This window comes from Cupressus sempervirens, chromosome 4 (genome assembly GCF_028749045.1).
Source record: "Cupressus sempervirens isolate cs-2001-9-10 chromosome 4, ASM2874904v1, whole genome shotgun sequence".
In the NCBI taxonomy this organism is placed as follows: Eukaryota; Viridiplantae; Streptophyta; class Pinopsida; order Cupressales; family Cupressaceae; genus Cupressus; species Cupressus sempervirens.
In genome coordinates this window covers 555,875,819-556,019,997 of record NC_143121.1, presented here as the reverse complement: position 1 = coordinate 556,019,997, position 144,179 = coordinate 555,875,819, and the positions used below count along the sequence as shown (strand labels likewise).

Genomic DNA, 144,179 nt, shown 5'->3' with positions numbered 1-144,179 from the left:
CAACCAAGAAGGTAAGCTCATTGCCTTTTTTAGTGAAAAATTGAATGATGTGCAAAAGAAATATTCTACATATGATATAGAATTCTATGCAATTGTGCAAGCTTTGAGGCACTGGAATCATTATCTAGTAGCCAAAGAATTTGTGTTTTTTACAGACCATATTACTCTAAAATTCTTGAACACACAAAAGAAATTGAACACTAGACATGAAAAATGGGTCTCTTTCCTATAGGGTTTTACCTTTGTTCTAAAGCATAAATCAAGGGAATATAATCAAGTTGCAGATGGCTTGAGTAGGCGAGTTGTTCTTCTGACCATCATGGAAATAGAGGTGGTTGGCTTCAATGCAATCAAAGGCTTGTACGAATTTGATAGTGACTTTTGGGAAGTTGTTGATAAGTTGAAGAATCCAGTACTTGGTCACACAAACACTATTCAAGGTGAGTATCTAGTGCAAGATGGTTACTTATTCAAGGGGAAGCAACTGTGTGTTCCTATAGGCTCAATGTAGGAAAATATTATTCGAGAATTTCATAGCAGTGGTATGGCTAGGCATTTTGGGAGTGATAAAATAATAGCTTTGGTAACATATAAGTACTATTGGCCAAATATGAAGCGAGATATCACCAAGTTTGTGGAGAGGTGTCAAATTTGTCAAGTAGCCAAAGGGAACTCCCAAAACACTGGATTGTACATGCCATTACCAGTACCAATTGGACCATGGACAGACTTGAGTATGGATTTTGTATTGCGATTGCCACATACACATCAAGGTAATGACTTTATCTTTGTAGTTGTGGATAGATTCTGAAAAATGGTTCATTTTATTGTTTGTAAGAAAACTAGTGATGCTACTAGGGTGGTCAAGTTATTCTTTTCTAAAATAGTTAGATTGCATGGGGTTCCAAAAACGATCACCTCTGATTGAGATACTAAGTTCTTGTGTCATTTTTGGAAGACCTTATGGAAGAAAATGGGAACAAAATTTTAGTTTAGTATTGCTTACCATCCACAAATTGATGGACAAATAGAAGTTGTCAATCATAGTTTGGGTAATCTAATGCAATGTATTGTTGGAGAGAAGCCCAAACAATGGGATTTGGCATTACCTCAGGTAGAATTTTCTTATAACAGCTTAGTGAACAGGTCAACTAGTAAGTCACCATTTCAAGTTGTTTATGGACATAACCCTTAGGGTGTTCTCAATTTGATGCAACTTTCCTTGGATGACAGAGTTAGTGATGATGAAGAAGCTTTTGCAAAGCAGCTCTACCAGTTGCAGGAATATGTAAGACAAAAGTTGTAGGACAAAAATGAGTGGTACAAATCTTCTACATATGCTACTCGAAGGTATCACTTTTTTAGTGCAGGGGATCTAGTAATGGTTTAACTCAAAAAGGAGAGGTTTCCTATTGGGACTTATCATAAATTGAAATATAAGAAAATTGGTCCCTGCAAGATTTTGAAGAAGATTAATGATAATTCTTATGAGGTAGAGCTCCCTCGTGGTCTTGATATATCTCTTGTGTTTAATATTTTTGATTTGTATACTTCTCATGGTGATGATACCTCTGTTGAAATGGAGGATGTAGTAGATTGGACACACACCATACCCATTAAAAAAAGAGAAAAGGTTGCATAGATTCTTGACAAGAAGATTGTTCAGACTTGCCAAGGTGACTACAATAGATATCTCGTGCAATGGGAAGGTTTGGCACTAACAAATAGCACCTGGATTACGAAATGAGATTTGCAGAAGCTAGATGAGCCTAAATGGGAGCATTTTGAGGACCGAAACTCGTAAGAGCTGCGTTCTTTTCAAGCAGGGGAGAATGATGCATGGGCATGTGAGGGTCAAGGTTGTTGACTTAGATGTGGGTTTTGGTCGAGATTTACTTCCGAGGGTCATAACTTTTGACTTAGATGTGGGTTTTGGCTGAAATTTTATAGGTAGTTGCATTAGAAGGAGTTATTTGGATTTTCGATGAGCTCGGCTTGATAGGTGGCCATTTTGACATTTTTCTGGGAGCTTGAAATCTCGTCTTGAACTCCAAATTTGGCTTTTTGTGTTTTTTCTAGTTTTTTTAGAAAGTTGTTTTTGTAATAAATCTGAAATCGTATATTTGATTTCATTGATTAGTTGGCAATTCATCTTGGCTTAGTTGGGGGCTTTTCTTGGGAAAAATTGAGATTTGTAGGATGACTTTTTAAAATTACCAAAAATGGAAAAATCTATTTTTCCCAAAAATTTGCCAAATATGGTAATTTTTTGAATTGTAATAAGTAGGTGTTTGTTTTCATTGTAGAGGTAGAGTAGAGTTGTGTAAGTTTTAATGAAGAGCTATGGTATTCTGAAACATTTGTCTTGTGTCAATTTCTGAATTATTCTTTAACAAGATTGGGTTACATCATATTGATTGTCCTTACAAAATTATTGCCAATTTATGATGAAAAGAAAGGGCATTACATCAAAATTTCTATAGATGGTAACTATATCATCACTATGTCAAATGCAATCAAGTGCTTTATGATTGAATTGCCACGAACCATGTCCACAAAATAGAGTTCCCTATACCCCAAAAAAATGTTGATAAAAGAAATCTCATATTGTTAGAGTTGATGGTTCATTCACCAACTTTTCCCAAAGTTTATTGGTGATGGTCTCTCCTAAATATTCACAAATACTAATTCTTTAAGGCAAAGTCGAATGAGGCTCCTTGCATTCATATATTAATAACTTGATAATCCTCGTATTTAATGCTAGACGGCTTTTCATTTCAAACTCCAACCTATTGATCTCTATCCACAATTGAATCCCCTATCTCAAGCTTCTAAATCTCAAAGTTGACACAATTATACCTCTCCATTTCTATTACAAAAGTGCATGATATCTACGTCTCTCTTGAAAATAAAATAAATACATTGAAACTTTCACTGAGCAAATATTATTACACCATTATCTTGTAATCATATATCTAACAAGTTAGTGAAGATTTGATAGCAAATGAAAAGGAACATGTAAATTTTAGTTTACTTAATCTTAGAAAGAGGTCATAATTTCTCATCATGATGACTGGTCAAAAGAAACTTTGGAAAATCTTAATAATAATAAATCTTACATTGAAATTTTGAGAGAACATATATTATTACACCATAACCTTATAATCATATATCTAACAAGCTAGTAAAGATTATATGTCAAATAAAAAGGAAATTCATTTTGTTGTTTACTTAATCTTTAAAAGAGGTTACAATTTTTCATCGTGATGACTGATCATATATAAACCTTGAAAAATCTTGATAATAAAAGATCTTACATTAAAAAAATTCACTCAACAAATATTAGTACACCACAACCTTTTTTATTTATTGAATAAAGCCAAAAGAATAATATGCATAAATATCAATCACTTGCTCCAACCACAACCTTATAATCATGTATCTAACAAGTTAGTGAAAGAACAAACATTATGATTTACTGAACATTTAAAAAAAGTTACAATTTCTCATTACAATCCTACTTTAAAAAATCTTAATAATAATTCTTTTTACAATTTTACAAAAATTAAAACAAAATTGAATAAATTTAACACTATTACATAGCTTATAACGCTGCTAGTTGGACTGCTGACATTATTACATAGCTTATGACCCTGCTGTTACAATTAATTTATCAGCTGGTTAAAGAACAGGGCCCATATTAGAATCTTCAGGATTAAGAAGCCTTTCGTAAGTCCCATCTCTACATTCTTCATGGTACGAACTCCCAAGTAAGCACATTAGATAGAGACGCTGTTAGGAATTCCCTTCCCTGTTAGTCCTCCTTTGCCGCTCTCATCAGAAGTGTTTGGATAAAGCAGAGTATACGGAACCTCTACTGGCCCTGATCTGTTCTTCAATATTGGCTCACTATTTCTTCTCGTAATGTTCTCCTCGATCTGTTTCAAGTGGGATCCGAAACGCTCAAAGGCCTCCAAAACACTTTCATCATCAGTCCAATTAGAAGATGCACGCTGCCCCAAATACACTTCATCGGTTGAATGCCTGGAAAGGATCTCAATCAGGGCTATTCCCAGCGTCGTCTGAAATTGATTCGAAATGGTTTTCAGCAAGAACAAATCGGGATTCTCCTTCAGCTCCGTGAATTCTTCGGTGCCCTCTTCAGGAATCAGCCTTCTAGTCACCGTGGGCCGATTGGGCATGTACCCTGCATATGGATACTGCCCAAAATTAACGGCAGCGTGTAGAGCTGAGGCAACCCATATAATGGTAGTCAGTGCCTTTCCAAGATCTTGAATGCTTTGCATTTCGTACCACCATGGCTCATCTTTCTTGTCTCCGTGCCCTACATTTCTGATTTCATACCACCATTGTTGAAGCTCTGTATCAGATCCTACAGCCTCATCGTTCTTGTAGTAGAAGGATATGTAGTCATTAACCCATGATTCAATGGCGAACCAGATCTCTAGCCCGTCCACTGCAAATGGGTAGTCTTCAATGGTGAGCCTCAGCCCATGTTTTGCTTCTTTATCTTCCACTGCCATGCCTCTGCATTTTTCATACATTCTGTCAATAAATTTGAAGAGCCAATAATGCAATGCACCATGATGAACAAATGAGCATCGATGTCTACCTTTTGAGGAGATCGGCAGGTAATCCTTCTTCGTCAAATCTCCAGTCCTTGTAGACAACAGCAGACATTTCCATTGCGTATTTTCCAGGAAACACTGTTCTCTCAAGAATCCCCCCCGCACTTATGAGAATTTGGCGGGCGAAGGCATTGATGTTCATTGTGTCTCGGAAATGGGGGCTCAGTAGCTTGTGAATCGGATGCATGGAACTCAGCTGTCTGTTTGTTGCGATTATAAAGGGTTCTGTTGCTGCGTGAGTTCTCAGCCTGAAAAACAAAACCCCCAAATTGTCATAATCTGAAAAAAAATGTATCATTCAATTGGAAAAATGTTTCTGTGATTCGTTAGATGTTCACCAGTGGCTGATTAGCTGATGGTATCCTGAATCATTCATCGCGACGTATGATTTTGCGAGCTGCCAGAGCGCTCCTTCAACGCCTTCCTCTGCAGGGGTCAGTACTTTTCTGGAGTATGGCCGATCATCTGAAGCTGGAAGACTGAGTTCTATAGCAACAGGTTTTAATGTGCCGTCCTTTTTGAGGAACAGAATGGTGCGAGTAGCATATATCTTGGTAGAACCCACATCATTTATGCGATTCACATAAGGGATGATTGCGTCGTGATGGTTCAGAATGAACAATTTGCATTTCGCAAGAGCCTGCACACATTATTACATCAATGCCTGTTCGGTAAACTCCTCAATCAATAATGTTGCAATTAAATGTATTAGGGTTATAAATTGACTTCACCTGCTTCACTGTGAGACCATCGAGGCTCTGTTCTATATCTGAAACTTTAATGGAGCTCTCCTTGGGCCCATATATCTCCGGATCTAGTTCACTTTTGGGGGGAAATCTCTGAATTTCAATCATTTACAATGGTATTTAGAGTTTGTAGCAATATAAAATGAGGGGAACAATAAACAGGGGTTTCTGTAAAAGGCAGTCTTACCTGAAGTAGCTGTATGATAACGGGATTCACACCAGAGAGCATCTCGCGTGCAAACTCCTCGTCTTTCCTCCATGCCAATTTGTCCCCTGCAACCATTTAATTTCAGCACTAACTAAACATATCCCCTGCAACCATTTAATTTCAGCACTAACTAAACATATATGATGCATTATGCCAATTTGGCCCCTGTAACAATCCAAAATTAATTTTGATCTCTGTGCAAGATGTGATGTAATATCAGAAAGATCGAATTTCCACAATTTATTACAATTATAGTCATTAACCTTTTGATTAGTTGTGTTTATAGTTTTACTATCGACGAATCACTTTCTTTTGCATCTCTTGTTCTCTTTTTTTTAATCTCTTATTCTCTTTCATCTATGATATGGTGTGATTAAATCTTCACACAATCTAATCTAAAAACCAATGTAATCTAAAATCTAATCTAAAAACCAATGTAATGATGTAATATGTCAATTTTGTCCAATTAATTACATCTACGTACAAAGAAGATCATGATGTTTATGTATGGAGGAGAGGGATGAAGAAAACATACTGGCGATGACTTGAGGAGTGGGATACGCGAGCAGCTTTTGGCCTTGGTTATCAGTCCTAACCAGCTCTTTTATGAGCTCCAGAGGAATTCGATTCTTCGCGTCATCAAGAGCTGGGTTGTCAAGCAGCTTTATCCCATCCGAGTAGAGTTTCATAACGTCTTCAAAGGAATCGAACTCGTTGGGGGTGGAATCGAAAATTGCTTTGAGTTCAGGCTGTAGAAACTGTCCCAAGGATTTAATGGCGTAGGCTAGAAAATCAGACAATTTCAAATGCCCAAATCGTTCATCTCGCGGCACAAAGATGTCTAGGCTAGACAGTATTGACAATCTACTTTCAGAGGCTGGATCTGTCATAACACCCACAAAATTGAATGTTATTTATTGATCAGATAACAATTTGGCAGGGGAATAAAGTTGCTTTGTATTGAAATTTGAAACCACTATTGAATTTACTATTAACCAACCTGTTTCTGTAAGGGGGCGGCCTGTTCTGCCCCTTCTAGGGTACGGAAAATCTTTAGATCCTCCCAAAATTTGGCGTTTATAATTCTCGCCTTTGTCTGGTTTTCCAAGATCATTATAAACATCATAATCATAAACTCTATCCCACTCTTCTCTCTTCCCTGTTCCATCGCCTCTGAGGCTTATAAGCTCCTCATTCCTCAGTTTTAACAGAGCCGGAGGAGTCTCGGAAGGGAGATAACTCTGCAAATCGAAGCATACTTCTTATGAATCATGCAATTTACCAAATACTAAGCTTTAATCTTCTCCACCACTGCTAAAACAAAATGGCCACAAAATCTATGCAAATGATTTATGTACTTACCGTGTTGGAAAAAAAGATCCGGTCCTTTTCATAGCGAGATGCAGGATAAACCCAAGAATTACAAACAAAATGAACATTTCCCTGACCGGGAATTTCAAGAGTGAGAGAATTTAAGAAAAATTCATATCTATGAGTATTTTTTATAAAGAAAGCAGCAGGGGTTCCCATGTCGGAGTGCCATTTGAACTCCACTGGATATGTGGTTTTCCCAGTGACGATCCCAACATGAGTTCTTCTCCAGTTCTGCAAGTAAGCAGGTTCGCTCAACTTTGCACTGGCATTAACAGTTGCTGTTCCATCACAAAAACATATATCAGTCATGGGTTTTCCATTTAATCAAATGCATAAAAATGGAGGGAAAAAGATGAAAAAACACTAACCAGAATTGCCATGAGGGGTACCCACAAGCCTTAAAGAGACCACTCTTCCGAACAGCTCACCGAGATCGTCTATGATTCCGGCATGGAAATCGTTCAAATCCAACACATTTTTCTTCTGGACTACAACAAAACCTCTTACAAACTCCTTTCCCTCCATATTTTCAGAGGAATTTTGATTTGGCGAAGCAGACGCCCAAACAATATTGTGCTTCTTCAGCAATTGCTTGAATTTTTTTCCAAAATCTTGATGTTGAGAAGCAGATGCCCAAACAACACCGTGATCTTCAACAATTGCCTGAAATCTTTTGGAAGAATTTTGATGTGGGAAAGCAAATGCCCCAAAAATATTGTATTGTCTGGAAATTGCCTGAAATCTGAAAGTATTTGAGGATTTTTGATACGGTAAAGAGGATGCCAGAAGAAGCATTTTATAGACTGTGTTCATTCAACTCGAGGATAAGTCTTCTGAAAATGAGACGCCTTTTTTGATTGAAGCGTTACCAGGAACGAGTCTCGTGCTCATCTTTCATTCTAAACGAAAATGAAAAAAAAAAATCTTACCAAATTTCAGCAGTAGTTCGGCTGCTGCAAGTTGAGGGATGCTTCCTGCGATGGAGACGCCGACGGTGGGCTTATGTCTCGGCTGACTTTTCATCGTTACACATGTTTATCCATGCTTGCATCATGAATATTATATCTATGTATTTAATTATAATTATATAACTTAGATATGGTTACACAAAATCAGTTTTCAAACAAATATTTACAATTTTTTAAAGTACAATACTAATATTTCAAAAAAATTAACAGAATTCAATAGTCGTCAACGTTAGGTTGTATTTTAAGTGTAGAATATATGTATAGTTCATTAGTTAAAAGAAACAACCAATACTTTGTGTAGTATGGAGTCTTGGTGGTTGTAATTGTAAAGTTAGCATATTCTTATATATGTTATTATAAATAGTGTACTTTTGAGTAAAGGTGAATTATAATATATAGTTTTATATATGTCTTATAGTAGTCTTTATAGTTATGGTCGTCATGGTCCATTCTTTCTAATTTATTTTGGCTATCACAATTAATCTAATCTAAAGTTATTTGAGTATATGCTTAAACAAATTGATGTCATCCACTAATAGTTCAAGACATTTATTACAAAAGGATAATCATTTGGTTTTGATGTACTTGATGGAGTAAAGGATTCACATTCTAGGTCTATCTTTCTATTCTTTCTTTTTAATGTTGATCAAGTCAATGAATCAACATCTTTACATGGTTCCACATAAGGAGTATCCTTGTCACATACAAATCAAAATGCAGAACTATTTGTGAGAGCATATAATAGTCTAATCATGATAACATAGGGTGACAATCCAATACCTATTTAGATCAAGTCCAAGACCCACAAAAATTGAATTCATAATCCACCTATTATAGTATCCTTAGTATCCTTTGATTGAACAAAAATTAGACAAAATGAGGAATCGATATCAAGAAAAGAGGTGGGATTTTTCACCTTCATTCTTTGATCCTAGACCCATTTTCTTGTCTCCTTCATTTCTTATCACGACTATAAATATATATTAATGTGATATGATATAATTACAACTAGTATTATTAATTTAAATGGATTATTTTCATATGTGCATACATTCTCTTAAATGGACTTGAACTAGCACTAGGAAAAGTTTATCTTCCTTTACATTTTTTGAACGTGGCCAATCTTAAAATTCAAACAAATCTCTTATATACTTGATGATTTACCTGTTTAATGTAAAATTATTCTAACTTTTCATATGTTTTAAAGTTTACAAGGGTATGATCTTCATTTGCATATATTATGTATTAGAGTTTTGGCATACACATTGATTTATCTTATACATCACACTCTTGCCCAAGACTTTCCTATTATTATGATATTTTTTTGTGGCTTATTGTATGAATATTAGACATGAACACATTTTAGGGATTTCTAGGTCCCTATCTTTTTTTTTTGTAAATCATAGTTGTATCCTTGGTATTCTTATAAATAATTAAATAAGGATGTTGTGTGTAAAACTTTTTTATATCATGTCTCAAATTTCTTTTCTTCGTATCTAGTTGAATTGAATATTCATCTATCCTTATTGGATGCACAAAGGTTAGTTTTCTATAAGCCTCATGATGATCATCTAGGCATTCACATCAATGAGAAAATACCTAGTGAGAATATACACCTTTCAATATGCATGTAGATGACAAAAAATTAGCTCATTCACCTTCTCATAATTTTTTTACACTCTTAGTGATCTATTCTTCATGTATGAAATTGTTTCTTACATCTATAGTGATGCAATGCAAGGCCAAGTGTACCCCCCCTTGGAGGTGACCTAGCCCCCCAAAAATAACCACACATCGGAAATATAACAATAACATAGATATTCAAATCCAAAATAATACTTATCCTCATAATAGAATCATAATATTTGCATCCAACATGTTGATTTGTAAGATCTTCTAGATTACAACCAATATAAAGAAGAAGCACAACTCAATCCTCATATGCGAAGATCCACCTCCTAGCTATCATCTCTCAAGATGCTCATAGCTACTCCATGCTAATTTGTGGTGGGTCTAGACATCTCAAGACTCTATACTTATACCTAGCAAGGCACAAGTTGCCTTGGCATATTAAATTACACTTAAGACATGCCCTGAGTTTATAAACATAATTAACTCATAAGATAAAATAACATTGTGCGACCTTAGACATAGGCCCATAGGTCATTCGACGATCCAAATCTAAGATCGCACAAGCTAACTCCCATGGATTGAAGCTTGCAGAAATAATCTCCAACGCATGCCCAAGAAATGAAGAACACATTACCAGCAACCACCAAAAGAGCTCTGACTCCAATATAATCAATCCAAACATTATGCGAACATAGGACAAGGTCCACACATATGCCTCAAACATAACTCTAAGCTCGCAAAACATAGGGTCCACAAAATCCAAGCTTGATGCTCCTGCATTAGGCTCCCGAGGTAAATAGAAAAGTGTGTCCCCCACTTTGATGCCAAAAGGAATATCTGCATCCAACTTCATCTTCACCAAAAGTTTCCAATCCATCAAGGATAAGAGAAACATTTTTCAAATCCAACATCTCTGCTTTTGATGTTCAAATATCAAAACCATATGAATCTCATCAATCCAATCAACATGCTCGATCATAGGAACAAATTGAACAACACGAGGCTCCATAAAAAATCATTGCCACTGATCACGAACAAAAAAGATAACATCCTCAAATTAAAACCATGTCAGCATCATCATGCAACTCTAAAACTAAATCATTAACAAGTAAGCCCAAATTCACAAAAGTAGCAACATGTAAATCCACAAACATGTTAGCCACAATTAAATCCACATTAGCAATATGTAAATCCAACTCCACAATAATAGAAACATCCATATCATCAACATATAGATCCATGTCCATATCAACAACGATAGGGTCCCTAATCATATAAGCAACATGTTAATACAAAACTATATTCACATTAGCAACAATATGTAATTCCTCATCAACACAAGTGAAACTATCATCATCAGTGATCTGATTGCTCACAATCAAATCCTCTGCAATTTCCATGTTAGATCCATCCATCTACTCATTAAACCAAAAGATACCTCATTATCTTCAATGAAGTCAACCTTTACATCTTCCTCATTAGAAAAGTGTCTTATTCTCTGAAAAATCTTTCTAACTGGCTAGATAACTCTCTTTCTGATCAATAGATGCCAACTCAAACAAGATTGCCTCATCTCTTCAATGCTCTGAATGAATTTTGCCAAAAACTTATCCAACTTAGACATAAAGTTCCTCTCAAAGTGCAATTGTCTCATGTCGACAATTTGATTGCAAGACTCTAACATCACACTTGATGATATGCTTTTCATCTTTGCAACCTTCCATAGTTCAACGATCAATTCACTTGAGGAAAACTCAATCTTCTCACATCAAGGTTTCATAACCAAAATGATCCATCTATGAGTCCTCTATAATTGTGAGTTAGGAATAAGATCTGCCACCATACAAAAAAGTGATCTAGGGCTTCACAGATAATCAATCCACCATACAACTAGCACAAGATCTAATTCTTCTTTAATACCATCTAATGTTGTGCAAGGCCAAGTTTATTTTTCTTGGAGGTGACCTAGCCCCCAACAAATAATGACATAGTGGAAATATAACAATAATACAAATATTCATATCCAAAACACTTATTCTCATAATAAAATCCATAAGATTTACATCCAACATGTCAGGTTGTAAGGACTTCTTGGTTATGACCAATATAAAGAAGTATACAACTCAATCCTCAAATGCAAAGATCCACCTCCTATCCATCATCCCTCAAGATGCTCCTAGCTACTCCACGTTAATAATCGATGACTCTAGACATATCAAGACTATACTTATACCTATCAAGCCACAAGTCAACCTGGCAGATTAAATAACACTTAGGACATGCCCCAAGTTTACAAATGTAACTAACTCATAAGATAAAATAACATTATGTGGCCTTAGACATAGGCCCACACACCATCTGATGATCCACATCTAAGATCACAAAAGATAACTCTCATAGGACAAAGCTTGTAGAAAAAATCTCCAACGTATACCTAGGAAATGAAGAACATGTTACTAGAAGCCACCAAAAGAGCTCTAACTCTAATATAATCAATACAAACATTATTCAAATATAGGAAAAGGCCACATATATGCCTTGAATATAACCCTAAGCTCATAGAACATAGAAGATCTTAATGATTTATACATTTTAAATTTTTTGTATAACTAACGTAGAGTGATTCACACATAACACGTGAAGAATATATAACCAAGCCTCTTTAAGGAGTAAACTCTAACAATCTTAAATAAAAATATAATTCAAAATATGATATATTTTAATCATTGTAAATGATGATAAATATTATAGTCTTTTACAAGTTGGTCCTTTCCACATATCTTTACTTTCACACTATTTTAATTGCATGGTTTTAACCAACCATCAATATTTAGACACATCTCTAGATGTATGGATTGTCTATCTAAATTTCATGACTATCCATGCACTAATCCACAAGTAGCCGTTTTCTCAATTTAGGATGCCATATTTTCAAGTGCTCTTCTCTCTTAATTTTTAGTAGTAATTTTTTAAAAATTTGAGGGCTAATAAGGACATGTTGAAACAATTAAAGTGTATATTTGTGGTTGTTTGAAGGAGTTAATGTAAAATTAGATTTTTCACCAAACTCGCCCTTTTATCTAAAAATAATGTTTGTTAAGAGATTATTTGACCAAAGCGAAATTAAAACTTTGGGTAATTACACCAAGATGAAGGACCAAAAAGGGTCTTAAGATGCCTACATTTTTTATATATTAGAAAATGCTAAAATTTTACAACAAAATGGGTATGTGCAAGATCGCGGTATACCAAACTAGGGCCTCAAGTGGCAATAAAAAATCAACAAATAAGAGTTACTCAAGTTGATGTGAAATTTTGAAGTAGTTATGAACCTTATATCAAAAAGATGTAAGGATACAATATGTAGGAAATTGAATTTAGGTTCTAAACTACTAGCCCTTTTCTGATTTTCTTTTAGCTTAATTAGAATTCTCTTTGGATTTTAATGCAATAGTATGAACATTTCAGAAGAAAAATAAGAACTGTATGTTTCGCCACCTTAATCACAATCAAATAATAATTTTTTAAAATAATATTCTAGATATAACATATAGACTCATACCCAGATGCAACACATATTTTTGAGTAATTTTATTTTAAATAAATAATTAATAATAAATTTACTGCTACAACATTTTTAGAATAAAACACTCTTGTGTCTGACTGCCTTAACTCATTCAAAACTTAACAAAAGAACAATTTTATAGTAGAGGAAGCATATAATGCAACACATCTTTCAAAATTTAAAAAGGTTGTACCATTTGAAAGTTTATGATGTTTTTCAATCACCATGTCATTTAGCACTTTATATGTAACTCAACTAGAAAATAATTAATAATTACTTGATGAACTCATATTTTGATAACAATTATATCGATGGAAAACTAACAATGCCTTAAGAAAACCTTTTCATTTCATCAAGAATTAGGTTTAAAAAAGTTGTCAGGGACACCCTCAAAGTATGAAATTCACAACAAGAGGGAAAATGCACATTTTTTAGCAGCTTTTAGGTGTTGACCATGTATGCTAGGTAAATACAAAGCCTAATTGAGTACTTGGTATTTTGGGTACCCGATATGTATTAGATACCCAAAATATCAGGTACCCAAAAATGTCCACTAGTACACCCAAAACTTGAAATTTGAAATGTATTTCATTTTTTAATAAATGACTTTTATGTCATTTCAAATCAAATGCATTATAACATCATGCTATATGTTATATTATAATATAATATATTATAAAATATTATATATAATATAACATATATGATGATAATATAATATATTATCAATATATTATATATTATAATTTAATATATTATATCATATATATATATATATATATATATTTTAGTATAATATAATCTATTGTATATATTATATATTTTAGTGTAATATGCGCCTAATTGGTCAAAGGCGGCCATAATATGCGTCTACATGATCCTCTTTGACCCATTTGATCTGATAATATGTGACTTAAGACCCATTTGATAGGATTATAAGTGTCTTAATAAGCCCTAGGAAGTGTTAAGACACATAATACTATTTAAATGGGTCAAAGAATACATATAGCATGATGGTATAATACATTTGATTTGAAATGACATAAAATTCATTTATTAAAAAATGAAATACATTTCAAATTTCAAGTTTTGGGTGTATTGGTGGGCATTTTTGGGTACTTTTATATTTTGGGTATTTGATACATATCGGGTACCCAAAATATCAAGTACTCAATTAGGCTTTGTATTACCTAGCATAAATGGTCAACACCTAAAAGCTACCAAAAAATGTGCATTTTCCCTCTTGTTGTGAGTTTCATACTTTGAGGGTGTACTTGATGACTTTTTTAAACCTATTTTTTGATGAAATGAAAAGGGTTTCTTAAGGCATTGTTAATTTTCCATCAATATAATTGTTGACAAAATATGAGTTCATTAAGTAATTATTAATTATTTTCTAATCGAGTTACATATAAAGTGCTAAATGACATGGTGATTGAAAAACATCATAAACTTTCAAATGGTACAACCTTTTTTAAAATTTGAAAGATGTGTTGCATTATATGCTTCTTCTACTATAAAATTGTTATTTTGTTAAGTTTTGAATGAGTTAAGGCAGTCAGACATGTAAGTGTTTTATTCTAAAAATGTTATAGCAACAAATTTATTATTAATTATTTATTTGAAATAAAATTACTCAAAAATATGTGTTGCATCTGGGCTAGGAAATGTTAAGACACATAATACTATTTAAATGGGTCAAAGGAGATCGTGGGGTACCCTATGACCCCCTTTGACCCATTCGATCAGATCATATGTGCCTCAAGGGGTCCTAGGACACCTTCAGACACATCTTATTGTTCAAATGTGTCAAAGGGGGTCATGGGGCCCCCTATGACCCCATTTGACCCATTCAAATGTTGTGATGTGTCTTAAGGGGTCCTAGGACCCCTAAGGACATATCTCATTTGTTTGAATAGGTTGAAAGGAGTCATAGAATACCCCGTGACCCTTTTCAAACCATTCAAACAAATGTATGTTGTCATTGAATGGTTTAAAAGGGATCATAGGATACCCTATGACCCCTTTCAACCTATTTAAACAAACGAGATATGTTCTTAGGGGTCCTAGGACCTGTAAGAACATATAATGTCATGGAATGAGTTGAAAGGGGTCATAGGATATCCTATGACCCTTTTTCGCCAATTCAAAAAAGTATAATATATCCCTAGGGGTCCTAGCACCCCTAGATACTTATGTTGCCGAAGAAGGGGTCAAAAGGGTTCATAGGATACCCTATGACCCCTTTTAACCCATTAAAAAAAAGAAGTGATATGTCCCTAGGGGTCCTATGATTCCTAGGGATGTATGTTGTCATGAACCAATCATGCACGTCTAATCATGAACTAGAAACATATATATTTAGATTACATGTCTAATCATAAACTTGGAAGATATATATTAGATAAATTTTAACCATTAGCATTCAACAAAAAAATAAACATTACACCAAATTACACACACACACACACACACAATAAATATGCATACATTTATCAACTATAGAAGACCAATCCCCAAAATATATCTAATTATATGGACCTAGAAGTATTATGCTAAATGTATCAACAACTAAATGTAGATCAGAAAATATCATCAACATGAATAAGCAATGTATCAACAAGTATCACCAATGTGAAAAATCTAAATACATAAATCTAAAGCTATCTCTAGATGTACAGACTGAATCATGTGGCCCTAGAGCCACCTACTTTTTCACTTGATGGTGCACATGCTACGTGGGTCTACGTAAATCATATATTCCAATACATTAGATATGTATATTATAGAATAAACTTTAAAGAAGAGAACAATCTAAATACTTTCTTTCAAAATAAATACTCCATAAAATTAAATTCAAATTAACTTACTTGTTTATACTGATCAATAAGATCAATATGTCTCATGTCTTCCTCACCTAATAGTCTACTTGCTTAGGGATTTGTAAATTTTATTAATAAATGAATACATATACATTAGAATTTAAATACATTTTGATTCAAAATATTATAAATTTATAAATTAAATGAATTATCTTACCTGTGTTTCTTGATCAATAGGATCATTGGATGCTTATTAATCTCCATATGCAAATGAAGTCATCATACCATGACCCTCTACACACACACACACACACACAAATATATATCAAATTAGTTATTTATAATATATAAAAAAATAAATATAAAGTATTTATCATGATTTAAATTTTAATCCAAATTACTAGTTTCATACCTGGAATGAATGTCCAATCTTAGATAACTCAGAAGAGTGTATGGAGATTGCATCAAGGTCAATGAAATCACCCATAAGAAGAGATGAGAATCCAGTCATGAATTGGGAGGTGGTAGGTGTCTATTGGAGATAAGGAGGTATAGACTATATTGGAGGTAGTGTGGATTGTGTTGGAGGTGGTGTGGACTGTACTTTAGGAATTTTCTACTCTAGATGAGGTCTTGAAGTTGTAGGACATATCAAAATGCCCTCCTATATGGATCCACTAACCCTTACATCTCCATGTGCCTCATTGTTTCCATTGGAGGATCTCCTAACTACTCCTCTAATAAAGTTAGGAAAATTATATAGAGTGATCCCATGGAACATATTGATAATTTGATGTGTCTCAAGAAAATCTCTAACTAGAATACTACTCATCGTGCATAGACAACCCTCAAATAGTTGTGTTATGTCATCTGATGTAGGAATATAATAACGAATGTATGGATCATAATGTGTATGTGATGCATCAACAACTTGAATAGTTCAACATCATGGTATATACCTACCAACAAGATCAAATTACAACTCATCAACCTTAGTAGCAACAGCTACAATGCTAGAGTACAGGTCAACATGAGCATCCTCAGCTACATAATATCTAGATTCTGTATATGCCTCCAAACCTTTAAAAAGAATCAAAAGGTTTTGAACCACTAAAGCCCTCTTATTAGTGGTTTGTAGTAGGACAAGTGGTCTAAACTCATCTCCAATCTGACCCTTCCCCTGGCCTACATAACTTAGATAGTCTGTATAGTCCACATCATAACCCAAATAATTTTTTGCATACAACTGTTTGTAGAAATAAAGTGGCACCTCATCCTTTTGCGGCCACATATGATGTGCCCCAAACCATCTGGGATATATGAATGGGGAAACACGGGGATAATGACACTTTGTCACTCTATAGGTTCTTACTACATCCATAGGCAAGTAATAAGGGAATAGAGTGCTCTTAACCATTTGTGTCAAAACCTTTGCATCTATAGTGCGATATCTACTAGATCTTGAAATTGTGTAAGATAACATGTGGTGATATGTCTCAATGGATGGATCATCATGTAGTGCCTGCCCCTAGTTTACATTTTTTCTATTATTGTTGAACTCTTTTGGGCCAGTTTTATGCTTGATTATTAGTAGCATTGTTTAGAGATTATCATATATTGTTTCAGATTCAATTGATATATGATGAGATTACTTGGTACTCTATACTTCATGTATGCATGATGATTATTCAATGATTTCAATTAGTAATGATGATTAGTTAGATGAATTATCATGTGTTTTCTTATGGATACTTACCCCATACTGCATGTGTATGGTGTGTGTGTATGTTTTCTTTATGTATGGCATTTCTGATGTGGTTAAGGAAGGGAGTCGTAGTCACCTGCTAGTCAAGATCTATACAATGCACCACTTCTTGCTATTATCTATTTAGTTTAGAATATTGTGTTTTTACATGCATGGATTTTGTGCAGATTGTAGGTACTAGGTATCGACTTCCCTAAATTGCCAGGATGAGCGTACCCTATCACATTATCTCAATGGTCAGAGAGGGGAGATAAATTCTTAAGTCCAAATCCTAAACCTTTAAGCCATTTGTCCTAGAAAATTAGGACAAGTATCTGAGATGTTTACCTTCCCAATGCATCGGATGACGTTAATTCATGATTATAACCCTTCAATTTGATCTTGTATGTGTTTTTCTATTATGGGTTTTCGTATTTTATTTTATAGGTCTTTGGTGATTTTTCTATTAATTAAGTCTAATTAAAAGATTAAATTAATGATTTAATTTGACGGAAATTTATTATAGTATTTTTAATATTTAATTATATTTAATTAATTTGGAGAATTAATTAAATAAAAAGAATTAAATATAAAGATAAAAGTTATAAATTTAAATTTTAGAACATGATAATATTTATTTAATTTAATAATAATATATTTAAAGTTCATTTTAAAATAAATGCTAAATATTATTATTATTTAAGTTAGTAAATATTTTATCAATTAACGTTTCAAAAATTAATTAAAGCATCAAAAGATACTAATTTATTAAAAGTTTTAAAATTGCATAAAGTATGCATGAGATTAAAATATAACAAATTAATTAAAAAGTGAAAAGATATTAATTTATTAAAAGTTTTAATATTGCATAATGCGTGCATGAGATTAAAATTTAATAAATTAAAAAGAGAAGTCAAGTAAAAATTAAATAAATAAATTTTATATTTAATAAACATGCATGGAAAAGATAAATAAAGAGTTAATTTCTAGTGAGCAAGGAGTCCTCTTGGGTGATCGCACAATTAGTGCCCCAATTTTAGGAGAGAACTCCTTATCACCAATTGAGGGTTCATTTTGAGGGACCACAAATTTTGGAGGAGCAAAAGGATTTCAGAAGTGAGAAGGTTTGGAGAGGAGAAATTTCTCTAACAATCGTCTTGGGCATAACAATTAGCATCAGAGTCTAGGTAGATGCTTGTGATTATTCACTCAATTTATTACGCTTTATTTTTCCTGTCTTTACCTTGTCTGTTAAATGGTTATCTGAAGAATTCTTGTGACGAATGTTTCAATATTGTGTATTTCTATTATGCATGTCAAATCTTTTGTTTACAAAAAAATCAAAAGATTAATATTATCCTTCATCGATAGATTTTAAAAAAAATGGAAGTTAAATGGGGAAAGGTTTTATATTAACTTCAAAAATTCTCATTGAGAACTTGACCAGTTGGTCATATTTCCTCTATCAGATTTATGCTATAACTATTGTAAAAAATATATATATTCATATAATTAAAAAGAAAATTGTTGTTTAAATTTTTTATAAAGAATTTTATAAGATAAAATTCATCATTTAAAAAAAAAAAATTTAAAAAATTATATATAAAAAATGAGGTGGGCGGGGCCACCAACCCTCCATCCGCTCTTGACTTATCACCTCACCGCTTTAAAACTAGGGGTACCCTGTTGATCGTAGGGTACTGCGACAGTAGTGGTACGAACCACTGCGATTGTAGGCACCCTACGACAGTAGGGTGGCCATCCTTTCTAAAAGGGTTGGTGGCCTTATTAAAAATGTAGGTTATGTTTAGTTTTTTTAATATAAATTTTAAATATTATGAATAATTTTTATTAAATTTTAAATCTAAATTTTAATTATTATTTTAATTAATAATATTTATTAATAATTTTTAAAATAATATTATTATTTAATGATATTTAATAATAAGTTTTTTATAACATTAATTTAATTATTATTTAATAATATAATTTAATCATTAAATGAATTTATTAATAGTGTTGTAGTGGAGTCTTAGGTTTATTTTAAATTATTATTAATAAATCTGATTTTAATAAAATTGTAAAGTATTTTATTTAAAATTAATAACTTATTATTTTATTAATTTAAATAAATAATTACCCTAAATTATTTTTGAATAATTGGCTTAAAATTGAATAACAGTAATTGTGCATTTTATTTGAATATAAGAACGGGTTGATTGTGAATTTTATCTACTCAAAAACTTATACTAAAATGAAAATTGAAACCTTTTTGTTAACTCAATCACGTGCTTTAAAATCAAACCAAATCTTTGATATCTACACTCTATTTTCTGTGTGTTGTCTATGTTTTGGGTTTGGGTTGACTAGAGTGTTGATCAGTCTTAGGATGTTACCAAAGGCTTGGGAGTTCTACGTTTTTGATGTTATGATGAATTGATCTCGATCTTTTAAACTCAACCATGGTAATATGTTGGTATGCTCTATGATCAGTTGTATTTGAATTGCTTTCTAGTCACTTTTATAGGATTGAGGTGTTTGTATAATTTATTTTGGTGATGTTGTGCTATGATATATTTGACTTAACCATTTTGAGTCTTCTATCAATATTTTTGGGGATGCTTTCCAATTGCTCATAGATAACTAATGTGTTTTTATGAATTATCTTTTGATGTTTTCCAGTCACTTGTATAGGACTAAGGTGATTTTATATGATTCTTTGATTTATACTTTTATGAGCCTAGAGTAGGTTATCTATATGTAATGTTGGGAAGTGGCTTGTAATAGAGGTCGGGCCCTAACTGGTTGCCAGGGTAACCCATTGTAAGTTGTTTAATAAGTGAAAACACTACACTAAATGGGAATAAGATGAACCTAATAAGAGTCTTTGTATATTCTTGCCCATGCCTTGAGTGCTAGTATAGACTAGGATGGGAGTAGAGAGAATGCTTGGTTGCAACCTTGCATTGTGAGTATGCCTTGCCAGTAGGGGAGGATACTAGTACCGCATAGGGATTACTAGGGGCCTAGGGTCTTGAGAGACTGCCAGGGTAACTCTAGCATTATTCATGCAATGAAACTTTCCATCTTACATAGTAGATTCCCTACGTGTCTATGTATGCCTCTGGGTATAGGTGTCGATTTATCTTAGAACCCTTGAGTTAGATTACTTTTAGGATTTCTTGGACTTAGAGAGTAATTTTGATATTTGGATTGTTATCTTGTTTGGGACTTGAGACTATCTCCTCAATGTGGTGGGAATGGGCCATTTAGGTTCCATGCAGTTAGGTGGTAGTGCTTTTTTTACTCTTACCATTGAGATCCATTCGTAGTCACCGTAGCTGGAGCTTCCTTGTTTATATTTCCTTTCATTCTATCTTTGTATCATTATGATGGATGGTTGTATCTTATGATGGATGTTTATATCTTTATGATGGATGGTTTGATTTCTTGTATTGCACTTTGTATCATGGGTCTGAGGAGGATGATGTAATTCAATTTTTACAAATGTGTATTTTTTTTGCCTTTCATACCCTGTGACATGTACAATGGATGATTGAGCATTCCGAATTTGATTGCCAAGTGGAATTTGGAACAAATGTATATTATTTAAATGGACTTTGGACTTTGTATTATTCTTTCATGTGGATGTGGTATTTATTAGACTAGTATTAATTATATTTAAATGTGACTCAAAATCTTGGGATCCTTAAGGGATGTAATATGTTATGTTTTCTTATGAAAGATTGTATGTTATTGCTCCTACTACTTTATGTTTGACATGTATGTTATTCTTTCTTTATATAAAAAATGTTTGGCAAACTTAGTGAAACTTTAGGTTAATTCTTTTGGATCCCTTGGTGGGGTGTTACATATGGTATCAGAACTCGAGTTTCTACATTGAGAGCTCTAGGTATATTGGAACACCACTAGTTGTTAACTAGTTGAACAAAAATGAAACTTAAACTATTATGTATACCTATTTTAAACTGAAACTTGAACTAGTTGAATTGAAATAGAACTTAAAATTTTAGTTGTGTACTTTCAAAACTTGAGCACTTAGGCTTCAAAACTGAAATTATATGTAAACCTAAAATAGGCAAAACTGAAAATTGAACTTAAACTATTTTCAAAACATGTGTCTTTTATATATGATTTATAGTGGTATGTTTTATGGTTATTATAGCATCTTGTATCTTGTTGTAGGATGGTATCTGGGATGAGATCTTTAGTTAGAGGTCATAGCCTAGGCCATGGTAGAGGCCATGGATGAGGTAGAAACATCAGTGTACACGAGTCTATCCATGAAGGCCTTAATCAAGAAGAGGGTAGAGATAAACATATTAGTGAGCATCAAGAAGAGAACCATAGAGAGCAGTAGGCCAACTTAGAGGAAGTTAACTTGAGACAAATGATGAAGACCATCATTGATCACCTACCTCCTCTTCAAGGTGTTGGTTAGGATGGGGCTCATCGGGTAGGACATGAGCATAGACCTATGTCTAGGAGCCCTCAGAGGGATCAAAATAGATCAATTGTATCTACTTAGATGAAGGTCCTTCAGAGGTCCAAGGTCAAACCCTTTAATGGGTTGGGTTCAGGTTATGTAGCCAAGCAGTGGTTTATTGCTCTTGACAAAGTATTTGCTATTCAAGACTTTGACAATAATGTCAAAGCAAGGTTTTCTATTACCAACCTAGAAAAATTTGGAGCCACTTGGTGGACTATCAAAAATTAGAAGCTGGGAATAGACATGAATAGTATCACATGGGAGTTATTCTTGGAAAACTTTCGTAAGCGATTCCTACCAGAGGAATGGAAGCAACATAGAGTAGATGAGTTCCACAACTTGAGATAGTTCACTATGACTGTAGTAGAGTATGAGTGCAAGTTCTATGAGCTCATGCCCTTTTTGAGAATTAGTGACAACCCAACACAGTTGGCACAACATTTCATCAGAGGTTTGAACAATCATCTAGTTGGGGGTGTTAAGGTGTTTGAACCTAAAATCCTCAAAGATGTGGTACATCAAGCCGTTCTTATAGAGCATAGTGTTAACCTATGTCATGGGGGTTTTGTGGGAGCACCTTTAGCATCAGGACCTAAGGGTAACCACAACTTCAGTGGTAATAGGAAACCTCCTTTTGGTGATAGAACTAGTAGCAGGGAGGATCTTATCCTCCAACTTAGGGTGATGATGGTGGTTCTATCTCTAAGAACTACCACAATGCACAGTGTAATAAGTGCAACCAGTATAATCAATCATCTTAGAGTGTTCAGTCTTATCCTAGTGGGGGTAGTGTTTAGTAGTCTAATAGACCTAGGGTGCAAAAAAGTTTCGACCAAGAGTGTTTCTCATGTGGACAACATGGACACAAGTCATCCCATTGCCCTCAAGGGAAATCACAATTCTCAAGCCAGAGACCTGCAGCTTCAGAACCTACAGTTGGAGACATGGGTAGGTCCAAGAGAGTGTTCTTAGTGGAGTCATATCCTCCTACAGGGGGAAGGGATCCAACGAGACCCACATAGTGAGTTCTTTAGTATTATCATTCTTGTAGGCTTCTAGGAGTAAGCCTAAGTCTAGGGGGGGTGGATGTAGTGCTTGCCCCTAGTTTACATTTTTGCTATTATTGCCAAACTCTTTTAGCCTAGTTTTATGCTTGATTATTAGTAGCATTGTTTAGAGATTATCAAATATTGTTTTAGATTCAATTGATATATGATGAGATTACTTGTTACTCTATACTTCGTGTATGCATAGTGATTATTCAATGATTTCAATTATTAATGATGATTAGTTAGATAGATTATTATGTCTTTTCTTATGGATACTTACCCCATACTGCATGTGTATGGTGTGTGTGTATGTTTTCTTTATGTATGGCATTTTTGATGTGGTTAAGGAAGGGAGTCGTAGTCACTTGCTAGTCGAGATCTACATGATGCACCACTTCTTGCCATTCTCTGTTTAATTTAGAATATTGTGTTTGTACATGCATGGATTTTATGTAGATTGTAGGTACCATGTATCGACTTCCCTGAATTGCCAGGATGAGCATACCCTATCACATTATCTCAATGGAAAGAGAGGGGAGATAAATTCTTAAGTCCAAATCCTGAACCTTTAAACCATTTGTCCTAGAAAATTAGGACAAGTATCTAAGTTGTTTACCTTCTGAATGCATTGGATGATGTTAATTCGTGATTAAAACCCTTTAGTTTGATCTTGTATGTGTTTTTCTATGATGGGTTTTCATATTTTATTTTATAAGTCTTTGGTGATTTTTCTATTAATTAAGTCTAATTAAAAGATTAAATTTGATGAAAATTTATTATAGTATTGTAATATTTAATTATATTTAATTAATTTGGAGAATGAATTAATTAAAAAAATTAAATATAAAGATAAGAGTTATAAGTTTAAATTTTAGAACGTGATAATATTAATTTAATTTAATAATAATATATTTAGAGTTCATTTTTAAATAAATGCTAAATATTATTATTTTAGTAAATATTTTATCAATAATCATTTCAAAAATTAATTAAAGCATGAAAAGATATTAGTTTATTAAGAGTTTTAAAATTGCATAAAGTATGCACGAGATTAAAATATAACAAATTAATTAAAAAGTGAAAAGATATTAATTTATTAAAAGTTTTAAGATTGCATAATGCGTGCATGAGATTAAAATTTAATAAATTAAAAAGAGAAGTCAAGTAAAAATTAAATAAAGTTATTTTATAATTTAATAAACGCGCATGGAAAAGATAAATAAAAGTTAATAAAGAGTTAATTTTAGGAGAGAACTCCTTATCATCAAGTAAGGGTTCATTTTCGAGGGACCACGAATATTGGAGGAGCAAAAAGATTTCAAAAGTAAGAAGATTTGGAGAGGAGAAATTTTTCTCACAATCGTCTTGGGCATAGTGATTAGCATTAGAGTCCAGGGAGATGCTTGTGATTATTCGCTCAATTTATTACGCTCTTTCTTTCTTGTCTTTACTGTGTCTATTGAATGGTTATCTGAAGAATTCTTATGACAAATGTTTCAGTATTCTGTATTTCTAGTATGCATGTCAAATCTTCTATTTACAAGAAAATCAAAAGATTAATATTATCCTTCATCAGTAGATTTTTATAAAATGGAAATTAAATGGGGAAAGGTTTTGTATTAAATTCAAAAATTCTCATTGAGAACTCGACTGGTTGGTCGTATTTCCTCTATCAAATTTATGCTAGAACTATTATAAAAAATAAAAATATATTCATATAATTAAAAAGGAAATTATTGTTTAAAAATTTTATACAAATTTTTATAAGATAAAATTCATTATTTAAAAAATGAAATTAAAAAAAAATTATATATAAAAAATGAGGTGGGCAGGGCCACCAACCCCCACCCCCTCCTTCTTACCTATCCCCTCACTACTTTAAAAGTGGGGGTACCCTATTGATCATAGGGTACTGCGACAACAGTGGAATGAAGCACTGTGGTCATAGGCACCTTGCAATAACAGGATGGCTAGCCTTTTTTAAAGGGTCAGCAGCCTTATTAAAAACATAGGTTATGTTTAGTTTTTTTTAATATAAATGTCAATTATGATTAAATTTACTTTAATTAATAATATTTATTAATAAGTTTTTAATCTTAATTTAATTATTATTTAATAATATTTATTAATGTAATTTAATTATTAAATGAATTTATTAATAGTGTTGTACATTATTAATATTTAATAATTAATAAGGTTTTCAATGGAGTCTTAGGTTTATTTTAAATTATTATTAATAAATTTGATTTTAATAAAATTGTAAAGTATTTTATTTAAAATCAATAATTTATTATTTTAATAATTTAAATAAATAATTACCCTAAATTATTTTTGAATAATTGACTTAAAATCAAATAGGGGTAATTGTGCATTTTATTTGAATATAAGAACGGGTCAATTGTGAATTTTATCTACTCGAAAACTTATACTATAATAAAAATTGAAACCTTTATGTCAACTCAACCATGTGCTTTAAAATCAAACCAAAACTTTGATACCTACACTCTGTTTTCTATGTGTTGTGTATGTTTTGGGTTTGGGTTGAGTAGAGTGTTGACTAGTCTTAGGATGTTACTGGAGGCTTGGGAGTTCTGCATTTGTGATGTTATGATGAATTGATCTTGATCTTTTAAACTCAACCATGGTAATGTGTTGGTATGCTCTATGATTAGTTGTATTTGGATTGCTTTCCAGTCGCTTTTATAGGATTGAGGTCTTTGTATGATTTGTTTTGGTGATGTCATGCTATGATATATTTGACTTAACCATTTTGAGTCTTCGACCAATATTTTTGGGGATGCTTTCCAGTTGCTCATAGAGTACTGATGTGTTTTTATGAATTATCTTTTGATGTTTTCCAATCACTTGTATAGGACTAAGGTGATTTTATATGATTCTTTGATTTATACTTTTATGAGCCTAGGGTAAGTTATCTATATGTAATGTTGGGAAGTGACTTGCAATGGAGGCTAGGGCCCTAAGTGGCTGCTAGGGTAACCCATTGTAATTGTTTAATAAGTGAAAACACTACACTAAATGGGAATAAAATGAACCTAATAAGAGTCTTTGTATGTTCTCGCCCATGCCTCAAGTGCTAGTATAGACTAGGATTGAAGTAGAGAGAACGCTTGGTTGTGATCTTGCATCATTAGTATGCCTTGTCAGTACGAAAGGATGCTAGTGCCACATAGGGATCACTAGGGAACCGGGGTCCTAAGAGACTGCCAGGGTAACTCTAGCATGATTTGTGCGATGAAAATTGCGCACTTACATAGTAGGTTCCCTATGTGTCTGTGTATGCCTTTGGGTATAAATGTCGATTTATCTTAGAACCCTTGAGTTAGATCACTTTTAGGATTTCCTGGACTTAGAGAGTACTTTTGATATTTTGATTGTTATCCTATTTGGGACTTGAGACTATCTTAGTGTGGTGGGAGTGGCCCATTTAGGTTCCACATGGTCGGGTGGTAGTGTTTAATTTACTCTTATCATTGAGATCCATCTGCAATCACTGTCATTGGAGCTTCCTTGTCTACATTTCCTTTCATTCTATCTTTGTATCATTATGATGGATGGCTATATCTTGTGATGGATGTTTGTATCTTATGATGGATGCTTATATCTTTATGATGGATGGTTTGATTTCTTATATTGCACTTTGTATCATGGGTCTGAGGAGGATGGTGTAATTCTATTTTTACAAATTTATATTCTTTTAGCCTTTCATACCCTATGACATGTACAGTGGATGATTGAGCATTCCGAATTTTATTGCCAAGTGGCATTTGGAACAATGTATATTATTTAAATGGACTTTGGACTTTGTATTATTCTTTCATGTGGATGTGGTATTTATTAGACTAGTATTAATTATATTTAAATGTGATTCAACATCTTGGGATCCTTAAGGAATGTAATCTATTACATTTTCTTATGAATGATTGTATGTTATTGCTTTCGCTACTTTATGTTTGACATGTATGTTATTCTTTCTTAAAAAAAAAATGTTTGGTAAACTTAGTGAAACCTTAGGTTAATTCTTTTGGATTTCTTGGTGGGGCATTACACATCATAAGGTTTGTATGATTCAATCTTCTAAATCATTCTCAAAAGCTCAGCCTTGATAGGCTATAGTCTGGCACTTGATATTTTTGCAACATATGCTCTATCTTATCTAGAGTGTCACACAATGTTGTCATAACACCTTGTCTACAAGTTGTCATACTCAAGGGAATACAATTTTGAGATGAAGTCTTTGATGATCTACCAACATGTGATGATTAATGACTACGAGCCCCTACATTGGGCTCTGAACCACTAGCTTCCATAATATGTAGGTATATGATGACATGCAAATGACAATGGAATATATAAAAATTGCAAGTGCGCATATGTGAATAGATATAAAATTAGCATAAATAATAAAATTAAACAAGCTCTTGATCTAATACATGCATGTGTGTGATTATGTGCACATGTAAAAAAATTGTAATATCTCCTTAAAACACACGAACATTTAAAATGATAAAATTTTGTACATAAAGTTAAAAGTTATAATTAAGAAGTGGGTAAGACTTAAGATTATTATTATAATTATAGCTAAAATAGAACAAGAATTTGAAATTATAATTAGGGTTTAAATTTAACATTTTAGGATCAAAATTGACATTATAGGATAGTGTTTGAGTAATTCATAGTTATTTTAACTATTACACTCTACTAGTGAACCCAAAAGAAATTAACCTAAAGGTTCACTCTTCGTACCCTATGACTTGTACAGTAGATGATTAAGCATTATGATTATGCCAAGTGGCATCCTATGTAATTGAATATTATTTAATTGGATTTGTACTTGTGATTATTCAATGATGTGGTTATTTGTTATATACTGGATTTAGTATTAATGAAATTTAAATGTGACTCAATGTCATGGAATCCTTAGGAGATGTATTATGTTTTATGATGGTTGTTATGTATGTGAATTAATGCTTCCGTTACTTTTTTTTCTCTTGTTGTTATTATCTTTCAAAAAAAAAGTTTGGCAAATTTAGTGAAACTTTAGGTTAATTTATTTTGGGTTTCTTGGCGGGGCATTACATATGGCATGAAAGCCCAAGTTTCTACATTGGGAGCTCTGGGTATACTGGAACACCACTAGTTGTCAACTAGTTAACTGAAAAAAAAAACTTAAACTGTTATATGTATCTATTAAAAACTTGAACATTTTGAACTTCAGACTTGATTTCTTGAACATAGAAAAAGGCAAAACTTGAATTACTCTTGAGTTAGATTTTAGACATATTTTCTAATGTTTGTGCTTTAAGGTGATATGCCTTTGTTGACTTTGTGAGCATTAGGTTATTCTTGTTCAAGTGTTTGTAGTGGAGTCTCATCCTCCTACAGGAGAAAATTGTTCAATGGGACCCACATAGTACGTGCTAGAGTTTTTATCTTTCTTGTAGGCTTCCAGGAGTAAACCTAAGTCTAGGAGGTGGATGTAATGCCTACCCCTAGTTGACTTTTCTTGTTATATTAGTCAGATTCTTTTAGGCTAGTTTTATGATTCCATTTTATGATTATCGGTACTTGGTTACTGGATTTGATTTAGATGTATTTCATATTAAGCTAAATTATATGTTGAGTTACTCAGTTATTTCATGTGTTCATGATTATTTTGATGATGATACATGTATGTACATATAGTGATTTTAGTTATCCCATGATGATTAGTAGATGTATTATTTATATATAGTTCTTTGGTTACTTACCCCATACTTGCATGTGTATGGTGTACTTGTCTATTTTATTTTATGTTTGATGATTCTAATGTGGTTGAGGGAGGGTGTCAGGGTGAGTGTACCCTATCACAGTATCTTAATGGTATAAGTGGGGAGATAATTATTGAGTCCAAATCCTAACCTAAGAAAATCGTCCTAGAAAGTAGGACAAGTATCTAAGTTGTTTACCCATCTAAATTCATCAAGTGATGTGAAATTGTGATTTTGACCCTAGAGTTTGACTTTGTGATTTGTCTTTCAGTTGGGTTTCATATTTAGTCTTATGAATCTGTGATAATTTTCAGTTATAAATAAATCAAATTCAAAGATAATATAATGATAATTTTATAAACAAAATTCAAAATTTAATTATATTTAATTAATTGAGAAATTAAATAAATAAAAGAATTAAATGTAAAATAATTTGTTCAAGTTCTAATCTTGGCATATTTATATTTATTTAATTTAATAATAATTGGTTTAGGAGTTTCATTTTTATAATAAACTCTAAATATTATTAGTAGCTAAATTAATAAATATTTTATTAAAATATCTTTTGGTTTAATAAAAAAGAAAAAGGAATTGATTTAATAAAGTTAATTTAGTTAAATTGCATAAAGTTTGTGCATGAAAATTAAAATAATAAAAATAATAAAGGAAAAAAGGTTTCACATGATTGCACAATTGAAGCCCTAATTTGGGGAAAACTCATTATTAGGAAATCATAGCTCATTTCTCCACATCAAGGTTTAGAGGAGCCAATCTCCAAGAAGAGGGTTTTTGAAAGAAAAGGAAAACTCCTACGTGTTTTGTGTGTTCATTGTTTAACATCAGATCTAGGTAGGATCTCGTGCATTCTATGTAATAGTTCTTGTATTGAAAATATATGTCTTCTCCGTGTTTATGGATTTGTATTCAGAATTTAAGATAATTTGAAACCCTTGTATATGAATTTGGTTCTTCTTCATTTTCAGAAACCTTTGTAATCAATTTGGTGATTTGAAACCCTTGTGTATGAATTTGGTTGTTCTTCATTTTTAGAAACCTCTATAAGCAATTTGATGATTAGAAACCTTTTTTGTGTAGATTTTATATATTGGTATTTTGTTTCAGGTAGGGTTTGGAAAGAAATCAACAAATTGGAGAAATGAAATTCAATTAGATATTCTCATTATTCCTATCAATTACTGTGAAATTTGATTTAAAAAAATACATATATTATATCACAGTAAGCTTAGTAAATTACACACACACACACACACACACTTATACTCAATTTTGTACTAGTGTATTTAATGCTACAATTTTTGACTGTGTGTATTTGTTAAGGAAGAGGGACATTCATTTCAATGTTTTATTAAACACACACACACACACACACACACACATTGGAGAGGGGCAATGACCTCCCTCCCAGGTTGTTGTAGCAACAACTGCAGTAGTGGTACACACTACCAACATAGCGGATGCTACCAAGGCAGTGGATGTTGCTAAGGCAATGCCTGCCTTAGATAGCCAAGCCGCTTAGCAACTTTCCCATATATGGTATTTGCGATGAAAATTTGCATTTGGCATTTTGCGGTTTAGCTTTTTTTAATTGTTATTTTTATTAAATAAAATTTATAATTATTATTTTTAATATATTTTATAATAATAATTATTAATAATATTAATAATTTAATTATTATATTATTTAATTTATTATTTATTATTAATAATAATTTAATATATTAAAATATTATTTTATTAATAAGTTTATAATTAATATAATTAATAATTAATAATAATGATTATATTTGGATAATAATATTTAGTTAAATAAATTTGTTTAATAAAATATTTTATTTATGTATTTATTTTATATAAATAATTATATGTTAAAATAAATGGATAGATGTTTTCTTTGGTAATTAAGTATACTTTTATGACAAACATTATTCTAGAAGGGATTTAGTTGTTATGAATATTTGAATCCAATATAAATCTTATTTTATTGTGAACTCGGGAAAAATTGAGTTTGATTTGATGATTTAATTTACAATATGAAAATGATTTCTATTATTAAGGGAAATATATTATATCTTTTGATAATTCAAAAGTCGTAGTAGTTATCATACTTTGAAAAGACGAAAATTGAAACCTTGGTTGTTATCAAATCTTTGTGTTTTGAAAATGAAAGTGAAAACTTGAAAACCAATAAGTGAAAATTGAACTTTTCTTTTTTCCAAAACATAATGAGTTATGCAAGTAACATTGTTTGGCACTCAGGGGGATGTGGAAGGAAAAGGCAAGGGTAAAGCCAGATCCGATGAAGATAATACCACTAGTATAACCTTTTCTACTCTAGACTAGGAAGATCTAAGAGGTTGAGGAGAACAAGATGGCACAGGAGGCTGCACAGGTCATGCAGGAGCTGGAAAGAAAGATTGAGGAGTAGTTCCTTTTTTTTTCCTTTTTGGTTGGCTTTTCATTCTAGATTTTGACTATTTCATTTTGTCTTTTTGGTTTGGCCTTTTCTTTGGCCTTTGTTTATTTGGCTAGGCCTTGTGCTATTTCAGCCTTTAGACTTGTTTCTTTTGTGGCTAGGCTTCTAATGCTTATTTTTAGCCTGATTTGTATTAACTCTTAGGTTTCAGGATCCCTATAAAACTTGTTTACCTAATCAAAAACATTGTTTGGCACTCTACGATGTGTGGTTTACTATTGTGGATTTTAGGTTTGACTTAGTTCTTTGACTAGTCAGGGTGTTTACTATAAGCTTGGGGGTTTTTTCTCTTTGAGGATGTTTTGTAAATGATCTTTTTATACTTGGCCATTGTGATGTAGTCACATGTCTTCTATGATATGTCCAGTATGTAGGTTGTAATTGCTTTCTAGTTTTCTTGCGTAGAACTAAGGTGAATGGTGTGACTTTTTTGGTGTAACCTTTGAGTCTTTGATCAGTTATCTTTGGATTCTTTCTAGTTGCTTGTATATGACTGAGGTGCTTTTCCAATTGCTTGTAAAGGGTTGAGGTGAAAACTATGATTTTATGATTTGTACTTTTATGAGCCTAGGGTAGGTAATCTATGTTTACGTTGGGAAGTGGCTTGTAATGGAGGTCAAAGCCCTAAGTGGCTGCATGGGTAACCCATTGTATGTTGTTTTAATAAGTGATAACATTTCATTAAATGGGTTTATAATGAATTAACAAGAGTCATATTTTTTCCTTGCCCATGCCTCAAGTGCTAGTACAAGCTAGGATGAGAGTAGAGAGGATACTTGGTTGTGACCTTGCTTTGTTAGTATGCATTGTTGGTATGAAAGGATAGTGGTGCCGCATAGTTACACTAGGGGGTCAGAGTCCAGAGATGCTGCCATGGTAACCTTAGAGTTGGCTCATGCGATGAAACTTGCCCACTTACATAGTAGATTTCCTACATGTATTTGTTGCCTCTAGGATAGATGATACTTTTGTCTTTGTACCCTTTGAGATAATTTTCTTTCAGGTGTTTCCTTGACCTAGATTTTGGTTATGACTTGTGGTTTGATATTCATATGGGACTTGATTTTATCTCCTCAACATGGTGGGAGTAAGCTACTTAGGTTCCATGAGGTTGGGTGGTAGTGCTTTTTAATTTTACAATTAAGATCTGACAGTTCAATGTTGTTGTTGGAGTCCCTTGTTCTGTATTATCTTTCATTTTGTTCTTGTGTACTAAGATGGATGGTTATACTCTACTGCATTGTACTTTATTATTAGAGATCTTATGAGATGTTGTATATTATTGATGATGCATATTCTTTGAGCTCTTCATACCCCATGACTTGTATAGTAGATGATTAAGCATTCTGATTATGCCAAGTGACATCCTATGTAATTGTATATTATTTAATTGGATTTGTATTTGTGATTATTCCATGATATGGTTATTTTATATATATTGGATTTAGTATTAATTAAAATTAAATGTGACTCAATGTCATGGAACCCTTAGGAGATGTAATATGTTTTATGATCCTTGTTCAATATGTGAGTTAAGGCTTCCACTATTTTTTTAATCTCTTGCTGTTATTATCTTTCAATTTTTTTCTTTGGAAAACTTAGTGAATCTTTAGGTTAATTTCTTTTGGGTTCCCTAGTGGGGCATGTTAGAATTCTTTAGAATAACTAAGCAGGGAGGGAGGGGGGGGGGTGAATCAATTATCCAAGTTCCAGATGTACAAATAAAACTTTTCATAACTTAGTGAAACCATATCCATAAAAATATTCATCATGCATGTATCCATTAGATCATACAATCACTTAAACTTGTAGGTTACTATCAAATCAACTTTGCAGAAATGTAAGCATGAAACATAAGAGATTCAATAACACATTTGACACAATGATTTACGTGGAAACCCAATTTGGGAAAAACCACCAGTAACATGCTACTAATTCTCACTCTTTTGAAGTGATGCCCTGTGAAAGGCCAACCCTCTTAAAGGTTATAATGCACACAATTTTTGATTAAGGAAAACTGATTTTAGTGGGCCCCTGAAACCTTTACATAACACAGAACTGTAAAAAAGGAATACTTAAAGTAACAGAAGAAACTAAAAGCAACCAACTAAAAGAACCCCCTACAAAAAGGAGAAAACTAGTAAAAATCTAGAGGGCAGGACAAAAAAACCAGGGCTGGCCAAAAAAGCATGGATGCTTAGAAGATTTCTCTTAGAATTTTTGCTACATTGATTTCCAACTCTAACAATCTACCAATCACCTTCTTCATGTCTGAGAGTTCCTAGTCAGGTTCCAAGATGTCCTTCTTCTACATGTTGGATCTAGTACACTTCCTTGAGCTATCATCAGGTGTCCTGTCCTTTGTACTATGGGGACAAGTGTCCTCCTCCTTATTGGTTCAATGCTCCTCCACTTTTTTAATGTGCAACTTAATATTCTCATTAGCTTCTTTAAGAATATCATAGCTTTGTTCCACTATAATATACATTGAGCTCTCCATCGTTTGGACCCTGTTCTTGACATCCTCCACTTTGTTGTCCACGCTCTTTTCTTCCTTTGTTCTCCTATTCTTCAAGCTATAGTTCTCCCTTTGCAAGCTACTCACCTTGTATTTGAGCTCTTGGATTTCATGAAAAATCCACTTAGTGATGCGGAAGCTGTCCAGTGCACTATTTTTGGCATTGTTGAGGACATCCATTTGAGGATTTTTCTTAGTGGTGTCGCTAAAAATCACAAGGGTCAGATCGATCAGCTCTTCCATTTGGATTTTTCCCTCTTCATTCTCTTTGACCAAAGTTTTGATCAACTCTCTATTGATCCCTATTTTAGCAGAAGTAGTGTCAAAATTCCTCCATACTACATTCCTATCTTTGCCTGTGATTAAGCATCTATATTTGCTAGTTTTGAAATCCTCATAGCCTTTCTCCTACTCCTCCCTTTCACTTTGATTAATGTCCCCTTCCACCCCCTCCTTCTCCATCCCATATTTTTCCTCCTTGGACACAGAGACTTTCCCTCTTTTTTAGCCCTAGGATGTTGTGGCTTTGTCCTCTTTGCTTGTTGGCATTTTGATGGTAATGTTTCTCTTGCCCCTCTTCCTCTCTCCGCCCTCCCCTTCTCTAAGATCCTCCTCACCTTCAACACTTTCTTCCCCTGTATCCATGCCTTTAACCCTTTCATTATAGTCCCTGTCCAAGGAGGTGTCAAGGCCCTGTTTAGGTTCAGGAAAGGCTTTTTTCTCCTTCCTTTCCATTTTGATGATTTTTTTCCCAAAGCTTCCCTATTGAGAATCCTCCTCCTCCAAGTCCATATGCATCTCAAGGTTTTCCTTAGTATTAGAAGGCATATAGTCCTCTCCCAACTCTTTCGAGTCCCCTCTACCCTTCTTTCCCTCCTTCCTATTCTTAATTTGTTTCCCCATAGACCTAGACTTAAAAAAATCATATATTAATAACAAAAGCCTCTCATGGAGCACCAAATTGCTAGTATGCTTCTCTTTATAATCATTAATGTTCTCATTCATCAAAGAGTATAGTGGCTTAATGGAGCTTGGAAAATAGTAAGTTCCTTTCTTCACCAACGCCTTTTTCCCCTCTAGATCCTTGGTGAGTTCCACCACTGATTGCCCCAAAATGTTTCTATCCATGCAGAATTTCTTCCCCATTATGGGAATGCTGGTCATAATAGAGATGACATCCTCCATCACCATGAAATCCACCACATTGATTTTAACAATTCCCTCATTCCAGTTCTTTACCATTCTCCTAGTAATGGAGGGTTTCCAACCATGGAGCTATTCTATGAAATTTGTGATTTCCCCTTTTTCTAGAATGCTTCACACCTTAGAGTGTGTTGGCCTAGTTTTTCACCACACTTGTTTTGTTGTATTCAGCAATGAAAAACCCTAAAAGTGCACTCCAGGTAATTTGAAATTTGGTTAAAAATACCCTAGGCAAAAATTCACCAAATAACCTTGTGCCTTGCCTTGTTTGGCCCTAGCCTTTGAGAACTTTAGAAAGTATTGTTTCAAATAAATTTTGGTGGGATATTTTTATCCTAAAGATTTATCCACACAAAGATGCCTTTATTAATCTTTTGATAAACTTTATAAAGTTTTCCTAATTTGCATTATTTTATTTGAAAAAAGGTCCAAGTTACGATATCTTTCAAGTATCGTAGATCCTTTTAAGATCGAGGGTTGAGGCTTCCCCGCAATATGGAGTTGCGAAGTCTTTAAATATTGTGGGCAAGTGCCTTTTTGACACATAGCCCCTGCTAACATTTCAACCTCAATGTGCCAAAAAAGGTTTGTGGTTGTTAGAGCTAGTAAGAACTTTTGCAGGTTCGTCAGTACTTTTCGTGCAGGTTCTAGATTTCCTGTGATATCATTGGTTGAGTTACTAACAGAGATATTCCTTTATCACCAAGAAGCATCAACCATTGATTTCATTTGAATCAAGGGAAAGTGCTTTCCTTCAAGAAGGAGATGCTTGTGAATTAAATAATGCAGGGAAGCAAAAATGGGACAAGTGGCACAATCTGACAAGACGAGGCCACCGTTCTCAAAGATGATGATGAGATGTCTTCCGTGGAAAATGTCAGATGAGTTAGAATGGATGGAGATATTTTATTCATCACTGATGTTAATGTGGTATTTAAAACACCTGATTCTATAACTGTTGATGAGTTAAAGATCAAAGGCCAGTGCATGCCGACATTTTGAAGTTGCAAGAAAGATAAATAATGCGGGCAAGTGGTTCTTGGACATGTGGCAAGGTGGGGTCAATAAATTTTAACTATATGCTATGGTGTGACACACTATAAAGTGATCGGTGACATGTACTGCTAGATGTGCCACTAAAGAAGTTTGTCTGATAGATGGAAGTGAAGCCTCATCTATAGTAGATCTTTCAAAGATCGAGGGTTAGTGCAATCCTGCATTATGAAGCTGGTAGTCAAATAAGGAATGTGGGTATGTGCCTTTGTGATGCGTGTCATAGTGGGGCCAAATAATGAAAGAACACTGAGTTATGCCATGTGGTCTACAAGTTGTTCTTAGTTGGAAGTACTTATGCTATGAGCATAAAAACCTTAGAAATTAATGCAGTAGTTAGGTGGGTCAGAGCATGGGGGTTGAGCAGGGTCATTTCATTGGTCCAAGTGGATGATTGACCATAAAGTGTAGAAATTTTTCACACCGTTGATCCTGTCTTGATAAACAAAGGATGCTTTCCCACATAAAGAACTTGAGGGATGTTTAAAACAAAGTGGGAATGTTCCATACAGACACGTGTCCATGGTAACGTCACTTTTCTCATCTTGTAAGGTTTATAGATTTCTAGCATTACCATCGTTGATCTTTCAAAGATCGATGATTGGCACAAGCCTGCAATTTGAAGATGCTCATCAAATAAGAAAAGCCAGAATGGGCCAGCTTGACACATGGAAAGAGTGACGTCAAGCACCTACTCACTCAGAAGAAGATATAGGACCCACTAGCGTGGAAGTTGTTAGAAGGCACTAACTCATATAAAGGTTTCCTATTGGTCAGAATAGCAGACTAGATTTTGTTCAAAAGTGAATTGATCTGACTGCTGATCTTGTCTTGATCAATGAGTGGTGCTTCCCTGTAATTCTGAGGTGCAAAAAATTTGAGAAATGCAGGCAAGTGGTATTGCGACACATAGCCTTGTTTTTAAAGCCATGAAGCTTGTTGCCTTTTAAATCAAATCCATCCGATCTGGTGAAAACCTACGAATAGGATTCAAATTTGGTTGCAATTTGGAGGTAACGGTTACTGAGAGTAAATATAATTCAGATTTCATTCATGCAATTTCAATATATGAAAAGAACTCATGATCTCACCATTAATGAATCACCAAAGCGTAGAAAGAACATTAGGGCATACAAAATTCTCAGAGCCACAACACGAATTTTTTTGGCTAGAAATCCAATAAAATTGTAGAAGAAATCACAAAGTGTAGAAGTGAAAATTCTTGCTGGTAAGTACTCTATGACTATTTAAGAAATTCAAGTATCTGTTGTTATAAAATTTCTAGGGTTTTATTCAAAATGCCTCCCTAAAAAGAATTCGTCGAGCAAATGGATTATTTGAAACATTCTATGCACGATGATTTTCTTGAACAATTCTCCTTATCGGTACATGAAATAACTAAGGGGAGGGAACTCATTCCAAAACACTTGAGAGTAGCCATAGCATAAGGTTTTTATGATAGAGAAAATTGGGTAAGAGATGCCCAGGTTTCCATGGGGGGTTTGGAGTTGTTTAAGAAATGGTTTTCAGAGTGAAAATTGGACACTCCTATGAGCAATGTATGGGAGTTTGACATTGGTAAATTAATAGTCCTCATAGTTTTCTTTGATAGTGATTTATTGATGGATTTGACAAAGAAATATGATCTGATTATAGGGTAGGTAAAGAACCATGCTGGAGTGAATCTCTTTAGGGTTTTCCTTGAATTAATTAGTGAGGTTTTCAACCTCAATCCTAACCACTCTGTGCATGAAACTATTGATATGGATGACCTTCAAGAAAGGTATGTATTGAAAATGATTGAAAAGATCATGAGGGAGATTCTTGGAAATGATTGAAGAGATCATACATAAAAAGTAATGGAAATGGTAAAGAATGTTCTCAACTATTGTTTTGTCATTGATGTCAAACTTGCTACTTGCAGGAATGACAATTGCTTTAGTGATCCAAATACTATCAATTGGTTGATTGAGAAGAAGGAGGCAATCAATAAGATGTAACTAGAACACCTAGAGAAAGGTTGAAGTTATGATGTTGCAATGAAGTACAAAGATTAGCTAAGCCATTGATGAAATAGTGTATTGATGACATACTCTAAGACACAGAGAATGGGCACACTAAAACACATCAAAGATGTAAGGTTTTAGCTAAGTCATTTGTAAAGCCTAACTAAGTTTATTAGAGAGAGAGTAGAGCAAGTTAGTTAGTGACGAACATATTCCTAGTTGAAGTCGAGCAAGTTCAACTTTAGTATGTGTCGAGTAAAGAAACAAATGTCAAGTTAAGAAAGTGCCGAGTGAAGATCACATGCCAAACAGGATTCAAGTGCTGAGTAACACAAAAAGTGCTGAGTGAAGATCAGATGTCGAGCAGGATTCAAGTGTCGAGTAACACAGAAGGTGCCGAGCATCAGTAAACCAATAATGTTGAGTTGCTGCATTATTTCAAAGATCAAAGATTCGCCAGATCTGAGCTGATAAGGTTGTTATCTAGAATTCTATGAATCAAATAGAAGATAAGAGTAATGAGCTGGTGGCATAGAACACCATGTAAAATGTTTTTGGAGAATACAACTGGACTTTAGATGAAGTCTCTAGATAAGAGCAAGATATGGGGTGGATACATTGTATCCTGCCTAATCTATTTGAAACCCTAAATTTGGAGAGGGAGAATCGAGCGGGTAAGACAATCCAGATTTTTATTTAAGGAGTCATAAGGCTAAAAAGAAAAAAGAGGAGGAGGTCAAGCATGAAAGCATAAAGTGCTGAAAGAGGTGCTAAGGAGTAAGAGAGCACAGTTACTCTACTTCAATAGATGACCAAATGTAATGCCCCGCCAAGGGATCCAAAGAATTTTACTAAGTTTTCCAAACAATTTTTTTTTTTTTTAACATGAAAGATGAAACCATTCATAACATTTGCAAAAGCAATAGCAACAATTCAAATGATATTAAACATAACATATATACATAACAGACTACATTCTTTAAAGATCCCTTAACATTGTATCACATCTAAATTAACTATTCATCTAACATCCCATTCTTATGAAATAACAATGATACATCCAATGTACTTAAACAATATACAAGTGTCCTTTTGTAATTATGTTTTAGCTTAGCTCAATCATCCACTGTACATATCACGGGGTATGAAAAGCTTAAAAGAATAAACATCCAAGTAAATAAAGTACATCATCATCATCTAATATTAATCCATGATGCAACAACATAAATGAAACCACATATTATACATGATACATCATCATAGAAGACATATACATCCATCATAAAAATCAAACAAAATAAACTAAGTGCACAGTTCCTTTCAACCGTAAATAGCATCATTAGACCATCATGGATCCTAGCCATCCCTCCATGTGTAACATTCCAAAGCACCGAAGAGATCATCGGTATTAACATAGTAGGAATGTCACTCCTAAAACATCCTACTAACATGCAAAGTAAAGCATAATAAATCATCAACTAACATATGCAAAGTAAAGAAAATCATCAATATAAGAAACATACCAGTAAATACATCCATCATAAGGTATATTATCTATCATAATGCTCCAAGAACATATTAAAAAATAAATACCAACCAAGGATACTCCAGCCACGGTGTCTTGGACGGATCTCAAATGATAAGAGTGAAAATACACTACCACCCGACCGCGTGGAACCTAAGTGGTCCACTCCCACCGTGCTGAGGAGATAATCTCAAGTCTCAAACAGGATATCAATTCACAAAGCACAAAAAGTTCAAGAATCCTAAAAGTATACTAACTCAAAGGTTCCAACACACACAAAATCGATATCTAATTCTCAGAGGCACACAAAGACATGTAAGAAACCTACTCTGCAAGCGAGAAAGTGTCATCGCAATTATCACGTACAAGTTACCCTGGCAGTTAGCTAAACTTCACGGATCCATACTGATCTCATGCGGCCACTAGTATCCTCTCATACTGACAAGGCATACTACGAAATGCAAGGTCGCAACCATGCGTTCTCACTACTCCCATCCTAGCCTGTACAAGCACTCAAGGCATAGGCGAGAACCAAAACAATTATCTTTTTAGGTTCATTTTCTCCCCATTTAGTGTGTAAATATTATCACTTATTAACCAAACTTATAATGAGTTACCCTAGCAGCCACTTAGGGCCCTGGCCCCCATTGCAAGCCACTTCTCGACACTACAAGTAGATTACCTACCCTAAGCTCATGGAATCATAAATCTCAAAATCATAAAAGATAATCCATAATAAAATCATCAAATATGCATAAAAGCATCAAATATCCATAATAAGAATCATCAAATTTCTAAGATAAGAATCATCAAATCTCCATGAGCATCTGAAAAAGCATCCATAGAAAATCATGACCACAACAGTTCTCTATTGGCAACTGAAGGCATCACTAATAATCATAAGTATCTATTGGTTCTCAACGAGCAACCAAGAATATCTCAAAATTATACTGATCGAAGACTCCAAAACGGTTGAGTCAAACATGTCACAACATGACATCATCAAGAAATAAATTCACATTTCAGTCCCATCATGGCGACTAGAAAGTAATCCAAGGATAACTGATTGATGACTCAAAAATGATTAGCTCAAGCATCTCAGATATATATACATCTCAGCTTCACACATGAAGGCTGAAGAACAAATACAAACATTTCATAGAGCATACGATCACACAACCATGGTTGGACTTATAAAGATCAAGACCAAATAAGATCAACATGCCATCACATCTCATAACCCCCGAGCCTCTGGTAACAACCTAGGACTGGTCAACACTAGTCAACCCAAAACCCAAAACAAGAAGCACATAGAATACACGATGTAGACACATGTTTTGATTTTGCTATCTTACATAGTTGAATCAAGTGTAGAGGTTTCCAGTTTTCTGTTTGCAAGTATATTTTCAAGTGTATAGGATTCATCATTTGACCTACACGTCAACCCAATTGTTTTCCGATAGCATTATCCTTCCATTATTAAGAATTACATTCTAAGAATAACTTAAGGATAAATATTCACTAAATTGATCATCATTGACCTTTAATTAAATCGTCCTCTATATTTAACCATGATCCATATACTAATTGATTAACCTTTCAACTTTTCTAAGATCATTATTCGTTATATTATAAGAGGACCAATTATCATTCTTCGAATAAGAGATTATAACTTTATTAAAATGATCAATTAATATCGGTTCACAATCCTTGACCTTTTATCGTTCTAATAATTCTCTATTATATATTACTAAGTCTTCACCATTAAAATATCTAAAGTCGTTATTCAAGTCATCGGAATAAGACCTATCAACTTGATATCAATATTTCTACAATCTTATTAAAAAAATTATATCAAATAAATCTCTATTACATAACTTAATTATTAATTAAATCTAATTAACTCTCATTAATTGATTTAATTAATAATTGTATAACCATAGCAACGTTCTAATTAACATTAGTTGACTAATAACTAACTAGAATTTTGTAAGTTAAAAGTCAACTATAATTCAATACTCAAATGATCATATTAATAATTCAATAATAATAACTTGTTAATATTTAACGATATGCTATATTGGGAATCTTATTTTTAAATCTTTAATGATCACATACATCACTCTGCAACAATGTTCTCATTTATATTTTAATAATAACAAGTTATAATAAATCTTCAATACCAAGTATTATTATCTCAAATAAGTTTTTCCTATATACATTGATTCAATTAACTGATATTCCTCCAAATTATTAACCAATTCAATTTGATTAATATTTTTTACAGTACTTCAATCGTTAACTAATCTCCTTTAGAGTAACTCTGTTCGTATTAGTTGATAACTATTTAAACTATTTATACTATTATTTATTAATAGTTTGTTAGACCCAACAAACATTAATAAATAATAAACTTATCACAACTATAAATAGTCAATCTAGAAAACTTTTACATAGAACTTCATTAGCTAACTCTTAATACCATTAAGGTATTCAAACGTATTAACCAATAATATAATAATTCAATCTTAATCTAATATCATTTAGAGTTTTTAAATTTAAATCAACATAATATAAATTATCATCTTACAATTATTTAATCAATATTAAAATCAACCATTAGACTCCATTTTCTAATTGTTCTAATAATATTTTGTCTATATAAAAGTTGTTTGAAAAAGATCTCTATCACAAACCAATAAGACTCATTGTAGATTTTAACATGAATAATCTCCAAATTCTTAACATTATCATCTTCATTAAACAACTCTAAAATTGTTTAATATATATTAAATAGTATTTAATATATATTATAAAAAGTTCACTATATAAACTATATTAAAATCTCTTTTTTTTTAAATTTTCTCTCATCCATTTACTTAGATTAACTAATAATTAATTACACTTTTTCTACTATTAATTAATTTTAATTAAATTTGATTTAATTAGATTAGATAATAAACCATATAAAACTAATGCATATTAATAAGACTCTAATAAGGAAAGATTTCAATAATATCTTTAATTCATTCCATGCTTTGATATATTATTTTTGTGAAGTTTAAGCATAAAGAACTCTTGGTTATGGAAAATGGAGAAATATCTGTCTTTGAATAAAATAGTTCCAATACGACGGCCATATCTTCCTAATGAACCGTTGGATCGGGCTGAAATTTAAATATGTTGGAGAGGGCCAAATTGCACCAATTCTGACCAGAGCGATCGAATAAATTCGATCTCGATAAAAAGTTATAAATAATTGAGTTCAGGTCTATCCAAGGGGCAGCGACAAGACAAATTGTGATGAATTAAGAATTTCCTGTTAAAATAATTGTTCTCTAAGTTTAACCGTAAAAGGGTTTGTTCATATGCATCTAAAAATATAATTGATAGAAAGCTTACATCTAATCATTCGAATTTTCAACTTAGAATTTCTATTTTAATTTCAAATCTTGTCTATCTAATTTCACAATATAAATTCGAACCCAAACCCGATTAAGATCTAATTATTTCTCCTTAATTGAATCTAGGATTTTTCTATTGTTTTCTTCTCATCCAAATAAAATATCTAGATTTCAATTTCAAATACAGAGAGTATTTAGACACATAAAACAGATATTACGAAGACAAGAAGAGAAAGAGTGCAAAGGGAATATGAGAATATCACGAGTGCACCTGGACACTGATGCTAATTTGCCATGCCTCAGAAGTCCATAAAAAATTTCTTCCTCCTCCATCATTCGCAATTCTTCCAAGAATCTAAGCCGATCGAATCCTCCAAGTGATTAGAAGTGCTAGAAGGAGCATAGAAGCAAGTAAAAAATATATGAGCATATGAATCTTCTCCCATGCATATAAGCTTTGAAGCTTCTATTTTAGCTTGTACCTCGTGGCTTACATTAAGCTTGTAGCTTCCATTAAGCTTTTTATTTAAGCTTCTATGAATACCTGAATATCAAGAGCTCTCAAGAAACTTTTGGAATGCTTTTTGAAACCGCTGAAAGGTGTCACCAACTAAGCATGGGTCTTTTCCAATTCTTTTTGATGAGTCATAGAGTTGTAGACACCTTGTGCTTAATTGATGCACTAACCAGCGTGTTGTTGACACATGTTAATTCCCATGCAAGCTTATAACTCCAATTTACTTTTTAAATAATCTCTATTTAAATTTTATAACTTTTATTTTAATTTTTATAACTTTTATTATTATTATTTTATTTATTACTTTATTATTATTTTATAATTATTATTAATTTTAATTTTCAGTTTTCTTTTATTTAATTCTTTTTCCCCAATAATTCACATTTAATTAATTATAATCAAAATATCAAAGATCATGATATTTTATTAATTTTCTCAAATAAATAATTTATTAATTAAATCTATTTATTAAGACTTAATTAATAGAAAATTCACTATAGACCTCTAAGATAAAATATGAAAACTCATCATAGAACAAATTATACAAAATAAATCTAAAGGGTTAAAAATCACGAAATATGTCGTCCGACACATTCGATGGGTATTCAACTCAGATACTTGTTCTAATTTTCTAATTAGGACAAATGGCTCAAAGGGTTGGAATTTGGACTTGATAATTTATCTCCCCTCTCTTATCATTGAGATAATGTGATAGGGTACACTCATCTTGGCAATTCAAGAAAGTCGATACCCGATACCTGCAACTTGCATAAAAATTATGCATATACAAACACAATATATACTAAATTAAATAGACAATGGTAAGAAGTGGTGCATCGTGTAGATCCTGACTAGCAAGTGACTATGACTCCCTTCCTTAACCACATCAGATACGCCATACAAAATCAAACACGCAAGGCAAACACACACACCATACACATGCAAGTATGGGGTAAGTATCCATAAGAAAGCACATATGATAATAAATCATCTTACTAATCATCATTAATAATTGAAAGCAATGTAATAATCATCATCAATAATTGCAAACACTAAAAATAATCATCATACATACATGAAATGTAGAGTCTAAGTAATCTCATCACATAATAAACTGAATCCATAGCACAATATCTGATAATCTCAAAAGAATGCTGCTAACCAACAACATAAAACTAGTTCTAAAAGAGTTCAGCAACGATAACAAAATGTGAACCAGGGGAAAGCACTACACCAAAGATATGGTTGCATTGGTATGATGAGTAAGAAGACTCAAGGAGACGAAGCTTGAGATGACAAGCTGACAGAGCTGAAGTGATTAAAAGCCAAGCAAAGGATTGAACTGAAGTGTGATCTGAAATTTGCAAGATATTTTGTAAGTTGTATCAGATCAAAAGGATATTATTGTTACTCTCTAGCAATTGTAATAGTTAGGTTAAATTCTATAGACTTAGGTTGGTTTAATAGTCATGTTGTAAATTCTTTAACAAGGTGACATTCCAAGAGAATGTTCTAAAGTCTTTTGACCAGGCCCATTCCTAACAGTATGGTGAAATCCTCTAACAAGGTCACATTTAATAGTGTGTTTTAAGCCTTTAACAGGGCATTACTTTAGAAGAGTGAGAATTAAGTAGCATGTTACTGGTGGTTTTTCCCAAATTGAATTTTCACATAAATCATTGTGTCATGTGTTGATCTTGCATGTTTTATCCCTGCATGTTGATTTGTTGTAACTTGCTAAGATGATTGATTTAAGCTTGGATGGATGAAAAGTTTATGTGCTCACTATAATTTGAGAAAAAGTATTATTAAGGCATTTAGACTTTGGATAACTGATTCACCCCCCCTCTTTGTTATTCTAAAAAATTCTAACAATTGGTATCAGAGCTTTGCTGCTAACTTAGTTTAAAAGGGCTAGAAGCAGAAAAAGATCAAATTGCCTAAGAGAGAAGTTTCCAAGCTCAATAAAAATAACTTTGTTGCATGGAAAAGTTTGATGAAGTTACATCTTGGATCCATAGGAGATTATGCCTAAAATTCAATTGTTACTGAACATGTTGATCCAACTAGTACTCTTACTGCAGAAGATTTGAAAAACAAACAGGAACACAATCAGACAATGCTGGAGATTGCTTCAGCACTCAACTATGTTGAATTCGATGATATCAAAGGATGTGACACTGCATTCAAAATGTGGAAAGCCCTATCAGACATCTACGGAGGAGATCAGAATGTCCAAACAACAAAAAGAGAAAGCCTCAGAGGAAAGTTTGATGATATGAAAATGGAGGAAAGTGAGAATGCTGCTAAGTATGGCGCTAGAATAAAGGAACTGGTAAGTGCAATAAGATGTTTGAGTGGTCAATTGGATGAAGATATTGTTAATAGTAAGTTCTTAAGAACCTTGCTCCCTATCTATGCTATTAGAGCATTAGCAATACAAGAACTAAGATGTGTACCAGGAAACAATCTAAGTTTTGAAGGTATAGTGGGTAGACTCACTGCATTTGAGTTATCTAACTTTGACAACTATAGACCTGAGAATGTTGAATATGCTTTCAAGGCCAAACTATTACTAAAAGATGTTGAACAGGTGAAATCAAAGAAAGGAAAAAAAATGAAATATGTATCCAGTGATAGTAGCACTGATGAGGAAGATGTGGAACAATTGGAAGCATTGCTAGTTAGAAGATTTCACAGAGGCAAAAGGAAATTCAAAGGTAAGATGCCTATCATTTGTTTCAATTAAGGACATATTGCTGCTAGATGTACACAGAAAAAGGATTACAAGGAAAGCAACAAGTACAAATATAGAAGAGAAGATGATAAGAGAGATTACAAAGACAAAGGCAAGAAGTGTTATATTGTTGAAGAGAACTCTGATGATAATGATGATGAAGTTGTTTATGTAGCCATGAAGGACCAATCTGATGAAGAAGAACCTACAACACTGGTAACATGTATGAACAAGAATGATAGATGGATCATAGACAATGGATGCCCACATCACATGACAGGAGACAAAATTAAGTTTGTTAACTTTACACAGTATGATGGAAATAGTGTTAGATTTGGTAATGATGCTCCATGTCAAATAAAAGGAAAAGGCTCCATTAAGCTTACAGAGAAAATTTCATGTGATAATGCATACTATGTTGAAGGATTAAACTACAATTTGCTGAGTGTCTCACAGTTAGGCAATGTAGGATGCAAAGTAGAATTTGGAAACAAAACTGCAAAAATCTATGATACTGATAGTAAACTGATAGGAAAAGGAGATCAAACAAGAAGCAATCTATTTTATCTTGATATGGATGATGTTTCTTGTTTTGTTGCAAAACTTGATGATGAATGGTTATGGCATAGAAGACTATGTCCTGTCAACTTTGACAATCTGGTCAATATCAGTAAAATGAAGAAAGTCAGAGGTTTACCTAAATTGAAGAAGCCTGACAATATTATGTGCAAACAATGTCAGCTAGGAAAGATGACAAAGTCAAGTTTCAAAAGTAAAAACTATACATCTAAAGAAGTACTTGAGTTAGTCCATACTGACTTATGCGGTCCAATGGAAGTACAAAGCTACAAAGAAGATAAATATATAATGTTGTTTGTTGATGACTACTCCAAGATGATGACTGTTATGTTCTTAAAGAAAAAATCTGATGCTTTTCAAATGTTTAAGTGGTATGTGGCTAGAGTTGAAAATGAAATAGGAAAGAGTTTGAAATGTCTGAGATCAGACAGAGGTGGTGAATTCACATTAAATAAATTTGAGATATTTTGTAATGACAAAGGAATCAAGAGACAAATGTCAGCTCCTAGAACTCCCCCACAAAATGGAATTGCTGAAAGAAGAAATAGATCTGTGATTGACTGTGCCAGAACATTAATGATGGAAAAGACTGTCACTTTAAAATACTAGAGAGAAGCTGTAAGTGTAGTTGTTCATACACTAAACCGAGTACAAGTTAAAAAAGGTACAAATACAACACATTTTGAATTATGGTATGGTCACTGACCCAATGTAAAACATTTCAAAGTGTTTGGTTGCAAATGCTTTATCCTTAAAGATACTAGAAATGAAAAATTTGATGCAAAAAGTGATGAAGGCATATTTCTTGGTTACTCCACTAGAAGTAAAGCATATAAGTGTTTGAATACTAATACTAACAAAATTGTGGAAAGTGCAAATGTAAACTTTGATGAGCATATAGAAGTCCAAGTTGAAGAACCAAAGAGAATGAATGAATACATAACCTTTGTGTATTCTTATGAAGAAATGTCTGTTGACGAGGATGCTGTCAATCAAATTGGGATTCAACAACAAATTTCAGTTTCAGGCGAATCACAACAAGTGAATGTCGAGTTACATTCATAAGCCGAGTTGCAGAATGAAGAAAATGCACAATCTGATCTTGAAGTTAGTACACATGAAAGAGATGAAGAACAACTTGACAACTCAGTGCATAGTGACCCTGAATCTGAAAGATCAAACATCGAAACAAGGACAGAACCAAGATTGTCCAAATATGTGAAAAGACATCACCCTGCTGAATAGATAATTGGTGACAAAGATGCAAGACCAATGACAAGGAATATACTAAGACATGAATCATGTCTGATCAGAAAATTTGAACCTAAGACAGTATATGGTGCGTTACACAATGATGACTAGTATAAAGCTATGGAAGAAGAGATTGATCAAATAAAGAAGAACAAAACTTGGAGTTTGGTTCCCAGACCAGTTGACAAGAATGTGATTGGAACCAAGTGGATATTCAGAAACAAGCTAGATGAGAATGGCAAGATTACTAGAAACAAAGCTAGACTAGTATGCAAGGGTTATGCTCAAGAAGAAGGATTAGACTATGGGGAAACATTCACTCCTATTGCTAGAATAGAAGTAGTAAGAACTTTCCTTTCATATGTTGCATATAAAAGTTTTAAAGTCTATCAAATGGATGTAAAGTCTGCTTTTTTAAATGGTATATTAGAAGAGGAAGTCTATATTGAACAACTAGAGGGATTTGTTGATGAGAACAATAGGGATATGGTTTGTAAATTACATAAAGCACTCTATGGTCTGAAACAAGCACCTAGAGCATGGTATGAGAGACTTCACAAATATCTAGTGCAAATAAGATTTGAAAGAACTGATGATAACAACAACATATACATCAAATCAGAAGAAAATAAGGATATTATTGTATCTAAAATCTTTGTGGATGACATAGTTTTTGGAGGAAAGGAAGTGCTTTGCAAAGGCTTTGCTGACAAAATGAAAATGAGTTTGAGATGTCTATGTTTGGAGAGATCAAATTTTTTGTTGGATTGCAAGTACATCAAATAAAGCATGATATATTTGTGACACAATAAAAGTACATCAAAGAGATACTTAAAATATTTGGATTGGAGGAATCCAAACCAGTCAGCACACCAATGGCAACAGGAAATAAGCTATCTAAGAATGATGTATCAGCTGAAGTCAATCAAACAATGTACAGATCCATGATTGGAAAACTACAATATGTTGTACATAGCAGACCAAACATAGCATCAGTAGTTGGAATAGTGGCTAGATTCTCTGCTAATCCCAAATAAAATCATCTCATAGCAGTAAAAAGAATAATGAGGTATCTTAAAGGAACTAATAACTTTGGTTTATATTACAAAAAGAATGAGAAGTTTGAGCTCAATGCATATACAGATGCAGATTGGGGAGGCAACATTGACGACAGAAAAAGCACAAGTGGAGGTGCATTATTTTTAGGTAAAAGGCTAGTTCCTTGGACTAGCAAAAAACAAACATGCACATCCTAATCCACTACAGAATCAGAATATGTGGCAACAGAAGTCAATTGCACAAACATTGTGTGGCTCACACATCTATTGAAAGGAATGAAAGAAGAGGTAACCAAACCTGTGATATTGTATTGTGATAATACAAGTGCTATAAACATATCCAAGAATCCAGTAATGCATGAAAAAATCAAGCATATTGCAATCAAGTATCACTATGTTAGAAAATTGGTAAAAGAAAAACAAGTGAAATTGGAGTACATTCATACAAAGGAACAAACTGCAGATATCTTCACCAAACCATTGCCCAAGGATGCTTATGAATATCTTAGAGGCAAGTTGGGGGTAATGCCCCTAACTCAAGTAGTGTAAAGCAACAAGGAAGCTGCCCTGCATCAACAGGAACAAATCATTGAAATATCAGAAGAATTATGCAGAGGATGACAGCAAGAGTAGAAACTCCAAATTAGTCAAAAGCATGGTGACAGAGGGAGAAGACATCAGAGCCAACGCTTATATTTTGCATGATAAAGATGCTACATCTTTGGCATTTATGTTAAAGAGGGAGATATATGAGATCAGTAGCAAGAAAAACATATATAATTTTGGTGGTAACTAAGTTGATGAATTGATCAGTTTGGTTTGCCATCAATGCCAAAGAGGGAGATTGTTGGAAATGATTGAAAAGATCATGAGGGAGATTGTTGGAAATGATTGAAGAGATCATAAATAAAAAGTAATGGAACTAGTAAAGAATGTTCTCAATCATTGTTTTGTCATTGATGTCAAACTTGCTACTTGTAAGAATGACAATTGCTTTAGTGATCCAAATACTATCAATTGGTTGATTGACAAGAAGGAGGCAATCAATAAGATGTAACTAGAACACCTAGAGAAAAGTTGAAGTTATGATGTTGCAATGAAGTACAAAGATCAGCTAAGCCATTGATGAAATAGTGTATTGATGACATACTCTAAGACACAGAGAATGGGCACACTAAAACACATCAAAGATGTAAGGTTTTAGCTAAGTCATTTGTAAAGCCTAACTAAGTTTATTAGAGAGAGAGCAGAGCAAGTTAGTTAGTGACAAACATATTCCTAGTATGTGCCAAGTAAAGAAACAAATGTCGAGTTAAGAAAGTGCCGAGTGAAGATCACATGCCAAACAGGATTCAAGTGCTGAGTAACTTAGAAAGTGTTGAGTGAAGATCAGATGCCGAGAAGAATTCAAGTGTCGAGTAACACAGAAGGTGCTGAGCATCAGTAAACCAATAATATCGAGTTGCTGCATTATTTCAAAGATCAAAGATTTTCCAGATCTGAGCTGATAAGGTTGTTATCTAGAATTCTATGAATCAAATAGAAGATAAGAGTAATGAGCTGGTGGCATAAAACACCATGTAAAATGTTTTTTGAGAATACAACTGGACTTTAGATGAAGTCTCTAGATAAGAGCAAGATATGGGGTGGATACATTGTATCCTACCTAATCTATTTGAAACCCTAAATTTGGAGAGGGAGAATCGAGCGAGTAAGACAATCCAAATTTCTATTTAAGGAGTCATAAGGCTACAAAGCAAAAAGAGGAGGAGGTCAAGCATGAAAGCATAAAGTGCTGAAAGAGGTGCTAAGGAGTAAGAGAGCACAATTACTCTACTTCAATAGATGACCAAAGATATGGTTGCATTGGTATGATGAGTAAGAAGACTCAAGGAGACGAAGCTTGAGATGACAAGCTGGCAGAGCTGAACTGATTAAAAGCCAAGAAAAAGATTGAACTGAAGTGTGATATGAAATCTGCAAGATATGTTGTAAGTTGTATTAGATCAAAAAGATATTATTGTTACTCTCTAGAAATTGTAACAGTTAGGTTAAATCCTATGGACTTAGGTTGGTTTAGTAGCCATGTTGTAAATCCTTTAACAAGGTGACATTCCAAGAGAATGTTCTAAAGTCCTTTGACCAGGCCCATTCCTAATAGTATGGTGAAATCTTCTAACAAGGTCACATTTAACAGTGTGTTGTAAGCCTTTAATAGGGCAACCTTTTAATAGGGCATCACTTTAGAAGAGTGAGAATTAAGTAGCATGTTACTGTGGTTTTTCCCAAATTGGGTTTTCACGTAAATCACTGTGTCATGTGTTGAACTTGCATGTTTTATCCTTGCATGTTGATTTGTTGTAACTTGCTAAGATGATTGATCTAAGCTTGGATGGATGAAAAGTTTATGTGCTCACTATAATTTGAGAAAAAGTATTATTAGGGCATTTAGACCTTGGATAACTGATTCACCCCCACTCTTAGTTATTCTAAAGAATTATAATAGTATGATGCACAAAGGATTTACCTAAGAACAGGGCTGTTGCAGGAGCATGCTATTAAAATTGGCACCTTGCGTGTGATTACAGCTGGTACCCCAGAGCCATTGTTGAGAAGGCATTTAAAACTTAGAGCTCAAGCATTATATTTTTCTCTTTGCCAGATTTTTGGGATGGATGAAGTTGATCAAATCCCAAGCTCTATTGTCCTTATCATGGCTCAAACTCTTCAATTTGGGATGAGCACTATCTTGGATTTTGCTACTTTCCTTGTGAATGAAATTCACAACGGCTTGGTGGGGATAGCACGGGGAAAAGTGGACAAACCATTCTGTTGGTATTCATTGCTCATGCATGTATGCTTGTACAAGGATTGACCTTTTTCTCCAAGGGTATGGAGCTGGAAACGACCAGGGATGGAGAGAGGAATCCACTGCAGCTATGGATTGTAGATATGACTGCAGAAGCTACATATGCTAGTTATGTGAGATTTGATAGACACTTTGCATCGAAGCTTAGGGTGCTTTTGAAAGGGGATAGCCCCAAAATTCCACAAGCATTGTTAGAATTGGTTAGACCCAAGGACCATGCACAAGGACTATTGGTTAGTCATAACTGGGGGGATATAATCCCTTAGAATGTCTGAATAGTAATAAGAGTATACGGATTTATGGGAAAGCCTCATGTTCTACCTTTCCATGTGCTCTTGAAGGTAGGGATAACTGAGCTCCTATGGTAGATAGGCACTATAGATGAGAAGGAATTGTCTAAGAAGGGTGCCTTATTTCCAATCTTACTGTAGTGGATGATTTTGTTTTTGTTAGGAAAGGGTGGAAGCAACTTAATTTGTTTTTAGATACATATAATATGGCAGAATTTCATGCCAAATTTACTGATCCCAAAGGATTCTATGACCTCTTAAGAGAGAGGGTGAAAGCTTCTTGCATGGTACAACAAGTTTATTATCTAGAGGAAAGGAAAATTGAGAGTATTCAGTAAGACTTTAGAATTTATTAATGCTTTTGACCCCCAGTATGACCCATTGAAAGATAAGAAATACTAGGGAGCTAAAATGCAAGCATTAATGAATAATTTTTCTATAATAATCCAAACCATGAATGAGAAGAAAGCCATATATGTTGAGACATATCCAAAAAAGGCTTTAGAGGTATGAAGAAGGATAAGCGGTAGAAATGTGGTAGCTCCTAGCAAGTATACTTTTCAGAGAAGGGCAGGTTATGTAATGGTTCAAAGTGTGCAACAGGCACCCCTTCATTAGAGGCCAAGACTAGGAAGCCTATTTGTAGCTAGCTCTCTAAAAAGGTAGAAATTAGAGTAGGGATCTTCTTCTTCTTAGGTAGAACAATACTCCCCAAGCTAGTCCCCAAAGTGGATCGATGATAAAGCATCTTTAAGGGAACAACTTAGACAAATGGGTGGAGAAGGGGATGTAATTGTTACTTCTATAGATGTGGATATTAGGGAGCCACAAGAACCTCCTACACCTTCCTTGGACTTAACCATTGCTGATTACCAAGGTAAGGAAATTGATCCGATATTTGCCCAAGCTTTTGAAAGGTTTATTAATGATGAGATTTACAAAGTCTAGGGATCAATTTTTGTGGAGATTAAACATGGGAAATTTTGAGAAAACCCATGAGAGGATAAAAGTAGAACAACCAGACAAACCTGATTTAGATATTAAGGAAGAGGTGAAATCTAAACTTTTGAATGATTTTGCTCAATTTACTCCTGAATCTGGGAGGTAAATAGTTAGATAGTCAGGAGTCCTCCTTCTGCCAAAGTGGGATATAGAAAATGCCATTGTTTTTTATTAAGGAAACAAAGGGATGTTAAACTAGAGACTGCTGAAGAAATACTACAGGATCATAGAGGAGTCAAATTTAGTGATGACCACCAGGCCCTTGTTATATGGTCTATGGAAAAAAGGGACAATACCAGAATGCATGAGATTCCCACTATAGAGCATAATGGTGCATTGACAGTGTTTAGGGCTGGTGAGATAGGTAGTAAACAAATAATTGGGATGGCATCAAAGATGCTAAAATTTGGTAGCATGGTGTCTAGCCAAGAGGAAGATAAATTTTCCCAACTCAATGCTAGGTTTGAAGAAGTTTTGAAAGCATATGAGGAGAGGTGTATGCAAATACAATCATTAGAAAATAAAGTAACTCAAATGGAGAAGATTCTTGGGAAAAGAAAAATAGGAGAGACTAGTAAACCTAGGATTACATACCCCCCACATCCACCTATTGAGCCTTTTAAATAAACACCAATTATTGAGATACCTGATGCTCCAGAAAGGCCTCAATTCTATACTGTAGAGGATTTTGAAGAGGAGAAAAATAAGTTATGTGCAATGCATGTAGAATTTAATAATCAATATGAAGAAAAATTGAGGCAAGGTATCATGAATTTAATAAATAGGATAGAATGGCCTACATTTTTTGATCAATTAGCAAAGATTTCAGCTATCAGGGATGAATTGAAGCAAAATGAAGCTATATTTAGACCCATTGTACAGAAGTGGATAGAGAGAAATTTAGATAATCACTGCTATGTGTATATCTGTTATTCAGCTAATATATCATCAGATAGAAGGAATTTTTGATTTACTAAATAAGTTGCAAGGTTTTGATGATAAGCAAGATTCTTTCTACAGAAGATTAACTATTTGTTTTTCCAAGTATTTTGGAGAAAAAATTGATTTATTCCCTTGTGCTCTAAAAACAATTGATAAAATAAAGGAAAAGGAAGAATGGAAGAGGGAGCTAGGTGAAGTCTTCTGTGAAAGAATGAATAAGGTTATAAATGAAACAAGCCATTTGTTAAGGGCAATGAAAAATGATGAGTTGGTAAAAGTAAAAATATTCTATAACTCCATCCGAAAAGATTTTGTTGATATAGAGACAAATGCAAATTCTTTAGTAACTGTACAAAGAGAAGTTCTAAATTTTGACTGGCTAGAGGACACTACCTATAATAAGTGGAAGGAATAGTTTATGTCTATAGAATGGACATAAGGAGATGATGAGGTGGAGAATGATAATGAAGAAGAGGGCACAAAAGTAGAAGCCACCTCTGCCATTGATGATAAAGACAAAGAGGATCCTCAGGTGGTAGGAGGCAACTCATCACTGTCACATTTGATGGCCACCTATCTCAAGGAACTAGAGCACTAAAGGAATCTGATCATAGTGTTTTTGTCTTCCCAAAGGGAATAATAGAAATGGACCCACAAAAGGATTTTTAGTCTACCAATCTTTTTGTTATTCACATTTTGTCATTTTGTGATAGGTGTATGTAAATATTTCTTGTAAAGGACACATGTCAATTTCTCTTAGCCTGAAGCTTGTTGCATCTCACACTATATAAGTGAGATTCCAAGGCTAGAGAAGGGTCTAATTTCTATTATTTCTAGGTGATGTACTTAGTCTATTTTTTGGTCCAATGTTTGGAGCAAGTTTATGATGTATTTTTTTTGTTAATTCCTAAGAATACATGAATATAGAATGATCTTTGTGTTTCTTCCTTAGGTCATTTTGAGCTTATTGTAAATGTATACAATTTTCAAAGAAAATGAATACAAATTATGAGCTATCCCCATATCAGTTGTTTCTGAATTTTGTCTCCTTTTGATTACTTGGTTATCTTGATGTTGTATGAGTAAACGCTTGTGCAATTGAATGCAATCCAGTTAGGTTGTATATCTATTCATCAGTGCTATTAGTTCAATGGATTAAGTAAAAGCTTTGATGAATTTGATAAGGTTGCTTCAGTATTAAGAAGGATTTTTGAATGATGAATTTAGATAAGAATTGCTGATAATATTTGTTGTAAGGCAAAAAATTAGATCTAAGGATTTGTAGTAGACTCTGAGCCCTAATGGATTAGGCACTGGTCAAATTGATTTAGCTGGAAGAGAAATATGTCCTAAATGGTTTTCAAATGTAGAATTATAATAAATTTAACTTTTATTTCTTGTAGATCTTCAAAGTTGGCTAGTACTTGTTTGCATGGAATGTTTTAGCTTTAGTTAGCCACTATTGCTAAGAACACATGTAGATCTATAGAATAATTTTGGTCAGATCTATTATATGGGATGTGTTTATCAAATTTTCAAGAATTATGCATGTATTTGAGGATTTGAGATGAGAATCAGAATGAAACTAAACTAATTCTCATACAGTGTTTCCCAGTCTTGAATCATCCTTGGGTATAGCCACCCTAGTTTTGCAGAGCCTAAAGAGTAGAAAACCACCTTTGGTTTTGTTGAAGTTGGGTCCAAATGGTTTGCACACATAATTGTTAATAGGAATTGGCTAATCCTTAAATTGTGTGAGTGATATCATTTTGGTATTGAGAATTTTGTTGCTTAGTATTTTTTCAAACCACCAACAAAATGGCGACTCTGTTGGGGAGTTGTCCAACACATCTATAAAATGTACTGCAGATTCTTTGGTCCTACTGCGTACATGTGTGCCAGGTCCTCTAAGTTTTTCCCATGGTTATAAAAGGATATTTTAGTGACAAACCTTGAGAATTTAAAGAGAGAATATCCCAAATACCATAGTGACATACTGACGTATCCAGTTTCTCCAGGTGTCTTATCTAACAAGCAAGGAGTTGCAGTCTTATGATCTCAGTGATTGGTCTATCTGTTTCAGATATTTCTTTTTCTATTTGTGTGTTGTTTCCTTGGAATTAAGAATAATTGTCATTGTGTATTTTCTTGAGAATAGGGTGGCGACTCAATTAGGGTTTTGAAGCTAGTACTTATTTTAACAAAAGGTGAATATGGTCGACAAGAGAAAGAACACAAGAGATTACATGAGAGCCAATCCTAATGTACCAATGTATATTAATTTATCCCAATGTGGTAGGAAGAACCAAAATAAGAAAAGGACAGATCCAAATCCCACTTGGAAACCCAGAGGTAGTGTGTTTGTCAATTCCTAGTATCAACCAGTATTAGGGAGAGAGTATTCTTCACTCAGTTCTGAATCTGAAACTACAAGACTCTTAGGAGGCATTTTCAGTACCCCATTACTAGATGAGAGAGTTTTTCAAGACAAAGATGTGTCCATAGTAAGAATTTCCTCACCAAGGCCAGATCTCATTGAAGATATAAATCGTAGGCTAGGATTTAGGAGTTCATTTGATGATCCTTTTAATCCCAGAGCACCCCCATAAATGGAGCCCAATCTTATAGATATGGATGATCCTACTAATTCAGAGGCTAGTTTTACAGTCCCTAAAGAAGTGCAATCTAAGATAGGAGTTTTGAAGAAATGGGTTACTGAGGAAGAAGCTTCTAGCACCATAATTCCTTTCAAAGTAATGGAAGCCTTAGGGTTGAAAGTGGACACCAAGTAGGGCAGATGCAGAGGAATGGATGCTAGGGAAGTCCTAGTCATAGGTACCATAAATTCTTTACCATTCAAATTAGCTGCATATCTTCAAGTAGAGTTACCATGTCAGTCCTTGTAGTGGATATACCTCCACACTATGGAATGTTGCTTTCTCGAAAATGAAGTGCTGCTATGGGGGGTAGTCTGCAATGTGACTTAACCTATGCTACTTTTCACATAGGGGATAAAGCTGTTAAGGTAAATAGAGAGCCAAGGGCTAGGCACATTTTAGGGGAAGAAATTGACAAAGATGCCACTTGCTTCTTAGATACTAGTGTGAATGCCTTCAGAGCTGAATTGATTATTGAAGAAGTTGAGAATTTTCTTGGTGTAATTGAACATGAAGTTGAATGTTGTACGAACTCACCAATATTATGGACAATATTTTTTGATGGGGCTAGTTCTAAAGAGGGTGTAGGGGTAGGTGTAGTTTTTGTTTCCCCTAAGAAAAATAATTTTAGATACTCATTCACTTTAAAGTTTTCTTACACAAATAATATAGCAGAGTATGAAGCCTTGTTGCTAGGATTGAAAGTTGCTACACATCATGGAATCAAGAAATTGCATTTCATAGGTGATTCTAAACTAGTTATCTTAGAGATAAAGGAAACCTATGCATCCAAGAATAAGGGATTGAAACAATATAGAAATGCAATTTGGGATTAGATAGAATCTTTTGATGCATTTGGTATCTCATGGAGAGATAGGACTCAAAATAAAATGGTAGATTTATTAATAAATGTAGCAATCAAACCTAAGGAGATATCATTTTTAGGAATCTCTCAAATTGAGGTACAAAATAGACCTTCTATACCTAATAACATTGAAAATTGGCAAGTCTTTGAAGATGACAAAGACATTATAATTTTTTTGTTAAATAAAGACAGATACCATGGTCAAGAAATGGATTGCAGTGATTTAATTGAAACCATAGATGGTAAGGAAACCATTTTTGGCCAGGAGATTATGCAGTTGAAAACCAACAAGGTACCAAAGGGGTTAGTGGTCTTGGAAAATATTTTTGATAACCAGGATAGAGTCAAACCAGGAGTTAAGGACCCTAAGCCTTAGGAATTAGAAGAGATAAACCTTGGTATTGATGAAGCTCCTAAAAAGACTTATATTGGCCAAAATCTACCTATTGAAGTCAGAAAACCATTAATTGACTTGCTTAGGATGTATAGACATGCTTTTGCATGGTCATATGATGACCTTAAGGCTTACAGGGAAGATTTGTTCCAAGATGTCATACCACTAAAGGATAATGTAAAACCTTTCAGATAGAAACAAAGACCAGTAAACCCTACCCTAGCTCCCAAAATGCAAGAAAAATTGATGAAATTAAGGGATGGGAGGATAACCAAACCAATTAGACATTCCACCTAGGTTTCAAATTTGGTACCTATCAGAAAGAAAAATGGAGACATAAGATTATGTGTGGATTTCAAGAATTTGAACATTGCATCCTTGAAGGATAATTATGGATTACCAAATATGGAAGCCATGTTGTAGCAAGTAACTGGTTTTGAATTAATGTCCATGATGGATGGTTTCTTAGGGTACAATCAAGTTTTGGTAAAGGAAAATGAACAATTTAAGACAACCTTCACAACCCCATGGGGGAACTATGTATATGTAAGGATGCCATTTGGCTTGATTAATGTAGGAGCTACTTTCCAAAGAGTTATGGATGTGGCATTTCATGATTATATCAAAAAATTTATGGTTGTATACCAAGATGATATTATAGCCTATTACAAGAAGGATGAGGATCACTGCAGGCATTTGGAGAATTTTTTTATGAAAGCTTTGGAATATGGAGTATCCTTGAACCCAAAGAAATGTACATTTGGGGTGACAGAAGGTAGATTAATAGGACATATAGTGTCTAAAGATGGGGTGAAAATAGATCCTCAAAGAATAGTAGCTATTGATAAAGTCCCCAAGCCAAAGAATGTAAAAGGAATTCAATCCTTCTTTGGCCAAGTTAATTTTCTTAGAAGGTTTGTTACCAATTTTGCTGAAATTAGTAGACCTATCTCAAACATGCTCAAGAAGGGAGCTACTATAGATTGGAATGGTGAGCCTTCACAAGCATTCTAGGATATTAAAATTGCAATAAAAAATGCCCCAATCCTCAGAACCCCAAATTATACAAAGCCTATGCATATTTTTTCTTTTGCATCCTTTCGCACTGTAGCCACAATCTTGTTGCAGAAAAATGAAGAAGGATATGAACAACACATTACTTTTTTCAGTAAGTCACTGCAATCTATTGAATTGAAATATGAGATAAATGTAAAACATGCATATGCTTTAGTAAAGGTTGTAAAGGCTTTCAAATGCTACTTAGTAGGTGCTACTGTCATTGCATTTGTGTCTAGTGTTGCTGTCAAAGACATATTTTCTCAGCAAGAAGTGTCAGGAAGAAGGTGTAGATGGATCAACAACATCCAAGAATTCAATATTGAAATATAGATAAAAAAGTTGGTAAGAGGTCAAGGTTTGGCTAAACTCATGGCTAAATCTAATTTGGATGCCAATTAGATAAATGTGGTAGTTGATGACCTCAGATCTGACTTATGTGACATGGATCATTGTGATTGGTACACTAATGTTATATATTACCTACAACACATGGAAGCTCCTCCCCATTTTCCTAAAAATGAAAAGAGGAGTACTAAATTAAAAGCCATTAGATACATAATTGTCCAAGGCAGTTTATGGTGGAGAAATTTTGAAGGGGTATTGTTGAAGTGTATTGATCAAGAAAAGGCAAAAGAAATCTTAAATGAAATGCATGCTAGAGTTTGTGCAGGACACTATATGGCCAAGACCACTGCACATAAGGTAATGAAAGCTAGATTTTGGTGGCCCTCTCTTTTCAAGAATTCTCAAATTATGATTAGGAAATGTGACCCTTGTCAGAAGTTTGTTGGAAAACTAAAGTTCTCAGGTAATACTCCATTGAAGCTAGTGGAGGTCCAAGCACCCTTTCAACAATGGGGTATGGATTTCATAGGAGAGATTTCCTCCAAGTCTAGAACTAGCTATTCTTGGATTCTGGTGGCTACTAACACTTTGCAAAGTGGGTAGAGGCTATCCCCACAAGAAATGCAACAAGTAAAGTTGTCAATAATTTCCTACTGAATAATATTATTTGCAGATTTGGTTGTCCTCAGAAAATTGTAACAGACAATGCAATGTGCTTCAGGTTTGAGGAATTCATCAGATTTTGTGATAAATATGGAATAACAAGACCATCATCTTCTCCTTATCATCCACAAGGAAATGGACAAGCTAAATCCACAAATAAGAGCCTGTTAAAGGTTATTAAGAGAACCTTTGATGATAACAAGAAAGGATGGGATTCCAAGTTACAGTTAGCAACATGGGCTGACAGGGTAACTATGAAGAAAGCCATTGGTGTAGCTCCATTTGATATGGTGTATGGAATTCAAGCAAGAATGCCTCAGAACAACCTGGTAGGTTTGTATAACTACATTCAAATACTACATTCAAATGTATGATTAAGATATCATTGATGATATGCAAGAAAGATTGGATAAACTAGTTGGGCTAACTGAGACCAAGAAAGAAGCATCAATCAGAAACCAAAAGTTGCAATTACAGGTTAAAGCACTCTATGATAAGAGGATAGTGAGCAAGAAATTTGAAAGTGGAGATTTGGTCCTTATTTGGAATGCCGGGATAGAAGATAAAGGAAAACATGGAAAATTTGATCCTATCTAGTTAGGCTCTTATTTGATTGAAAATACTTGGGGTGAGGATTCTTATGTTCTCAAATATCTATCAGACAATATTCTTGAACTGCCAATTCATGGACAGTTCTTGAAGAGGTATTTTTCTTGAAAAATACTTATTTTCTCCATGAACAGTAGTCTAGGTTTCCTTGTACATTCTGCATAATCTTTTTGTCTTTTTTATAGTCCTTGTATATTTGTTTATCCTGAATTTTTGCTCTCTCTAAGTTGTCATAGTTTTTAAGGTCAAGCTTGTGGTCTGCTTCTCCTAGGGATTCTGATCCCTCATATGAATCTTGCTTATTAATTGTCCCCAGACAGAGCTACTGATGGGGACACAACCCAACAACAGAATGGACACAATAGAAAAGGGGAATTATATTAACTGAGAAAATAAGCTAGTACAAACAGTGCAGAGAAAATAAACTTCAAAACATGCCCTACGGGATTACAATAGCATAAATCTGGAGAATATTTCTCTTTTAAGCACCTCCTCTTAGGCTCCAATCCGAACTGCCTTTTACAATGCCAGAAATCTCCTTAAATAGACCTCGGAGGGTTAAGGACTAGGAGTACATTCTAGAAAGTGCTAGTAGGCATCCACCAACAAAATAGAAGGTTCCAAAAGCTGCGTTAGAAGTCGGTGCAAATCTAGAAGATTCCAGAAACGGTAGCCAAACTTCTGGGAGGCATAACTTTTGAACTGTAGCTCCGATTGACAAACTGTTTACATTTTCGGAAAGCTCTCGAAGCGCTCTATAGCCCTATGGACCAGATTCGCTCGTCCCCCAATTTTTAAACCCTTTTCGAGGTCATTTAATGCCCCAAACCTGACTTTGAATAATTCTTAGGAGGTCTCCAAAACCTGAAAAACTGCAATAACTTTCAAACCGTGGGGCCTATTGACCTGATTCTTTTTCTGGAATGCTCTAAATCATGATTACATTCATCTGGCCAATTCACACCTTCTAGTTTACCAAAATGATGGCCCAAATACATGCTCCTATTTTTTTGGGATTTTCAAATGCACTGATAGTTGAACTATGAGAGTTGGAACCTTTATTTGAGCCAAATGGGTATCCAAAAATGTAAAGACATAAAATCGAAACTAAGTCTAAGTAAATTTTTTTGGGTGACACAAGATTGCCCTTATACCTCTAGATGCTCCTGCATCAGACACCCAGGGTAGATTGAAAAGTGACCCTGTCACTTTATGGATGGTAGAGGAAATCCCAAATGGGAAACCTCAGCTGCTGAAATCCAAGTTGAGTCCTCGATTGGTCGTCCTTCCCATTTGACCAAATACTCTTCATACTGCCTGTTTTTGGTACTCCTACCCACACGATGATCTAGAATGTCTTCTATCTCCTCCTTCTTAGAAGCAGGAATTGGACATGGCTCTAAAACCAGCTCTTCATCTGCACCATCATCATGATACTTTGTTAAATCTGCAATGTTGAAAATGGGAGAAATGTGAATACCATCTGGCAGCTCCACCTCATATGCATTTCTTGAGTTATGTTTCTTCAAAACTTTGCAGGGGCCAAATTTCTTCATTTTTAGCTTGTTGTAAGTACCAACTGGAAATCTTTCTTTTCGTAAGTGCACCATGACTAGATCCCCTACTTGGAATTCCTTATGTCTTCTCCTTTGATCAGCCCTAGCTTTATACTCTTGATTCATCTTGATAATGTGTGCTTGAACCTCCTCATGTAGATGCTTGATGTGTTCAGCAAATTCCTCAGCTTCAGCACTTGTCCTCTCCCCTTGTTCTATCTTCCTCAATTCTGGTGCAGTCCTTGGGCTATTCCCATATACAATTTGAAATGGTGATTTTCCAGTACTCCTATTTACAGAGTCATTATAAGAAAACTCTGCCTGTGGTAGAATCAAATCCCATCCCTTGGGCTTATCTCCAACTAAACATCTCAGCAAATTGCCCAGACTTCTATTTACCACTTCTGTTTGGCCATCAGTCTGTGGGTGATGCGTAGAACTGAATTTCAAGTCTGTTCTCAACTTCTTCCACAATGTCCTCCAGAAATACCCCACAAATTTAGTATCTCAGTCAGAAACTATACTCCTTGGAAGACCATGTAGTCTTACCACCTCTTTGAAAAACAAGTCTGCAATATGGACAACATCATTAGTTTTGTGGCATGGAATGAAATGTGCCATTTTGGAGAACCTATCAACCACCACGAATACTGAGTCATTACCCCTTTGTGTCCTTGGCAATCCAAGAACAAAATCCATACTTATGTCCTCCCATGGCCTTGATGGAACAGGAAATGGCTGATATAGGCCAGTATTTTGACTAAACCCCTTGGCAACTTGACAAACCTGGCAACTCTGTACAAACTTCTTCACATCCTGTGTAATTTGAGGCCAAAAATAATGTTCTCTAAGAATGGCAATGGTCTTATCCCAACCAAAATGTCCTGCCATCCCTCCACTGTGTTTCTCCTTAATCAGATTTTCCCTCATGGAACTCCTTGGAATGCACAATTGACTACCTTTGAACAACATGCCATCCTGAATCAAATAGTCTAACCACTTGGTTCTATCTATAGCAACAGGTTCTTTACAAGCTTTCCATGCTTCAACAAAATCAAGATCCTCGGGGTACAAATTCTTGAGTTCATCAAACCCAACTACTTCAACCTGCATTGTTGTAAGCAACAACTGTCTCCTACTTAATGCATCTGCAACCCTATTAGATTTTCCACTTCTATGCTTCAACACAAATTTATAACTCTGCAAGAATTCTACCCACTTCATATGCCTCTGATTCAATTTACCTTGGCTATTTAGGTACTGTAATGCCTGATGATCAGTATACAAAACAAATTCCTTTGGCAATAAATAATGCCTCCATTTCTTTAAGGCCTGACTATTGCATAGAACTCTTGATCATAAACAGAATACTTCTTCTTTGCATCATTCAATTTTTCACTAAAATATGCAATAGGCTTACCTTCTTGGCTTAATACAGCCCCAATAGTGCTACCACTAGCATCACAATCCACCTGGAACACTTTTCTAAAATCTGGAAGTGCCAACACAGGCTGTTCAGTCACCTTCTTCTTCAGCAATTCAAAACTTCTCGCAGCTGTTGCAGTCCATTTGAACTCTTTTCTATCCCCTCTTATTGTATCAGTTAGAGGTGCACATATGCCACTAAAATTCTTAATAAACTTCCTGTAAAAACTAACCAGACCATGAAATGATCTTACCTTAGTAGCAGACCTTGGAGTAGGCCATTCGAAGATGGCTTTTACCTTCTCTGGATCCATTTTGAGACCTTTAGGTGATATAACAAATCCCAAATAGACTAACTCCCTTTTTGCAAAGACACACTTCTTTAGATTAATTAACAGTTTCTCTTCCCTTAGGCTTTCAAGGACACTAGGAATATGTAGTAAATGTTCTTCCAAAGTCTTGCTGAAAATTAAAATATCATCCAAATAGACAATAACAAATTTTCCCAAGAACTTCTTAAGTACCTCATTCATGAGCCGCATGAAGGTGCTTGGGGCATTCGTCAATCCAAAGGGCATGACTAACCACTCATAAAGACCCTCCTTGGTCTTGAAGGCTATTTTCCACTCATCTCCTTCTCGAATCCGTATCTGATGATAGCGACTCTTCAGATCTATCTTTGTGAAGTACTGAGATCCACTTAAGCAGTCCATAAGATCATCCATCCTTGGTAAAGAAAATTGGTACTTGATGATTATCCTATTTATAGCTCGAGAATCTGTACACATCCTCCACTCTCCATCCTTCTTTGGTGCAAGTACTACAGGTACTGCACATGGACTCAAGCTCTCTCGAATCAAGCCCTTCCTCAACAGCTCCTGAACCTATCTATTTAGCTCCTCTGTTTCAGTAGGAGTCATCCTATGAGCAGCCTTGTTAGGCAAACTGGCTCCTGGAATCAGATCTATCTGATGACTGATTTGCCTTACTAGTGGCAATCCATCTGGAACATTATCAGAGATAATATCTCCAAATTCCCCTAGTAAATTTGAAACTTCAAATGGTATTTCACTACTACCTTCTTTATCTTTCCTAGGAATCAAAGCATAGCATCATGCATCAGCTACTATTGGCCTAGTTTTTTACCACCCTTGTTTTGTTGTATTCAGCAGTGAAAAACCCTAAATGTGCACTCCAAGTAATTTGAAATTTGGTTAAAAAAAACCCTAGGCAAAAAATTCACCAAATAACCTTGTGCCTTGCCTTGTTTGGCCCTAGCCTTTGAGAACTTTAGAAAGTATTGTTTCAAATAAATTTTGGTGGGACATTTTTATCCTAAAGATTTATCCATGCAAAGATGCCTTTATTAATCTTTTGATAAACTTTATAAACTTTTCCTAATTTGCATTATTTTATTTGAAAAAAGGTCCAAGTTGTGATATCTTTCAAGCATCGTAGATCCTTTTAAGATCGAGGGTTGAGGCTTGCTTGCAATATGGAGATGCAAGGTCTTTAAATATTGTGGGCAAGCATCTTTTCAACATGTAGCCCCTGCTGACATTTCAGCCTTAGTGTGCCGAAAAAGGTTCATGGTTGTCAGAGCTAGTTAGAACTTTTGTACGTTCGTTAGTACTTTTTATGCACGTTCTGAATTTCCTGCGATATCATTGGTTGAGTTACTAATAGAGATATGCCTTTATCACCAAGAAGCATCAACCATTGATTTCATTTCAATCAAGGGCTAGCACTTTCCCACAAGAGGGAGATGCTCGTGAATTAAATAATATGGGGAAGCAAAAATGGAGAAGTGGCACAGTCTGACAAGATGGGCCCATCGTTCTCAAAGATGATGATGAGATGTCTTTTGTGGAAAATGTTAGATGAGTCAGAATGGATAGAGATATTTTATTCATCACTATAGCCAATGTGGCATTTAAAACACTTGATTCTATAACTGTTGATCTATCAAAGATCAAAGGCCAGCACATGCCTGCATTCTGAAGTTGCAAGAAAGATAAATAATGTAGGCAAGTGGTTCTTGGACATGTGGCAAGGTGGGGTCAAGAAATTTTAACTATATGCTATGGTGTGACACACTGTAAAGTGATCATGGACATGTACTGCCAGATGTGCCACTAAAGAATTTTGTTTGCCAGATGGAAGTGAAGCCTCATCTATCGTAGATCTTTCAAAGATTGTGGGTTAGTGCAATCCTGTATTATGAAGCTGCTAGTCAAATAAGGAATGTGGGGCCAAATTAAGAAAGAATGCTAAGTTATGCCATGTGGTTTGCCACTTGTGCTTAGTTGGAAGTACTTATGCTATGGGTGCAAAAACCTTAGAAATTAATGCAGTGGTCAGGTGGGTTAGAGCACGGGGATTGAGCAAGGTCATTTCATTGGTCCAAGTGGATGATTGACCATAAAGTGTAGAAATTTTTCACATCGTTGATCCTATCTTGATCAATGAAGGACACTTTCTTGCATAAAGAACTTGAGGGAAGTTTAAACAAAGAGAGAAAGGGCCATGCAGACACGTGTCCATGGTAACATCACTTTTCTCATCTTGTAAGGTTTACACATTTCTAGCATTACCATCGTTGATCTTTCAAAGATCGACGACTGGCGCAAGCCCACAATTTGAAGATGCTTGTAAGATAAGAAAAGTGGGAATATGCTAGCTTGACATGTGGAAAGAGTGTTGTCAAGAACTTGCTCACTCAGAAGAAGATATTGGACCTATTGGTGTGGAAGTTATCAGAAGGCACTAACTCATATAAAGGTTTCCTATTGGTCAGAATAGCTGATTGGATTTTGTTCAAATGTGAATTGATCTGACCGTCGATCTTGTCTTGATCAACAAGCAGTGCTTCCTCGCAATTCTAAGGTGCAAGAAATTTAAGAAATGCAGGCAAGCAGTATTGTGACACATAGCCTTATTTTTAAAGCCATGAAGATTGTTGCCTTTTAAATCAAATCCATCTGATCTGGTGAAAATCTACGAATAGGATTCAAATTTGGTTGCAATTTGGAGGTAATAGTTATTGAGAGTAAATATGATTCAGATTTCATTCATGTGATTTCAATGTATGAAAAGAACTCACAATCTCACCATTAATGAATCACCAAAGTGCAGAAAGAACATTAGGGCATACAAAATTCTTAGAGCTAGGGCATGAAATTTTCTAGCTAGCGATCCAGTAAAATTGTAGAAGAAATTACACAGTGTAGAAGTGTGAATTCTAGTGGGTAAGTACTCTATGACTCTTTAAGAAATTCAAATATCTACTGTTATAAAATTTCTAGGGTTTTATTCAAAATGCCTCCTCGAAAAGAATTCAACAGACAAATGGATTATTTGAAATATTCTGTGCACAATGATTTTCTTGAACAATTCCCCTTATTGGTACATGAAATAACTAAGGGGAGGGAACTCATTCCAAAACACCTAAGAGTAGCCATAGTAGAAGGTTTTTATGACAGAGAAAATTGGGTAAGAGATGCCCAAGTTTCCATGGGGGATCTGGAGTTGTTTAAGAAATGGTTTTCAGAGAAAAAACTAGGCACTCCTTTGAGCAATGTATGGGAGTTTGACATTGGTAAATTAATAGTCCCCAAATTGATGGATTTGGCAAAAAAATATGATCCGATTATAGGGTGGGTAAAGAACCATGCTGGAGTGAATCTCTTTAGGGTTTGCCTTGAATTAATTAATGAGGTTTTCAACATCAATCCTAACCACTCTGTGCATGAAACTATTGATATGGATGACCTTCAAGAAAGGTATGATTCACAAAGGATTTACCTAAGAACAAGGCCATTGTAGGAGCATGCTATTAAAATTGGCACCTTGCCTCTGATTATAGCCAGTACCCCAAAGCCATTGCTGAGAAGGCATTTCAACCTTAGAGCTCAAGCATTATATTTTTCTCTTTGCAAGATTTTTGGGATGGATGAAGTTGATCAAATCCTAGGCTCTATTGTCCTTATCATGGCTCTAACTCTTCAAATTAGGATGAGCACTATCTTGGATTTTGCTACTTTCTTTGAGAAAGAAATTCACAATGGCTTGGTGGGGATAGCACAGGGAAAAGTGGACAAACCATTCTATTGGTATTCATTGCTCATGCATGTATGCTTGTACAAGGGATTTACCTTTTTCTCCAAGGGTATAGAGATAGAAATGACTAGGGATGGAGAGAGGAATCCAATGCAACTGTGGAGTGTAGATATGACTATAGAAGCTACATATGCTAGTTATGTGAGATTTGATAGATACGTTGCGTCAAAGCTTAGGCTTCTTTTGAAAGGGGATAGCCCCAAAATTCCATAAGCATTGTTAGAATTGGTTAGACCCAAGGACCATTCACAAGGACTATTGGTTAGTCATAACTGGGGGGATGTAATCCCTTACAATGTCTCAACAATAATAAGAGTATATGGATTTTTGGGAAAGCCTCATGTTCTACCTTTCCATGTGCCCTTGAAGGTAGGGATAACTAAGCTCCTATGGCAGATAGGAACTATAGATGAGAGGGAATTTTCTAAGAAGGTACCTTCTTTTCAATTGTTACTATAGTGCATGATTTTGTTTTCGTCAGGAAAGGGTGGAAGCACCTTAATTTTTTTTTAGATAGATATAACATGGTAGAATCTCATGTCAGATTTACTGATCCTGAAGGATTCTATGACCCCTTAAGAGAGAGGGTGAAAGCTTCTCACATGGTACAACAAGTTTATTATCCTAAGGATATAATCAGAAATGTTTTCACTTTGCAAGAACAAGAATTGAGGAAAGAAAAATGGATAGTATTTCGTAAGAATTTAGAATTCATTAATTCTTTTGACCTTCAGTATGACCCATTGGAAGATAAGAAATAATGGGGAGCTAAAATGAAAGCATTAATGAATAATTTTTCTATAATAATCCAAACCATGAATGAGAAGAAAGCCATATATGTTGAGACATAACCAGACAAGGCTACAGAGGTACAAAGAAGGATAAGTGACAGAAATGTGGTAGCTCCTAGCCAGTATACTTTGCAGAGAAGGGTAGGTTATGTAATGGTTCAAAGTGTGCAACAAGCACCCGTTCATCAGAGGCCAAGACCAAGAAGTCCATTTGCAGCCAGCTCTCCCAAAAGGTAGAAATTAGAAAAAGGATCTTCTTCTTCTCAGGTAGAACAATACTCCCCAAGCCAGTCCCCAATCCAGATCGATGATGAAGCATCTTTAAGGGAGCAACTTAGACAAATGGGTGGAGAAGGGGATGTAATTGTTACTTCTACAGAATTAGAGATTGGAGAGTCACAAGAACCTCCTACACCTTCCTTGGACTTAGCCATTGCTGATTACGAAGGTAAGGAAATTGATCCGATAGTTGCCCAAGCTTATGAAAGGTTTATTAATGATGAGAATTTTGTAAAGTCTAGGGATTTTGCTCAATTTTTGTGGAGATTAAATATGGAAAATTTTGAGAAAACTTGTGAGAGGATAAAAGAAGAACAACCAAACAAACTTAATTTAGATATTAAGGAAGAGGTGAAATCTAAATTTTTGAATGATTTTGCTCAATTTACTCCTAAAGCTAGGAGGAAAATAGTTAGATAGTCAGGAGTCCTCCTTTTGCTAGAGTGAGATATAGCAAATGCCATTGTTTTTTATTCAGTAAGGAAACAGAGGGATGTTCAACTGAGGACTGCTGAAAAAATACTACAGGCTCATAGAGGAGTCAAATTTAGTGATGACCACCAGGCCCTTGTTATATGGTCTATGGAAAAGAGGGACACTACCAAAATGCATGAGATTCCCACTGCAAAGCATACTGGTGCATTGACAGTGTTCAGGGCTAGTGAGATAGGTAGTAAAAAAATAATTGGGATGGCATCAGAGATGCTAAAATTTGGTAGCGTGGTGTTTGGACAAGAGGAAGATAAATTTTCCCAACTCAATGCTAGGTTTGAAGAAGTTTTGAAAGCATATGAGGAGAGGGGTATGCAAATACAATCATTAGAAAATAAACTCAAATGAAGAAGATTCTTGGGAAAAGAAAAATAGGAGAGACTAGTAAACCCAAGATTGCACACTCCCCATGGCCACCTATTCAGCCTTTTAAATCAACACCAATTATTGAGATACTTGATACTCCATAAAGGCTTCAGTTGTATACTACAAAGGATTTTGAAGAGGAGAAAAATAAGTTCTATGCAATGAATGTAGAACTTAATAATCAATATGAAGAAAAATTGAGGCAAGGAATCATGTATTTAATAGAAAGATAGAATGGCCTACATTTTTTGATCAATTAGCGAGGATTTCAGCTATAAAGATGAATTGAAGAAAAATGAAGCTATATTCAAACCCATTATATAGAAGTGGATAGAGAGAAATTTAGATATCACTGCTATGTGTATATCTGTTATTCAGCTAACATATCATCAGATAGAAGGAATTTTTGATTTACTAAATAAGTTGCAAGGTTTTGATGATAAGAAAGATTCTTTCTACAAAAGATTAACTATTTTCTTTTCCAAATATTTTGCCAAATAATTTGATTTATTCCCTTTTGCTGTAAAAACAATTGATAAAATAAAGGAAAAGGAAGAATGGAAGAGGGAGCTAGATGAAGTCTTATGTGAAAGAATGAATAAGGTTATAAATGAAATGGGCCATTTTTTATGGGCAATGACAAATGAGGAGTTGGTAAAAGTAAACATATTCTATAACTCCATGAGAAAAGATTTTGTTTATATAGAGGCAAATGAAAATTCTTTAGTAACTATACAAAGAGAAGTTCTAAATTTTGATTGGTTGGAGGACACTACCTATAATAAGTGGCAGGAAGATTTTATGTCTACAGAATAGATAGAAGGAGATGATGAGGTGGAGAATGATGATGAAGAAGAGGGCACAAAAGTAGAAGCCACCTCTGCCACTGATGATAAACACAAAGAGGATCCTCAGGTGGTAAGAGGTGACTCATCACTATCACATTTGATGGCCACCTATCTTAAGGAACTAGGGCACTAAAGGAATCCAATCATAGTGTTTTTGTCTCCCTGAAGGGAATAATAGAAATGGACCCAAAAAAGGATTTTCAGTGTACCAGTCTTTCTGTTATTCACATTTTGTCATTTTGTGATAGGTGTATGTAAATATTTCTTGTAAAGGACACTTTTCAATTTCTCTTAGCCTGAAGCTTGTTGCATCTCACACTATATAAGTGAAATTCTAGGGCTAGAGAAGGGTTTGATTTCTATTGTTTCTAGGTGATGTACTTAGTCAATTTTTCGATCCAATGTTTGGAGCAAGTTTATGATGAAATTCTCTATTAGTTCCTGAGAATACATGAATATAGAATGATCTCTATGTTTCTTCCTAAGGTCATTTTGAGTTTACTATAAATGTATAAAATTTTCAAAGAAAATGAATACAAATTATGAGCTATCCCCATATTAGTTGTTTCTAAATTTTGTCTCCTTTTGATTATTTGGTTATCTTGATGTTGTATGAGTAAAGGCTTGTGCAATTGAATGCAATCCAATTAGGTTGTATATCTGTTCATCATTGCTATTAGTTCAATGGATTAAGTAAAATCTTTGATGAATTTGATAAGGTTGCTACATTATTAAGAAGGATTTTTGAATGATAAATTCTAATAAGAATTGCTGATAATATTTGTTGTAAGGCAACAAATTAGATCTAAGAATTTGTAGTGGACTCTGAGCACTAATGGATTAGGCACTAGTCAAATTGATTCAGCTAGAAGAGAAATATGTCCTAAATGGTTTTCAAATGTCGAATTATAATCAATTTTACTTTTATTTCTTTTAGATCTTCGAAGTTGACCAGTACTTGTTTGCATGGAATGTTTTAGCTTCAGTTAGCCAATATTGCTAAGAACACGTGTAGATCTATAGAAGAATTTTGGCCAGATCTGTTATATGGGATGTGTTTATCAAATTTTCAAGAATTATGCATGTATTTGAGGATTTGAGATGAGAATCAGAATTAAACTAAAAAAATTCTCATATAGTGTTTCCCAGTCTTGAATCATCCCTGGGTATAGCCACCCTAGTTTTGCAGAGCCTAAAGAGTAGAAAACCACCTTTGGTTTTGTTGAAGTTGGGTCCTAATGGTTTGCACACATAGTTGTTAATAGGAATTGGATAATCCTTAGATTGTGTGAGTGATATTATTTTGGTATTGAGCATTTTGTTGCTTAGTAGTTTTTCAAACCACACACAGAGCATTAATGCCACTTCTAAGCTTTGTCCTCTAGTTCCCTGCCATGTCTTTCCTCCACCACGAAGTCTTCCTTTGTGCAAGCTCTATTTCAAATATAGAATCCCTTCAAAGATGGAATATCTTTGACACTCCTTATTTTCTTGGAACTTCTTTTCACTTTTTGAACTTCCTGTCCAAAATCAATACTTGAAAGAAGTTGATAGATATTGTTGATGTGAGAAATACAAGAGCTATCGTACTTACACATCACATTTTTGCACATTCCTCATAATTCATTAACAATCATAATAAATCTACACATCATATTTCTGACCATTCCCTATAACTCATAAACACTCATAATGGACTTTTTATGAAACCTACTCTACCCAAGATCCTTTCCCTTTTCATCAACTCGTTAATATTTGATGGGAAATTATACCCATCCATCCACTTGGCCACTTCATTGTACTTGACTACCCAATTAGCCAACTTGTCCACCACTTGATTGGCTTCTCGATGCTCATGAGCCACATAGGTTTTTTTCGAAGGAATTGAGATGTTGAATGCATTCATCTATGATATTCACAATCATCCATGTAGGCTTATTCTTCTCATTAAAGAAATATTTAATATTTTTTGAGTGTCCTAATATTTAACTCCCATTTCTCTTGCTAGTTTAATAGTATGGTGAGCCACAATAGCCTCTGCATAATGATTAGTTTGTATTCCAAGGTGGGCATATACTGCTGCAACCCCTTTACCAAAAGCATTTCTTATAATGCCTCCCACCCCAGCCTTTCTTGGGTTTCCTTTGGCTACGCCATCAAAATTAGCCTTATGCCATCCCTTAGGTGAAAGAGTCCATTTGCAACCATCCCTCTTGTTTTTGTCCCTGCCCTTTATACAAAGAGAGGGGATGGGACCTTTGATTTTGGTGTAGTTTTCAATCAAAGCATTAAACATTTGTGGAAGACAATGTGACCTTGTTAGAGCATTTCAATCATCCTACTAGGAGTGAGCCTTGTTAGAGGAATTTAGATCATTCACTTGGAATGTCATCTAGTTAAAGGATTTACAAATGACTATTAGGTCAATCTTAATCTGAAGGATTTACACTAGATTTATACAATGATTAGAAAGTAACAGTAAGGCTTGTGTTGGTAAATAGATTGTTCTTTTCAATTCAACTCTTAAATGCCCAAATCTATGAGAAATAATTTAATACCAAAAATTGGATAATCTATCATTGGGTTGATAGATTTCCTCTGAATTAAAAGGTACAACTCCCTTATCAATGATATTCAATGAATCTTGTTTTATTCCTAAACTAACTAGGTATGTTCTTAACCTGAGAACAAAAGAGGAAAAACCAAGCTAGCCCTAGACATAACTAACTCAGGCAATGAATTCAGTTCTAAACCTAGCCAACCCTAGGAATTCACATTTCCTATGACTCCCTAACATTGGTAATGCAATGTGAATGCTACTTATGCAAATGCAATGCAAAATGAAATGATAGAGAAAGCTAAATAATCCCAATTCCTATAATAGGAAACTCTCTAAATACTCCAATCTACAACCCATTCATTACTCAACACAAGATGCAAGATGATGCCCAAAACTGAATACAACAATACTCTGATTGATTATAATCATAGGAGAAACAACTAAATTTCCCAATTTAAAAATAAACTCTCGCTATCTCAAAAATCACAAATAAGAATGCTCAGATTTTATTTGCTCACAACTTATGCTAAATCTATTACAAAAATTCCAACCCTTAACATGCATAATGAAAATGCAGAAAAACCAAACTAAGTTCCTGCCCCCTACTCTATCTCTATATCTCTCATAGAAAATAAGAACCTTGTCTTGATGCTCATCTGCCTATTTATTTTCCTGATGAGTCTCTTTTTGGTTACCACAATTGAATCTTGGGAAGGTGATTAGTTTCTCTTTAAACACTTGGTTTCCTCATCTTTTCACTTCTTGGGGAAAACATCCTTAAAATATTAATATCAAGGGATAGTATAGGAAAAGACGTAGGTCATTGAATACCACTTCTATAATGTTACAACTAAACCCAACATTATGTTAAGGGGGAAAATATGCTTCAACTCCATGTGTGCAGGATAAAGCTTTCTACAACACATGTCTTTAATCATGTTTTTCTTGCAATTCAATCAACAAGTGAATTTTTAGTTTTGTGGAACTAGCCATGTATATGAAAGTATTTGAATATGATCTAAATTGCAACGCACTATTGTTTAATTGACAATAGGGATGACTTCAAGTCAATAAACTCCCATGGCTTCACCAATTCTATTAGAGGATGACTTCTTCAGGTGAATCACATCACAATAGATCTACAAGACTGAATAATGAGCTTTCTGAGTGACATTATTGTTTAACCTAAGCCGTTTCACTCATTCCTTTTCTCTCATGAATCTATCATACTAGAGAATATAATGAACATGAGTTGCCATGTGGGATCAATTTGAAACCCTTAGTGTATATATGTCTTTAAATTCTAGTGAAAACTTGTTTCAAATTATGTTCATGGCTTCTATATGTATCTTCCATGTGGACTTCTAGATAGCACACATATGGATTTTATGAATCCCGAACTATCTTCTATAATTATTTGCAATCACTAGGAAGATAACACAACTATCAACCTTTCTTTGGGTTGTGGCATTCTATTGAACAATTTGGAGGACATTCACCTGGTTATCAATTAAGTTCACCACTTGTCACTCCCAATCATGCATTTTTTGATATTTAGGGAGAAAGTCAGTTCTAAATGACATTAAACTTTAAATCCTCTTCAAATTAATAGCCAAGGTGTCGTATTAGGTTCTCATCATTTACACATTAGTCAATAACTCGAACGACTCCTCATTTTAGGATTTTCATATGCTGACCATGTGTTTGGTGACTTTACATTGAATTATAAGGCACATTTTGTCCACATTTGTTGAAACAAAACTTGTAATTCCATTGGAGCTTCAAACGCACGGTGCACTCACGTACTTCTCCATTAGAAGCCATCATGGAATTCCCTATTGCCATCATCACAGAGTGTTTGAAATACCACTTCAACATTGTGGGCACATTATGAGCTTTAGATCCATGAGAACTTTGTCAAATAGTTCTTGGGTGTCCTTCTCCAAAGATTTTGCCAAGACCTTATGCAAGTTGTGATACTAGACCCGAGATATATATTTGCACCTTTATTTATACCTTTTATGAATTTAGGTTGGATGAAATGTCATCAAACATGTAGCCCATGCAATACCAACATATTCTACCATGTGTGTCCAATTAAGTAATCAAGATGTTTGATGGAACTTATTCAAATACAAACCCATTACTGTCTCCAATTTTCAAACTATGTTTAATATCACCCTGAATATTTATCAACTTTAGAAATGGAAAGCATTTAACACTACATGTTTGGTTCTCATTAGTAATTTAGAAAAAAGTGCTGAAATTATAGATACTAGATGTAACAATATATCTTCATTTTATATTTTTTGGACATGTGTATTATCTAGCTAGCCTTGATGACATTTGTGATTGGGTTTTCTATTATGAACTCACATGATGTCATTTTGCTGCAATTATTTGAAGGGAATGCATTACTTGTGCCATGATCATCTTAGAAACATTATCCATATCTTATTATAATCAAAACATCCATCAAACCCATAGATTGCAAGATTTATGAATTTTGAGCCATGAGCTATAGAATTGATTCTATGTTTGGGAGCTTGGAGCATCAAACTATTTCCTTGAATAGGACCTTAGTGAATCTTCATTTAAACCTTCAACAAGAGATTCTAAGGCTTGAAGATAGCAATATTTATTTTAAACTAAACCCTAAATATCAAACTAAAACTTTGAATCTGCCTTTTCAAGTTGTAGATGTTGAACCTTGAAACTTTGAACATCTGAACTCACATTTGAACTTCAAAAAAGATTACAATTCTAAACTATGCATCTGACCTTCTAAACTGATGATCTAATTATTTGAACTGACAACTCATGCTCATGAAGTTGGGCTTAGAGGGTGGTCTTTGAACTATAAGTCAGAATTTGAACTTTAAATTTGATTCCAAACCAAGTTCCATGTATATTTGAATTGTATCTCAAGCTTTGAACATTTGAACTTGACCTTCTGAAATTTAAGGATTAGGATCTAGGTTTAGTGCTTCCTCAAAACACTATCTTCTTACAAGTGAAATCCTACAACATCATAAGTAGCAAACAAACCAAGAAAAGAATTACATGATGGGGTTGATTTGGAAATTTAAAATGTGGGTGCTAAAAAAACACTAATAGCTTGATCTGATAACAACTTACAACACAAGTGAGTATGGGAGCACATATTCAAAATTCAAATCTAGAGATAGGCGAGAAGTCAGAAGGAATCAGATCTCAAACACCAAGCACCTAGACGGGATCTAGGCAGGTAGCAGAGAGGAGTCAGGAGATGGGGACTGACGTGAGGACATACCAAGGAATCTTCCAAAGTAATGGGTCTCACTCTTTGGTATCAAGCCATCTGGTAAGTCCTCTTTCCCTCTACTTAAGGTTGTGTTAGGTCTGGAAAAGGGTTCTTGCACGATTGCTATTCTAGATGAGATTGTTGACCACAGTATTGCCTCTATGGCCTCAATGCTCACCAAGAATTTTACTAGCCCGATACCAAATATTGATGTGGTTCGGGCCTACACTTTGAAAAAATGGAGCTTGAAAGGTCAGGTCAGTGTCATTGCAATGGCTAAGGGTTTTCTCTCTTTTGAGTTCACCTGTCAAGAGGACATGGCTGAAATTTTGTGTGAAGGCCCTTGGAGCTTTGGGAGGGCCACCCTGGTGCTTCAAAAATGGTTGTCTAAACTGGGCTTAAATGAATCATTCCTTCAGCAAGCTCCAGTATGGGTCAGACTCCCCGAGCTGCCATTGGAGTTCTGGAATGAGGATGTCTTTAAGGGAGTGGCCAACTCTTTCAAAGAGCTTCTCTCCATCGACCCTATTATAGCTTCTAAGAGTAGGCTGACTTATGTGAAGATCTACGTAGGTGTTAGGGAAGGGCATGATATGCCTAAAGTGGTATGTTTTCAGTCCAAACTTGGCACTCATATCCAACAATTGGACTATGAGAGTGTCACTTTTGGTTGTTTTCATTGTCTTAAAATAGGTCATAACGCTTTTTAGTGCCTGAAAGCTAAGATTGCTAAGAAGAAGAATCCTCCTTCTTCTTCACAAACGAGGGTGAAGAAAGTTTGGAAAAAGGAAACCACTAGACAGGGCTAGAAGGGCCTTTTTTTGAAGACCCAGAAAGCAGTAGATGCTCTGAAGATGACTAACCAAGAGCCTCAAGGCAGGGCAAGAAATGAAGGGGATTTAGTCAAGTCTGGACCGAGTTCCTCTTTACCTTTAAATGCCTCTCAATAGATTGATGATGTCTAGGTTAAGGATAGGACCCTCATGCCTGGACAAGCAGAAGGTAAGGCTACCTCACAGAAAGGTTTTCATGAGTCTAGAATGGACCATTTCCCCAATGAGGAAGAGCCTGAACTAGGTTCCACAGAGGAGGAAAAGGAAAGAGAAAATAAGGAAATTATTGTCTTTCAGGACCTAGAGGAAGACTTGGTTTCCACCAGAGAAGCAGCGACCAGAATAGGAAAAAAGGAGGACTTAGTGAAAGAGCTGGACCAAAGGGAAGATCTTCTCAGCACCCCAAAGAATTGTAACAAGGCTTCTAGATCCTTGAAGTTTGAAAAGAAGGGAGAGACACCCAGGAAGAATCAAATCAAAAATCCATCTAAGGCTTCTCCTGCGGTAACCAAGAGCAGCTACAAACCAGATGTAGGCTCTACTACCAAAGTAGGCAGAAAATCATAGAGGGAGTCCAAAGAGGAGGAGACCAGAAGATGCTTGGCAAATGGACACCAAAGCACTCTAAAGGATTTTTCTAAAAATAATAAATGAAGATCATCTCATGGAACATTAGGGGCCTAAATGGTGCCCATAAATAGGAAATTATTAGGAATCTGATTAGAGACCAAAGACCTTACATTTTGATGATCCAAGAAAAAAAAATGAAAAATCATTCATTGAGAAAAATTAAGTTCAGCAACTTGATGAGCGGGGAGGCATCGGACTCTGAAGGAGCCTCTAGGGCTCTACTGACATTATTCAAGACTAAACTTTTTAGGGTGGAATCAATCTTCAATGTAGGTAACATTCTTTTTTGTAAAGTGTTTCATATCCAGTCCAATGAATTTTGGTTTTTGGTCAATTTATATGCTCCCAATAACAAGAGAGATAGAAAGTTCTACTAGTCTAGAGCTAAAGGGCCGGTACAGAATAGCAACATGAAGAAAGGAATCATTATGGGAGACTTCAATACCCCTCTTTTGGACAAGGAGAAGAAATGGTTTGCCTCAGGACTGGGACAACAAGCATGACCTTTCTAACTTCATCAATGGTTTGGCTTTTCTAGATCTAGATCTTATGGGAGGTGACTTCACTTGATCCAATAAATTCATAGGCAAGGATTGTATTCAAGTTAGACTGGATAGAGCTCTCAATTCTCCTGATTGGCTATAGTCTTCCTCTTGCAAGTTAGCTCTTTTTCCTAGAGTTGGGTCTGACCGCTCCCCTATTTCCCTCTTGATTGTTCCTTTTGATCCCTTTAGACCTTCTCCTTTCCGTTTTGAGAAAATGTGGACTTCCCACCTTGACCTTTTAGAAAGAATTAAGGTTTGGTGGAGCATAGAAGTGGAAAAGTTCTAGAGGAAAAGATCTAGAATCAACTGGCTCAAGGAAGGAGACCTGAACACAAAGTTTTTCCATTTAACAACTCTCAAACATAGAGTAAACAATAGGATTTCTGGCTTGAAGAAAGACCAGTGTGTGCTGTCAAAGGAAGAAGATATATCAAATGAAGCTGTGTCTTTTTTCTCCTCCCTGCTATCTTCAGATCCTTTGCTCTCTAAAGTGGACCAGGATGATATTGTTTCTTGTATTCCTTAGATCCTCCTACCGCACCATAATAATCTTCTCCAAGCCATTCCTTTTGATTCCAAAGTAAGAGAAGCTCTTTTTTCTCTTTCGATGGATAAATTGCCTAGCCCTGATGGCTTTCCCACCTCTTTTTCCAAATGTATTGGCTTGTCATTATGAAAGATGTTGTGAAGGCAGTTCAGGAATTTTTTTGAGCTAGAAGTATTTTGAAGGAAATAAACTCTACATTCTTAGTTCTTATTGCCGATGTTCCAGGAGCTGACAATTTGGATAAGTTCAAACCCATCAGTTTATGCAACTCCTTTTATAAAATCATCTCAAAGGTGCTCACTTCGAGGCTACTTAAGCTTCTCCCCCTGATTATTTCTCAACAACAATCTGGTTTTCTTTTGGGCAGACAGATTCTAGATTTGATTATTATGGTGCATGAAGTGATTCACTCTATGGAAGCTAGAAAGAGAGAAGGGATGTTACTCAAACTAGACATGTCCAAAGCTTACGATCGGGTTAATTGGTCTTTTTTGGATTTGGTGTTGAATACTTTTGGCTTTGATGTCAAATCATGTAAGCTAATCTCCCAGCTGGTCACCACTCCCTCTCTAGCTATTTTAGTTAATGGATCCCCTTTTGATTTCTTCAAACCTACCAGAGGTCTATGTCAAGGGGATCCTCTATCACCTATTCTCTTTATTATCCTAGCAGAATGCATTGGTAGACTTATGGAGAAGAAAAAGAAAGAAGGGAGGATCAAAGGTTTTAAACCCTCTTCCAAATGCACCCCCTTTATGCATCAACAATTTGTAGATGACACTATTATGGGAGCAGAGGCCTCAGTCAAGGAGGCAAAGGAAATGAAAGACACTTTGGATACCTACTCTAGAGGGTTGGGGCAACTCATCAATTGGGAGAAAAGTTCTATTTTCTTTATCAATACTCCAGAGGAAAGACATAAGAGAATCTACCTAGGTGGGGAAGCTTCCTTCTACCTACCTTGGTCTCCCCTTGGGAATGACTCGTTTAGATTCCTTCTGGAATGGCATCATGGAAAGGTTGAGTAAGAAATTGGTAGGCTGGAAATGAGCCATTCTTAGTCAAGCTAAAAAATGTCAACTAGTTAAATCCATCCTTCAAAACTTGCCGATATATGCTCTGAGCCTTTTTACCATACCGGTGAAATACACTGAGAGGATGGAGAAAATCCAGAGGGATTTTTTGTGGACAGGAGCTGAAAGGAACAAAAGGTACCCCCTTGTTGCTTGGGACAAATTTTTCCTCCCAAAGAAGAATGGAGGTCTAGGAATCAGGAAGCTCATTCACCTCAATAAGGCCCTCCTGGCAAAGCAAATTTGGCACATCTTTAATAGCACGGGGGATTGGAGAGACATTGTAGTTAATAAGTATATAAAGAGGCCCTCTATTCAGTTCACCCTCTTCAGTGAGGACATCCCGAGAGGTTCTATGGTCTGGAATGGTTTCTTAAAAGCCAAGGACTTGGCTAACTCACAAGTCTCCTAGAAGCTGGGTAATGGGGGAGACATTCTATTATGGTTTGACAGTTGGCTTTCTCAGGGCCCCCTTATGAAAAACCCTAGTTATGGGTTTTGGGCTAATGATTGCATCAACCTTTATGGGCACAAAGTTAGCAATTACAGGATCGAACAGGGTTGGAGGGACCTTTCCATTATCTCAGATGACCTCAAACCAATCATGATCATGCTAAATTCCTTGTCCCTTAGCAACAATAAGGATGAACTAGTTTGGAGGGATAATGCCAATGGGCTCTATTTGATTTCCTCTGGGTACTCTACTTTATGGAGCTTAAAAGAGTCTCCCCCTTGGTCGAGGGCTTGGATTCCTAGCCTTACACCAAAAGTCAACATGTTTTTTTGGTTGTCTCTTCAGGAAAAAACTCTAACCCAGGAAAATTTCATCAAAAGAGGTCACACCATGCCCAACAGATGTGTTTTGTGTAAAGAAGAGTCAGAGATAGGAAATCATATGTTCATTCACTGTTCTTTCTCCAAGATAGTATGGGGCATCCCCACCCAAGACTTAGGCCACAACTGGTGCTATCCTTCTAACCTCTTGGACTTTTTCTATCAATGGCATGGCCTATTCAATGGGTTTATCTTGAAGAAAATTAGCTCTTAGATCCTACCCCATTTTTGTTGGAGCATATGGAAGGAGAGAAACAATAGGATTTTCAGAGACAGGGAGGAGCCAGCTTTAGTTGTTGGGAGAAATATTTTTAGTAACATAAAGGAAAACTTTTCTGTGAGGAAGGGGGGAGAATTTGAGATAGGAGGCAGGATCAAGGAGAAGGTTAAAGACAGTTCAAGGAAAAGATAGGAAGCAAAGTGGTTCCTTCCCCCTGAAGGCTAGCACAAAGCCAACTTCGACAAAGCCTCCAAGGGCAACCCTAGCTCCTCAGGTAGTGGAGGCGTGATAAGGAATGAAAATGGAGATATTATTGCAACTTTTTCTCTCCCATTGGGATTTCAAACCAATCATTTTGTAGAAGCGAATGCCTCGTGCAATGTTGTAAAATTGGCTTTTGAAATTGGTGTCACCAATTTATGGCTCAAAGGGGATTCAAATAACATTATAAAGTGCATTATTGGCAACTCACATCCATCATGGACGATTGCAAATCTAATTGATGAGACTCATGAGACCCTCGCCAAATTTAACAGAATCCACGTCACTCATATTTTTTGGGAAGCAAACACAGTTGCCGATAGGTTTGCAAACATTGGGGTCAGTGCAGACCAAAAAATGACTTGGCTTCTTGGAATTTATTTGCTAGCGGACGTTAAAAGTTTGATCAACTTGGAAAAGATCCAAGGAAGTATGAAGAAAATCAAGCCATAATTATGATTATGAAGGTTTTAAGTAATAAGGGTACTTTTCAATATGGAAGCATGGGAAATCGTAACTGCAGTAATTCATTATTGATTAATCGACACACTTTGTGGGTTGTTTTTTGCACTCACTTCTAGAACAATAGCAGGGCTATTTTTCTCTAGTTATTTCTAACTCTTAGTGGTCCCTTTCAGTCACAGAGTGAGGAGCACATGAGTGAAGAGGGTGTGCAGTGTGCAGAAATGGTAGGAAAAAGGTGTAGAAAGGAGCCGATGGGAGATTTTGAGAAATGGAGAAGTCAGGAGAAGGTGTGGGAAAAGATAGAAGAGGGTAGGGTTACCAATTATATCATGAAGCTACATGGTTTCGATCAGGAGGTGACCAAAAGCATGGTGGGGTCCTAGAAGGATAGCAGGGTGAAGGTGAATGGGGTCTACTTCTGAATAACGGAGGAGGTGATTGTGACTATCATCAAAATCCCTATCGAGGGTTTTAAATTCTTTAGGGATAAGAAGCTCTTGGCTAATGTGGTTAGGGACTTTATGGAGAGTGAGAAGGAACTGAAGGCATTGAGAAAGAGTGACACCTACTATGTCCCTGACTCTATGAAGAAGCGGTGGAGGTATGTTCTGAGAGCTATTATTGAGTACATCACGTTGGACCCTAAGTTTGATAGAGCTTGAACCCACCACTTTTTTATATTGAATCATTTCCAGCATAATGCAAATATTTCCTTTCCATATTATATGTTAACCTCAATGAACAAGGCAGTGGATAGCTTAAAAAAGAAGCCCATCACAAACCCAGTTCTGCACAAGGGGTTGTTGCTGCTTATCCACGAGAACTTTAAGTCTCAAACTATAAGCATCACTCCCCCTCAGGTAGAGAAGGTGGAGTCTAATAGCTCTAGTTACTCCTCTGACACTAATAAAATTTAGAGCCTCAACTCTAAGGAAGGAGGGATCTCTTCTTTGGGGAAATTAGCAACTCACCATGCTAAAAAATTTCCCTCCCCCATAACCCCTAGCAAAAAAATCCCTAGGGATCTTGGGTAGAAGCCTCCTAAGAAGGATGAGGAGGGTGTCAGTGATGATGAGGAGGAGGTGGTCAAGGAGATGCAGGAGGAAATTAAGGATGAAAGTGGAAGGAAGAAATGCAAGAGGGAGAGTTTGGAGGAAGTGCGCTCTCAGTTTGAGGAGGCATCTGTGCAGCCCCTATCTCCACTGATACATTTGGCATCGATTTACAATGGCTAAGTGTCATAGTTATGATGACAATGTGCCACCACTGCGACAGTAATAGATGTCGTTTTTTTTTAGTCACAAATTATGACATCTATCCTCTGCCATCACAATTTTGACGCCTACCCGTCCCATAAAACCACTTTATTCCAGCACAAATCCCATCACAATGCATGCAATGTACATCACAATTTTGACATCTTCCCCAAGCATTGTGATGGGGTCACATCGGCATCTGGCCATAGGGTCACTGTGGCATCAGCCGTCCCATTACTTCTTTGGATGTCACAATTGTGATGTCCTCAAAAAATTGCGATGGGGATGCGACAACACCTGGTGGTGGGCTCGCTGTGGCAGCAACACTATCAGCCATCACAATTCTTACATTGACGTCGCAATTGTGACGTCCATACAAGAATTTTGATGGCGACGCTATGTCTACGATGCATATTCTGTCACAATGGTCGAGCGGACATTGCAATTGCGATATCCGTGGCAAGCACTGTGGTGGTGATGCCAACTGTCGTCACTGCCACAGTGACCCGCCGCAAGCATATTCAGCCTATTGTGCCTTCAACCATGGTGTTTTTGGTATTTTTGGCTGGAAATACATTTAGTTTCTTGACTATATTTCTGCAACCTATGTGGATGCATAGTTTTTACACATGACCCATTCGTTTCCCTTCCCTTATAGAGAAAAGTACCATTTTTGCCTCCCTACCAAAAGGAACATATAAAGATTCATTAGGACTAAAAGGAATTTTCTCAAAAACAAACATATACATTGCAACATTAATACAAAAAACAAGCACCTGAAATAAGGAACCATCTTCCAAGGATAGGAGCTTAGCAGCCTCAATCTCATTATCTATAGAATTGTGGACCACACTACCATTCTCTAGATGCTCACCAGCTACAAGTTTACAATTTGAATCATTCTTTGGAAGTTTAGTAGCATGATGCCGAGTAATAATACCTGTCAAACCATTTGTAGAATGTTTGACATTCTCATGATCTATTATCATTAATTTTTGAATAAGCTTCAGAATTTTTACCAATATAGTTCTCATTATCATTGCTCACATCATAGTTTCGAGAATGTCTAACAACCATAATATTAAAATTACCCACATAATCAGTTCCCTTTATTTCAAATTCTTGCTTCTTAACATTATTACTAGACCCATTCGATGTGCATCCATTACTTATGGTATGACTTGACTAGAAGACATTATTTGTTTGAATACCATTGGTTCTTGGAGGCACCATCTATAATGTAGCATCATGATCTGCTGATGATCTAGATTTACTGCATGACTAGCTAGAACTTGTGTTCTTTTATAGACTTTCTGAAATGAAATTGAAATTTGACAAATTTTCTACCTGTTGGGATATCTTGTTTACACCTGCAACACTAAAAGAGATTGCCGTCGTTTGGAAAGAATGCATGTTTTCTGTCACCTTGGGGGCATATGAATCTTGTAAGTGGTTTTCCTTTGGATGTCCAATGTTCAATGACACCATCTTCTTTAGTTTAGAGCCATTATACTGAGATTCAGACCCACCTGCTATTTGAATGCTAGTTTTCTTATCTTGTATATAGAATAGCATGTAAGCTTTCGGGGAAAGCACACTTTTCTCACTGACTGAATAGACCTAGAGTACAAAATGTCATAAGAATAACTTCAATCAGTCTAAGAAACTTTAGTATAATTAGTGTTACCATATAAAGAAAAGGTTCTACATAAAATTGTAGTTCTTTTGTGTATTCTGTTATACACAAATTATAATGAGCTTGCTCCACAAAATTAAACATGTATACCCAATTATCATCTAAAGCATGTCAGATGCTTTTGGATGAATGAAGAAAGCATAAATAATGACCAGAATGTGTGCTCCAGCCATCATGAACAAGAACACCATAAAGAGTGTTCTTAAAATTACCCTCCTATGATTGATCAATAGACAGAGAAACTAGAATATCATTCAAATGTACAAAATTTATTAGAAAACTAGTAGATATTACAAAAACTATATTATTAGATTCCACTGAAAATGTGATCCACTGACAAATAATATTGTAAGGGCTACTTACATGTGAACTGCTAACAAATGGTTTGAGATCCAACGTACAACCAAAGTCTACTTTTTTGTCAATTTTTCCTCTAGATCCAACTACACTGAAGCGCTTGAGATGAATTGCAAGAACATGTGGTGCTTTATCAATTTTGAGTTGTTCTAGAGCCTTCACTTTTACTTTGCATCGTTCACTTTGATCTCTTTTCACACCCCCATTTAACTGCTCTACTGCCGTGTAATGGGATAATGCTTTCAACAAGGAATTTGCTCGAATGATCTCTAGGCTCAAATCTAAGAAAGGATCAAATTTATTTGAGCAACAAAAACATTGTGTGCACTTCACCTACAAGCTAGGTTGAAGCAATTGTTAATGAATAAAATACTTTTCTAAGACTATAACCTAGAGTTTCCAACATAAAAATAATTTTGAAAGGTTTAAGTGACTCAAAAAAGAAAAAATAATGACTAGAATGTGTGCTCCAGCCATCATAAACAAGAACACCATAAAGAGTGTACTTAAAATTTCCCTCCTGTGATTGATCAATAGACAAAGAAACTAGAATATCATTCAAATGTGCAAAATTTATTATAAAACCAGTAGATATTACAAAAACTATATTATTAGATTCCACTAAAAATGTGATCCATTGGCAAATAATATTGTAAGGGCTACTTACATGTGAACTGCTAATAAATGGTTTGAGATCCAACGTACAACCAAAGTCTACTTTTTTGTCAATTTTTCCTCTAGATCCAACTACACTTAAGTGCTTGAGATGAATTGGAAGAGCATGTGATGCTTTATCAATTTTGAGTTGTTCTAGAGCCTTCACTTTTACTTTGCATCGTTCACATTGATATCTTTTCACACCTCCATCTAACTGCTCCACTGCCGTGTAATGGGACAATGCTTTCAACAAGGAATCTACTCGAATGATCTTTAGGCTCAAATCTAAGAAAGGATCAAATTTATTTGAGCAATAAAAACATTGTGTGCACTTCACCTAAAATCCAGATTGAAGCAATTGTTAATGAATAAAATACTTTTCTAAGACTATAACCTAGAGTTCCCAACATAAAAATAATTTTGAAAGGTTTAAGTGACTCAAAAAAGCAGAAATAATGACCAAAATGTGTTCTCCAGCCATCATGAACAAGAACACCATAATCAATCATTTTCTAACATCTTTTTATTTTGTTTATCATGTAGTGCATCATTCTATTTGTGGATGATTCTGATTGGTGAAAACAAAGTGAATATTGTTACCAGTCACAAAAATTGTTTCCAGTGTTGAACTAGAATATACAACAAACTTTGTGACTTGACTTCTATTAGTATATAAAGCTTTCACAAAGCTTCCTCTTATCATATGTAATATGTTAGAATACAAAACAATCTAGATTAATCATTTAAGAAACAAAATGGCTAAAGAGATGAAATTCAACGACTTCAAAAATTTAGCTAGGCATATAACAAACGTAATGTTGTAATACAGAATTGAGCCAGCCTGGCATAATGAAAAAAGAATGGGCAAATAATATAAGCCTGTAATTCTCAAAAAAGAGTGCGATTTCTGGGATATTTCAATAGCCTTTTACTAATTTTAATAAGTACACAAATAAAACTGAAATTATAAAAACAAAAATATGTTAGTTCAACCTAAGAAATGAAATTAACCTGGCATCTGAGGAAATAATTGTTTAGAAAATGTATAAAAATGTAATTCTACATCATGCATCTCATTCTGTAGAAGATCAATATCTCATATTCTGGTGTTGATGGATACACTTACAACATTCACTCAATCATGCTTTAATTTCATAAATAAATAATCAACAAAGTCTATTTCCCCTCCATGAATTTTTTTGACCTAGAACTTTTGATAAATCCGGGTAATGAAAATCTAGGGAAAATAAATGTTGTTTCACATGTAAAAATGAATTCTTAGTGTTCTTTTAATAAATTAATATCTTCCATGACCTATATTTACATATTTTGATATCTTAAAAATGTGGCTAACTTTCGTGACTAAAAAACTATATGGACCATATTCATTGTAAACACTGCTTTAAATCAATCAAGAGTAGTGCTCCTCACTATAATTCTATTTCTTTTGAACATACCATTTTATATTAAAATAGAAAGCAATAACATGGTATTTAGAATTGGTTGATGGCCTGTACATATCATTAAATTCTAAATTCCTACTACACATTCTCATGTATATTGCATGATGTCTACCCTACGAAGATATAGCTTATTTGACATTTGATAAAATGATGATGGAAAATGAAATACAATAAGAAAAAATTAAGATTTCTTTAAAAATGAGAACATTCAATGAAAACTTGTACCTAGTAAATTTAAATCAATCAAAAGTCAGCTTCAAAAAGCATGATAGTTGGCCCAAATAAAACATATATAATAGATGATGAGCAGGCTTACCCTTCCAAAATTTTCTCCATTTCTTGGATTCGCTTCTCAGAGGACAAGAGAGACTCCCGTGCACTAACTAAATCATCAATACTAGACCTTAGAACCTCAAAATCATGCCTAACTTTGCAGAGCTCCTGCTCATTTTCTGTTGCACGTTGTCTTTGTCTTGATGTTTCCTATTCCATATCTTCAAGCTTCTGTTGCATTTCCTTGAGGACACCATTGTTACCCCTAGAAACCTTCCTCATTTCTTCTAATTGTGCCCACATGCTCTCAATTTGTAGTGCCTTTTTCTTTACTTGATCCTGACTAGCAGAAGATTTTTTCTTCTCTAAAAGCTAAGATGTTCAGGGAGATAAAGTGGGAAAGATGGGGAGGAACAAATAAAGAGATATGGAGGAATAAGGAGAAGGGGTGATAAAGAGATAAATAGATGGTGAATGAGAGAGAAAGATATAAGGAGATATAGAAAGAGGGTGATAGGGATAGAGGGATAAATAGGTTATAAAATAAGTAGAGAGAGCTAAAGCAGAGATGGAGATAGGGAGAGGTAGCAAGAGGAAGACAAAAATCATGAGATATGCTCCTAAATTTTCCAATTAGAGTCCTTTCTCATTGGACAAATAAGGAAGATATTCGTAATGGTGCCTAGTAATCATGTATTACATAAATACATGCAAAACATAGAACAATGTATTTTTTCTATTTGATTTTCTACCTCTTCAGTGTACCCATTGCACATCAATATAGTATTGCTAGTTTTTTATTCATGTTATGCATGGAAAAAGCATACAGTAAGGGTCACATCAAATTTTTCATTGGTAAGGAGAAACCCAACAAATTACCCACCATATTACATGGGCCTAAGGAAAGCTTTGTGCTTGACCAAAGGCAAGGCACCTGCAGCTAAAAGTCAGGATGATCGAACTGGAGTGAACAATGACTTTACAGAAAATGCTTTGAAAACTTGTTAAGAAAATCTATCAACCTACAATAAGATTGTATTAAAACTAGAATTATACAGATCCATATTATTAAAACTTAAAATACTTGTCAGTATTAAGTGTTCAAAAAAGCACACGTCGGACACCTCTTGGAATGTTTAGGGCCTCCATAACCTTTGCTACAATAAGAAAGAAATCCAAATAATATTAAATCTTTGCTAAAACTTGAATTCACAAGGATGTATAGTTATGTTCTAATAATCAAATACTAACAGTAAAAAACACAAAACTGAAATGGATATGTCACTAGTTTTTCTCCATTCATTCAAAAAACAAGCTTGATACTAAAATGTAAGTGTTTTCTCTTTAAATTATATCATGCTGATCACAAATACTAATTATAGATTAGTTATCCAAAAGGGTGCAATAATGACAGAGGAGCCAAATACTAAAAGATGCAATGAAGAGTTGCAATTCTTCAAATGATATTAAAAAGGCATCAATAACCAGTCCAAGGACATTATTCAGACAGAATATTACTTTATATTCTATACAGACATAAGTGGTAGTAATCCACTAGACATCAGAAAGCTAGATCCCATGAGTACAACGATTAAGATCAGGAATAGTGACATATATATCACATAAGTAACAAGAGTTACATCAGAAATTGCAACAGTACAGATCACCCATCATTGGGTCATCACCATTACAAAGATATTATATCAGACAGAGATCAAATAAATATCCAACGTCTTTACAAACCAAACAGAATCAATCATATCACATTTCAATAAGGCAGATATCAGATACAGTGAATAACTTCAGACCAGTATGGTACATATCATTTTTACATTATGATAAATCTATAACAATGATTACTTGGTCTTGCAAATTGCTCTACATAAATTCTAATGATACTTATTGTAGATCAGTAATCAACATTAGTTCATCAGGATCTATAAAATTAGGTCATTTAGTTGACTATCACTATACTTCCAACTTCAATATATATAATCCTTGTTTAGTCTTTGATATTGATTGGATTGGGAATTTTCACAAAGTCATTTCCATCATTATTGGAAGTGTTTTTGGTTATCAAAGTTTTATTGAAGATATCATAACTACTTAAAAAGACATTTGCATATTGTTCATCTATATTCTTTACCAAAGATCAGTTGCATCTCTCTAGCAGTGAATTAAAGAATATATCAGAAGCATGGGTGATATTACTTGTACATAACATCAAGATACATGCACAATTGCATTGATATATCTACCCCGAAAAAATATTGTTATTAATACCTAACATTTATTTGTGGCAAAATAAAGAATTGAGTATAAGTAATAATAGAAAGAAGTTTATTGTGATTTAAAATATAAGGATTTAGTCACAGACCCTTAGGAGTCATATAAGGGAACATCAAATATTAGCTCTAACCTCAAATAAGGTATTATTAACAAGCTGAAAGTTATCCTTGTTTCTGAAGTCAAATCTCTCTTCTTCCAAACTTTCCTTGTATGATTTCTTTGGACAACGTTTCAGGTCATAGGTCTCAGCTAGGTTGTCCACTTTATCATTTCTTCCTTTGTCTTTTTGTTCCTTGAAGTGCTTTGTTCCTACACCTTGATTTTCTATTTTTTATGTTTTCATGAACATCTATCAACTTATCATTTTTTCGCTTATATCAATCCAAGGTCCTACGATATATAGTTGTTGATCTATTCTTGCTTACTATCTTGTTACCTCATCCATAAAGGACTTCAATGCTATATGTTGAAATTTTTGCCAAGGTAAATGTGAGTGAAGTTCTTGAAGCAATATTTGAATTACAATACTTAGTCTAAATAATCTCTCCTATTTAATTTTTTGCAACTTCTCTCTTTCTTGTGAAGCTATCGTCTTGGCATGCCTAGATATCATAGAGCTCTTTCAACATCTTTAGCACGATCCCTTAATTTCCCTAGTTCTTCCCTTGCCATAGTTTCATCAAAACATTTTCTCACCTACTTGTTCCTATCCTTCACTATCACATCTCTTTGTCTATCTTCCTCGAGGTGATTAGATTTGACACACAATGTATTTTTTGATTGACTGACATTAGAAATATTACTCTTCTCATGCACAAATACTGACATGCTAGTCAATGTCATGTACTTTTTAAAAGGTGAAGGATAATTTTGATCAACATCCTTATCTCCAAGTAGCTTCACATAATCTAAATGATGACCCCTAGATTCAATCCCTACTATGTCATCCTTAATGTATGACGTTGAGATGCACTAAGAACAATCTCATAATCATCATCAATCCATGTACTCATTTCATTTGTGATAGAAGGAGGACTCAAAAAATTAACTGCTTCTATTCCTTCCAAGTGTCAAAAACTATTTTCTCTCCTTTTATCTTGTTACCACTATTTTTGGTTGTCTATTAAGGTTAGATTCTGAAAATCTTCCTCCCATTTACTTCCTAACTTGGTTTTTTCTCGTTCTTCCTTTTTCAAGTGAGGCTTTAGTTTTTCCTCTTTCTCGGTTTAAATTTTGTGGTTGTTGTATGGAGACAAGTAGATTTAGGATTTAAATTCTCCACCTCTAGCTCATGGAAACCCTTTGCTTCTACATATGCACGAATCGGTCTTTTGTACATAGCACTATGCATTAGAGTGGTAGTTAGATTTGTACTTTTTACACCACTTACCAATATTTGGCATGAGTAAATTTGTCTTGTTTGACCAAAAGTGTTGACTCCTCAATGATAATCTATAGCATAGCTTTAATTTTAATCGAATGAATGGGAACAAGCAGCTGGAACATTTGAGAACTACCAACTGCTCTAACTTAGATGCGCCCAACTTCACACACAGGTCAACTAGTAATGTTCCTATTGTAGTTGCACCATTGAATGTAGCAATCATCATAGACATCTTTAAGATATCATTCATCCTTGACAACTTCTAAGAAGTTCTCCAAATTGGCACATAAATTCCTTTTGTCTAGTCCTCTCACAAATCATGGGCTCGCCACCACTTCTCAACAAGTGAAGAGACATTTAGAGGAGCAATCATTTCATCAAAAAAGTCATTTTTAGATACATATGAATTGAACTAACTTGAATTATTATCTTCTATGTCTACATATATTTACCATCAAATAATAGGAATGTCTAAATTCACTTGGAATCTAGGAGATTTGATATATACTCATTGTTTCTATTTAAATGCTATTTAAATGCATATATTTAATTACATTATTATTATGATGGTTTAAATGGTGATCAAATATGAAAGGGTCAATGTCCTAACATTTGAATATATAAGAATGATTACGCCATCCAAATGCCCCTTTATTGTTATGTAAAGGGTGATGCTGATATCTTGGACTGGTGTGAATGATCTTTGCAATAATATCTAAAAAAATAGGAGATTCTATTTATAAATTTTAATTATTAGAATTCAGCATTATTAATTTTAGGAAGATTTTTCAATTATTAATTCCATTCTTCAACATGCTTCTGAATTGTCATGTTGAAAGGCAATGGGTAGTGTGAAGTCGTTTTTCCATTTGTTAAGTCTTAGTTCAGAATCTGGAGTTCTTAGAATTATTGACTCCACTTCAAATTCTTAAGATAGATCTAACCAAATTTTGATTAGATAATAATGAGTATTTAAATGTCATCTCTTATGTTCTAGACTATTTAGTGCTACAGCTTGCATTTGCTGGAAGACAAATTATAAATTTACATTGCTTAGTTTACTAATAGAGCATGCAAGATCTTGGTTTTTTGGCAATGAATTGCTTGCCAGATCTTTACTGGTCCAAGAATATTTTCCTTTGATAGGAGGGATTTAACCATGTTTAGATGAATCCATAATATCTACCATTGATTCACCATTTAGATTCTTCACTTGACAACTTCCTTTTTTCCAAAAATAATTTAGAACTATTTAGGCATGTGACAGTTTTAGCATACTTGAAGAGATTCCAACAATGTTCTTTTCATAGTTGGTGGCATAAATGTTAACAATGGTAAAGGGGATGTTGACTTATTAGAGTTTGAGACTGTTCAACATGTTGAGCATGCTCCTTAGAGTAGGTAGTGAAAAGACTTCTAGAAGCTCTTTTCCTTCAATGATATGTATGAAACTAATTTTCCATGGAACTCAAAATACAAGAGACAAGAGATGGTAGAAGGGTCCATTATTAGATTTTTCTACATGGGGCAAGGAATTAAGGTGTGATCTATTATATTGTCCCCATACTTCCAATGTTCGGCATTTATGCAAGTTGATAACTTTAGTAGCCTAAAATTATATTCAACATCTGACAACATTGGAGATACTATTATTTGGAGAAACATTTCAGTCACATTTTATCGAAGGTAGACTCTTTGAAGCGTGATATATTTTTTAAAATGCATTGATGTGAATGGCCATTTGTGAAGAATCAAACCTTAAATGCTGAACACTATAGTGGTTGGCAATAAATTAGGTCCAAAAATTATTAGGGCTATTTGGATGGTTTGGAACTTCAGCATCTGCATTATTCATCGATTGCATCTGAGTTTTATTTGATTATATTGATTGGTGTTGATGTCTGTATTATGTTCACCCACAAAGGTCTGAATGTACTCCAAAATCCCTCAAGTCTTCATTTTAGCATGCAAAAAGTTCCCAAATGCACCAATGTACCCAGACTTGTGACATTTTTCACCATAGGTCCCACCTATCCTCTTAAACAACTTAGAGCTTCATTGATAGTTTGATTTGACCCTACAACTACTAGATTCAATTTGAAGGCTCCAGAAAATTGTCCTTTATGTGGTTGGCATGAAGTTGAAGAAAAATTGATGCTCATCCATGCCACATTTATTATTGCATGACCCAAAGATTTACATATCATCTCTAGGCCACTATTTCAGCTTCTTTTTTCCAATGATTTCATCATCATTGCACAAAATTTAACACACCATCAAGGGTATGGTGAATGTATAAGAGGCTCTTCTAACAGGAAACAAGTGAGATCGCAGATCTTCACATGTAGACACTGGTGTTTACAACTATTTGTGCACAAGCACAAAGTGATAGTGATTTTTTGTTCATTTTTGTTCATGTTGTTAGCATTGTTGTCCTAATTTAAGCGTGTAATGGTGCAATTGCTTTAACAAAATCCCCTGCATGTTTTACGCTTAGTTCCAAGGGTTCCTTAGTGGGGCACTACATAGCCAGTACAACAAAAATACCTTCAAATAGAAACTATTTAGTAACCAGGATAGAAAATTCTTCTAATAAAGAACACTACATAGAACCAGATCTAAGACACTATCATGCATAGAACTGAATGTTATGGTTGTGATCTTCTTTTCAAATCTATGCAACATAGAACATTATACTTATGTGTATAGACACACTTCCTATATGCAATCCAAAGCTCATATGTTATCAAGTGTGTCCAATGATGGGGAGAGACCTTCGTGCAAGCAGAAGATCTGCAATGAAACAAAAGAAAAGAAAAATTTCTTATAGTAAGAACAAGTTTGTTGTGCTGCACAGGGTACCAACAAAATAGTGTATAATATCTTTTTCTTTACCTAGCTTTCAATGAGGGCTATCAGTGGCAAGTAATCAAAGAGATCTGTAAAATACTTCCATATATTTGCATTTCCATATTTTCTTAGACATTCATCGTAAAATCCATGCCTGAAATTGCAAGAAAACAAAATAATTCTTGAACACAGTTGAAAAATTAAGATAAATTACAAATAGATTGACAAATTTTGGTCAGCTTTCTAATCTCCCCATTCAGATACTAATGTTTTGCCTCCCATTTTTTAGATATAGCCTGAAATGGAAAACAATGTACATGTTTTCTTTAAGCATGATGATACAAATAAATACTATAGTTAGTGCCCCTCGTCAAACAAGCCAAGCAACAATTTTTTTTGGTAATTTGAAGTTCCTAAACTAAATTATGTTCCCCTATATAATTTGAAATTTATGTAACAAATCCTCTTCTACCTTTCAATGAAGTCAAGGATGGTGGAGGAGTTAATTTAATATTTACTAAATTGTAGGACAATTTATCTTGGGAAATATAGGAGTTGTACGTGTGTTGCAACAATGTTTTTGAACTCTAACCAGCTGCATTTCATAAATGTTGACTTGGGTGAGAAAATGGTTGTATTTAAATTGAGAAATGATGTTAATTCATTTGAATTTAAGAGATTATTGTTTATTGAGCTCACCATTTGTTACAATTCAGCATGAGAGCCTTTAATAGAAAAGTCAAGTTGATAACATATTTAAAAATAATGCATTTGATGCAATCATGCATTTTTCTATTGTTGCTTATGTTGGAGATAGTAGTCTTGACCCATTAAGCTATATTATGATTATGTGAATTTATATTCTATCTGTTTGCAAGTTATGGATTGGAATTATTTGCAATTTTATTTTTTAATATCAATTTCTTCTAGAGATTGAATCAAGAGTGTGCAGTGGTACCAGTGGATTTGGAAGAGAGTGGTGGATGACCCATTTTTTTTTAGCTCTAGTATAGTCGTTCATCACAAAGCTTACATGTCATGTGTGGGAGTAACTCTAGAATGTCACAAATTAGTATATTATTATAGTTCAAATCTTGTTTATTTTAGTTTTAGTTTTATTTTGTAAAAGTCAATCTAGATTTAAATAATTATGCCTTTAGTTTCAAATTTAATGGGGGATTGAATTGAACTAACTATTTCCTCTTATTAACTAGTATACCAAATTACAACATTCATTTATTTATGAATAAAATAGAGATGCTTAGTAAATGAATTTTTCTCAAAAATAGGTATGGAGGTTTGTGTTTACTGGAGGGTAGCATGACCAAGCTTAAAAATAATAAGAATGGAAATACATGTGATCAGTGGATTTGTACATGTAAACAATGCGGCAAGCTCAGTTTGTAGGGGTAAGCCATATGGATGCCTAATTTTCATGGAAGCACCTTCATGCTCGCCTTCAACTTGGGACCTCATTGCTCCATCTAACAACATAACAACTCAGTGTCCATTTTTGGCTACTCAAAGTCGTGTCTATTTATCTCCAATATTTGGTGCATTGAGATTTTGGTGAGATTGTTGTTATTTATTTCCCTTATTTACCAGGTTGAATATGTTGAAACATATGAACTGTAGTTGTTTGCATTAATATGGTTATGGTTTAAATGTAAAATGATTGTCTGATTTTCATTGTAGATATTATCATAATATTTGATTAGACACTTTGACTCTATCAAAGGCAATACTTTCCAATAAAGATTCATCTTAGACCACACCCAATATAGATACTTCCTCACTGTCATGATTTAATGATACCTTGAATTGTTCCTTCAATAAATCTGGATTATTACTGTAGATGCAATAATATCATGGTGACTAAATATACTTTCCATCCATAGATAATATATATATTAACATGATAAGTTGTGTCCCATATATCATTCTCAAAATCATCACTTTATCCTAGATATTAACTGTATCAAATTAATACTAGCAATAGTTTCTATCTTGGATTCTTTTGTGCCAGATAACGCCAAGGGACCAATGCCCAAGCATCAATTTTTAGTATTATCTAACAATCTCACAAGGATGGAGAAGTTTATAATAGCTCCTTGATTCACAATGTTAGAAGACAAAAGATCAATTTCCAAGAAAAAGGAAGAAAATTGGTTGGTAATCCAGTTTCTGACTCTTTGATTGCTTAGTTATATCTTTCCCACTTTACCAGTTGCAAATAACCTATGGTGAATGCAAATTTTCCATGGGGTAAATGTAGGTTAGCCACTTCTGCTGATCATTTAATATTGTTCTTTTGGTGGCCGTCACTATTGCATATGAATTCATAATGAGGCACCTTTTGTATTGAAATGGCACTATTTTTTGAAAGCATATCTCAATATGCAATCAACTTTAACTTTTGATTCAATCTTCATATTCATCTTGCCCTTGATATAATCATATTTTCTAGGTTTGGTTGAACAAATATGTCTTCTTTATATATATGGATTAAATAAATTAATTTTTTTATGTGATGGTTATAAAGTAGCTTGGGCTCACTAAAGTCTCAGCTCCTTGAGGTTTCGTTAACCATTATAAATTGTAGGTTTTCTAAGCAACATCAAGAGTAACTGTAACAAAGAACGATTTCTTATCGAAATATCCTCTATTTATTTATTCTCTGTTGTTCAGTTCTTTTGTTGCTCGACTGTTTAGAATGTCAGGTACTGTTGAAAATCCCTACATTTTTCTTTTCTTTTTGTCTTATAATTCAATTATTGTGGCTAGTGCGAATGAGAAAGTCATTAAAACCCTTTGTACAAAAATTCTTCAATTGATTTTTATGAATAAAGCCCTAATTCAATAAGTGTCTTTTTTTGACGAGGATCATTTCAGACATGGACAAAATGGATTATGGATTTGAGTATTCTGATGAGGATTTGGATGAAGAAGATGTCGCCATTGAAAACCAGTATTACAACTCTAAATGTGCCAAATAAATTGAATCTTTTCTATTTTTAATTTTTTAAAATGGCAATGATTTTTTATTTATTTCTGAATAAAAATTATGTATTTGTAGAAGTAATCACATGCCCTAAAAGTTAGGGCGACGGTTACTATTGTTCATCAAGCATTATGTTGTTCCTGTAATGTCAGATCATTTGTTATCGATGTTGAATTTTTTAAGTTTTGGGAATGTTTCAATTAATGGCTATTATGTTGATGACAATGAGTGAGTCTTGCTTCACTGTCTCTAGAAGGCTCCACTTACTTCATTACTGTTGAGAGTGCAATTGGTATGAGAGACTATAAAGATGCATTATGATGTGTAGGTTCTTATGAGAGGGGGCTTTAAACTTATTGATACTTTCTATTAGGGTACAATTTGTTGTAACAACTTGTGATTGACTAATGTAATCATTTTTGCGATGACTGGAATCCATTGTGTCTGTAAAAAGTATTTTAGATCCCTTCAAAACATATTTATTCTATTATAAAACTATTGAATATTTGAGTAAACTTGTTGATCCACGTTTCACCAGAAGTGGTTCAGAAGAACCTCTCATGAAAATGAATGCTATACTTAGCATTCATTACACTAACTTTTCCATGCATTTAAGAAGCAAAAAATATATTAATTAGAAAAAAGTTCTAATTAAAATCTAGGGGGATCAATAGATTTATAAAATTAATATTTTTAACTACTAAATTAATATGCTACCAAAATATGTTTACGTAATTTTTGTTGTACTCAAATCATTTGCTTACATTTTTCTAAATAGTAAGCTACATGGTAGTGTCTGTAGGCATAGCTTATTAACAAGATCTCTATGTTTCCATTTTGCTTGGTTATTGGACATTTTTTCATATAAAAAAATACTATATTTTAGTAAGCCAAATTTTTTTCTTATCAAGATCTTTTCTTTCATAAAGTATTAGTGATAGCCAAAATATAGTGTCAGCTGTCCAAAGAGAAGTTGAAACAAAAAGATCTTTGCATGTTGCCAAATACCCAGTGGGACTTCACATGCTTGTGAAAGATTTTGAAAGGGTGTGCCTTGATTAGCTTGTGGAATATTTTGAGAGGTTGTGCCAGATGAATGAAGGCACCAAAGAGAAGGTTTAGATTGTCAACATTTTTGGAATGGGTGGGGTTGGCAAAACAACTCTGGCCAAAGAGTTGTTTAACCAAAAATGCTCCCAACATGAGCGAGCATGTTTTCTGTTCCATGTGAGGGAAGCCTATGGAAATATAAGTTTTTCTTCTTTACAAATGAAATTCATCAAAGATCTATTCTAGACAGATCCATTCCATTTTCAATCTACTGAGGAAGGAAAAACTCATATAGTGAATTGCCTAGACATGAGCAATAGGCTAAGTTTCCTAATCGTTCTAGATGATATTGATCACCTGTAGCAGTTAGATGCTCTACTTATAACAGAAATTGTACAAAAGTTGGTTTATAGCCTTGTAATAGTTACAACTCATGATGTTGGGGTGCTTATAAATGCAGAAATTAGTGTTGCTTATAATCTAAAAGGGGTGGATATAGACAATGCCAGAGAGCTGTTCTATTGGCATTCCTTTGGACAATCCCGTCCAGCTGAGGGTAATGAGAATCTGGTTAACTCCTTCTTGAATGTATGCAAAGGATTACCTCTGTCACTTGAAGTTCTTGGCAGTCATGTTCGTGACAGAGATTAGAATTATTGGAGGTTAGAATTGAATAAAGTTACCAAGACATTGCCTCGAGACATACACCAAAGCCTTAAAATAAGCTTTGATGCATTGGACTATGAGGAACAACAAATTTTCATGGATTTTGCATGTTTTTTTGTTGACAAATCCAAGCACACTGCCATGGAAGTATGGGAGGCATTAGCATGGAGCTCTCGGCATGCAATGGAAACACTTAAAAACAAGTGTCTTGTTCAACAAATGAAAGGGCATTCATGAGAAACATTTACAGTTATAATGAGAATGCATGACCATCTGCGGGACATAGGAAGATAAATTACAAATAGCTTGAGCCCACCGCATTTTTGGTGGCCAGGAGATAATTTACATCTGGTATGGTTGTGTCTCCTCCCATTTTCTACTTCACATATATAATAATAATAATGATTGGAGAAAAAAAGATTCTAAGAGTAATGGGTTTGTTTGTTTTGCACCTTGCCATCATCCTCCTCTGAATGTTGCCCTTGGCCCTTTCACCGCAGAGATCCCCATAGAATATAGTAGGTCAAGCAAGCAGTTAGCAAATACGGGTCTCTGCCCCTCTCAATGCCTCAAGTTAGCACTAGATGCGGGTCTCTGCCCCTCTTAATGCTGTTGAAGTCTCCCGCCTTTCCTTTTCGAAGAACCCTGTGTCAATTTCTTTCAAATGAGCAACATTTTTCAATTTTTTTTTCTCTTATATATTGTTAGTGTCGCAATTGCTTCATTTTCCATCGCAATTGTGACAACATCGGGCTAAAATTGAAAAAAAAAGCCAAAAACACATTACATTTTCTTGCCGTCGCAAATTGACCCCTAATGTATTAGTGCTCTTGTCCACCTCCAAGCCCAACTTGAGGAAAAAAAAGAGGAGAATGTAGGGTATGCGAAAGGGGAAGTGCAGGTTAATGACAGGAGGAAAGCTTGGATAAAATTTAATGTCAAGAATTCAAAGATGGGCATCTTCAGGGAGGCCATGAATCCCCAAATCCTCGTGGAAAACCAAGCGAAACAACGGTTGGAAGAACTCATTAATCTAGCACTAGTGGCTATTTCAGATAGAGCCATGGAGATAGGGATGAACCTCTTGAACAATGCTCGTAATAGTATGATTGACAATTTTAGATCAATCAAATGGCTTTTCCACGAGCTGGAGGAGGTCAAAGAATAGGTGAGACATATTGAGGCAACAAGGAAAGGGATGGATGCTAACAGGAGGACGGATTCGGCTAATAGGCTTAGTTTGGCAGAAAGAAGGATACACAACCTGGAGAACTACAATCACAACCTTGCAAATTAGATGTTCTCTTTGTTAAGCTCCATTAACAACAACATCATCTCTCTTATGGGCTGGATCAAAGACAAAGAAATGCAGGATGATGAGGAAGGAAAAGATAGGGATGAAGCTAGAAGGGAAGATGACTCCGCAAAGGACAACACCATTCCTGATCAGGACTAGGGGGACCAAAGGGCGCAACAAATGGAAGCGGAGGAGAACCAACTAGCCTTCGAGGCTACTCAAGTTATGTAAGAGCTAGAGCGAAAGAGCGAGGAATAACTCTTGCCTATTCTTTTGTTTTTCTTTGTCTTTTGGCTTTTGGTCTAACTTTAGGCCATGGTTTTACTTGTCTTTTTTCTTGATCTTTTCTCAGAACTCTACTTTTTGGCTGGGCTTTATGCTTATTATCAACCTTTGAACTTATACTTTTCTGGCTGGGTTTTCATGCTTATTATCAGCCTTATATGTTTTAACTATTGGGTTTCAGGATCCCTGTAAAACCTATTTATCTAATAAAAAACAACTTACAACACTCTTCCAAATTATAGATCTTTGTTTTAGCTCTCCATTTTGCTTGGCTTTCACATACTTTAGCTCTAATAGCTTGTTCACCCTTCAAGCATCCATACCCTTAAGCTTTCTTGCTTTTCTTGCCAATGCAAACTCTATAGTTTGGCCACCATATGAAACAACACCCAAGACCTCTTCTCTTCCTTAGGTTCTTGCACATGCCAACTATTGTTTCATGCCTTGTATTCCCTTATAAAGAGAATTGGGATCTTTTGTCATTCATCCTCCACCATCCATTTTAGGGTTTGATGGGATTAGGTAGGATTCAATGAATCTACCCCTTATTTCATTTTTTCCCTTATAGAAACTTCTCCTTTAATCCTCTTTGAATTTGCATCAAAATGGTTTATCTTGAATTATGTGCCACCATCTCATCAAGCTTATCTTCCACACAGTTCACACAATCCAAGAAATCAAACTTGTCGGCTCAAATTCATCGAATTCACTATCTTTTTCATAATGTTTTCCCTCGGCATTAACTTTCTTTTGATGCTTGGTGGATACTACATTGCTCAACATCCACTATCAAATCACTCGGTACTAACTAAAGTTTACTAGTGCTTGGCATCAACTATACTTTACTTGGCTAACACTATTTCACTTAGCATACACTGAATTCTAACTTTACGCAGTTCCAACTAATTTTCTGCTTGACTTGCACTAAAATTTCTCAGCACCTACTATCCACTCGGTCAAGCTTGAAAGACTATTCTTTTCTCTTGTTCTTCTAGGATTAATTAGTGTATCCATCCTTTACAACCTCACATAGATAATCAATGCATTATAATATCACTATCTTAACTAATCCTTGTACTTCTTTTCCATATGATAACTCAACCTTTCCTTTAGGTGCTATTGTTACCTCATTTGATCAAATCCTCTTCATCAATCAAATAAATGATAGTACTCAAATCATATAAGAAATTTTCTTACTAGCAAGTAGCAAGTTTGACATCAGTGACAAAACAATGATTGAAACATATATTCATACTTGTATCAATCTGTTTTCAACAATCTCACTCTTTGGCATTGATGGCAAACCAAACTTAATCAGTACAACCAACATTAATACAAAAAAGAAAATAATTCCTTGTATTGAAATCTCTCCCTTTGTCAAAAATTTTTCATCTTTTGTAGGTTACAGAACTCTATTCTAATCTTCCTTATGACTCCTATGTTATTTCCCTCTTACTGGGTAGATGTAATCAATAGTTACACTTTCTCCCTTTGAGTTTGTCATACTAGATTATTCTTTTACAGATTTCTCCCTCTTTGATAACAATGTCAAAGATGTATCATCTTAATATGTAGATATGAACATTTTAAATTTTTCCCTCTATCACCTAGCTTGTGACTAATTTGTAGCTCTAGCTCTTTGATTACTTTAGGCAACTCCTAACGTAAGATCCACTGCATCAATGTGTAACATATGTCAACTAACTTTTTTGATGTAGGGAACTTGTCATGTTTCTTACATAGCCTTGGGTAGGGATATCACCCCTATTTTACCTCTTAGATACTCATGAGCATCCTTAAGTAATGCTTTTGTGAAGATATAAACTATTTTCCATTTTTTGTTAACATATTCCATCTTGACCTCTTTATCTTGAACATACTCTCTTAAGTAACGATACTTGATTGCAATGTGCTTAGTAAGATTCTTTGATATATTTATAGCACTTGTATTATCACAATAAGTATCATAGGTTCAAAGATTTCCTCCTTCATACCTTTGAGTAGCTATTTGATCCATACAATGTTTGTACAATTTACTGCAGCTACAACATATTTAGCTTCAATAGTAGATTGAGATATACAGTTTTGTTTCTTGCTAGTCCAAGTAACTAGCCTTTTTCCCAAGAAAAATGCTCCTCTATTGGTGCTCTTTCTATCAATAATATTTCTAGCCCAATCAACATTAGTGTAGGCTCTCAATTCAAAATTTTCATTCTTCTTATAGTATAGACCATAATCTTTTGTTCCTTTTAGATGCTCATTATTCTCTTTACAACCATCAAATGATTCTCCCTAGGATTAGTAGATAATATTGCAACTATTCGTATAGATAATGAAATATCAAGTCTACTATGTACTACATATTGTAATTTTCCAATCATAGACCTATATAAGGTTTGATTCACCTCAACTGAATCATCATTCTTAGAAAACTTTTGCCCTATCACCATAGGTGTACTTACTAGCTTGGAATATTCCAAACCAAAGGTTTTCAATATCTCCTTTACATATTTTGACTGAGTGATATATATACCAAATTTCATTTGATGTACTTGCAACCCCACAAAGAACTTGACTTCTCCAAACATAGACATTTCAAATTATTTCTTCATTTCATTTGCAAAAGCCTTGCATAAAGTATCTTGACCTACAACTATGATATCATCAACAAAAATCTTAGATACTAAAACACCTTTGCCTTACTTTGTCTTCATGTATAGATTGTTGTTATCATAATTCCTTTCAAATCCAATCTTCATGAGATAGTTATGTAGCCTTTCATACCATGCTTTTGGTGCTTGCTTCAAACCATATAAAGCTTTGTGTAGTCTACATACGATGGTTTTGTTGTTAGCATCAATAAATCCTTCTCACTATTCTACATAATCTTCTTTCTCCAATATACCATTCAGAAATGTAGACTTGACATCCATTTGATAAACCTTGAAACCTTTGTATGTAGAGTAAGCAAGCAAAGTTCTTACTCCTTCCAATCTTGCAACAGGGGCAAATGTTTCTCCATAGTCTATCCCTTCTTCTTGTGCATATGCTTTACAAACCAATCTTGCATTGTTCCTTGTAACTTGACCATTTTCATCTAACTTATTTATATACACCCACTTGGTGCTAATCACATTTTTATCTTCTAGTCTAGGAACTAGGGTCCATGTCTTAATTTTCTCAAATTGTTCAATCTCTTATTCCATAGGTTTACTCCAGTCCACATCTTCTAAGGCATCTTTCACTGTTCTAGGTTCTTTTATGCTAAGAAAACATGTATCATTTTTGAACTTGTTTCTTGTCATTGGTCTAGCATCTTTATCTCCAATGATTTGTGCAACAAGATGATGTCTCTTGACATACTTTGAAAATCATGGTTCTGCTTTGTTTTCTTCATTTAGTTTCTCAACTTTTGAATCACTATGTGTATATCTTTCAAGTAGTTCAACATCTCTTTTATGTACACTAATCTCATAATCAAAATGTGTCTCAATTTCATTCTATAACTTGACATCTAAATCTAGCTCAGTTCCTAAATGCATCTCGACATTTATTGTATGTGACTTGACAGTCATTGAAACTTGCTGTTGATTTACAATCTGGTTTACAACATTTTCATCAGCTGACATACCTTCATAGAAATATACAAATGATTTGTATTCCTCTAGTTCCTTCATAGCTTCAGCTTCATATACTTCTATATATTCACAAAATTTGACATTTAAACTTTCTACAACCTTGTTAGTGTTAGTATTTAAATACTTATATGTTTTGCTTCTTGTGGAATAGCAAAGGAATATACCTTCTTCACTTTTTGCATCTAATTTATGCTACACCCTTAATATTATTGTATATAGGGTTATGAATAGTCAACTTGGGGCTATCTTAATCCTTAATTAAGTCATGTTATCATTATTATATTATAATTTAGGTAGGTAGGTTGGTCTAGGTGTTACAAAGGGTTGTCTATTCAACCTAAGAATAATTAGGTATATATAGGAGGTTGTGAGTCTTATTTCATCATCATATTGTGAAGTGTGTTCTCATTAAAGATATTTGGAGGATTGCCCCCTTGAAGTGGCCTATTAATCTCAGCTATTATCGAGTATTTATCTAATATTTCATATTATTTCTTCTATTTTGCTAGTTATTTCATTACAAGTGGTATCCGAGCATGATCTTGGCACCATAGAGGCAAGCTTTTTTCTCAACATTGGGGCAATTTTGTGAAGAGCATAACTTTTAGATTTTAGCAATTTTTCCAAAGAAATTTAAAGGGTTTTTGAAGAACATATTAAAGAAGCTATAGTCCAAAATTTAGAGGAATTGGAGAAAATTTAAAAATTATTGCAAAATTACTATTTTTGCACAATTTTTTGAGATCTTCATATCTCTCACATCTTGTCGAATTGGAGTATAACTTGTATTGTGTTTTTCAATACATAGTAGAGGAGCCTAGATTCAAAGCTTGGAGAAATTAAAAAACAAAAATAAGCAAGATATTCTCTCTCAAGGAAGAAAATTTGCTAATTTTTTTGGGGATTTTTTTCGAGGAAGGATTTCTTGGCCCAAGTAAGCTACAATAAAAATAAATAAATCAGATAATTTACATTTCATTTATGTGATTTATTTCAAAAAAATGTTTTCCATCATGATAGGGCCTCCAACAAGAGTTAAAAAGAATTCTACCACACCAGGCGAATTGTCTGATCAAGATTGGGAAGTAACAGAGGATAGCAAGCCCAATGAGGAACTTAGTAAGTTCAAAGAAGAGATTAAGAAGGATGTGTGACCTACAAAGAGATATATCAGATATACGAAGCATGTTAAGCACTTATATGAATGAAAAAAGGAAGGATCTCTTAAGCAATCAAGGTGAAACCTTCAAGTTGACTAATAATGACACAAATTTTATTAATCCTATGGGATCTAGGAATTTTTTTCCAAAGGTGGATATGCAAAAATTTGATGGCAAGGATCCTCTAATGTGGATATATCAAATGGATTTTTTTTTGAAATAGATCAAATCCCATATGGACAAAAGGTTATGATGGCTTCCTTATATCTAGAAACAAATCAATTCATTTGGTATCTTTGGCTTCGTACTCATAGGAGGAAAAAGGGTCTCACTGTATCATGGTCAATTTTTATAGAAGAACTCCAAGCACAATATAGCAATAGTATGATAGAAACATTCTTTAGCCAACTTGCTAAGCTTCAACAAATAGGATCAGTTAAAGATTATATTAAACAATTCCAAAATCTATCCTTAAGAGTGGATATGATTATAGAGGAGAACTTGAATGATTTATTCTTGGGTGGTCTCAAGGATCACACTCAACATGAGGTACACATGTTTTGTCCTAGTTCAGTAAATGAGTCTTTTATATTGACACACAAGGTAGAGGAGAAGTTCTTTATTTTTAGAAAGAAGGGGGCTAATGTGTCAAGAGACAAAGGATATTAAATACCTTATCTTCCTCAAACTACTAGGTTGAATCCACAACAAAGTGAGGAGAAAAGAGAAAAATGGTTGTATTTCAATTGTGATAGCAAATATAGTCAAGGATATAAATTTAGTAAAAATAAATTGTTCTATATTGAAGGTCCAAGCAAGGAAGAAGAGGATGAGCCCATATTAGAGGAGGATAGGGAGTTAGGTGAGGAATCACATGATTCTCAATCAATCATTTCTTGTCATGCACTTTCAGGTTTCAGTGCACCACAAACTCTCAAGGTAGTGGATTTCTTAAAGAAGCATAAAGTAACAATATTGATCAACTCAGGTAGTACTCATAATTTCATCAATAAAAAGTTAACAACTCTTCTAAATTGTTTTATATATCCAACCCTAGAGTATTAGGCTTTGATTTTAGATGGTGGCATAGTTAGTTGTTTAGGGAAGTATCATAACATCAAATTATCCATGGGAGATTATCAACTTGATACCCCAATGTATGCAATATCCATGGGTACACTAGATATTGTTGTGGGAGTACAATGGTTTACTACATTGGGAATAATTGAGATGAATTTCCATGAACCATTCATGCCATTTCAATCACAAGGAAAGGTTTTGGAGCTAAGGGGATTAAAGGAAAAATCCCCATAGATGGTAAACTTTCATCAAATGCAAAAACTTCTTAAGATAGGTGTAGATGGATTTGTGGCCTAGCTATGTTCATTAGAAGTCTCTCAGTTGAATGCTCTTACTCATCCATATTTACAAGCAATAATTGATCATCACTCAGTGATTCTTAGAAATATGCCTAAAGGAATTCCTCCTAAGAGGGATCATGACCATGCCATACAACTAGTTCTAGGGAGTCAGCCACCAAAAATTATGCCTTATAGGTAACCACACATACAAAAAAGTGAGATAGCAAAAAATGTTGAGGAAATGCTAGAGGCAAAAATTATCAAGCATAGCCAAAGTGCTTACTCCTCACCTATTATGCTAGCACGTAAAAAGGATGAAACTTGGCACATGTGTCCAAATTATAGAGTGCTCAACAAGTACATCATTAAAGATAAGTTTCCTATTCCAGTCATTGATGGTCTTCTATATGAACTAAATGTAGCTATGTATTTTACCAAGTCAGATCTTAAATCAGGTTATCACCAAACTTGGATTAAGGAGGAAGATATTTGTAAGACATCATTTCAAACTCATGAAGGTCATTATGAATTTTTGGCAATGCCATTCGATCTTACCAATGTGCCATCTACATTCCAAAGTTTGATGAATTTTTTTAGTTTTTTTTGAAGATATATTAATTTATAGCAAGACTTGGGAAGAAAATTTGTAGCATGTAGATCAAGCATTACAATTACTTGAAGATCATTAACTCTATGCTAAGTCATCCAAGTGTGCTTTTGGTCTTAAGGAGGTGGAGTATTTGGGACACATAGTTGCACATGAAGGAGTAAAGATGGACCCTAACAAAATCAAGGCTATCATGGAATGGCCTATTCCAAAAACTATTAAGAAGTTGAGGGGTTTCTTGGGATTAACAGGATACTATAGAAGATTTGTGAAGAAGTATGGTCGTATAGAAGCACCCTTACAACTCTATTGAAGAAGGATTCTTTTCATTGGAATGAATTTTCTAATGTATCATTTGAGCAATTAAAGAAGGCTATGTGTACAAATCCAGTGCTTGCCACTCCAAAATTCACCAATAATTCATTGTGGAATGTGATGCTTCTAGAAATGGGATAGGAGCAGTTCTCATGCAAGAAGGTCAACTAATTGATTTTGAAAGTCATCAATTAAAAGGTAAAATTCAACTCAAACCTATTTATGAGAAGGAAATGTTAGCAATCCTTCACGTAGTTAAAAAGTGGAGGCCTTATTTAATGGGTTGAAACTTCAAGGTTAAGACAAATCATGATAGCCTAAAATATTTTTTTGGAACAAAGACTGTCATTAGAAGAGAAACCAAAATGGGTCACTAAGATATTGGGATATGACTTTGAAATTGTATACAAGAAAGGGAAGGAAAATATTGTGGCCAATGCACTTTCCAGGAAGGATGAAAAAGATGAAGCCTTATTGTGTGCCCTTTCAATATTACAAAAAAATTGGGTGGTAGAAGACAAAGAAGAGTAGAAAAATAATGTTGCAATGAGTAATCTCATCCAGCAAATAAAAAGTGACCCTAGTAGTTCAGATAAGTTTTGTTTAAAGGGGGATATTCTTTGGTATAAAGAGCACTTGTATCTTTGCAATAATTCCACTCTTAAACACAAGATTCTCAAAGAACTACATTAGTCCTCAATTGGTGGTCATTTGGGATTTTTGAAGACATATCATAAGTTCAAGCAAGATTTTTTTTGGGAAGGGCTAAAAGGTGATGTTCAAAAGTTTGTGACTGAATGTTTGGTTTGTCAAAGAAATAAGGGGGAAATAATTAAGACACTAGGTCTCTTGCAGCCTTTATCTATTCCTAGCCAATGTTGGGAAGAGGTATCCATGGACTTCATCACAAGGCTCCCCAAATCTAAAGGTCATAATGTCATCATGGTAGTAGTTGATTGCCTCAGTAAATATACACATTTTATTGCATTATCACATCCTTTTATAGCAAGTATAGTGGCAAAAGTTTTCTTGGAGAATATCCAAAAGCTACATGGTACACCTAAGGTTATTGTTAGTGATCTTGATCCGATCTTTCCTAGTCACATTTGGGTACTCAATTGGCTCATAGTTCTTCATACCATCTGCAATCAGATGGGAAAAATGAGGTGGTTAATAAATGTTTGGAAGGATATCTACATTGTTTCACTTCAAAAAAATAATCTCAATGGGTAGATTGGCTACCTCTTGCAGAATGGTTGTATAATACTTCTTTTCATAGCTCATAAAAAATGTCTCCATTTTTGACACTTTATGGATATCGTCCTCCTTCCATCACGTCATCATTAAAGGTGTCACCAAGAGTTCAAGTAGTAGAGGATCACTTGCTTCATCAGCAACAGGTACTTTCATGACTTAAGGAGAATTTAGCTATGGCACAAAATTGAATGAAACAACAAGTGGACCAACATCGTAGTGAAAGAAATTTTAAAGTTGGGGACTAGGTCTTCTTGAGATTGCAGCCTTAGAAAAAAATCTTAGTGAAGAAACAAAAAAAGAATAATAAGTCATCTCCAAGATATTATAGACCATACCAAATCATGAAAAATATTGGTAGTGTTGCCACAAGCTTGAGTTGCCACCAACAACAAAGATACATCTAGTTTTTCATGTTTCTTGTTTGAAGAAGGTAATTAGGTAGAATATTCATACTCAAACAATACTATCAAAACTTGATGAAGAAGGAAGAATAATTTTGGAACTAGAGTGCATTCTTCAAATATGCATGAAGAAGCTGAGGAACAAAACCCTGACTTAGTATCTCACCCAGTGGAAGAATTTACTAGTTGAAGAGGCCAGATGGGAGGATGAGGAATTCATTCAAAAGAATCCTCACTTGATTAGCATTGAGGACAATGCTTCTTTCAAGAGAGGGGACATGCTACGCCCTTAATATTATTGTATATAGGGTTATGAATGGTCAACTTGTGGCTATCTTAATCCCTAATTAACTCATGTTATCATTATTATATTACAATTTAGGTAGGTAGGTTGGCCTAGGTGTTATGAAGGGTTGTGTCTATTCAACCTAAGCATAATTAGGTCTATATAGGAGGTTACGAGTCTTATTTCATCATCATATTGTGAAGTGCATTCTCATTGGAGATATTTGGAGGATTGCGCCCTCGAAGTGACCTATTAATGTTAGCTATTATCAAGTATTTATATAATATTTCATATTATTTCTTCTATTGTTCTAGTTATTTCATTATAGTTTACCATTTCTAAAATCTTTGTTAATGTAACACTTGCTTCCATATACCTTAAAATACTTTATATTGGGTGAGTATCCATACCATAGTTTAAAGGGTGTGGAGTGAGTACCTTTCTTGACTTGTAGATGATTCAAGGTATAGACAACTGTACTTACAACTTCTCTCTAGTATTTCAAAGCAACATTATTCTCCATCATAAGTGTCCTAGCATAGTCCATTATAGATATGTTCTTCCTTTCAACAATTCCTTTTTATGGAGGGGTCCTAGGTGCAGATGTTCGTCTCTTGATTCCTCTATCATTATAGAACATCTCAAACTCATTTGATGTAAATTCTCCTCCTCTATCAAATCTCAAACATTTCAAAATTTTTCCTATTTCTTTCTCAATTCAGGCTAAGTATGACTTAAATATTTGGAAAGCATCAGATTTTTATTTTAGAAACATAACAATCATCATTCTAGAATAATCATCAAGTAGCACAATGTACTTATCTCCTTTGTAGCTTTGCACTTCAATTGTTCCAAACAAGTTAGCATGAATAATCTCTAATATTCCTTTAGAGATATGAGTATTACTCTTAAAACTTGACTTTCTCATTTTGCCTAACTGACATTATTTGCAATTTATATTATCAAGCTTCTTCGATTTAGGAAAATCTCTGACTCTTCTAATATTACTAATTCTAACCAAGTTATCAAAATTAACATGACATAACCTCTTATGCCATAGCCACACATCATCAAATTCTACAACTAAACATGCAACATCTTGCATGTCAAGATAGAATAGATTACCTCTAGTTTGATCATCTCTTCCAAGTAATTTTCCATCAACATCATATATCTTAGCACTCTTGTTCTCAAATTCAACCTTACAACCTAAGCTATTCAGTTGTGACACACTCAACAAATTGTAGTTAAGTCCTTCAACACAATAAGGATTGTCACATAAAATATTTTCTGTGTGTTTGATAGATCCTTTTCCTTTTATTAGACAAGGACCATCATTTCCAAACCTTACATTATTTCCATCATAATAATTCAAGGTAATGAACTTACTTGTATCTCCATTCATGAGGGGTTCCAGAGGGACAATTGACTGCAACTCAATTTCAACAAAAAGTTTTATTTTTTGCATGAGACCAAATTCATTTCAGAAGTATTTTCCCTTGCCAATATTTTTTTGTTGGATTTTGTATTATTCCTTTTATTGAACATAATGATGCGAATCATGCTTTAATGGGTTCTAATATGCCGTATCAAGCACTTCCACTTGTTCAACTTGAGAAGTGTATTGTTGGAACTAGATTGGAGGGTCAAGTAGCTGTAGATTCAGGAAGTATAGCTATAGCCAAGCAAGGGGGAAAATAAAGTATATTGATGGTGAAAATATAATCATAACTTCATCTATTGCTCAAGACAATATAGAAACAAAATTGATTCTATATCAACATTCTAATAGTGATACTTGTATGCATCAAAAACCTTGAGTTCGCTAAGGGGAATATGTAAAGAGGGGACAAATTATAGTAGACAATGTAGCTACAATAGGGGGAGAACTTTCTTTGGGAAAAAACATTTTAGTGGCCTATATGCCATGAGAAGGATACAATTTTGAAGATGCAATACTTATTAGTGAATGTCTAGTATATGAAGACATTTTTACTTCTTTTCAGATCATAAGATACAAAATTGGAGTTTATTTAATTTAATAATATGTATTTAGGAGTTTCATTTTTATAATAAATTCTAAATATTAATATTATTGAAATTAATAAATATTTGATCAAAAACATCTCAAGAGTTAATTAAAGAAAGAATGAAATTGATTTAATAAAGATATTTTAATTAAATTGCAAAAAGGTTGCACATGAAAATTAAAATATAATAAAGTAAATAAGAAAAGGGTTTTCGCGTGATTGCACAACCAAAGCCCTAAATTGGGGAAAAACTCTTTATTAGGAAATTAGAGTTCATTTCTTCATACCGAGGTTTGGAGGAGCTGATTTCCAAGAAGAGGATTTTCAAAAGAAAAGGAAAACTCTTGCGTGTTTTGTGCGTTCATTGTTTAGCATCAGATCCAGGTAGGATCTCATGATTTTGCGTAGTAGTTCTTGTATTGAAAATATTTGTTTTCTCCATGTTTGTGGATTTGTATTTGAAATTTAAAATGATTTTAAACCCTTGTGTATGAATTTGGGTGTTCTTCATTTTAAAAACCTCTGTAAGCAATTTGATGATTTGAAACCCTTGTGTATGAATTTGTTTGTTCTTTGTTTTCAAACACCTCTATAAGCAATTTGATGATTAGAAACCTTCATTGTGTAAATTTTATAGATGGGTATTTTGTTTTGGGTAGGGTTTGGAAAGAAATCAACGAATTGGAGAAGTGAAATTCAATTAGATATTCTTATAATTCCTATCAGAATTACTATGAAATTTGATTTTAAAAAATACATATATTATGTCACAGTAAGCTTAGTAAATTATATATACACTTATATTCAATTTTGTACTGCTACATTTAATGCTACAATTTTTGACTGTGTGTATTTGTTAAGCAAGTGGGGGGGACACTAGTTTCAATGTTAGAGGGGCAATGACCTCCCCCCCTGATTTTGCCAAGGTAGTAGACACTATTAATGCAGTGAGTGCCTTAGGTAACCAAGCTACTTAGCGGCTTTCCCCATAAATGAGATTTGCGATGAAAATTCACATTTGGCATTTTGCTATTTAGTTAAATTTTTTAATTGTAATTTTTATTAAATAAAATTTATAATTATAGTTTTTAATATATTTTACAACTAATAATATTATTATTAATATTAATAATTTAATAATTATATTATTTAATTTAATGTTTATTATTATTATTAATTTAATATATTTAAAAATTATTTTATTAATAAGTTTATAAATATTATAATTAATAATTAATAATTATGATTATATTCTGATAATAATATTTAATTAAATAAAGTTGTTTAATAAAATATTTTAATTATTTATTTATTTTGTATAAATAATTATATGTTAAAATAAATGGATAGATGCTTTCTTTGGTAATTAAGTATACTTTTATGATGAACATTATTCTAGAAGGGATTCAATTGTTATGAATATTTGAATCTAATAGGAATCTTATTTTATTGTGAACTCGGGTTTGACTTGACAGTTTAATTTAAAATATGAAAATGATTTCTATTATTAAGAGAAATTTATTATATCTTTTGATAATTCAAAAACCTTAATAGTTATCATACTTCAAAAACACAAAAATTGAAACCCTTGTTTTTATCGAATCTTTATGTTTTGAAAATGAAATTCAAAACTTGAAAACCAATAAGTGAAAATTGAACTTTTGTGTTTTCCAAAACCTAATGAATTATGAAAGTAAAATTGTTTGGCACTATATGTGAGTGTGGTTTACTTCTATGGGTTTCGGGTTTGACTAGTCGAGGTGTTTACTAGAGGCTTGGTGGTTTGTTCTCTGAGGATGTTTTGTATATGTTCTTTTATACTTGACAATTATGATGTAATCACATGTCTTGTATGATAGGTTTAGTATGTTGGTTGTTATTGCTTTTCAGTTTTCTTGTGTAAAATTGAAGTGAATGGTGTGGCTTTTCTTATGTAACCTTTCAGTCTTCGATTGGTTATCTTTGGATGCTTTCCAATTGCTTGTATAGGACTAAGGTGCCTTTCCAGTCACTTGTAAAGGGATGAGGTGAAAATTGTGATTTTATGATTTGTACTTTTATGAGCTTAGGATACGTAATCTATGTGTATGTTGAGAAGTGGATAGCAATGGAGGTTGGAGTCCTAAGTGGGTGCATGGGTAACCTATTGTAGGTTGTTTTAATAAGTGATAACATTTCATTAAATGGGTTAAAATGAATTAACAAGAGTCATATTTTTTCCTTGCCCATGCCTCGAGTACTAGTATAGGCTAGGATGTGGGTAGAGAGGATGCTTGGTTGTGAGCTTGCTTCATTAGTATGCCTTGCTAGTACAAAAGGATACTAGTGCCACATAGAGACACTAGGGAGCTAGAGTCTAGAGAGGCTACTAGGGTAACCTTAAAGTTGGCCTATGTGATGACACTTGTCCACTTACATAGTAGAGTTCCTCTATGTCTTTGTTGCCTCTAGGATTAGATGATACTTGTGTCTTGGTACCCTTCGAGATAGTTTTCTTTCAGGTGTTTCCTTGACCTAGATGTTGGTTATGACTTGTGGTTTGATATCTATATGGGACTTGAGTTTATCTCCTTAGTGCAGTGGGAGTGGGCCATTTAGGTTTTATGAGGTTGGGTGGTAGTGCTTTTTATGTTTACCATTGAGATCCAACAGTTTGATGCTATTGCTAAAGTTCCCTATTCTGTATTACATTTCATTTTGTTCTTGTGTAATAAGATGGATGGTTATAATCTATTGCATTGTGCTTGATTACTACAGATCCTATGAGATGTATGTTATTGATGATGTATATTCTTTGAGCTCTTCATACCCTGTGACTTGTATAGTGGATGATTAAGAAATTTGATTATGCCAAGTGGCATCTTATGTAATTGTATATTATTTAATTGGATTTGTACTTGTGATTATTCTATGATGTGGTTATTTTTTATATATTGGAGTATTAATTAAACTCAAATGTGACTCAATGTCATGGAACCCTTAGGAGATGTAATATGTTTTATGATGGTTGTTATGTATGCAACTTAATGCTTCCACTATTTTTTTAATCTCATGTTGTTATTATCTTTCAAAAAAAAAATTATTTGGAAAAATTAGTGAAACTTTAGGTTAATTTCTTTTGGGTTCCCTGGTGGGGTGTTACATTAACATTCATATTAATAAAATTCAATGAAAACAGTTTCATTTAAAAAAAAAATCATCTACCTCTACTGCCCCGAAGAACCTCGTGTAGGTCACTCTTCTTCCTTTATCCCCTTTATGCAAAATGAGGGGCTAGGAGGGGCAGAAATGGGTTTTATATCCCATGAGATACTTGATCAAGTATCCCTTCCCCCTACCATGTAGGTACCAACATAGACTTGACCAAGTACCCCTTAATCAAGTAGTACTTAGTCAAGTTGTTCATGACGGTTGTCCACATATGTGACAACTGTTCATGTAGTTACCCCATCCTCATTTGGGAATCCCACTTGTTAAGTGGCTTAGGGATGTAGACTAGGTTAGGGTAGTTTGATAGGGGTATTAGATAAGTATGTTACTTTAGTTTTTCTTATAGTTGTATTTAGTTTATTATGATGCGCAGTTAGAGATAGATTTTATGTTAATTGTTTTACATGATAATTAATATGGGAATTTATCTAGTAATCAAATTTAGTAATAAAGTAATTAGGTAGTTAGGAAGCTAGTTTAATAGAAATATTGTGGGTTGTTAATTGGGTCTTAGTTAGGAATTAATGATGATGTAAGTTATTAATTGGTTGTTTTTAGTTAGAAATCTCATAGTTAGTTTTATATGTTATTTTATGTTAAGTAGGTTGTGTGTAGTTATTAAGTGATTAGATTTAGTATTTAAATATATGGAGATTGGAAAGTTAGCAAAAGGATAAATGGTGATAGGGGCTTAAAAATAGGACATGATTTTTTATTTGTTAAATGTATGTTAGATATTTAAATTATTTTGTAAGTTGAATTTGGTAGGCTGTGTGTGTGTGTGTGTGTGTCTATATATATATATATATATATATACTTCATTTAGTATTGATTAATTAGTTATCAGCTCATTTTAATTAGAATGTAAGCATGTGTGCTAGGAGGTTGATCATACTCAGTTAGTAAGTGATGTTAGTGATAACATAGTAGTGTTGACATTACAATCATGTTTGTTAGTAGTGACATACACTTATTCAGATTATAAGTATCTATTGAGCACATTGTACAGTTGACAATGTTAACCAAGCATTTCAGTATCTACTAATTTCTACAGTTGCTACCGAGTCCAAGGGATAGTATTCAATTTGTGTCAAGTAGTTACTACCAAGGTATTAATTAGTAGTATAAACTGAGAATCACAGTGTATGCTGAGTTTATTAGTGCAAACCAACCTGTGTAGTGCTTATCGAGTTTGTAGTTACTATGATGTAAGTCCAGCGTTAACGAAGATACTTAGTGTTAACCAAGTGACTCAGTTTATACCAAGCTCATATTGATAGCATTTATCGAGCTATGCAGTGTGTCAAATCAAGTGATTCAATTTATATGTTGAGTTTCATAGTAGTAACTGAGTTACCAGTGCAGACCAAGTTCAAGACTACTTGGAAGCGATAAGTATGGACTGTGCTTCTATGTCTATTGAGTGCATGATGATGTCAAGCATTGATAGTGGATGTCGAGTATCAGAGCCTCATTGAGCCAGTCTTTAGAACTTGATTTCTTGTAGTTGGGCTAACTTTGTGATTTTTGTGTAAACTTGTATTGTGGCCAACTTTGTAATTTGTAAATTAGATTGATATATATGTAACGTATTGTATCACATCCAACAAGATGATATGATGTAATGTAATGAGAAGAGAAGAGAAGAAGAGTGAATTACAAAGGCTACAATAGTATAAGGAGTAACAAAGATTTATCTATCATAGCAAGTTGATTACTATACTCAAAGGAATCTCATTTAGTAAACCAAGTTCCAGATCAAAGATCAGCTACTACTTCATCCTAACTGGTGGATCAATCAAATCCTTTCACAAGGTAGACTTAATAGTCTTATGCAAATCTCTTTATCGAGTGTATACTTAATTGTATGTTTGTAAATCCTTTTGCAAGGTGGACCTAGTAGTCCTTATTTCTCCTAATAGGGAAGATCATCAAAAGTTATCATTATAAGCCTTAATAGGCAAAATTTATACTACAGTACTAAAGCTTGTGGGTATCATCCCCCACCCCAATTTTACTTTCTATTTGGAAGGTAATTGGGTCACCAAATTGTGTGTCAAAGTGTTATGAATGCTTTAATGTTTTCAATTTCTCATGCATGCAATTAGATTAGAATATACATGAAGGAATAATTACTAATTAAGGATTAAGTTTTACATGTTACTAATTCACTCCTCCCCTCTTAGTAACTTAGCCTATCATAATATTTCCAACAATTGGTATCATAGCTTTGTGGTTCTCAGGAAAGAAGTTTAACAACTTGAGAAAAGATCAAAGGTTATGGAGGTATTCAGACTTGGCAACGCTATTGACAATGAGAAGCTAGATTTGGAATTGGCTATTGGACAATCAATAAAGCAAAAGAGAAACTCTCTCAATCCTTGAAAAGAAGAAAAAACTTGCAATCCAAATGAATGACCATCTCTACATTGAAGAAAGAATTGAAGACATCCATTCAAGCAATTCAGATGAAGCTAATGAAGCAATCAAAGAACTATTTGAAAAGAATAGTACCTTCAAGAAGAAGTAAGAAAACTAAGAGGAGAGAAAGAAATTTAGTCAGTAAGATTGTGTGAAGTTGTGGAAGAGAAAAACAAGATAAAAGAAGATATAGAAGGAAAGAACAATGAAATTCAACACCTATTCCTTTAGTAGAAAGACTTCATTGATAAGCTCACCAATGCAAATGAAGAAATCATGAATCTAAGATTAGAGAATGAAACATTGTAGAATGATCTAAACACTGAAAGGAAAACCAATGAGAGGATGATAAAATCTCAAGTAGACATGAATCAATTTAATGAGCAAAGCCATTATAGACAAAAGGGAAAAGTAGGAATTGGATATATAAAAGAAGGTGAATCATCTTAGTAAGGAGCTCAAAAGAATCAAAGACCTAGTTGTAGTCACTATGGTAAAATAGGTCATACATCAAACAAATGTTGGAGCAATGGAAAAGGTAAATTCAATGGTAAGTGCTACAATTGCAATCAGCATGGTCATAGGGCAAATGAATGCAAAGAGAAATCTAAGTTTGAAAGAAAATGTCATAAATGTAAGAAGCATGGGCACAAATCCTTAGAATGCAAAACTAAGATATTGAATCCAACAAAATAGATTGTGAAAGCTATATTTGGTTGGGACTATAACACTTGGTACAAATTTCATTACTATGGAGAATTTGGACACATTGGAATGAACTATGTGAAACATCACATTAGGACAAGAGACACAACCAAAAGATGTTTTATTTGTACATAATTTGGTCATCTTGCCAAGAATTGTATGAATACTGGAAGAATTGAAAATGAAAAGAAGGAAAAAATTGATAACATCAAAAAGTAGATGAGACAGTAATGGGTTCCAAAATATTCTGAGAATACAAGTCTAAGCAATAATGACAATGTCACTCAAGAATTGGGTGACTCCACCATTTCCACTTGATCTCTCATAGGAGAATTGGAACTAGGATACTGAAGAATATATCTCACATTAGTTCTAGTTAGCAAAATGAAAGATCCATATCAAAATTCAAGATGTAAAGGGATCACCGAGTAAATGATACAATAACTACTGAGCATGTTTAGGTTGCAAACCTTATTGAGCGAGGTTGGGTTGTAGACCCTATCAAGCAAGGTCGGGAGCTACTATATTTTTTGTGTGGTTATCGAGTCATGGAAGACTCTACCAATAAATCAATGCAAGTGAAGTGGATGACAATATTTCATTTGAGTGAACAATCATACAAGGCATTTATGGTGAAATTTGATGAAAAAGGGCAAAATTGAAGTCATTTCTCATTGTAATTTTTTGAGAGCTATCTATCTTTAGAGCTTTCAAGCGATTTGAGTGAATTGTATTTCGTATTCTCTCAAACCCTATCAAGAAAAGATGGCATCCACTAGTAACAAGTCAAAGAAAGGTTCAAACATGTTAGTTCAAGGTGTGGAATGGAAGACACCAGACTTTAAGCTGAGTCTTGCTGTTAGTAAAACCCTAGATCCTAGTGGATCACAATCACAAATTCCACCAGAGGTACTATTAATCAATGATATCTGTTTGCATTTTAAATGTGTTATTCAAGATATTGGAACACTGGAGATGGATCAATCATTGAAATAATTATGCATTAATGGTGTGTTAAAACTAGAACATCAACATCTTGAAACTAAAGGTTTAACTCACATTCTACATATGCCATGGGAATTTCAAGTAAAATGGAAAAGATATATTCTTAGTCATGTGCACAATGGTCAACTATGGTTGGAACAACCTATTTTGATAACCAAGAAGATGATCCATAGGATCACTAGTCTTCCCATGTTGACAAACATGAAAATGACTAAAACCCTAAGACAAGTTGAAAGGAAAACCCTTGCCGAGTGGGATGGAAAGGGAATGAAGATCATCTATGTTACTAACATGGAACACAATTTTAGGATACATGTCATTGCTCACAAGATTTACAGCTTGAGAAGATTGAACAACATGTCATGTGAAGCGGTGGACTTAGCATATAAAGTAGCCAAGAATAATCTGTCACTTGACCTTACTGAGTTGATGTTGAATTAGTTCAACAAGAACATGGAGAGTATAAGAACTTCCAAGAAAAATCCATGTAAGTTTGGCTTACTTTTGACTTGTTTATTTTTCTATGTGCAAAAGTTCTTCCCATCTAAAGGTATAATTGTTTGGAGAAAGGATGTACCTGTTCTTCACTAGATTAATAAGTATATAGTTGAAATGGGAGAGAACTATGTAAGTATTATGGATGACTACTTTGATACATTCAAAGAGAATATGAATAATAGATTCAGGATTCCTAAGAAACTAGTTGAAGACTATAGTGACGATGTTTGTTTCATGGTTGATAGTGACAAAGTATACATTTAGGCAGTTGGACCAAGGATAGTATGGGTAAAAGCTCTTGGTTATGAGGTAAACATAGATGAAACCAAGGACATTATTGAGGCATTGATTAATGAGCTTGTTGACCGTAAAGCTGCATACTTTGGCACTTATGATGAGGGAAAGGCTAGAATTGAACTTGAAATCAAACTCCCTCAAGCAGTCAACAAAGGAAAGAAGAGAATTTCCAAACTAAAAACTAGTTCCACTTTTCTCTTGACTAAAGGCAAAGGAGATGATATTGAGGATGAAGAAGTAGAAGATGAAGAGAAATTAGAGGATGAAGAGCCAATGAAGAAGAAAGGTAAGGTAGTTATTACCAAGCCTACCAAAACATCTACTGTTGTGTTTACTAGATGATCATCTACGAAGAAAGTGGATAAAGAAGGAGGAGATGTAATCTTCAAGAGGCCTCCACCTACTTTTGAGGAAAGACTGAAAGATATTGAATCAAGATTAGGCATTCCAAATTTCAAGGCCCTGAAGTATGAGACTAGGACTATAGATGAGAAAAGGAAAATAGAAGATGTGCTAATGACTAAAATGGGTAAATGGAAGTATTCCCTAGACCAACTTGCTCAGCATCTTCCGAGTGATCTAATGGTGAAGATCAAGCCAAGATGGGAGAATGGCATGAAAACTACATTAGAAATATATGAGCAGACCCTAAGGCAACTCATGCCAAGTTTGGATGACAAGGAGGTAAAGGAATCTCTAAAGAAATATGAAGAAAAGCTTACTTTGAGATTCAACATTTGTCTTATATTGTTGAATGACATTAAACATGTAGTAAGGAATGCTACAAACACATGGAAGAACATTTGTCTTCTTCACAAGCCAAGTGACTTTGTTGTCAATGTTAGTGACAAGGATGAAGGTGATGATGAACAAGAAAAAGATGAGAAAATTGATAATAAAGAAGTTACTCATTTCGACAATGTTGATGATGACAAAGAGGAATAGGGGCAAGAAGCCACTGAGGAAGTTCTACCAAATGTACAAGATACTAAGGAGACTAACCCAGTGAAAATTACTACAGAAGTCATAGCCCCATTTCCTCATTCTCCAAGAAAAGCACTAGAAACATCAAGCTCAGAGAAAGCTTTAGCAAGATTGATTGCGACAAACATAGTTGGCACAAGCACTCAATCAATTTTTGCACCCATCTAGCTTAGTACTTCATTGATTGAAGTGACAAGAACTTCATCTAATAAGTAGTCAACACTTCCCTCTACATCAGTTTTGGAAAATCCAAGTATTTCTACTATAGATATTTCGGCAATAAGTACAATATCTATAGCTAGTCCTACTATTTTTAGAATTTTTTCCATTCCTAGCATGCAATTAAGCATGCAATTAATAAGTATAAAGACAACTGAGACCAAGTCTCTACTGAGTACAAGACTTTTGAGTAAAAGAAAAGAGAAGTAAGACATAAATCTTGATGAGGAGATTATAATTCCAAATTGGGACATCTCAAATCTCATTCTTGATCATATGCATGTTTTTGGAGAAATTCTTCAGAAGAAAGCCAAGCAGTAGAGGCTTAGAGAAGAAAGGAACAATGAATTTCAAATCATAGAAGATGCAAAGAATATCCTTGTAGAGGCATTCAATATAGAGGTTGATACTTCTCAACCAATTTTGAACCAATTAGCAGAGGTAGTCCAAAAATTAAATAATGATTTGAATGGACAAGAGAAATTGTTGCACAGAGTAGAGAAAAAGTTTGAGAATAAGGTTTTGGAACTTATTGCTCAACAAATTGCTATCCATCAAGTAGAATTATCTACTATTCTAGGCTCACTGGATGATATTTCAAATTTCACTAAGGAAATAAAAGATAAATTGTCAAAGATTGATGAAGATTTGAAGGCAAGTGCATATTAGTTGCAACTTGAACCAAGCTATAGCTTTGCCCATTACACCAAGATCAAATTCCTAACTTATATGCAGGTAGAATTGTTGAAAGAAGAGGCAAGAATAAGAGCTACATTCATAGATATACAGAGTATGATTCTCTCCAACATGGATGCATTGCAAAAACACATTGCACATGCTAAAATGCTCATCCATGAAAACAACTTCTCCATTGCAGACCACATTATAGAACTCTCAACACAAGTGCAAATTGCATTGCACAATGCAAGGTGTTGCAAGAGAATTGGGACAAGACATTGGTGATAATTTTGAAGATTCATTCATATTTCCTATCACATTTTGGCATTACTGTATAATATATATATAGAATACATCTTTGGCATTAATGTCAAAAAGGGGGAGAGGATGTATATTGTAGAGCAGATGTTTATTGTGTATAGTAGAGAAGATGTACAGGAAAGAGGAGAAAATATGTATATTAGATGTCAAAAGATGTATAGTATATTGTATGGGGAAGCATTATAATATTGTTCATGTAAAGATACTTAGAGGTACATCTTTTACAAAACCAATTTTGACAAATCTCAAAAAAAAGTATACTCTACCAAGTCAGAGTCATAAAGTGATGGATAAAAGATGTTCTTGAACATTTTGAATTTAGTTTTTTGACTGATAAGTATTTTTATCACTAATGCCAAAGGGGTAGATTGTTGACATTACAATAATGTTTGTTATTAGTGACATACACTTATTCAAATTATAAGTATCTACCGATCACATTGTACAGTTAATGGTGTTAACCAAGCATTTTAGTATCTACTGAGTTCTATAGTTGCTACTAAGTCCAAGGGATAGTTTTCAATTTGTTTTGAGTAGTTACTTCTAAGGTATTGATCAGTAGTATAAACCAAGCATCTCAGTGTATGCCGAGTTTATCAATGCAAACCAAGTTGTGCAGTGATTACTGAGTTTGTAGTTATTATGATGTAAGTCCAATGTTAACCGAGCTACTCAGTGTTAATTAAGTGACTGAGTTTATACCGAGCTCATAGTGATAGCATTGATCGAGCTATATAATGTGAATCGAGTGATTCAGTTTATATGCTAAGTTTCAAAGTATTCACTGAGTTACTAGTGCAGACTGAGTTCAAGACTACTTGGAATTTATCAGTATGGACCAAGCTTCTATGTCTACTGAGTGCATGACAATGCTAAGCATTGATAGTGGATGCCAAGCATCAGAACCTCACCAAGCCAGTCTTTAGAACCTGAGTTCTAGCAGTTCGGATGACATTGTGATTTTTGTGTAAACTTGTATTGTGGCTAACTTTATAATTTATAAATTGGATTGGTATATATGTATTGTATTGTATCACATCCAACAAGATGATATGATGTAATGTAATAAGTAAAGAAGAGTAGAAGAGCGAATTAAAAAGGGTACAAATGTATAAAGAGCAACAAAGATTTATCTATCACATCAAGGTGATTACTATACTCAAACAAATCTCATTTAGCAAACCAAGTTGCAGATCAGAGATTAGCTACTATTTCATCCTAATAGGTGGATTAGTCAAATCCTTTCACAAGGTAGACTTAACAATCTTATATAAATCTATTTACTGAGTGCATACTTAACTGTATGTTTGTAAATCTTTTTGCAAGGTGGACCTAGTAGTCCTTATTGCTCCTAATAGGGTAGATCATTGGAAGCGATCATTGTAAGCCTTAATATGCCAACTTTATACTGCAATACTAAAGCTTGTGGATATCATCCCCACCCCAATTTTACTATCTATTTGAAAGGTTTCTGAGTCACCAAATTGTGTGTCAAAGTGTTATAAATGCTTTAATGTTTTCAATTTCTCATGCATGCAATTAGATTAGAATACAGAAAAAGGATTAATTGCTAATTAAGGATTAAGTTTTATATGTTACTGATTCAACCCTCCCCTCTTAGTAACTTAACCTATTATAATATTTCCAACAAGTAGATCAAACTTATTAAAGTATGTATTGATGATCGACATATGAACCAAGTGGTGAAATGTTTAATTGAATTAAATAGTATGTCAAACCTAGAAATGAGAATGAGGCTTTTAAATCATACCTCAAATTTACCTTGTAATTATCACCTTGAATGATGATGCAAATTTGAAACTTAACCCCAAATACTTGATGACTTAATTGTGCAACCTTGAGACTTGATACTTGTACAAACTTTATCCTATGGTTATCTTTTTTGCAACTTTCACAATGTTAACATGTAGACAACTTTATTATAACTATCTTTTAAAAATTAAAAATTGTTGGTGTATTTTTGCCCTAATTTTTGGGCATGACAAAATTTACCAACTATTATGGGAAGAATGTGTTGCTGACACTCTAATTGCACATGATTAGGCACTTTACAACTAGAGGAAAAGTTTCATCATAATAAAAAAATACTTCATCTTGTTTGGAGCCTTTGACCATCAATTTTTCTTTGTTCTTATCAATTGAGCCATCATATTTAAACTTGATTTTGAATACCCATTTATACTCAATTAATATCTCTCTCTCTCTCTCTCTCTCTCTCTCTCTCTCTCTCTCTCTCTCTCTCTCTCCAAGAAGTAAAGGCTTTAACTTCCATGTTCGGCTTTGATAAGTTAGATTATCTTTTGAATCAAAACAAGTATGTCTTTCTTGAAGTAGTGCTTAAAACTAAGGCTTGGAGGGATTTCTCCCCAAACAAAACATGCATCCTTTCACATGCATGCACACATGCACGCACGCACACATCATATATAGTTACCCCCCCTGTTTAAATGATTCACAAGTTTCTTTTTTGAAAATAACTTTCATATGTTTGGTAATAATTTGACTAACTAAATTTAATCCTTGACAAATGAAAACATTATGAATACTTATTTTACCTTGGGTTGAAACATTTAAAGGACTCTTTCCAACTCCTTCAACCTGAATTAGTTACCAATGTAATAGTGCCTTTTGATTTGCTCACTATATTTGTAAAGTTCTTCATTTACAAATCATGTGGCTAGTAGCAGGAGAGTTGACAATCCAACACCATCATTATGAATATATTTAGAATATTTGTAAAGAGCATATGGCCTCAATCATCTAATATATGCATCAAGAACAATGTTTGTTTCTTATTTGTATTCATTTATTTCTGCTATTTAAAGCAATCTAATTCAAGATATCCACGAGAATTACAATACTATCAAATCCTCCTCATGGCTTCTTGCCCTTAAACTTAATGTAAAGACATTTGCTAATCAAACTTTATTATATTTATAAATCATTTTCTCATACTGCAATGATAGACCTTGAAGGTTGAATTATAGAGTTTCCAAATTTCCACTCAATCTAATAATATTGTTGAGATTCTCAAACGATTTAGGCAAACCATTAAGAAATACAAGATATTCATCAATTATAGCCTCGCCTCACTAATTAGGTGATTAAAAACACCCTTGCTTTTTTTTATAGATGCTAATTAAACCCTCAATTTTTTTAATTATATAATTGAATTCGACTTCCACGTGTATTCTTGTATCTGTCTTCTGCTCAAACATTGCAATGATTATAATCCAATCTTTATTTGTTATAATTGCATAACATACATTTTCTATCAACATGCCACCAATTGACAAGTTTATGAAAGCCAGTTTTTTTTTTTTGGTGCAAAATCTTCTTGTAAACAAACATATCTGACATGTCTTGTTCTAGTTCCGTTAATAAAAAGGTGAGGCCTCTTAAAGGAAAAATATTTTTCATTCAATAAATTATTCGCCATCTGCAATTATCTCTGTGATCAAAATAACTTATTAAATTTTCTAATGATCGTAACGTTCAATGATGCGATTTTTCTTCAAAATTTGCCACACAATCTCTACAATGAATACTGCAATTTCTTTATTTAAAAAATTCATTAAAGAACTGGGCAATCCTTGCTGCAGCTTCACCCATGTTTTAATTAACTCCTCTAAGATCCAGAAATGATTTTTGCCAAAAAAAAAACTACAATCTGCACTGACATCAATTGCTTAAAGTGGAGAGCTTTGATTAGATTTGCATGATTGAATTCAGTTTATAGATTTGCATGATTAAATTAAGTTTTATTATTTAACAGCAGCAGTACAATCAAATCAGAGCTGGCAAGCCTCTCATGGGTAAGATCACTCTGCTAGAAATAAAATCATGGCTTCTCTTTCTGAAGTGTAAGACGTCCACATATTTCATAATATATGATAACCGGGGATTAGGGAAAAATGCATTTTAAAACGAAGAATGAGATCGAGAACTTTTTTAAAAACTGGTTGAAATCTTAAGAAAACAGAGCTCAGTTTGGGACTGTAATGGCTTGTGGCAATGTTAACATAGTGGTAAGTTACATAGGAAGTATTTACCATTTGATACAAATGTCAGATATAACTTGATTTACGTACAATAATCTTGGCGATTTCCCTCTTAGCATGACTGAAGGAAGACTCAAATCCATGACTCAAGGCTCTGATACCACTTGTTGTAAGCATTTACTGTTCTACTGAAAGATCGAGCTGTTAATGCCCAATACAAATGGTAGATTTAACCTGATCCACTATACAAATTTCTAATAATGTGCTGACCACCAAGTCAACAATATTAACACATACACCCAAAAAATAAAATTTCAACTGATCAAGAGATACACCGAAAAAATGATAAAAAGATTCTCAGAAATCAGCCTCTCTGCATGGTACACATTTTATTTTTTAAAGCTGGTGAGATTCAATGAAGCCATAGCTAGTCAAGTATAGGTATTAGGAATTAATTATGATGTTTCCAAGTCAAACTTATTGATTTATGTTTGATAAGTAGCAGTGGTAAAACTTAATCTTTCATGAGAATGTATGGTTCATTTACTACTTACTGTATTTTGATGGTGTTCATAAGTGAAGGGTTAGGCATTTTCAGGAAGTGATATTGATTAGCTGAATTTATTGAATTGTAATATTAATCATTCAATCATTAAATTATACATATTGTTAGATCTATATCTAGGTTCTTGATAGGACTAACCTTTCTAGTTAGATAATGACTTAAAATATTGTTAATGCTGTCAAATTTCTGCAATCCATCATAATATCATTTAGTTGCGTCTATATTTGATTGCCCTAATCTTGTTAGCATTAATGTTTAGAATCACACTCTCTGATTTATCATCCTGATATTTAGAGAATCAATAGATATATATGATTGTGAATTCAGAGAATGTGATCTGAAAAGTTGGTACTAAAAATATTACACAACCACATAAAAAATGACTAAAATCAAAGCCTTATCTGCTATCATCACTAGTCAAATATAAAAAATATAGATAATTACACTTAAAACAACAAACTCTAAACTTTGACTTGTTTTCTTTATTTTATTTTGATAATTTATCTGAAATTGCACCAATAGATAAAATATACCAATTTCTATAAAATACTTAAAACAATTTTTATTTTGTATTCTGTATTCAAGCTTCTGAGTAAGATTGTGTAAGATTTTTTGGCATCAACGTTTCGGATCATACTCTACGATGAGAAAGAACTAAGAAAGTAGAAAAATATAAAGAGCTTCTTAATTTTTATTTTAATAATATAGAGTTTAAAACCTGACTCACACCTATCCACTAAATGTAAAACAAATTAAGAAGTAGCCCATTTTCCAACAGGTCATGACAACCTAATTTGATGGCCCTGTCGACACTGATTTAGATTCTTTGCATGGTAGCAGTAGCAATGAGCAGGGCCAATCTACAATATACATTTTCATGAATGTGGGAACAACAGAAAATTTATAAAAAGTTGGAATGGATATCAAAACTTAAGAAGAATTTAACTAAAGAAGCAGATAAACTGACATTTTTTCCGTGTCTCCTCCATCAATGAACATAAGAAATTATGTCTCTCGCCGGAACTGTTTATGAAGATTATCACTAAAAGACTGAATTAAGAAACTCAAATGATTGGGCATGCCTAACTAGAAAAGAAAATCCGATGCCATGTACGTACTAACAAGATAATCCCAAGAGTTGCAGACAATATGAACACCGCCCTTTAAGGAATTTCAACTAACAAAAACTTGAGAAAACACCTGTGATGAAAATTTCTCACGGGAATTGAAGTCTCACTTAAAATCAACTTGGTACTTGTTCTCCCCCATGATCATTACTTCCCATTTCTTTATAAATGTTGCCTCCTCAACTTTTCTACTTCCATTTCCCGTCACATTTAATCTCAAGGGAATCGCAATGCACTTATAAAGACTTAAATTTGTCACTAATAAAATAATAATGCACTTATAAAGACTTAACTTGTCACTAATGGTGAAGTTAAAAGGTGACAAGTATTTGGTGTGATGGTGATGTTGGAAGATTTCTAATGAGTCTTTCAGATATCAATTATTGTACAGTGAGAGATTCAGATATTATAGGAAATGAAGTCGGAAGGAACAAATTTGGTGAAATAGATATTTCTCAGTTCTCAACTTTTATTAAAATACTTTCATCTTAAAAACTCACATCCCATGTGAAATCATCTAAAATAAATAGATAAATAAATTAGAAGATGAGAAGGAAGAGGATAATAATTGGATCTATAAAAGAGGTGCTAAGAAGTCAGAAATAGATTATTAACATCACATTAGTAGTACAATTCATAACCTAGATTATTAACATCACACTAGTAGTACAATTAATAACCGATATTAAGACTCAACAACAACTAACCTACAACATATGGAGTAAAAAAAGATAATCAAAGGTAATTTTTCTTTTGCTGATGGATAATATCTTAACAATACTATCACTACAGTGACCATTACAAGGGAGAGGTGATTGAGATCTCATCAACCACAAGTTGGAGTAGATTACAAGTAATCGTCAAGGGAGGGTCCACAAGGCCAAAGGGTCTGAGAAGGCCAAATTTGTAACAACATCATCATCATTGGCCTGTGACAAGTCATTTGAGGAAAAATTGATCGAAGGCCATAACAATCAAATAATGATCATTAGTGTCCTTCCACCAAGTGGCAACACCTTTATGACATGAGAGAAGAATCACCAACATCGAATTGAGAGGCCCTCATAGTCCAATATTGAATCCTTTGACTATCTCCAACAATGAAAACTGCATGGCAAAGATGTCAATGTCAATCAAAATGCTAGCAAAGATAGAGAGGCCCATAGTGCATGTGGCCTCATCCACCTTTAAGATTTTTCCAATAGAGTTGTATGTGGTATTTTTTATTTAATTATTTACCAACAAAATTAATTGAGAAATATAATATGCAAGTTATTTTTTGTTGTAACATGATATTGTGTATTGTGCATAAATATTATTCTAATAATTATTGTTTTGTTTGTTTTAGATTAAGGTAAAAACAGGTTTTGAAGGGGCCCCGAAACCCATTACATCAAAGAGAAAGATAAACCATTAAGCACAACCAGGTTTTAAAAGGACCTGAAACCAGCCAAACAACTAAACCAGGTTTTGCAGGGACCTGAAACCAGCAGATATGACTAGTAAAAATAACCAAAAACTCTGAAATTTGAAAGAAAAATCAGACTGGAGCAAAGCAGCCAGGAAGGCTATCCAAACCAGATACCAGAAAACCAGAGACAAGACCATAACACCAACCCAGAAGAACCAGTCAACATAAGGGAACAAAAGATTATCCTTTTAAAATGAGGTTACCCTTACGCGACTGAAGGGTCATATCTAAAGGGGGAGCAGAAGGCTTAGCCTTCTTCCCTTTAACTGCAATCCAACCGTCCTCAAACTTCGCTGCCTCGGTCACCGAAGGCTATTTTTTTGTTTGTTTATGTTAGCATAAATTTTTTTAAAAACTTTCTTATTCGTATATTTGTTTGAGAATAAAGTGAGCATGCCTATCAGTAGTTATTATTATAGTTTGCATTAGTTTAGAATTATTTCGTAGTTGAGAGGACTTTTCTGAGCATTTAATAAACAATAGATTTGTCTTGCATGCCCCTTACTTTTATAATTCTTTCTAAACCCACTTGGACCCCTCTCTTCCAACTCTTCATAAACTCAAATTGTGATATTCAAAGTTTTGGGAGATCTATGAAGTGGTGAAAATGTTCTTCACTTTTTTAATTAGTGAAAAATATGAATAGAGTTCTTGAGACTTCTATTGTTGTGACGGTGAGGAGTTAAAATTCTCCTTTAAAAACTATTTAAAAGAAGTCAATTCATTAAGAAATCATCACATTGTCTAATTGAAATATTAAAACATCTAGGATTAAATAAGTATCATCATAGAAGAATCAATTTATTTTGAAATTATCAAATTTGCATACATTGATGAATATTTGATTAAGAAAAAAAACTCCTTAATTAGATAAATATTTGAAAGTGATTTAAATTATACTTTTTTTAAATTAAGTAAATTACTTGACAGGACAAAAACATCAAGATTGTTTTACAATATCCTAACATTTAAATCGAAGTAAATAAGAATAATGTGAAGAGTATTCCTTTTAGAAGTTCTTTTTCAAAACCTTCATTTAACTAAGCTTATAGTCAAGGAAACTTTTCTTTGTTGATAAGATAGACATATATTAGTCAATATGAAACTTTGTTACATCCCCAAACAAAAGAAACATAGTCCAATTAGGAGCTCTTGACATATGAGTTAGCTAGGATTGCTTCTCAATCTTTAATGGTTGTTGCTCACTTGCCTATAATCATGCCACAAAAGAGTTAAATAGAATATCTAGAGAGCTGTTAAAACTATTGATATTAATACCTTATGATATTTTAATTTAATATGAAAATACATGACAAATTTTAAAGTATAAAAATAATTTTAAATAAATGTACCTGAACTTTAGTATACAAATTTTAAAATAAACTTAAAAGTATTAAAATTACCATCATTAATAATTGTTTGAAGATATTAAAACCTCATAAAAAGTATATATCAATAGAATATCCATATTCCTTTTAATAACTTATTCTATAATATTTAGACTAAAGATACATATAATCTAATAGCAACAAATAAAGCCATTCCCTAATTGAAATAGGGGAGCTTTTGATTTATGATTGAAGGTAGATTACAAATAAATGAAGAATTCTTCAAAACACAACTTTCTTCCCCTCTTTACTTTGTGCAGATTTGTAATCATAGTATGCAGTGAGAAAACACATTTCTTTTGTTACATTCCATCTTTCTATGTCACCTAGTGCTCTCACATAAAGCTCACATGTCTACCAATCTTTATAACGATTTAAAATTATCTATAATAATCAACTTTCTCATGGAATGTTAAACCAACAACCAAAAAAAATGATGAGTCAAAGATACACTATCATTAAGAAGGAAAAACTCTTCATTTGCCATCTTCAAAGGAACATCTCCCACTAGGAAGGGAAGAGCATTTTTTTTTTAAAGGATAATAATTTCCATGATTATTTTCCCTCATCCATAGTTTTTTCCTTTACATGACTTCCAATGGTCGGCTACATCAATTCTACCTTTACTTTTAAAAAAGGAATGAGAGGAAAGATGATGGCTCATGTGAATGAATGTTTAATAATAATAATAAGAATATATTTTGTAGAAGCAAGTCAACATGAATTTCCCTTTATTTTCCACACTTCTTCCATTGTGGGCACTTGTAAATCACAACCACCCTTGCTAGAAAACCAAAGTGGGATCAAATATGAAGAAAATCTTATTCTTCATATTTTTTTTTTTCTCGGAGAGGGATAAAACAAAATGCTAGCAAGTATGAGAGCCAACTTCACATTTTATGTCAATTTCTAGCATTTTTCATAGCCTGACTTTATTGGCAATTATTTTATTCTAGTATTGTACTATATGTGTATATGTATGTTATTAGTCTTTTATTTTTTTGATGAATAGTCCCTTTCTATTAAGTTCTTATTAATATTTATGTCTTTCAAACAAATTTTGTTTGAGTCAAAGAAAATTTCATGTTAGAAATAGTTTCTTGTTAGTGACATGGATATGTTTTGGCAATATTAAATGAGTTATTTAAAAAAATAAAAATTCTCAATGTTATAATTCAATTGACACCTTTATCAACATTACTAATAATGTAATCTAAAAGATCTAAGTTTGAGATTATGAGAATTACTTCATAAAACTTTTGTTCTCGAAAACTATCACTTTCTACAAATCCAAATACTATTGAATATTTAATGTTAAGATAGATAATCTTATCTTGAGTGCATAAAGACTTAAAGAAAGTAGAAAGACATAATGGTTGGAAAAGTCAAGGTTTGAAGATTTAAAATTGAATACACAAGACATTTGAGGATAATACTTCTAACCTAGTGTTACAGTGAAGAGATTATAACAATGTTTGTAAAACATTTTTTAATAAATAAAGTTTTTTTAAGGTCTAGTGAGAATCAAGAATGCTATAGGCAAGTTCAAAAGTGGAGTTCAACAAATCTTCATCAGAGAATGCTCATGATGGGCTGTAAGAGTACATTATCAATTTTTATTTGTTTAGATTTAAAATTGTGATATAGTTGTTAGGATTTACATATGATGTTTTTAAGTCAAATTCATTGATTTTATGTTTAATGAATAGTTGTGACATAAACTTGTTTTTCTATGAGAATATATGGTCTATTTAGTACTCATTGTATTTAGCTTATGTTCATAAAGTTAAAAAATTAGACCTTAATAAGAAGTGATATTGATCATCTTAGTTTTTTGAGTTGTAATACTAATTATTTCAATCAGTGATTATAAATATTGTATAGACCTATATCTTGGAAATCCAAACAGTTTTCTAAGCATGAGGCTATAAAAAAGCTTGCCTGCCAATAGAGATTGAGTGCCATTGTTCGAAGTTGCTGATTGGATACGCTAACTCCAACTTCTAAACTAGCTTAAAACTCTAAATTTTTTTTTGCAAATATCTTTATCTCACATTTTCCATGAAAAGTCTTAATTTTTGCACACCTCTTTATCACATTTTTTCCACGAAAGTCTTTGAAGTTATCTGGATGTAAGCCGAATGTAATTATTGGAGTTTATTTTCATTGTCTACCAGACCAATAATGTCTAAGAAAGTGTGAGTTTTTCAAAAGAGGAATAGAAGGTAATTGTGTGCCTTTCATCAAATGTGGAAGATGTAAGACCAGGTTAAATTTTAAGAAAGCCACCTCTAAAAAAAGATATAAAATATTGGCGAATATTTCATTATTTTGAAAAAACAAAATTATTTATATTAGCGAAAATCTCAATTTTTTATTCTAAATATGATTAATTTTGGCAATTATTTTTGAAACATAATTTTTTTTGTATAAAATATTGATGAATCTCAATAATAATAGGAAGTTCATTAATCACCATGGAATATTACAAATCAAAATTGAACATTTTTTTACCTTGTGGAATGTTATGAGAATCATTACATATACTTTAAATCAATAGTGAATAATAAATATTGGTGATATATCCCTAAATTAACTAATAATTATGATAATTATTGGTCAGTTCAATTTAATTTCTCCAATAATATATTATATTTAGGTTACTCAAATCTATTCATGTAACGAATATTGTGGCAAATATTTGAGTTTAAATTTTTTAATAAAATAAATTATTGAGCGATTTTAAATATTCTAGAATTGAATTTTATAAAACTATGGTGATTTAGGTTGTATCAAATCTTAAATTATTAGCCAAAATACTAGCCAAAAAATTCTTAAATTAGCCAATTTACGAATATTAGCCACTAAATTATACCCTATGTGAGACTACCACTAATGAGAAAGTTGATAAAATCGAGAAAGACTATGAAAATGGTATTCAATTTCAGCTAAATAAGAATATGGCATTTTCTTTTTATATTAATCAAGTGTATAATGTATCGATCATAATGATAATATATAATATGGTTAGGAATGGATCATCATCATTACATTAGTGGTACAACTAGTAACCTATACCAATAGAGTGTAGACAATTTATGAAAAAAAGATAATGAAACATGTTTTTTCTTTGTCTATAGATAATTTTTAAGAAATGCTATCACTACATTTGTGACCACAAGAGAGAGAAGGTGGAGATCTCATTGTGAGACTATTGACATAAAGAGTTGAGTGTTGGAAATCTTACACATTCTTAGCTGCAATGGAGTAGATTAGGAGTAATAGGTGAAGGAGATTTCATGAGACCAAAGAGTATTGCACTAGTATAAAAAGAGGTGGAATTGATTAAGTCTGAGGAGTAAAAATTTGAAACATTGTCGTCATGATCATCATTAGCCTATGACAATTTATTAGAGGAAGAATCAATCAAGGCCATGAGTGTGATAGTCAAATGACAATCATTAGTGTCCTTCCACCAAGTGACAATAGATTTATGATAGGAGAGAACAATTTGTAACCAAATGGTCAATAGAGAAGGATAACCAACATCGAATGTAAAGGTCCTCGTAGTCCAATGACTAAATCCATAGGCTATCTCCAATAATTAGAACCACATCCCTCAAAAGAGGTGTGGAGATGTCAATGTCAATCAAAATGCTAGTAAAGATAGAAAAACCCATAGCACATGTGGCCTCATCCACCTTGAAGAAATTGCCAAAATGTTGTTTGTGGTATTTGGTAATTTAGTTGTTTGCCAACGAAGTTAGATGAGAAATAGAATATGCATGTTATTCTTTGTTATAATGATATCATGTATCATGGATAAAGATTCTTCTAATAATCATTTTTTTTTGTTTATGTTAGCATACAAATTTGCTAAAACTTTCTTCTTAATATATCTATTTGAGAATGAAGTTAGTATATCTCCTAATAGTTATTCTTACACTTCAAATTATTTGATATGGTATTTATCTATTACAATAGTTTCAAATTATTTCACAAGTGGAAGGGCTTTTCCAAGTATTTAATAAACCTAGTTTTATAGTCCTTTCTCAACTCACTTGGACTCCCTCTCTTCCAACTCTCCATAAACTCAAATTATGATAGTGTAAGTTTGGAGAGATCTATGAAGTGAGGATGTTACTCACTGTCAAATTCTAAAATTTTTTAACTTTTTTTTAATTAGTTAAAAAAAAAAGAATTCAAGTAAGACTTGGACTTTTCAAAATACTTAAATGTAATATCCTCCCCTGATTTGAACTTTGACTTGCAGAAATTTAACTTAAGGAATATTGTCAAACACTTTGTATGCAAACTCATAAAGCTGATTTCCTCAATAAATTGCTTTCCAATGAGTAGATTTACGAGCAACTATGAAGTGACATTAAAATGCATAATACACATCATAACATTTTCACAAACACTTGGCACACATTCAATAGTATATGAAAAATCTGGAAACTCTTTCAATCTACTAATAAAGGGTGGTTTTTAAATGTAGATGTGCACTTACAGCTGCCTTAAAGGCTGTAACAACTATTCAGACTTGTATTCAACAATTATTATGCAAAATATCAAAATTTGACAGAAGAAACCTGGAATTAGTTGCCGTAGTATTTTGCAGATGTAGTCGGCTAGCCCTCCAAACTTCTAATCAACCGAAAAAACAAGTAAACTTGATACCAACACTGTTCACGCCGTACTGTAGCAAATACTGTTCATGCCGACTATAGCAAAATACTGTTCATGTGGCACTATAGCAATAACTAACTTCAGATTTGCACCACAAACCCTTGTAAATTTCTTCATGCAAACGCCCCAAATGAAACCCAGTGTGTTTCCTGAAGTGAAAACACCCTTGATCCTCCTGACTGTGTCTTCCAACAGTGAAGAGAATGCTAGCAAAGAGGGATTCCGTCCTCCAAGCCCGATAATCAGATATCCAGCAACATAACATTAATATTCATCCAAGCATACAAAAAAAAAGCCCTTCCATTTCTTTTATAGTGTTCTCACAAGAGGTCAATCCTTCATTTTCTCAATGTGGGATAAAACATAACTCCCTTTATGTACCTTATGTCTCCAATGTGTTATAAAAATAAAGGGAACTCTTTTAATTTAAATATTTCCCAAAACTATAGTCTATGCATTAATAAAGTTAAATATTTAAATTTAACTTTATAAAATGGCTTTATCAACGCATAACAAATCTTATCAATGAATAATAAGTCTTCCTGTTGATTTTAAACAATTACCATCAACATACCACTATGACTGAATGTCCGGCCATGTCCAAGATGACTTACTATAAATAGTAAGTATACCCAAAGTTGCCTCAGAACCCCTCAGAAAGACCTGCAACTAAAACTGTCTAGGCCAAATGGCCTCTAAGCCCCTTTAATGTCCTAGTTAGCCTACGGGACTGTGGGGAATTAGGCTAACGACAACATCATGCTATGAATTCTAGAAAGGGGACATTACAGTTCGCCCTTCCCAAAATTGCTTGTCCTCAAGCAATTTCAGCTCTGGATGCTGCAATATCTGCTCATTTTCCCAAGTAGCATCCTCGACAGGTAGGTTCCTCCACTTCACTAGATACTCCCTGATAGTCCTCCTATGAAGCACCCTCTCCCTGGAGTCAAGTATGGCCTTGGGAACCAAGATAAGCTTTCCCTCATCATCAAGAGGTGGCAATACTACTGAAGGCACCACATTGTGACCTAATGCCTTCTTAAGGCGTGACACATGGAACACATTATGCACTTTACTGTCTGTAGGAAACTCCAACTCATAAGCTACTTCACCCACTCTCCTGATTACTTTGAACGGTCCATAGTAGCGTGGTTTCAATTTCTCTGCTCCACTCTTCTTGAGAGATGACTGTCTATACGGCTATAACATGAGGTGCACCATATCTCCCACCTCAAAAGACCTCTCAACCCTGTGCTGATCAGCATATTGCTTTTGCTGATTTTGTGCCTTTTGCAAATTTTCCTTCAAGGATCGCATAATATCCTGACACTCCTGCAAAGTATCCTTGGCCTTAGGCACCCTGCTGTCCCCAAATAACAAATCCAAAAAATTAGGAGCATCATACCCGTACAGTGCCATAAAAGGGGACATTTGAATAGACATATGGAAAGAGGTATTATAGCAGTACTCCCTAGATGTAGCCACTTCACCCAAGCCTTCTGCTCTCCTGCAATGTAGTTTCGAAGGTACCCCTCAACCCATTTGTTCACTATCTCTGTCTGCCCATCAGTTTGGGGGTGGTAGCTGGTACTCAGAGTGAGCTCTGTTCCACATAACCTGAACAACTCCTGCCAAAAGTGGCTCATAAATCTGCTGTCTCCGTCACTAACTATGCTCCGTGGTATCCCATGTAGTCTGAATACCTCTTGAAAAAATAGTTCTGCTGTTTGTGTTGCTGAATATGTAGACGAAATTGCAAAGAAATGTGCAAATTTTGTCAATCTATCTACCACAACAAAGATACAATCCCGACCCTGTGCCTTGGGGAGGCCTGTGATAAAATCCATGGAAATGCTATCCCACTTCTTCTCTGGTATGGGCAGGGGCTGTAGTAAACCACTCAGAAAAGAATGTTCCTGTTTGTTCTGTTGACACATAGGGCATTCCCTAACAAACTGAAGCACCTCTGATTTGAGTCCTTTCCAAGTGAAGCGCTCTCTCACCTGCTGATATGTCTTAAAGAATTCGGGATGTCCTGCCATTGGTGAATCATGAAATGCCCTCAAAATCTTCTGCTTCATAGCAGACCCGAGTACTAAATAAATCCTTTCCTTGTAGATGATCAGATCATTTACGATAGTGTATCGACTATCTTGAATAGCTCCCTCAATAATGCTAGATGCCCAACTATCCTTAGCATATTCTGCCAAGATCATCTCTCTCCAATCATCCATGACTATCCCAACAGCAAGCAAATGAGGCCTTCTAGATAAAGCATCTGCAACAATATTTTTCTTCCCTTTGACATAGGCTATGTCAAAATCATAGGCCTGTAATTTACTCACCCATTTCCGTTGCTTGTCATTAAGGTCCTTCTGTCCAAGGAAATGTTTCAAGCTATTATGATCTGTTTTTACTGTGAATCGGCTTCCCACTAAGTACTGCCTGAACTTAGCTAGCGCGTGCATGATTGCTAGCATCTCTTTGTCATAGATGCTATAGGTTCTCTCCACACCTCATAATTTTCTACTCTCATATGCGATGGGATGTTTTTCTTGCATGAGAACAACTCCTATGCCCTCTCCCGAGGCATCACACTGCAACTCAAAAGGCCTGGTGAAATCTGGAATGGCTAAAATAGGACATGTACTCATCAGCTCCTTAAAACTGTCAAAACAATCCTGAGCCCTCTCTAACCACTTGAAACTATCTTTCCGTGTCAAATCTGTAAGTGGTGTTGCTATCTGTGAAAATCCCTTCACAAATCTACGGTAGAACCCACAAAGCCTGAGAAATCCCTTGAGTTGTGAAGTGTTCCTCGGTGGTGGCCAATCTAGAATGGCCCTGATCTTGTCTGGGTCAACCTGAACACTTCTTGCACTAATAATATGCCCTAGATAGAGAAACTCTACCATCCCAAACTCACATTTACTCATCTTGGCATATAATGACTCCCTCTCTAGAATACTGAACACTGTATCAATATGCTTCAAATGTTCCTCCCAAGTACGGCTGTATATCAATATATCATCAAAAAATATCAACACAAAGGGCATGGGCATTTGTCAACCCAAAGGGCATGACTAAGAACTCAAAATGTCCATAGTGGCATCTAAAAGCTGTCTTCTCCACATCCACCTCTCTAACCCGTATCTGATGGTAGCCGGATCTCAAATCAATCTTGGAGAAGTAGAATGCACCATGCAATTCATCAATAAGCTCATCGATGCACGGGATAGGGTATCGGTTCTTGATTGTCTTCTTATTTAGCTCCCTATAATCAATGCACATCCTCATTGTACCATCCTTCTTCTTCACCAATACTACTGAAGAAGCGAAAGGAATTTTTCTTGGCCGTATGTGCCCCATGTCAATCAACTCCTTAATTGCCTTTTCTATTTCATCCTTATATCTCTTCGGATGGCGGTAAGGTGTGATGATAACTGGCTTAACCCCTTCCTCTAATTCAATAACATGCTCAATTCCCCTATTCAGGGGTCTCCCTGGAGGTATCTCACCAAACACCTTAGTATGTTTGGTTATTATTTTTTGTACATAAGGTCGATACTCTTTTTTATGCTGCTCTATCATCTCAGGCATTACTCTAAACTCTGCTGCCCACTGCACCTGATCATGTCTAAAGAAACTCTGCATCCGCTTGAGTGACACCACTCGAAGTCTCCCATCTGACAAACCTCTAAGCATTATCTTCTTACCATTTGCCTCAAACCTCATTTCCATTTTCTTAAGGTTAAATGTAAACTCTACCAGAGACTTCATCCAGTTCATCCCAAGCACCATATCCTGATCACCAATGTTGACCACAAAGAAATCTCCTGTCATGTCATAATCTCCCAAATGAAGCTACAAGTTGGAGATTTTCTTGGTACATTCAATTTTGAAGCCATCGGCAACCATCACCTTAAATCCCCTATGCTCCTCTGTATGTAGCCCTCTGCGTGTCACAAACTTCTCATCAATGAAGTTATGTGTCGCCCCTGTATCAATGAGTGCCACAACTCTCTGTCCATCCAAGGTTCCCCTAACTCTGAAAGTGACGGCCTCCTGTATACTTGACAACTGAGCTATCGTGCTATCAACGCGTGCTTCCTCCTGTGAAGAACTATCATCATCTCCATCTGATTCAGATGATTGCTCTGAATCTCCATCTACTGACTCTTCGGTTGAAAAGTACTCCATCTACTTAGCTTTTGCTTTCAATGGACACTTATGTGACAAATCCCAAGGTTCCCTGCAATGAAAACAAAGCTTCTTCTTCCTGAGATCATTAAGTGTCTCATTGTCCAACCTCTTACTTTCCTCCTTAGTTGGCTGAACCTCTTTATGAAAAGGTTTCCTGTCCTTATCTTTCCTTGAAGGGAAACTCTTTGCTTGGAATTTATTTTTTGAAGATGAAGAGGAATCCATGTCACAAGCTTTCTTAATGGCTTCCTGCAAAGTGGGAGGGTTGAGAGCTTTAATCCACCCTCTCAACGGATCAGCTAACCCATCCATAAATAGAACTAGTATCCTCCGTTCAGATACTTCTGTTACTAACACTGCAAGTTTCTGAAACTCTGAAATGTATGTTTCCAATGATCCCCACTGTTTAAGCTGAGCTAACTCCTTGAAATGGAGTTCTGGATCCTTCCTATCAAAACGTTCAATCAGCCTCTCTGTAAACTCCACATATGAGGTAATGTGTGCATGTCCCATAGTGACCATACCATGATGCCACCACTCGTGTGCTAACCCATCCAGATGAATTGCTGCGTACTTAATAGCTTCTTCCTCGGGCATAGGGTTTAATTGAAAGTATGTGTCAAGCTTTTGAACCCAAGCTCTTGCTGTAGACTTTCCTGAGCCATCATAATATGGTAACTCAAGTCTCCCTACTTTCTTCCGTAGCTCATAGCTCTGGTTCCTGTCATGTCCACGTGGCATATGTTTCATCCGCACATCCATATACTCCCTAAAGGTAATTGCAGCGGTAAAATATGGCCCTCTGGCTTCCCAATCTCTCCTCAACTGGTTCTGTATATCAGTAATCTGGGGCTCTGGTACAAGCTGCTCTGGAGCTCTAGGAGGAAATGTAAGAATCATGGGCCTTGAACTCACTATCCTAGCTCGCTGGGGTGCATGACTGAAATTGTTCCCAACTTGTTCATCTCCATTATGTGTCCCATCCTAATCATTTCCATTCTGATTGTTACCATTCTGGTTATTTCCTCCACCCATGTTAGCATTCAACCCCATTCGCCGAGCCATCATCTGCATCATAAGATCCAATCTCTGATTCTGTTCCTGTGCCCTTTATTCTGCTACTCGCTGACCCTGTACCAAGGTCTCTAATAACTGTAAGAATCTTTCCTCTCTAGGCTCTGGATTGGCATTCCCGCATCCACCTAATCTTCTATTCCTGTCATCTTGGTCACCCATATTGCTGTCTTGATCAAAGAATACCTCCACTGTTTCTGTATGACTGGATTCTATACCCCCCTGTACAGATGAACTAGACTGTTTTCTTTGCAGGTCTGAACTCCTACTTTTTCTTGCTCTGCTATTGCGGAAATTATAAGGCCCCTGTCGCATGCTCAAACATAAATGCTCTGATTTTAGTGTTTTGACATTTCATCAAACACTTTCCCCTCTATCCGCCAATTCCAAATTTCCTATAAGACCTCCACAGGATGGCAGGACTTATAGCTCTGATACCACTGTAATATCCTCCCCTGATTTGAACTTTGACTTGCAGAAATTTAACTTAAGGAATATTGTCAAACACTTTGTATGCAAACTCATAAAGCTGATTTCCTCAATAAATTGCTTTCCAATGAGTAGACTTATGAACAACTATGAAGTGACATTAAAATGCATAATACACATCATAACATTTTCACAAACACTTGGCACACATTCAATAGTATATGAAAAATATGGAAACTCTTTCAATCTGCTAATAAAGGGTGGTTTTTAAATGTAGATGTGCACTTACAGCTGCCTTAAAGACTGCAACAACTATTCAGACTTGTATTCAACAATTATTATGCAAAATATCAAAATTTGATAGAAGAAACCTGGAATTAGTTGCCGTAGTATTTTACAGATGTAGTTGGCCAGCCCTCCAAACTTTTAATCAGTCGAAAAAACAAGTAAACTTGATACCAACACTATTCACGCCGTACTGTAGCAAATATTGTTCATGCCGACTATAGCAAAATACTGTTCATGCGGCACTATAGCAATAACTCACTTCAGATCTGCACCTCAAACCCTTGTAAATTTCTTCATGCAAATGCCCCAAATGAAACCTAGTGTATTTCCTGAAGTGAAAACACCCTTGATCCTCCTGATTGTGTCTTCCAACAGCGAAGAGAATGCTAGCAAAGAGGGATTCCGTCCTCCAAGCCCGATAATCAGATATCCAGCAACATAACATTAATCTTCATCCAAGCATACAAAAAAAAAGCTCTTCCATTTCTTTTATAGTGTTCTCACAAGAGCTCAATCCTTCATTTTCTCAATGTGGGATAAAACATAACTCCCTTTATGTACCTTATGTCTCCAATGTGTTATAAAAATAAAGGGAACTCTTTTAATTTAAATATTTCCCACAACTATAGTCTATGCATTAATAAAGTTAAATATTTAAATTTAACTTTATAAAATGGCTTTATCAATGCATAACAAATCTTATCAATGAATAATAAGTCTTCTTGTTGATTTTAAACAATTACCATCGACATAACACTATGAATGAATGTCCGGCCATGTCCAAGATGACTTACTATAAATAGTAAGTATGCCCAATGTTGCCTCAGAACCCCTCAGAAAGACCTGCAACTGAAACTGTCTAGGCCAAATGGCCTCTAAGCCCCTTTAATGTCCTAGTTAGCCTACGGGATTGTGGGGAATTAGGCTAACGACAACATCATGCTATGAATGCTAGAAAGGGGACATTACATTAAAGTATCTAGTGAACTAAAAATCACTATTGTCATGATGGAGAGGAGTTAAAATCATCTTTTATAAACTATTTAACAAGAGAATTAAGTAAGGGTCATCACAATGTCTAATTAAAAATTAAAACATCTAGGATTAAGTGCCAATTACAAGAATCAAATTAGTTTGAAATCATCAAATTTGTATATATATTGATGAGGAGTTGATTGATAAATAGGCTCACTAATTAAAAATATATTTGAAAATAACTTACATTATACTTTCTCTAAGTCAAGTGAATTATTTGGGAGGAAAGAAATGTCAAGATAGCTTTAATAAAAAGCTAGTTTCAAGTCCACAATATCTAACATTTAACTCTCAACAAATAAGAATAATGTGAAGAGTATCACTATTACAAATCCTTTTTGAAAACCTTCATTCAACTAAACTTATATTCAAGGAAACTTTGTGATGTTGATAAGATAGACATATACTAGCACTTGCAGCCATAGGACGTGCAAGGAAATAGTTGATAGGAAACTTGGAAATAGGCATATTTAATTTTATTTTATTTTGTATAAAGTAAATTTGGCTTAGAATTTCTTTGAAGGGTGAGTGCACCAAGATGGTGTACAAAAAGGGGGGTATAAGTGGACACTTTTTTTCTAAAATCAGGTAAACTTGAACTTGGATGAGACATTTGAGGGTTATCCACTAAAAATGACAAGATGTGTAAAACATAGAAATTGTAGTACTCTAAATATACTTTCTAAACTACTAAATTTTTTATGAAATGGATAAGATTAGGTGGGTCAAACCCTGTGCACACAATAAATAATTCCTAATTTTTTTAGAAAACATAACATAGTTGTTTTCATGTGCAACACAAAAGACCAAGTTATATTTAGTATCTTGCATATCCATTTGCTAGGATGATAGTTAAGAGTCATATCTAGAAGTTGTGTATTTTTTTGTAATTTTATGATGAGTATTTTTTTAATTATGAATTATTGAATTGACTACATGCTGAAATTTTGGTACCTATTCATGTGTTGAGCATAACTTGCATCAAAATAATAAAAAATGAAAACTTTTTTTATTTAAAAAGTGTATAAAATCAAGTGTAGAACAGTAATATATAATTTATTTTTAATTTGGTTAAATATATAATTTTTTTTAAAAAAAAATGGTAGACATATGTCTGTGAGGAACGTCAAGGAATTGGTAAAAGTAATTAAACTTTACAATGTTAATGTTGTCCAAAGAAAGAAAAATTTATATGGTTAGAAAGCTAAGAAGATGTGTAAGATTATGGTGGTGATTTTAGAGATACCAACTTCACTATTAGAAAAATTGATGAAGGCAAAGACGAGAATTCATCTTAAAAGATGGAAAAACGTCTAAAGAAAAAAAATGGTGGGAAAACAGTCTCCCAAGCCTTTGGGTCATTTTCCTAGGCTATCACCAAGCCATAACCCGATCAAGTTTTTTGAATTCAAAAAACCCGATCAGGTTATGAAAATAAAAAATGCATTCAATACCTGATCGGGTTCTACAAAACCTGATCAAGTTTTGTATTACTACTTCACAAGGTTAGATTGAGGGAGGGAATGAGGGGGGGGGGAGAGAGAGAGAGAGATCTATCAGGTTATGTATTCTAATAAAAAAGTGTCTATCATATCCTTGTCTCCATTCCATCCTCTCTCTACATCACTCCCTTTGTCTCATTTTTGCTCTTTATCCTATCCTCATCTCTCTTTCTTTTATCCCCTTCTCTCTCACTCTTTATATTGTATCCCCTAATCTCTCTCTCTCTCCATCCTCTCTCTCTCTCTCTCTCATCCACCTCCCTC

The 144,179-nt window shown here is 34.2% G+C and overlaps 1 protein-coding gene across 1 annotated transcript; it reads right to left on the bottom strand.

The window, feature by feature from the left end:
- Positions 1 to 3,554: 3,554 nt before the first annotated feature.
- On the bottom strand, positions 3,555 to 8,024 carry LOC149562403 (linoleate 9S-lipoxygenase 6-like). The gene is made up of 9 exons (XM_089825911.1): positions 7,346 to 8,024; positions 6,966 to 7,255; positions 6,604 to 6,844; positions 6,139 to 6,486; positions 5,583 to 5,668; positions 5,381 to 5,488; positions 4,988 to 5,289; positions 4,634 to 4,897; positions 3,555 to 4,548 (listed from the first exon to the last, which is right to left on the bottom strand). The coding sequence occupies exons 1-9, from the start codon at positions 7,788 to 7,790 to the stop codon at positions 3,780 to 3,782; spliced, it is 2,853 nt and encodes a 950-aa protein (XP_089682037.1). The 5' UTR covers positions 7,791 to 8,024; the 3' UTR covers positions 3,555 to 3,779.
- Positions 8,025 to 144,179: the final 136,155 nt, after the last annotated feature.

What these genes read in the sequence shown, in the direction of transcription:
- LOC149562403 (XM_089825911.1), bottom strand. Translation starts at nt 7,790, where the DNA reads ATGAACACAGTCTATAAAATGCTTCTTCTGGCATCCTCTTTACCGTAT. An exon ending in CCGCCCCCTTACAGAAACAG is followed by an intron (nt 6,487 to 6,603) that starts GTTGGTTAATAG and finishes GTGTTATGACAG; the next exon opens with ATCCAGCCTCTGAAAGTAGA. An exon ending in CCTGCCGATCTCCTCAAAAG is followed by an intron (nt 4,549 to 4,633) that starts GTAGACATCGAT and finishes TGAAAAATGCAG; the next exon opens with AGGCATGGCAGTGGAAGATA.